At 36.1% G+C, this 144,179-nt stretch overlaps 8 protein-coding genes across 11 annotated transcripts; all 8 read left to right on the forward strand.

The window, feature by feature from the left end:
* The first annotated feature begins 2,899 nt into the window (after positions 1 to 2,899).
* LOC148066062 (protocadherin beta-16-like) lies at positions 2,900 to 13,095 on the forward strand. Of its 2 annotated transcripts, XM_087807656.1 has the most exons (3): positions 2,900 to 5,450; positions 11,938 to 11,974; positions 12,754 to 13,095. In XM_087807656.1, the coding sequence occupies exons 1-2, from the start codon at positions 3,027 to 3,029 to the stop codon at positions 11,947 to 11,949; spliced, it is 2,436 nt and encodes an 811-aa protein (XP_087663782.1). In that variant the 5' UTR covers positions 2,900 to 3,026; the 3' UTR covers positions 11,950 to 11,974; positions 12,754 to 13,095. The 2 variants fall into 2 exon arrangements, with proteins under 2 accessions (XP_087663782.1, XP_087663781.1); XM_087807655.1 differs by lacking the exon at positions 11,938 to 11,974 and having other exon boundaries at positions 2,901 to 5,450.
* Positions 13,096 to 29,300: 16,205 nt separating this feature from the next.
* Positions 29,301 to 58,521, forward strand: pcdh2a39 (protocadherin 2 alpha 39). The gene is made up of 4 exons (XM_087806808.1): positions 29,301 to 32,097; positions 35,241 to 35,299; positions 45,299 to 45,384; positions 54,572 to 58,521. The coding sequence occupies exons 1-4, from the start codon at positions 29,557 to 29,559 to the stop codon at positions 54,880 to 54,882; spliced, it is 2,997 nt and encodes a 998-aa protein (XP_087662934.1). The 5' UTR covers positions 29,301 to 29,556; the 3' UTR covers positions 54,883 to 58,521.
* Positions 58,522 to 62,420: 3,899 nt separating this feature from the next.
* Positions 62,421 to 75,049, forward strand: LOC148066064 (uncharacterized). The gene is made up of 4 exons (XM_087808053.1): positions 62,421 to 62,752; positions 65,494 to 67,859; positions 69,484 to 69,555; positions 74,830 to 75,049. The coding sequence occupies exons 2-4, from the start codon at positions 65,575 to 65,577 to the stop codon at positions 75,047 to 75,049; spliced, it is 2,577 nt and encodes an 858-aa protein (XP_087664179.1). The 5' UTR covers positions 62,421 to 62,752; positions 65,494 to 65,574.
* Positions 75,050 to 82,615: 7,566 nt separating this feature from the next.
* hrh2b (histamine receptor H2b) lies at positions 82,616 to 89,463 on the forward strand. Its single transcript, XM_087807657.1, has 3 exons — positions 82,616 to 82,684; positions 85,935 to 86,724; positions 88,602 to 89,463. Exons 2-3 carry the CDS (start codon positions 86,113 to 86,115, stop codon positions 89,055 to 89,057), a joined length of 1,068 nt encoding a protein of 355 aa, XP_087663783.1. The 5' UTR covers positions 82,616 to 82,684; positions 85,935 to 86,112; the 3' UTR covers positions 89,058 to 89,463.
* Positions 89,464 to 90,381: 918 nt separating this feature from the next.
* LOC148066066 (transcription factor 7-like) lies at positions 90,382 to 94,503 on the forward strand. Its single transcript, XM_087807397.1, has 6 exons — positions 90,382 to 90,984; positions 91,067 to 91,113; positions 92,464 to 92,608; positions 92,671 to 92,778; positions 93,763 to 93,817; positions 93,911 to 94,503. Exons 1-6 carry the CDS (start codon positions 90,739 to 90,741, stop codon positions 94,198 to 94,200), a joined length of 891 nt encoding a protein of 296 aa, XP_087663523.1. The 5' UTR covers positions 90,382 to 90,738; the 3' UTR covers positions 94,201 to 94,503.
* Positions 94,504 to 98,330: 3,827 nt separating this feature from the next.
* kcnip1b (Kv channel interacting protein 1 b) lies at positions 98,331 to 120,068 on the forward strand. 3 transcript variants are annotated; one of them, XM_087807660.1, is made up of 8 exons: positions 98,331 to 98,663; positions 114,637 to 114,761; positions 115,946 to 116,015; positions 116,079 to 116,149; positions 116,211 to 116,318; positions 116,394 to 116,498; positions 117,661 to 117,723; positions 119,177 to 120,068. In XM_087807660.1, exons 1-8 carry the CDS (start codon positions 98,576 to 98,578, stop codon positions 119,222 to 119,224), a joined length of 678 nt encoding a protein of 225 aa, XP_087663786.1. In that variant the 5' UTR covers positions 98,331 to 98,575; the 3' UTR covers positions 119,225 to 120,068. The 3 variants fall into 3 exon arrangements, with proteins under 3 accessions (XP_087663786.1, XP_087663784.1, XP_087663785.1); XM_087807659.1 differs by lacking the exon at positions 98,331 to 98,663 and adding an exon at positions 107,791 to 108,229; XM_087807658.1 differs by lacking the exon at positions 98,331 to 98,663 and adding an exon at positions 107,786 to 108,229 and having other exon boundaries at positions 115,946 to 116,149.
* A 1,914-nt stretch (positions 120,069 to 121,982) lies between these two features.
* npm1a (nucleophosmin 1a) lies at positions 121,983 to 125,568 on the forward strand. Its single transcript, XM_087807661.1, has 10 exons — positions 121,983 to 122,153; positions 122,725 to 122,801; positions 123,060 to 123,179; positions 123,262 to 123,355; positions 123,436 to 123,560; positions 123,633 to 123,670; positions 123,738 to 123,855; positions 123,932 to 124,045; positions 124,121 to 124,195; positions 124,764 to 125,568. Exons 1-10 carry the CDS (start codon positions 122,117 to 122,119, stop codon positions 124,809 to 124,811), a joined length of 846 nt encoding a protein of 281 aa, XP_087663787.1. The 5' UTR covers positions 121,983 to 122,116; the 3' UTR covers positions 124,812 to 125,568.
* A 2,145-nt stretch (positions 125,569 to 127,713) lies between these two features.
* On the forward strand, positions 127,714 to 132,288 carry cldn7b (claudin 7b). Its single transcript, XM_087807492.1, has 4 exons — positions 127,714 to 128,153; positions 129,210 to 129,374; positions 130,353 to 130,437; positions 131,432 to 132,288. Exons 1-4 carry the CDS (start codon positions 127,931 to 127,933, stop codon positions 131,583 to 131,585), a joined length of 627 nt encoding a protein of 208 aa, XP_087663618.1. The 5' UTR covers positions 127,714 to 127,930; the 3' UTR covers positions 131,586 to 132,288.
* The last annotated feature ends 11,891 nt before the right edge of the window (positions 132,289 to 144,179 follow it).

Here is a 144,179-nt window from a genome sequence, read left to right on the forward strand (position 1 = left end):
TGTGACAACACCCGCATACTAATGCCACAGTGACGGGGTTTGACTCAGACAGTAGATGGCGCTAGAGGAGAGGACTGCGGAATGCAAAGAAAACATATTTTTATACAAGAGAACAAATTTAAAAAAATGGAAGTTTCAAACATAAACTTTGGATAAAGTCATCTTCAAAGTGAAACAAAGCATTTATCTTTCTGTCATTCCTTTGTTTGCAAAAGTGAGTATTTATTTTTATTTTATTTATTCATTTCGCAATTTTCATTTGATAGGGACTCCACATACACATACTGTATATATGTTCAGTATATATTTAAATATATTTATATATTTATGTGTGTGTGTGTGTTAACGAAATTATGATGTAGTTTTTATGTAAAATAATAATGATTTAATGTTCTTAGCGATGATTAGTCAGGTTTATTTTCCTTGTTATACCCTTTCGTTGACAGGGTGTATTTTTATGTATTTTTCCACCTCATCATGAGGGTTTTTGTTTGCTTTCCCCCTTTGAATTTAAGAAAATTATGGAACAAGATAAATATTATGATTTTTTTAATTTAGTAATTTAGCTTTCAGTCTATTTTTGGAATATAAACCTTTTATTTGGATGCTTTGTTTTTATAAAAACAGTTACGCATTAGCGAAGTGCTTTTTTTGGTGCAACTTCCCTGATCCACGATCATCAATGTCAAGGTAGTTTATTTTCAATATGTGTAACGATTTAAATAACTGTACTCGAGCCATGAAGGCCAATGGTGCTACAAAAACAAGAACAAATAAAAGTGAGAGAAAACAACAGTATATTAAGTAATAGGTATGTACAAATATAGAGATATTCTAAATGTAAAGCTATGAGGAAAAACGCTATCAAATAAAATATATTAAATTAGAAACAACACAATGCAATGTAAGTAAGTAAGTAAGTAAGTAATATTTATTTATATGGAAGTATGGAGTGCAAAACACAAAGATACACCAATAGTGCTGATATATATATATACACATACAGTATATATATATATATATATATATATAAGTATATATTAAGTAGCTCATTTAGCTTTGTTAATGGAATACTTGCTTTTTTCAAAATAAGTTAATAGATAAGTTAAATAAAGTTAATTGAAGAAATGTTTTTAATGACATGTTGGCTTTTGTTGTTCCTTCTTTCAAAGTGATTTTGAAGTAAATTAAAGATAATATAAGGAAAACATGCGTATTATCATATTTTATTTTTGATGTTATTAAACATTTTTATTTAGCTTATTTATCTTTTTTCATAGCATGTTGTTGTTGTTTTTTTAATTGAAGAAATGTTTAAACATGCCTATTATCGTATTTAACTTTTTATTTATTTATTATATACAGTTTTATTTGGCTTGTTTTGTTCTTTAAAAAAAATAATAATTTGAAGTAAATTGGAAAAAATGTTTAAACATGCCTATTATCGTATTTATTTATTTTTTATATATCTTATTAACTTTTTTTATGGCTGGTTTTGTTCCTTTTTTTCAAAATATTTTGAAGTAAATTGAAGAAATGTTTAAAAATGCCTATTATCGTATTTTATTTTTCAATTGAGCTTATTAACTTGTTTATGGCTTGTTTTGTTCCTTTTTTTTAAATAATTTGAAGTAAATTGAAAAAATATTTAAACATGCCTTTTGCAGTTGTTTTTTTTATTTATCTTATTAACTTTTTATGGCTTGTTTTGTTCCTTTTTTTAAATAATTTGAAGTAAATTGAAAAAATATTTAAACATGCCTTTTGCAGTTGTTTTTTTTATTTATCTTATTAACTTTTTATGGCTTGTTTTGTTCCTTTTTTTAAATAATTTGAAGTAAATTGAAAAAATATTTAAACTTGCCTTTTGCAGTTGTTTTTTTTATTTATCTTATTAACTTTTTATGGCTTGTTTTGTTCCTTTTTTTTCAAAATAATTTGAAGTAAATTGAAAAAATATTTAAACATGCCTATTACAGTTTTTTATTTTATTTATCTTATTAACTTTTTATGGCTTGTTTTGTTCCTTTTTTTCCAAAATAATTTGAAGTAAATTAAAGAAATGTGTAAACATGCCTATTATTGTATTTTTTTTTTTTTTTAATTTAATTTATCTTATCAACTTTTTTATGGCTTGTTTTGTTCTTTTTTTTAAATAATTTGAAGTAAATAGAAGAAATGTTAAAACATGCCTATTATTGTATTTTTTTTAAATTTATCTTATCAACTTTTTTATGGCTTGTTTTGTTCCTTTTTTTTAATAATTTGAAGTTGATTGAAGAAATGTTTAAACATACCTATTATTTTTATTTTATTATTATTTTATTTATCTTATTAACTTTTTTATGGCTTGTTTTGTTCCCATTTTTAAAAATAATTTGAAGTTAATTGAAGAAATGTTTAAACATGCCTATTATCGTATTTATTTATTTATCTTATTAAGTTTTTTTATGGATTTTTTTGTTCCTTTTTCTAAATAATTTGAAGTTAATTGAAGAGATACTTATATACTACAAAAAAATACTATTTTTTGTGGTTGGTTTGATGGCCCCTTACAACAATAACAGTATATCCCTCCTGAGGGATCAATAAAGTTTTACCTTACCTTACCTTACCTTATATAATGTGGCCCCTGAGGAAATGTAGTGATCTTTAGATCTCCAGCTTCCTGACAGCCTGAATAAAACTATTCAACATTTTTTAAGCAATGGACTGCATGTTTCTTTTCCCTTTTTTCTAATTTCTGCCTTTTGTTCCATCCACGCAGCCCACCTAAGGGAGGCCGCTGCACCAGCCCACATAAGCGCTGGTTACGCCCCTGCAGCCAGCAGCGCACGGGGCTCCTCCAGCGGATGCGTGTGTAGTGCATGTACATGTACATGGCCCTCTGCAGCTGCACCGGAGTGCGAGCGAGAATGTCTCTCTCACCGCGCAAGACAACCTGAAAACCACCTCGGAATCTGCTTTTTTTTTTTTCTCCACCACCTCCTTTTTTATTGTCTCTCCTTCATCCGAACAAAAAAACCATGACGCCTGGCGCGGCACCTTCTTGGACCCTCGCTGCTTTCGCCTTCCTTTTTCTATGGGGATCCGCGATCTCCATCACCCGCTACTCCATCCCGGAGGAGATGGAGGAAGGGTCCTTTGTCGCCAACCTGGCCACGGATCTGCGGCTGGACGTGCGCAGTATGGTGGAGAGACGCGCCAAGCTGGACGCCATCCACAGCAAGAACTACCTCGACATCAACAAAGAGACCGGGGAGCTCATCATCCGCGAGAAGATCGACCGCGAGAGCATCTGCGTGACCAAGACCACCTCGTGCTTCCTGAAGATGGACGTCATCCTGGAGAACCCCATCCGCATCTTCAACGTCGAGCTGGAGATCATGGACATCAACGACAACGCGCCGGTGTTCCGGAGGAAGACCATGCACCTGGACGTGTCCGAGGCGACCCCTCCCGGCGAGAGGTTCTCCCTGACCAACGCCGTGGACGCGGACGTGGGCGCGAACACCATCAAGACCTACTCCCTGAGCGAGAGCGAGTATTTTAACATCGACATCCAGACGGGCAGCGACGGGTCCAAGTACGTGGACCTGGTTCTGAGTGGGAAACTGGACCGGGAGGAGCATTCGATCCATAATCTGATCCTGACCGCTGAAGATGGAGGGGTCCCCCCTCGATCCGGCACCGCCAGCATCATCATCAACGTCCTGGACATCAACGACAACGCCCCCCTGTTCAGTCACCCGGTGTTCGAAGTCAAGGTACCCGAGAACACGGCCGCGGGGACCGTGGTCATGACCTTAAACGCCACCGATCTGGACCAGGGCGCCAACTCGCGGCTCGTCTACTCCTACACCCTCTACACGTCCGAGAAGACCCAGGAGCTCTTCTCGCTGGACCCGGACTCGGGCGAGATCAAGGTGAAGGGGGTCATCGACTTTGAGGAGAGCCGGGGTTTCGAGATGCACGTCCAGGCCCAGGACGGCGGCGCCAACCCGCTCTCGGGGCTGTGCAAAGTCATGGTCTCCGTCACGGACCTGAACGACAACTACCCGGAGGTGACCATCAAGTCCCTCAAGGGCGCCCTGTCGGAGGACGTGGCGGTCGGGACGCTGATCGCCGTGGTCACCGTTCACGACCGGGACTCCGGGCTCAACGGCGAGGTGGTGCTCACCCTGGATCAGCAGGAGACCCTACCTTTCCGCCTCGATAAGTCCACGGAGGGTTACTTCGAGCTGCTGGTCTCCAAGCCTCTCGACAGAGAGGTGATCAGCAGATACGACATCACTCTGCTGGTGCGAGACAAAGGCTCGCCGCCGTTGTACGAAAACGAGACCATCACCCTGGACATCCTGGACATCAACGACAACGCGCCGGCGTTCTCGAAGTCCTTCTACACGATCCACGTGGAGGAGAACAACGTTCCGGGAGCCCTGCTGACTTCCTTGAACGCCTTCGACCCGGATCTCAACGAGAACCAGTACCTGGTCTACTTCATCATGGAGAAGGAGATCGTGAACACGTCCATGTCGATGTTGTTCTCCATCAACCCGGAGAACGGCGGCCTCTACGCTCTGAAGACCTTCGACTACGAGAGGGAGCGGGAGTTCCTCTTCCACATCGAGGCCAGGGACTCCGGCGTCCCGACGCTGAGCAGCAACGTGACCGTTCGGATCATCATCGTGGACCAGAACGATAACACCCCTCTCATCGTGTCGCCCTGGCGTGCCCAAGGGTCCGTGGTGGAGCAGGTGATACCCAGGTCCACCGATAAGGGGCATCTGGTCACCAAGGTGATCGCCATCGACGCCGACTCCGAGCAGAACGCGAGGGTCACCTATCAGCTCTTGCAGATCACGGACTCCAGCCTCTTCAGCCTGGACCAGTACAACGGCGAAATCCGGACCACGAGGATGTTCAGCTACCGAGATCCGCGCCACCAGCGCCTGGTCATCGTGGCCAAAGACAACGGCGACCCGGCTCTCTCCGCCACCGTCACCATCAAGATCTCCACGGTGGAGAACTCCCTGTCCTTCTCCGAGACCACGGAGCTGCCACTGGCCTACGACATGTTCACGGACCTCAACCTGTACCTGGTGATCGGTTTGGGCGCCGTGTCGTTCCTGCTGCTCATCACCATCCTGGTCATCATCGTGCTGAAGTGCCAGAAGCCCAAACCGAAGGCCCTGAAGATGCCGCCGCCCAACAGGAACAGCGTGATCAGCAGGAACAGCATGATCAGCCAGAGGAGCTCCACCATCGCAGATTCCACGCTGATCTCCAGCGACGCCTACTGGTACAGCCTCTTCCTGGCGGAGACCAGGAAGGGCAAAGTCGTGGTGAGACAGCCCATCATTCCCAAGGGGGCCGGCTATTTTGTCTCCAGTATACCCAGGAGCATAGGACCGAGCGAGACCACGGGGTCCAGAGCGTCCACTTTGGAGGTACGTAATGGATTGTGAAGTTGGGATATGAGTAGAAGACTGGCACAAAGTTGTGTTTCTGGATGACAAGGGGGTCGATATGTACTCAAAACTTGATATAATAGGGTTCATTTAAGCAGCATCTGTCTTTGTGTTGAATTATTGTCTAGATAAATTGAAAAAAAGTGTACTATGCCATCAATTAAATAGTTTACTATTTAATTTTCTATACATTTCATTTAAAAATATAATATAAAAGCACTTTATATTCCAAATATAAACATAAATTCCTTTGATAACTACTATCAATTTCATTTTGTGTTTATATTGAATTATTAATTTCAACAAAAACACTAACATTACATGTGTTACATTGGCACCGGTGTTTTTGTGTTGAATTAATGTCTAGAAAAATAAAATAAAAATGTATTATGCCATAAATTAAATAGTTTACAATTTCATTTTCCAAACATTCCATCTAAAAATATAATATAAAAGCACTTTATATTAGAAATATAAACAGAAATTCCTTTGATAACTAACAATTTCATTTTGTGTTTATGTCAAATTATTTAAAACACCAACATTACATGTGTTTATTTTTCTCTTAAAGAGTTAGTTCAGTGGCACCAATGTTTTTGTGTTGAATAAATGTTGCAGAAATAGATTCAAAGGTTTTCTCAAAATTCAATTTTTCATTAAATAAGCAAAAATGTCGACAACATTTTGACCAGACTTTGACTTGATGACTCAACATATGACATGATAATGATAGCTGGTGACATTATTTCTTTCCTTTTAGTTATTTGTGTTATTTCCTTTGATTTATGCTCTTTATATTTGCACTTTGTTACCTTAGATTCGATTAAATAGACTTTATTACTCAAAGGAAAAAACTAAATGAAAAGGAGACATTGTTAAGTAGTTCCAGCGATTGCAAAGGTAATCTCTTTGCACTTTGCTCTTTTCATTTGAACTTTGTTCTTGTTCTTGCTTTTCATGAAACTTGCTGTACCTTGTTCAAGTCTGCGGTGAATTAGAAACCTAATTTCCCAAAGGAGATCTCCAAAAGGGATTAAGAAAGTCTTATATAATCTTATTATAAGTATTATGCGTATACAGGAAGTTGTTGAGAAATACAGTATAAACGTATTTTCCAAACATACAGTATTTTCAATGCGGTCAAACCCAATGACACAAAAGGTCATAGTTTGTTTTTAAATAATGTTTTTATATTTAATTATTTAGTTCATAACTATAATTTGCTTGTTGCTTTCAAAGTAACGGTAACTGTGCAAACGTCAGTTTAAAGTTGGATACTATGAGTAAAACAAACAAAAACAAACAAGAACAATAAATGAAATAAACAAATAAAACAAACGAGGATGAAGTAGTACAGATAGCAATCGCATACTCAAAGCTATAGCACTTTAAAACAGCAGTTGGGACACAGTACTGTACAAGAACATAACATATAGCACTAGATAAAACAGTTAAACAATATAATAATAAAATTGAAAAACAATTAAAAGAAATGTGTATAATAATAGAAAAATGACATGATTTTAGAAGAGCTTATGAAATAAATACTAGGGGGGGGAGATGGGGGTTATTGAGGCATAGTGTGATTTAAAATTAAAATAAAGTCAAATGATCTATTACAAAGTGTGTGTTTAATCAAAACACTACCAACAATAATAAACTATGACAATTCCGCTCTTTACCAACTGTTGCAACTGAAGTAATGAGTATCCAACCTGTTAAAATCGCATTATGGTTTTTCGACTAAGCATTTAATTTTTAACGTGGCACTGTAGATAAAAAATAAAGTTAGTTCTCTCGTGATTATAACGTAAAAACTGTAAAGATGCAACCGCTCAAGCTGAGATGAGATAAGTGATGTTAATAATGATGTTAAAAAAAACTTCTAATAGGAATAAAATGTACGTTTAAAGAAAGGAATTTGGTGGAAGTTGGACCCGCAACTTTGACTTGTCAAATATTTTGGCCGCTTGTTTACTCAGGTTTGACAGGAAATCTTGACAAGGAAGGAGGAACATTTGGTTAAATCCTGATGTTGTTCTGATCAGAACGTTTTGTTTCCCTCTTAAACTGCAGATTAAGCTACTTTTCTTCTTTTTTTTGGCTAGTATGAGAGAACATTTTGTAAAACTACTGCCACCTGCTGTTTGATCTGACACCTAAAATACTAAAAAAAATATATATATATATATATATAAACTATTGTGTATGTGTTTGTGTAAATGTTGGATAAATAGACTCAGGTTTTCTCAAAATATACAGCATATAAGCAAAAATGCTGATAAATTAACACAACATTTTGACTTATAACTTGATGAAACACCTCTGCTTGAGTCCGAACAAGTTAAAATGTAATATTTACTACATAAAAAATATGTTTTAATGATAGCTGGTGACATTTTAGGTATTTGTGTTATTTTATCTGATTTATGCTCTTTATATTTGCACTTTTTTATCTTAGATTAGACTTCGGGAAATTGGGTTTCCAGTAGACAGCAGACAATAGTTTCATAAAAACAAGAAAATCCTTGTTACTACACTATCACAACTCCAGAGTCAAGTACTGGACAATACTACACAATTATACTTGTTACTACACTATCACAGCACCAGAGTCTGGTACCTGACAATACTAAAATATAAACTTGTTACTACACTATCACAACACCAGAGTCAAGTAATGGACAATACTACACATATATACTTGTTACTACACTATCACAACACCAGAGTCAAGTACTGGACAATACTACACATATATACTTGTTACTACACTACCACAACACCAGACTCAAGTACTGGACAATACTACACAATTATACTTGTTACTACACTATCACAACACTAGAGTCAAGTACTGGACAATACTACACATATATACTTGTTACTACACTATCACAGCACCAGAGTCAAGTACCTGACAATACTAAAATATATACTTGTTACTATACTATCACAGCACCAGAGTCAAGTACTGGACAATACTACACATATATACTTGTTACTACACTATCACAGGACCAGATTCAAGTACTGGACAATACTACACATATATACTCGTTACTACACTATCACAGCACCAGAGTCAAGTACTGGACAATACTACACATATATACTTGTTACTACACTATCACAACACTAGAGTCAAGTACTGGACAATACTACACATATATACTTGTTACTACACTATCACAGCACCAGAGTCAAGTACCTGACAATACTAAAATATATACTTGTTACTACACTATCACAACACCAGAGTCAGGTACTGGACAATACTACACATATATACTTGTTACTACACTATCACAGAACCAGAGTCAAGTACCTGACAATACTAAAATATTTACTTGTTACTACACTATCACAACACCAGAGTCAAGAACTGGACAATACTACACGTATATACTTGTTACTACACTATCACAACACCAGACTCAGGTACTGGACAATACTACACATATATACTTGTTACTACACTATCACAGGACCAGAGTCAAGTACCTGACAATACTAAAATATTTACTTGTTACTAGACTATCACAACACCAGAGTCAAGTACTGGACAATACTACACATATATACTTGTTACTACACTATCACAGCACCAGAGTCAAGTACCTGACAATACTGAAATATATACTTGTTACTACACTGTCACAACACCAGAGTCAAGTACCTGACAATACTAAAATATTTACTTGTTACTACACTATCACAGAACCAGAGTCAAGTACCTGACAATACTAAAATATATACTTGTTACTACACTATCACAACACCAGAGTCAAGTACTGGACAATACTACACATATATACTCGTTACTACACTATCACAGCACCAGAGTCAAGTACCTGACAATACTACACATATATACTTGTTACTACACTATCACAACACCAGAGTCAAGTACTGGACAATACTACACATATATACTTGTTACTACACTATCACAACACTAGAGTCAAGTACTGGACAATACTACACATATATACTTGTTACTACACTATCACAACACTAGAGTCAAGTACTGGACAATACTACACATATATACTCGTTACTACACTATCACAGCACCAGAGTCAAGTACCTGACAATACTAAAATATATACTTGTTACTACACTATCACAACACCAGAGTCAAGTACTGGACAATACTAAAATATATACTTGTTACTACACTATCACAACACTAGAGTCAAGTACTGGACAATACTACACATATATACTTGTTACTACACTATCACAGTACCAGAGTCAAGTACCTGACAATACTAAAATATATACTTGTTACTATACTATCACAGCACCAGAGTCAAGTACTGGACAATACTACACATATATACTTGTTACTACACTATCACAGCACCAGATTCAAGTACCTGACAATACTAAAATATTTACTTGTTACTACACTATCACAACACCAGAGTCAAGTACTGGACAATACTACACATATACTTGTTACTACACTATCACAACACCAGAGTCAAATACTCCACAATACAAAGTACAAATAAAAAGATTAACATAGATCAAAGGAAGTAAGAAAAAGAAAAGGATACATTGTTAAGTTGTTTCAGCTATTGCAAATGTTATCTCTTTGTTCTTTGCCCTTTGTTCTTGTTTTTGCTTTTTATGAAACTTCGACTTGCTGTAAATATGTTTTAATGAAGGCTGGTGAAAACTTTTTGGTGATTTTTTAGAAAAGATACTGGTGTTTTAAAGCAAAAAAGTCCATCTTAACTCACACAAAAAATTGGAGTCATTTATTTAAACAAACTAATCATAAGTTTGACACCCAAGTTAAAAATGTACGGCCATATGGGCTTTAAATAGTTTATTTGTTCTGCTGAGTGACACAAAAGAGGTAAAAAAAAAAAGAAAAAAGACATTCTCTAGCGTCTGTTTGTAATCACGTTGCATAATTAGGGCAAGCAAACACCCCCCCGATCCCTCCTCCCCGCATCCAGACTCGGTAACTAAAAATGTGCCACTGTTCGATGTCTAATGTAGAATGTAGGTCATTTATAGCAGATGCATAAAACACAATCTGAGCGCAGGCAGTGGGTGAGCCGAGCGGGGGAGAGCGAGGGGGAGACGACTTCAAAGAGACTCAGACATGGAGGGGATTCTCTTCAAGGACGAGATGTGCTGCTGTGCTAAATGTGATGCTTAAAGCAGGGAAGCAGGTGTTGAAAAAAACAAAAGGAAAAATATCAGGAAACTTTATTTTAAAGCAGATGTTTGTGTGCAGCTGAGAGTCTTGCACGGCTGTACCTCATTTATTTACATTTTTTGTTGTTGCATAAAAGACATTTTCACTTAATATTCCCAAACTAAATATACAAATAAAGCGTTACAGTTTTATGATTGATTGTTGAAGTTTAATTCGTTGAATTCCTTCTTTGACCAGGAAGTTAGGATGAGGAATCAACAGGAACCTTCATCTCGTTTTCCAAACAAATTGACGAAATGAGAAAAACAGCAAATGTACTAGGTTGCAGTTACACTAGTCTGACACCATGGGGCGCCAAAGACACCATTTAAAAAATGATGGATAGGGCCTTTAAAGCAGACCTTGATAAAGTGTACCACTTTTTTAAAATGACTTATTTTTTATTTGTAGTTTTTCTGTGTTATTCTTTCTAGAAATAATCCATAAAAGCATGCATATTATCATAGATCATATTTTATTAGTTTTTCCCCCCTATTTTATATTATTGTTGTACAGTTTACATTCATTTTTAGAAAAAAATAACTCCTGGATACATTTTTTGGGGGGGTTTTCTCAGCAATATATATTGATTTATTTTTTCTTTTCTTTGTAATAAATGTGTTTTCACTTTAATTTATCTTCTATTTTCAGTTTGTTGCAGTATTATTTTTTCTTTTCTCCATTTCTAGGATCGTTTCTTCCACCCGTTTTTTTTTTGGTGGTTCTTGCAGGAAGTTACAAGTAACAATGATACACCTGAAAACTCTAAGAAAGTTAAAGCATAACGAAGAAAAACAAATACCTCCAAAACTGGGAAATATACTCTGAAAACCTGACATTATACATATACATTTTATTTTACACATATCCAAAAAATGTAGCTTATTTGGCTAGGCTATAAATTGTCACGTCATAATGATTTTTTGTATTTATTTTGGTTTTTCAGGCTTTGTTCATTTTTGTTTGGTTTGTTGGCCCTTTACGACAGTCAGAGTATTTTATGTGGCCCTTGAGGAAGTGTTATTTCTGTCAATTGTCAATATTTAGCTAAATACCAAATGGCCAAACAACACAAATTACAAAAAAAGTGTCAAAACGTTCCTTAATATAGATTGTAATATACCATTTTTGCCAAAAAATGGCCATACACACCATGTATCAACAATGATCAGGCCGTTGAGCATTCACGTGTGCGAGTGAGATTCCCATGTGTGCAAAATGAACTTGTCTTTTTCTTTTGTTCTTAAGTACTCAAAATGAAAGGAAGTCCATTCTACAACTGGAGGTATGCTGGTTGCTATCCACGCCACTATATTTTCCTTTACACACACTTTCTAGCAGATTTTTTGATTTATTATTTCATTCGCTTTTGGCTCAAAATGTCATTGTCACTAATGCAGCAAAATCGCTTTGATAAAAAAAAAAAACAGATTAAGTTGAGTAAATGCGGCTCGAGCTGAATCTGAAACAATGCCATTCTGAGCTGGAAAATTTCAAAAAGTCAACAGAGCTGAGATTAGAACGCAATTGGCTGCCAATCAGAACTCTGGATTGCTCGGCACAGAATCACCGGTTCAAAATGTTCTTTTTGGATGTTTTTTTTCCCCGCTCCTATTATAGCCCTGAAAAAATGGCTAAAACAAATTTGCCTGCTCGTGCATGATCCTGAAAATCGCACCCGATTCCTTTTCGACGATTCCAAAATTAACGTCAAAAGCCCGATGAAAGTCAGTTGAGAGTAAAAAGACGAACGACGGTGGCAGTAACCAGTCACGATCCACTGTTGCATGAGTGAGGCTTTCGCTTCTGTATCACGACCAGGTGAGGTGCTGACGAAGCTTCGCGAAGCAGTGTCACGTTGTTTAAGAGGCCAGTAGGTGGCGCCACCAGTTGAGGTTTCATTGGAAAAAACGTGTTTCAAAACAAAGGAAAAAAAAAATAGTGCAGAGACCGCCATCTAGTGGATTCTGACGATAATGACACTGCTTCATGAAGCTTCGTCACACCATCATAACCAAGTTTTATTTTTAGTTGTGTCTAATTCTGTCTTTTTGTCTCCCACAGCTCCCCAGAAGAGAACTGCCATGAAAAGACTCATGAAGAAGAATCTCTCTCTTCGGCTGACATTCTTCCCTGTGACTCATAGAGGAAAAAAACGCCCACTCAGCACCTCTGCTCCAGCGGTTTGATCTCTCCTGCCTCTCAAACAAAAAAAAACTTTAAAAAAAACAACCTGAACCGGCATCATTAACCTCAGATTTCTACTTCCTTCTAAGCATGCATCTGCATGATTCAAACGACATGTAAGAAAAACATCGGGACATTGAACTGTAACCATTAGTGGCCGGATTCAAACTAAAGCCCACGAAACACTGTGCGATTTTTTTTTCGACCCTCCAAAAAATACGACCTAAAAAATATATATATATATTTATTAAAATAAAATTCCGATGCCAAACTATCCCCCCATCAGGTCAAACAACGGTGCTAGTCGGTTTATTCTTATCAAGATGTACGAACTGACTGTTAATCTCCTGGAATAACTGCTAAAATTGCACAGTGTGTCTCAGGCTTTAAAGGAGAAAAAAAAAAAAAACCTCATAGTGCTTCGATAAAAACTGCTCAACACGATTTTTTTATTTTGATACGTAACACGCCTATCGACGGACATGAATCAGGGTAACTCTTTTCCATCTTTTCCATCCATCTGCAGAATTGTAGCCGGTCATGTGAGTCGTTTGGACTTTTGCTCTGTGATTGTTATTTTTGGCTTTTTTTAAGGGGGATTTTCGACGATTTATGACAATGTCCGACATCCCTGCCGTGATACGAGTCTCGCCGTTGAGAGAGACTCACACTGGCTGCGTTTACAGGGAAATTAGGATTAAAATAAGCAAATATTTGACATGTAAAGTGGATAAATATATGAATAAATCGGTCTGAAAAATCTTAAATAGGTCACTGGGAAAACGATTGTCACGGCAAATCTGTCGAATCAATTTTTTATTGACTGGAATGTTCCCAATTACAGATTCAATCCCAAAGAGCTTTTTTGGATCAAGTTGAAGTGATTTTTTTTTTTTAAACATATTTTTCCAAAGCACTTGTCGGTGAAAACTATGGCGTTTTATTCGTGCCTATTTGTTTTTTGTGCAGTTAGGAATGTTGAGAACCTGAGAATACGTTTTTTTTATGTAATTTTTTACCTCAGCAAAAAATAAAGTGGTTTCAACAAACGAAAATCTCTTTTTTACGTTCAATAAATCTCACTTTGCGCACGCTTTGCTCAACCTTCCTGTGCAAAGTGAGATTTATTGAACATAAAAGTGATTTTTGTTTGTTGAAACCACTTTATTTTTTGCTGGAGTAAAAATTAAAGGCAAACTGTCACTTATGTGGACGCAAAAATGTTCAAAATTTCCAATAGGCACAAATAAACGCCATAGAAAACCACCTTTTTATCCACATTAATAGTGTATGTATCTAATATATGAACAAATACTATATAAAGATGATTCCTTATAATAAAAAAAAACGTAAAAAGGCTTAAAAAATACAACTATTTGCACTATTAAAATGATTTATCGTGAATATATTAGTAATATTAACCATGTGAACGCAGCCAATGTTTATCAGCGTTTTTTTCTTTTTCAACTAAACGAATGTGTGGAGACTTAAAAAAACAACAACAAGAGAATGAAAGAAATAGCTGTAAAATGTAATTTCTTTTTTTGAGATTGTAACACTAGATTTAAAAAAAAAAATGGTGTCTGTAGTTGCGGGGGTGTCGCTCCACACCCCCCCCCGAGGCAGGGGGTGAAGGGGGGAGGAGAGGAAAAAAAAAAAGAAAAAAAAAGACCACTGCAGTAAGATATTGCTGTGTCATGTCTCGCACCGGGCAAAGTTGAGATCGGGGTCAGACAGAAGGCAGGGGGGTGACGAGTGCCCCCTCGATCAAATATTTACTCCGGGCGTCGCACACTCAGAGTCGAGGAAACTTACCACGAAATTATTAAGAAAACCTGCAATAAAAAAAAATCCAATTTGGGCTTATGAACAACACAAAAATATATTTATATTAATAAGATGTTTATAGAAACGAAATAAGCAACTTCAAAATGTACTTCAAGGAAAGGTACCGTGTTGTTTTTTCCGACCTTTTTTTTTTTACAGGTATTTAGTGTATTAACTTTCATGCTGCTTTTGTGAGCTTCTTCAAGGGACTTTTGTGTTACGTAGTGTAGTTTTAGTGATGTTTCAGTCAGTAGTGTATATAATTGGAATTTTAGTCTTTTAAAATGACATCAGGAGGTAGTTTTCGGGATACACATCTTCATGTCCAGGCTCATGATACCTTACGGTGTATTAGGATAAGTATTTATAACTATAGTTATGTATTCAAATACTGCTGCTGAGCCCAAAGACGATGTGTTTTAGCAGTATTTTAAAATATGCACTGATTTTGTGTGATGCAGCGCTTTCTTCACCCCCAGACGATTGTTTCTGTCATTAATTACTACAACTTATGAAAAAATGATCTTAAATGATACAGAAGCATTTTATTCACTTGAAATTAAAAAAAAACTTCTTGGGGAATACATTTTTTGGTGTAACTATGAGTAATATTGTAAAAATCTTTTTGGTAATTATTTCTGGTTTTATAACTTGTCAATCAAATTGAAGTATGTAATGATATTATCACGTTATTTGTAATACTAATCATGTTATTTTAAGATATTATCACGTTATTTTGTAACACTAATAATGTTATTTTATGATTGTATCACTTTATTTTATGATATGATCATTTTATATTAGTACATTATCACATTAAATCATGATATTATCACGTTATTTTATGATATTATGTTATTTTATGATATTATGTTATTTTATGAAATTATCATGTTATTTTATGATATTATCATGTTATTTTATGATATTATTGCATCATTTAATGATAATATCGCAACATTTAATGATAATATTGCGCTATTTTATGATATTATCACTTTATTTTATGATATTATCATGTTATTTTATGAAACTTATCATCTTATTTTATGATATTATCATGTTATTTTATGATATTATCATGTTATTTTAGGATATTATCGCATCATTTTATGATATTATCGCATTATTTTATGATATCATGTTATTTTAGGATATTATCATGTTATTTTATGATATTATCACTTTATTTATGATATTATCGTGTTATTTTATGATATTATAACTTTATTTCACTTAAGTACACTATATCTGTACAGTTGTCAAGGAGTCCCTGAAGAATACAGTTTATTCAATATTTGTTGAATATATTGGAACGTGATATCATCATGAAATAACAAGACAACAACACAAAATAATGTGAAAATATCACTAGACAACATGAACAAACAAGTTGGAAAAATAACTATATAGAAATAGATAAAAGAAAAAACTTAAATACTTCAACCAACTAAAAATGAAAAAATAAATGAAAGTAAAAACATAATTAATTACAAAAATAAATCAAAATATTACTGAGAAAAAATAATTTCCCCAATAGTTGTTTTTTATTCTTCAAATGAATGCAAACTGTAAAACAAATTTATAATATAGGGAACAACACTAAATAACAAAAAATATCGAACTTTTAATTCATGTCTCCTTTTTTTCAGGGGGGGAGGGGTAACCAAAACAAGACGTAACATGCAAGAAGAGTCAAGAAAACCTTCTCAATTGTCTCTCACTTAACCAGTGTCGCTCATACTCCTGAAAATACAAAGCGAAAAGTGTACATTTCTCCAATGAAAATTCCTAACGTCTATGCTAAAGGGATGATTAAAATTGCACATGGGATGAGCTTCTTGCGTGCCTTCTGCATCGTAAAAAAAACCTATTGGTGGTGATGTGCTGACGAAGCTTCGCGAAACAGTGTCATGTTGTTTAGAGGTCAGTAGGTGGCGCCACTAGTTTAAAAAGGATCTGATGTTGGGATAGTTGGGAATAAATAAAGGGAAATAGTCCCATCTAGTGTGCGATGAAAGTAATGACACTGCTTCGTGAAGCTTCATCCGCGACTTCACTACTTATTTGTGACTTTTGATAGTTAAGAAATCTACCCCTACAGGGACAAACACCTTGCTCAACGGAGGAGGGGAAAAAAAAAAAAGGGGGCTTGACCTTTTTTTTTTTTTGTTCTATTCAGGATCAGTAGGTGTGTTTACTGTACATTTAAAAAAAAGAAAAAATGCTTTATACTTTGTGTTTTTATACCGTGGACTTTTTTGATAGATTCACACTGTTCCATTCACTGTGATTGGATCGCAGGAGGTGCTTCTAATCCTCTGTCATTTCTCATCTGTGTGTTCCGCTCAGTTCTTCTTCCACTAATTTGCCCGTCAAGATTGTACAGCGTGCATTGAGAGTGGCATCAATAGTAATCCAGCTTCATCCCACTTAGTGGATCAGAGACAGTTTGGGGAGAGAATGGCCTCGCTTTCTTTTTTCTTTTCTTTTTTTTTTTTTTTTAGGTCTCGTTAATTGTCTGGTTTTTTGATGTTGCTTATTTGGCTTTAATGTTCTGCCTGATCATTGCTACTTTGAATAAAGCTTTTTAAAAAGTCCGCCGCGTCTCTTAATGATTCTTATCCGAAACGACTTTTTTTTTTTTTTTTGTTATTGAAAATCACTTTCACTGAAAAAAATTCTGTTTCATTCACTGGATCTGACCCAGTTTCTCGGGGTAAAATGTTCGATGCTAATTCTTGAAAATTGAATAGTAAATGGAGGGCGATGTGAGTCGGTTTAGATTTTGCAAGGGGGAAGTAAAAGCTTTGTCAAGATGACTGGAAGAATGGGAATCTTTTTTCTTTTTTTTTTCGCTTTCTGACTGAAGCCACACACAAGCCTGCCAGTCATCAAAGGAGCTGATAAGTGAGCGTTAAACGCGTTAATGTTTCATGATAAGAGGCACTTCCTGTCATGATTAGTAGAAACTAAAGTGCTCTATTTTTCAAACAAGGGATTGTTCACTGTAGTGTTTGTTGTTTAAATACATTTGAAATAAACGTCGCTGTATTTGCTGTAACACAAATGCTGGTTTCAATTATGGTTATTACACATCAATTTCCTTTCTTAATAAGATTTTTAACATTTAAATGCATTACTTAAACATCAGTATTAGTGTCTGATGTGTAAAAAGATACAATGTGTGGCTATTTGTGTATATTTTATTCCTTCTGGTTGTGTCTGTCTTCCAATCTGTTATCTATTAAAGCTTATTGTAAGTAAGTAAGTAATATTTGTATAGTGCTTTTATAGACCAGGGTCACAATTGTGTACATTTAATGACTATTAGTGTGCAAATGGACTGAATATTGCATTTTAAACCGTGGGATATTATTGTATTAAACAGATCTTAACTTGTTTGGGTCTATGGTAAGCTAAGAGCTGCCAGCAGGGTAAAAACATTTAGTTATTTTGTGATTCGTGATTGAAGTTATTCCAAGATATTATCGCATTAATCTGTGATTTTTATCACGTTGAGTCATGATATTATCATGTTATTATCACGATTATTATTGCTATATTTTTTTATATTATCACCTTATTTCAGGTTATAATCACTTTATTATCATGTATAATGTCATTTCATGATATTATCACGTTATTTTGGGATTGATTGGGATTGAAATAACATATATCATGAAATAACGTGACAATATCATGAAATAATGTACAATTATCATGAAATAATGTGAGATTATCATGAAATAATGGACATTATCATGAAATAATAATGTCCATTATCATGGACATTATCATGAAATAATGTGACAATATTATGAAATAATGTGACAATATCATGTAATAACGTGACAATATCATGAAATAATGGAGATTATCATGAAATAAAGTGACAATATCATGGAATAATGTGACAATATTATGAAATAATGTGACAATATCATGGAATAATGTGACAATATTATGAAATAATGTGAAAATATCATGTAATAACGTGACAAAATCATGAAATAATGTGACAATATCACGAAATAATGTGACAATATTATGAAATAATATGACAATATCATGGAATAATGTGACAATATCAGGAAATAATGTGACAATATTATGAAATAATATGACAATATCATGGAATAATGTGACAATATCATGAAATAATGTGAAAATATCATGTAATAACGTGACAAAATCATGAAATAATGTGACAATATCATGAAATAATGTGACAATATTATGAAATAATATGACAATATCATGGAATAATGTGACAATATCATGAAATAACATGAAAATATCATGAAATAATGTGACAATATTATGAAATAATGTGAAAATATCATGTAATAACGTGACAAAATCATGAAATAATGTGACAATATCATGAAATAACGTGACAATATCATAGAATAATGTAACAATATAATGAAATACTACCTAACCTAACCAATGGATATTATCATGAAGTTATCTGACAATAATATAAAATATTGTGACAATATCGTGAAATAATGTGACAATATCGTGAAATAATGTGACAATGTCATGAAATAATGGACATTATTATGAAATAACATGACAATATAATTAAATAATGTGACAATATAACTAAATAATGGACATTATCATTAAATAACCTGACAACATAATATAATAAAGTCAAAATATGTAAAGTAAATAAAGTATGTAAGTCAGTATCACGTTATTGATCCAATTTTTTTTTACACTGCTGGCAACCTTTCGCTTTCGCAGATCTATGCACTTTTGAGGCTCTCCTAAGAATCCCGTCAAGACGTACAAACAATCTTCCATCATGTTAGTGGAAGCGATGCAAAGCAAAGAAGGTATTGATCGAAGGAGACTAAAAGCAAATCAAGCGTGAGCGGCGATCAGCACTGGTGCTGCCCGTGGTGCTGAAACGAGCTCAGCAGCCCAGTTGGAATAAAACAGGTCAGGGACAGTGGATCTTTAAATAGCCACTGACATCTCAGTTGTACATCACACGCAACTCTATAGGGTAGATTTCTCCTTCATCAGCACCAGGTGTTCAGATATTACCACTAAGTTTTTTTTTTTTAATAAATAAAAGGAACCACAGAAAGTACACACAGTGACTTACAGCAAGAACTCATTCCAGGGGAAATAAATGTTATGATGTGATGGTCGTCGTAGCTTATTTATACCTTCTCATAAAGTGTCTTGATCTGTATCTTTAATGAGTACCACAGTTACTAATCACTCTCGATCGAGTATATTACATTTTAATGCTTGAATAATGCATTATTTTGCCAGGTCTGTAAAAATATATAAGATGTAAGTCCTGAGGTAGAATGAGTGGCTATCATGTAATAACAAATAACATACGATTTTATTTTGGAATAAACGTTTTAAATGAGAATCAACAAATAAGGTAAGGTAAAACTTTATTGAATCAACAAATACATTGTTTTGTGTAATGACTGTCATACTATTGTACAGTGTTGACACTTAAGTCTTTAAGTTCCTCTTTAACACATGTTCCCATCACGAGATTTCAATTGAAAATTTAAACAACATTGATTTGGAAAATTCATATTATGACCTGTAGATATGCCAGCGTTTAAGATAAGATAAGAAAGTGATTGTACACATTTTCAACAGGAGTTAATAAACATTTAAAGTAGAATAAAAGTGTCTTGAAACTGAAATAAGTTTCACTAGTAATAATGACCCGTCTAGTCCAAATTAATCATCACTTAAGTAAGTGGTAGATATTTGTAAAGCGCCTTTCTAGACCAGGGTCACAAACCACTATAACAATCAAAAACAATACACTGTTAAATACTCTAAAAGGTCAAGACAACATAAGACAAACACAGGAGTCCCAGAACATTAGGAAAAGGCTGCACAAATAAAAAGGTCTTAAGTTTCTTGAATTATAAGACTTGTTATAAGTTGACGTACTAGATTATAAACTGTCTTCTGTGACTCCTAAGCAAGAAAGTTGCTGGTCCAGTTTTAAGTCTAGTCACTCACATTTCCTCCCACAATCCAACAACACATATTTGTTCCCTCCCGTGACCTTCATTATGAACCAAGTGGTAGAAAAATGAACGAATAATATCACATTTCCCTTGACTTGCAGCAAGACAATTTAGAAAAGACACACATGCGTGAAGAACTTAATGAGTTATTCCAAGCCTTGAGTACTTTAAACAGCACTTAAACTGGATTATTTTCAGGATTGACCCACATTTTTTTTTTCCAGACGCCTCCTCTGTAAAGGTGTCAATGATCCATCCATACTAGAACGTTTGTCAGTGGGGAAAAAAGTGGATGCATTCAAATGATTCTTTGGCATTTTTTGTCCATTTAAAAAAAATAATAATTTAAGAATATTTTTCTGTTCAATGCCTTCTTTCACTTCTACGTCTTGTACGATAATCAAAAATGTATAGCTCGGGCTGTTTTGAGTCGTCACAAAATGGGTCATGAAAATGTTTCTGTTTTTCTGTTTCATCTCATGAAAGCCACAAAAGTCAATTATTAATGTACTTTTCTTGGGTCAGAGGATACATTGAACTGTAACAGCTACTATATGAGGTTATATTAAGTCTAATTAAATCATAAATATTAGTTGTAGATTATCGAATTTCTACGTCAAATATATATATCAGTCCAACCAAACAACAAGATGAGGAAAAGAGCATTTGTGGTGAAGATAAAGCATGTGGTGGATAAGGAAGCTTCTGGGAAGCAGCTTCCTCCTGCTGAGGGATTACACATCCTCACAGCGCCTCCGTGAGACTTTAACATCACACGCAAGAACTCACACCAAAGTGCGTTCATGGCTCTTTCCAGATCAGCTGACCATCGGTGGTTGTTCAACATTTCTAATTAAGCATCAGATAAGATGCTCCAGTTCGTCTTGTCGGACACACCTTCACCACGACGATCCTCCGAGGATTAGTTGAGAGATTTTTCAGAGTCAATTGGAAGCAGCTTAATCATATTTTTTGGCCAGATTATGTGGATTTTGCTGAGTCGTGTTTCAACAAACTTTCATATCTTCTTTATGACTACAAGAAGGATATTTTATGATTTTTATAACTGAGACTTAGTACAGTTCTCATCTCTTAGGGAAGGTTTTAGGTGGAGGGCGACTCCATCAGGGTCAAAGAAAAGAGGTACAGCGGGCCAGAACCCCACATGAACATTAAAATACGTCTAATTTTGATTAAATCTAAACCATATGTTTTACATAATGTATTGTTCCAGAATTTCATCTCATTTCAGGAAGGCAGATGACTCATTTGACCTTTGACATTTAGGCAAGTAGGTAAGTAAGTAAGTAATAGTTATTTGTAAAGCGCCTTTCAAGACCAGGGCCATTAAGCACTATAGCAATCAAAAACAATACACAGTGAAAATATATACTTTAAAAGGCCCAGACATATAGAGACAAACACAGGAGTCCCATAAAATCAAAGAAAAGCCTGCACAAAACTAGAATGTCTTAAGATGTTTCTTGAAGGAGTCAGTAGACTCCATCAAACGCAGAGGGAGAGGAAGATAGTCAAGTTTTCAGGAAGCGTCAGTAGATTCTGATCCACAGACCTCAGAGCCCGAGGCTGGGGTGTAAGTCTGGAACAGATCACTGATGTAAGTAAGAAAGTAAGTAATTTATATCTATATAGAGCTTTTCTAGACCAGAGTCACAAAGCGCTTAAACAATAAAGAAAAAATACTAAAAAGATCAAGATAACACAGAGAAAAACACAGGTGTCCCAGAAAATCCTACACGAATAAGAAGGTCTTAAGATGTTTCAGTAGACTCCATCAAGCGCAAAGAGAGAGGAAGATCATTCCAAAGTCTGACAATGAATAGCTCTGAAGTAAGAACGAGAATTTTTAAATTGAACCTGAAAGAAACTGGCAGCCAATGCAATGAGTTTTAAGGATCGGGGAAATGTGAGTTCTTCTACTAGAGCGGCTCAGAATTCTCGCTGCAGAGTTTTGTATAAATTTTAGGCGAGACAGATCCTTCTTGTTTAGACATGAAAATAAACTGTTAAAATAGTCTAAACGAGAAAACACAAACACATAAGCTCTAAATATTGTGAAGATGTAGAAACTTTTGCACACCAACAAATAGGTCAGATTTTAATACAATATATACTATATTTAATACATTATAAGTAAGGATGATTTAAAAAATGTAAGTTCCTTCTCGCAATTTTAAGAATAATCTACTTTCCCCCTTCAGAGATTTTTGGGGTTCTTTGGTTTTCAATTATTACTATTTTTGTCATACTTTGTCATTTCTTTACACGTTATTAATATGAATAATAATACTAACCTAAATATCGGACATAATCTTTTCAGGCTGTTGCTCCTAAGCTTTGGAACGATCTTCCTCTCTCTTTGCGCTTGATGGATCTACTGACTCCTTTAAGAAACATCTTAAGACGTTTCTATTTGTTCAGTCTTTTCCTTGATTTTCTGGAACTCCTGTGTTGTTCTCAGTATTATCTTGATCTTTAAAGTATATACTTTTTTGAGTATTGTTTTGATTGTTAAAGCGCTTTGTGACCCTGGTCTGGAAAAGCGCTATATAAATAAATATTACTTACTTACTTACATACTGGGTATTGTGCTAGTTAAAAAAAACAACAGGAAACAGATTTAGTATCAATCCAAGTCACTGTTCTCTAATATGAATGTTGGCAGTTGTAGAGTCAGCATGAGGTGAAGCAGATGGCTAGTCAGGTAGGAAGAATTCAAGATGACATAGAGAAACAAACATGTTTAACAAGACAAATATAATTTTTAACTTCAGTCGAGTATTTGGAGTGACATCACTAATAATACTGTATTGACATTCAACACTTTTGTTGTATTAAATGTCGATTATATGAGGAGAATTCACTTCACATTCAGTCGTGAGTTCCTCGATGTTACATTCATGCTCTATTTGCATCGTCACAAATCCAAACACTGAAAATCTCCCGTTTTTCCTGAAGGTGCATTTACAGACGATGACACAACCGGAGTTGTAAGTAAGTCACTCAAAGTGTGAATCAGTCCGAGCGTGTTTGACCCACTTCTCAGAAGGAAGTCGGCTCGGCGATGGAAGATGGCCACGGCTGGAGAACATGCACAAATCGGGTCACGAGTCTTATCACCTAGAGCCTCGGTTTTCCAACCGCAGCTCCGAGGAGAGACGACGAAGCAAAAGGGTTTTCATTTCACCCATGAGTTGTTTGGCGAGAAGTCAACGCAAATGATTGTTTCGTTTCGAACGCCGACGCCCGCGTCGAGACCCGTGTCAAAAGAGAAGTCCGATAATGCGTGGCGGTAGAAAACAGATAAGAACAGGTTGTCACTCCGATTTGGAGAACACACACAAAAAAAAACGACAAGACAGGAGAACAAATCTATTCCTACATCCACAAAGTGCATCGTGTCAAATGTTCGATCGCAGAAGACGACGTTGCTGCTGCTTAACGTTACATCAGTGACATTTTTTTTTTAGTGGAGTTTTGAGGAATTCTTATGAATATGTTGGACGCAGGGTGAACACAGAAGAGAAGAATTTGCCCCCCAGATGAACAAAGAAGTGACTGTTAGACGGTGAAATGGAGGGCTGTTACGAGGGGAATGAGTGGGTTTTTGAGTGCAGGGACGTCTTGAGTGAAGCCTGTGGTGGAACGGTCCAGTTCACTGACGTCCTTGCCAAAGGGCTGCACGATCCCATGAAGCCGGTTTGTTTCATGAAAACTGCAGACATGTCGGAATAAAACGGTCACCAGAAAAACAAAATTGTATTTTTCACCACAAACTCCTTATTTATGTTGATTATTCTCTGAGAAAAATGTAGATCAGGTCCGGCTTTGTTTGGCTGTTGCTATGGAGACGTACATATGAATGATATGCACCGACCGAGACAACATGAAGTCAGAACCAAAAGCAGAATAATTGGTATAGTTTTGATTTCAAATGATTCACTGCGATGGTATTGCTTTCTGAAAACATAAAAATACTGAAGATTATCAACAAATGATGAACTTTAAACAAGCAATACAGATACCAGGTTTATTTGAATAAATAGATCAGGGCAAAATATTATGAAAGCATCTTTCAAGACACTGTGTCATGATACCTCATCAACTGTTTCATGAGTTTCCTCAATAACCCATCACTACTTAAGTACCATAATGCAACAGTTTCTGACTTTAAAGATAGCAACAGAATTTTTTTTCAAAATATTTTTCAAAATACAAACATTTTACCATATATGTATTATATATACAGTGTCTTATTTACACTGTATCATGGTACAGTGTCATATTTACATTGTATCATGATACAGTGTCTTAATTAGACTGTATCACATCACAGTATTTTATTTATATACTGTATCATGACACAGTGTACATAAGACACTGTGTCATGACACAGTATACATAAGACACTGTATCATGATACAATGTACACAAGACACTGTATCATGATACAATGTAAACATTACACTGTATCAAGATACAGTGTAAATGAAACACTGTATCATGATACAATGTAAATATGACACTGTACCATGATACAGTGTCTTATGTACACAGTATCATGATACAGTGTACATAAGACAACACTGTAGCATGGTACAGTGTCTTATTTAAACTACAGTGTCTTATGTACACTGTGTCTTACACACAGTGCCTTATTTACACTACAGTGTCTTGATACAGTATATACAGTGTACATATCTTGATACAATGTCTAATTTTGAAAGGCCACTAGATGGCATTCTAAGTTTGAATATTATGCTACGTATTAGAAATAGTAGAGTACTATTTAATAAGAAAGAGTGCCATCTAGTGGCTTTTCAAAATGAGACCATATTATGATAGTGTCATCACTACAACATTTTTTCATGATTCCGCATCAACCCATCGCTAGAACAAACTTTGATTCTTTCATGATTGACAACAATGTTCACACAAAACAGTGACGACAGATGATGCCTGAGACCAAGTGTATCGCTATGGAAACATGTTGGAACGTTTATGCATTAACACCGATTCAAAAGTACCAGTTTTCACACTAGTATCAGACCAACCTTCACGATAACCTCAACACGATTTTTACAATTCATTAGTGTAGCCATTAAAGGAGAATAAAAAGTAACGACCTTTTACAACACTCGTTTTATAGCATTTTGTGGGCCTCTGCCAAAAGTCAACAAATGACATCTGTTAAGGAATCTGTAGGTCGGCAATCTTGTCAACTTTGAGGGATTAGAGTAGAACACATGGTCAATCCTCTGAAAACTCAACAGGATCAGATTGATTCCTTGACCCAGGAGCTCCAGTATTTCGGATTTTTGTGTATTTTTAAAGTTATTTTCCAACAATTAAAGGACCCGTTTATCATGATGATGACGATCTTCAGTCGTCTTCAGTGGTTCTGGCTCTCGTCCAGCAGGCGCATTCATCCAGTGATCTGTTCTGCTCCAGGCAATCGGGACAGTTTTGCGCCGCCAGCTGTTGTGACCGACTTCCACTGTCAGATTTGGACGGACTTTCAGCCCCGATGCTTGTCCGGATGAGCTCATCACTCACTGCGGCCGAGTTACTGACGACTAGTTGTTAATTAGACTCGGCGACAGGATCCAATATCGACGCCTCTTGTTTTGTGTAAATACGTGTTGCAAGACTCTTTCTAAGGTGGATAATAACAGTTCGGCGAGAGAGGAGGCTGCCATTTCCTGCTCGCTCTGAAATTATCTGCTTCAGAATCATGTTCACTGGCTTCGAAAATTGCAATTAAAAATGTGGTTTTTTTTGGGGGGGGGATAATTCTAATGAACTGTTCTTGATATTATAACGTTCAGAAATATGACTCTTTCTTTGAATAATTGAAGTTATATTAAAGAATTGTTATTGTCAACTTATATTACAACAATTCTACAAGTCTACAAGACCAAAAGAGCATACATATATTGCTGTCTATTACACTTTCGATCTAAGCTAAAGTATGGCCTAACTTTCCTCAGGGGCCACATTTTACACAGTGTCTGTAGTGAAGGGCCATCAAGCAAAAATAAAAGGGAGAAACGTAAAAAATAATAAAATCAAGCTACACATGCTTAAACATTTATTTAAAAACAATCTAACTATTCTGAAATATCCTTTACATTAAATATTGTTTAGGGACCATAAATAAATATAAAAATTTAAAAAAATTACTCACAAAAATGACTAAAGAAGAGGGTAAAGTTAAAAAATACCCTGAAGTCACATTTAGAGATAGAAATTAACAATAGAAATGACGAGACGATAAAATCGACATGATCTCTTACCTCATGAGGGGCCACATAATTACAATCAAAAGGCAGAGTGTGTCCCCCCTAAATGTTTAAGCATGTATAGCTTAGTTTTATTACTTGATTATTTTTTTTATCCCTTTTATTTTTGATGATGGCACTTCACAACAGACACTGTATAAGATGTGGCTCCTGAGGAAAGTTACATCTACCTTACCTTAGACAGTTTCTACAGTTTTAGTCAAAATCAGTCCGCCTTAACACAAGACAACAAAACTAAATGACTACAGATATGCTTGTATCCCTTAAGAACACATGTTTAGTGGTTAGATGTTATGCTTGATTGAATCCAGAGCAAAGTTGACCTTCCAAAAAAAAAAAACGAATAAAAAAAAATCTAAACTCATCATGTCACGTTGGTCTGCTTGAGCCAAGAGAATCTATTTTCTGGTTTGGAAATCGTTATTTCCTGCTTGTCATCCTGGGATGCTTGTGTTTTTTGGCAAGCAGGACGTGAAGCTTTATAAACAGCAAATCACTTGGCATTTGTGTAAAATAAAAATGAACTCAATCCCCTGTTGCTCCCTTAAAGCATGATGATGACTAAATAGCCATTATATATATATTTTTTGTTGGTGTAACAACTAGTTTATCCATGTTTGTATTAATTGATGATGTGTTATTTAATATATATTTCAGTTTATTTACAAACAAGGTAAATGCATTAATGTTTCTCATTCAGGGACTGTTTACTCTTATTTTAATTTGTGTGATTTCATCATTATTTTACGGTGATTTATGCGGCAGCCCCTGTGATATCAGAATGATCTGCTCCTCGAAGAACATGTCGATTTAATTTAATTTATTTTATTGTTTTTTTTATTGTATAAACTAACTAACTTACTTAAGCTATTTGTTTCGGAAGTTTATTTGTTCCTTTTTCCTTATTTTGGTGATTATTTCTTGCCCTTTAAAATAATTGGAGTCAATAAAGAGTTCTTATTTTGAAATGATTATTATTTTACACTCGTTTTTTTTCTTCTATGAAGGGTTTACAAATATATTATTGGCATAGTTAGGTTTAATTTGAGAAATTTTATTACCACCCAATCCCTGCTCCTGAACTTAATCTTACGGTTTGTAACCTGAGCTAATGGCCACATTAAAATGGATTTGTAATAATAATAAAATTACAGTTTAATTTATTGATTTAAAAAATGAAAAAAGAGAGATAGATGATCCACATGGTAATCATATCGTATCGTGAGTCGTATCATGTTAACCAGCCCTGCAGGATGAAGACGATATATGGAGGCGCTTGTGTACTTGTATATGGGGGTGGGGGGGTCATGTTAAATGTGATCATGTGGCCTGACAGTCCGGGGTCTTCCACGGAGAGTGATCCACGCGGGGGGAAGATTGAGCTTGTCAGTAGTGATGTTGTGTCCCTGCCCCGGCGCGTGTTCGCCATGCGGTAGAATCGCCACCGGCACATTAAACCATCCTTGATCCAGACAATGGAGGACAAACACAAGAAAGCCTCAGCCTGCGAGCATGTGTTTTTTTTTTTTTTTTTTGCCGCTGTTTACTCCTCGATGAACAAAGCCCACCCCCCCCAAAAACATAAAAAAAATAAAACAATAAAAGATGCATAAATACACATTAATAAATGTAGGTGTGTCAATGAAAGTGCGTTTTTTTCTACCGCGTCCTGACGATAAATCTTTTAAAAATGATGGGATTGAGTCATGAAATATTTGATCAACACATTCAGACTAAACGTGCAATGGAGGCACGGAAAAAGGAGAGGAAAAAGGGTGGGGAAAGGAGGAGGGGAGATGCGCCACCGCGGTGGAGAGGAGTCTGGGTGCGCGCAAGGGTGGATGCTGTGAAGACGGCGGTGGTTACAGAAGCGCATCCGGTTTTTTAGACGCAGAAAAACGCTCGACCAGGAAACTAAAAACGACTCACTTAATAAGAATTCAAGATTTGATTTATTTTATATTCACATTACTATTAAATTGCGTTTTATTTTTAAGGAAATCATGTAGAAATAACTACAAAATTTAAAGAACTACAAAAAAACTACAAGAAAATGAGCTAAAAAAGGAAGAAAAGGTGTATGTTTATAATCTGGATCGATCTTGATAAAGCATGTGTTATAAAAACCGCGTTTGTTTTCGCACTAAATTCGCTTTATTTTGACGGGTCCCCAGGAAGTGTGTCGCTGTTATGGCTGCACTGTGGCGCGCTTGTTGGATTTGGTCACAGCTCCAGCAGCACAGAAACACACCCGTCAGCTGCGCGCATTGGAGACACACAGGGAAAAAAAAAAGAGAAAAAAAAAAGAGAAAAAAGGCGCATCACGGACAAAGGAAAATGGGAGCGTTGGAGAGGATTCATCTCCACCGGGTCACAACATGGTGCTGTTTCAGACACCCGGAGACCAACTAGCCCACCTTCATGAGGTGCTGGAATGCAAGATACTACAAGCTAAAGGGGCGGAAGGCTGCGTTTAATCCGTCTGCGGATCCTGTGAGCTTGCCATGGCTGTGGTGGGGATATGCAACCGGACAGGGAGCAACGTGCCTTTTTGTTTTGTGATATTCTGCTTATTTTGTGGCCTTTCGTATGGACAGCTGCGTTACACCATAAATGAGGAACTGGAAAATGGGGCACTGGTCGGCGATCTGGCGCATGACTTGGGGCTGGACATTCGAAAGCTGGCCACGCGCAAAATCAAGATAACCTCCACCAGCGGCAAACGCTACGTGATTGTCAATCCCAAGAATGGGAAGCTGCTGGTCAACGAGAGGATCGACCGGGAGGCGATGTGCGACCTGTCCAGCAGCTGCCTCATCAATCTGGAGGTGATGGTGGAGAACCCGAAGGAGGTGCACCACGTCGAGGTGGAGATCGAGGACGCCAACGACAACACGCCGCAGTTCCCCAAAGATGAGTACCAGGTGGAGATCACAGAGTCCGCGTTGCCGGGGTCCCGCTACCCGATAGACTACGCGGAGGACCAGGATATCGGGACCAATGCGGTTCGTATCTATCAGCTGAGCACAAATGACCACTTCGCGCTGGTTTCCAACAAGCCCTCCAGCAACAGTAAGCACATCGAGCTTGTGCTCAAGAAACCCCTGGATCGTGAACAGACGCCTTACCATCAATTAATTCTAAGTGCTCTGGATGGCGGGATGCCAGAGAGAACCGGTACTGCTACGATTAACGTGCGAGTTCTGGACTCAAACGACAACATTCCCAAGTTTCGAGACTCTGTGTTCAAGGTGAAGCTGTTGGAGAATTCTCCCAAAGACACCCTGGTGATCAAACTGAACGCCACTGACCTTGATGAGGGAACAAATGCCGAGGTGTATTACTCCTTCAGCAGTTACACCCCGGAGAGGGTGAGGCAGATGTTCAGCATGGACACGAACACCGGGGAGATCAGGGTGAGGAGCAATGTTGACTACGAGGAGACCAACTCTTACGAGATGTACATCCAAGCCATGGACAAGGGCCCCGGGGCCGTGGCGGCACACTGTAAGGTTGTGGTGGAGGTGGTGGATGTGAACGACAACGTGCCTCAGATAGTGCTGTCGTCCCTGTCGAGCCCGGTGAGGGAAGACGCCCGTGCCGACACAGTCGTGGCCCTCATTAGTGTGACCGATCGGGACTCCGGCGCGAACAAGCAGGTGAGCTTAGAGATCCCAGCAGGCCTTCCTTTTAAGATCAAGTCCTTCAGAAACTACTACACTTTGGTTACCTCAGCCTTCCTGGACCGCGAGACCACTGATGCCTACAATGTCACTCTCAGTGCCACCGATGGAGGGAACCCACCTCTTTCCTCTCAGAAGACCATCCAGGTAGACGTGGCCGACGTAAACGACAACCCACCACGGTTCGAGCAGACTTCGTACACCGTCTACGTGACGGAGAACAACGCCCCCGGGGCCTCTTTGTGTACCGTGAAAGCTCAAGATGCAGATATTAAGGAGAACGCCCGCATCACCTACACAGTGCTCAATGACAACAACCATGGCATCCCCGTCACCTCCTATGTGTCTGTTAAGGCTGATACTGGAGAGGCGTATGCCCTCCGAGCCTTCGATTATGAGTCACTTAGAGAGTTTCACTTCCAGGTCAAAGCCCAAGATGGTGGAATCCCCCCACTCAGCCGCGTCGCTACAGTCTACATCTATATTATGGACCAGAATGACCACGCACCACTCATCGTTAACCCCGCGGGGAATGGCACTCGCTCCCTGGAGACGGTTCAGAAAAACGCTGATCCCGGTGCCTTGGTGACCAAAGTTGTTGCGTACGATGCAGACGCAGGTCCTAACGCCTGGTTAGTGTACATGCTGGAGTCGGCCACTGACATGGACTTGTTTAAGGTGCACGAGCACACGGGCGAGATCAGAACCACCCGCAGGATCCTGGAGGACAATTCCACCTCCTTCGCTCTGACCATCCTGGTGAAAGACCACGGCTTGCCTACCCTGTCCTCCACAGCCACCATCAACGTGGCCGTAATGGAGATACCCCCCAAAGTCGTCCCCGACCCCAAGAGAATCATCAAACCTCACAGCACACTCCTCTTCTCCAACGTCACCCTGTATTTAATCGTGGCTCTGAGCGCTACCACTTTTGTGTTCCTGGTCACCGTGGTGGTGCTGGCCATCGTCCGCTGTCACGCCTACTGCACTCAACCCGGGTCCTGCTCCCCTTGCTGTGGGTCACAGAAGCCACCACCAGACGGTGGCAACAACAGCGTAAGCGCCGGTGGAATGGGTCCCGGCGGTGCCGCCGGTCAACCCAACAACAACGTGGTCCTCAGAAGAGACCTCAAGGTGGAGCCCCACTACATCGAGGTCCGTGGGAATGGCTCCCTCACAAAGACATACTGCTACAAGACCTGCTTGACTGCCACCTCCGGCAGCGACACCTTCATGTTCTACAACACGGGACGACCCATCAGCGGCACGTGGGGCAGCGGCGCCGACCGCTTCTTCACAAGCGGCAGTGGATTTGTACGCAGACTCAGCATGCCTGATGCCTCGCTTCAAATCTGCCCGGAAGTAAGTCGTTAAATATTTCATCCACCATTGTTATTGCTTTCTAATGAAAGTTTGGATTTACCGAGGTCACCGCCTCTTCATCGTCGCCTGTAGTTTTTAGTGACCGCCCTCACTTTATATCTCCCTCCTGAAGTAAGAAATTCAATCCCTCCATGCTTCAATCGCTTTATTCAGTTCCAGCTCAGCACTCGCACTGCATTAGTGTCAGTTCTGACGCTTTACCACAGCCCCGTGTTATTTCTGATGATTCAGAGATTTGTGTTTCAGTTTGAGGCTGTCATCGCGGCTCCTCCAATACGGGGAGGAAAGGGGGGAGTGGAGGGTGGTGATGGTGGTGGTGGAGGGGGGGGGTAGAGTCCTCACTACTTCACATCACTCTCACAGCAAGAGGGTTTGAACTTGGTTGGCTCGCGTGAGTAAGAGGGAGAGTCGCGATGAAGTCGTCTGGGTTAATTGTCCTGTTAGAGGCTGGTCACAAGTGCACTTGCTTGGATTAATATTGGTCGGAAAATGATACTTTTCTGAAGAGCAATTATATGCATTGTACATCATAAGAAATACAATTTTGGTGTAAATAGAGTAATCACACACTCCTGAGACCGTTAGCTAAAATAACTATTTAATATAATTATCGTCAAAATGGGTGGAAGAACAATGATTCTAAAATACTATTAAATATATTTAGAATGAATAAATAATGATAACATTATCATTAATATTGTACTAGGTTTAAAGTGACACCTTTCTAAATAAAATATGACACAAAAAAGTATTCAAGTGGAATTGATTGATGTAATAAAATCCACTTGACAATGATCATCTTGACCCAAAAGATAAAATTCTTCTTGTGTAATCGCATGCTTTGAAACAAATCATATACCTCTGTGACCTTGACATGTTGATGAACTTCTACTTTAAGTTAAAAAAAACAACAGCAACTGTTAAATCGGTTATCAAAGCCAGACGTGGAGTGTCTAAAGGTGCCCGTCACTGGAACATCAGTCAGTCTAAAGGAAGAGGGGAAAACAAGTGTAGCAGCGGAGATTAGATTAACCTCCAGCTTCTGTTCCTCAGCGCCACAAATTAGATTTCGAGTCAAAGAGGCTGGGTCCACCAGCAGGAAATACTCCCCAATGTATTCAACCATAGAATGCAATGTGCCATCTTTTGTGTCTGCGACCGAACCGTCTGAGGACGCATTGTTGTTTTTTTAATGCTCAGGATGAATCGTTTCAACAGAAACCATGATGTTCATCCTCGGATAAAGCATGTGGGACGCGGGAGCTCATGAGGAAAACAAGTTGGGGTCATGCATGATTAATGTTCTGGTTAAAAAAAAAGAAGCAGAGATCCAAATAAGAGCTTGGATTCAAATAAAAGAAGGGAATTGCTGTGCAATACTGGCATATTTAACCTGGCTTGTGTCCTGTATCACAAAATGGCTGTGATTTAATAGTCATATGTAGAAAGAGAAGAAGACATGTTTTAACATATGGTCAATAAAATACACCGTTTTAGAAAGTTTTAAAGCAAAAATCTTGATTCAATGTAGGAAAATAACAAAAGTTGATATATTTCAACCCTTTAAATGGGTTTAAGATAGATGGATTGATGATGGACGTATGTATTGACGGACAGAAAGACAAACGGACAGAGTCGAAAGGATAGATTGATGGACAGATGGAGAACATGTTGGACAGACATAGTTAAAGACCAACGGATAGATGGATTCATTGATGGACGTAAAGCCAGATAGAGAGACTGATAGACAGACTTGCAGGCAGACAGAGAGAGAGACAGTTGGACAGATGGATGGATGGACAGATTTATTGATGATAAACAGAGACAAAGTGAAAGAAAACAGCAGATAATTGATGATGGATGCATTGATAGACGTAGCGCCAGACAGAGAGACAGTTGGACGGTTGGAAAGATTGAACCACAAGCAATGGACAAACAGAAAGATGGATGGACAAATGGACAGATTGAATGATAATGGATGGACAGAGAGAATTAAAAAAATGGATGGATGTATAGATAGAAGGATGGTCGAATTGAAATAGAGACAGCCGGACTGATTGACAGATTGAACGATGATGGACAGAGACAGTCGGACAGATGGATTTTTGATTACGGACAGACAGATTTATTTATTAATGAAGAAAGGAAGGAAGGAAGTAGGGAAGGAAGCAAGAAAGGAAGGTCAGACAGACACATTTAATGAAGATGAATGGACGGACATAGACAGAGAGGTTCGACAGACGGATGGAACTATTGATTGATTATGGATGGACAGACAAACGGAGAGAGAGACAGTTAGACAGAGTCAACGACGGACGGACGGACGGACGGACGGACGGACGGATGGATGGACGAGGCATTCAGACAGACAGACCTACAGAGAGATTGATCGATGATGAACCGTCAGCCAGAATAAAATACAGGATTGAAGGACAGAAATGAGTCTCTAAGAAAAAGACGCTTCAGATAATCTATTTGTTTCAAAGCAAAGATGGCAGGAGTTAAAAGACAAATTATGATAAACGAATCTCATCCTAACCAGATAAAACTGCTCTTAAAACCAGGAGAAAAGAAAATCCTATTGTTATAAGTTCCTTTTCTTATGACAACATCAACATCCTGCAAGTGTTGAGCGTCTGGGCTGCATCACGTATGGTGTACCTCGGGGAGCTCACCCTGCACATGAGCCCAGATGCTCCGGTGGTGATGACTCCGGCTTTATTGCTTTTTGGAGGCAATAATTTACCACAGAGCTGCTGGGAATTTAAAGCACTTAGACTCACGACACTTGCTGACCACAGATGCTGCACAGAATAGATTAGTCATAGGGTAGGATAATGCCTCCAAATTGAGCGACCCTTGACCCCATAAATATGGGTTTCAGTTTCAGTCAACATTTTTTTATTTGGTGGACGTCAGTGTGGGTGTTTAATAGCAACGGGCAACTGCGGTGAAAGGCTTCAAACGCAGTCATAACTGGGCTGAGGGTCATGATTATTTGATGAAGATATGGCATCACTCTGGACTGAGGAGATCAAACTAAACTTTCTTTCCTCTCTCTCTCTCCGTCCATCATCTGTTTTTTTTTGTTTTTTTCCCCCACTCACCTCCTGCTCGCTCAGCCAAAAGCCCCTAATGCTGACTGGAGATATTCGGCTTCGTTGAGGGCGGGGATGCAAAGGTAAGCACTTTCTGTTCATCCTGATCTCTTTCGTAATGTTATGATTATTATTTTAGTATGCACTCGTCACATCTGTATCCAGTTATGTGGTACCTTTGTATGTAGTGCTGAGAACAGATACCACCAGCTCATTTTGTTCATGAGGGGTTATCGCAGGTTTTTCCTATTTCCTTTTTCTGATGTTTTTTTTTTCAAAGGTGTTATCAAAGGTTTTCACAAAGGGGTTTACGAAGGGTTTTACAAAGGTTTTTTATGAATTGTTCTTTCTGCTTTCTAAAAAAAGTTTATTTTTAAACGTTTTGTTAGTAGTTTTTTTAAAGGTTTAATCGAAGGTTGTTTCGAATGTTTCTTTTCATTATTTTCATAATTTTATTTTTTCAATTTTTCGCAATGAATTTAATCGCAAGTTTTTTTTTCAAAGGTTCTATCAAAGGTTTCACAAAGGGGTTTACGAATGTTTCTTTCTAAGTTTTTTTTCTTCGTAAGGTTTTTTAAAAGCTTTTTATCGTAAGTTTTTTTTCAAAGGTTTTCACAAAGGGGTTTACGAACGTGTTTAGGAAGGGGTTTACGAAGAGGTTTTCACAATGAGGTTTACGAAGGTGTTTACAAAGGTGTTTACGAAGGGGTTCACAAAGGTTTTTACGAAGGTGTTTACGAAGGTGTTTACGAAGGGGTTCACAAAGGTTTTCACAAAGAGGTTTACGAAGAGGTTTACGAAGGGGTTTACGAAGGGGTTCACAAAGGTTTTTACGAAGGGGTTTACGAAGGTGTTTACGAAGGGGTTTACGAAGGGGTTCACAAAGGTTTTCACGAAGAGGTTTACGAAGGGGTTTACGAAGGGGTTTACGAAGGGGTTCACAAAGGTTTTCACGAAGAGGTTTACGAAGGGGTTTACGAAGGGGTTTATGAAGGTGTTTACAAAGAGGTTTACGAAGGTTTTTTATGAATGTTTCCTTCTACGTTTTTTTCTTCGCAAGGTTTTTTTAAAAGGTTTTTATTGCAAGTTTTCTTCAAAGGTTTTCACAAAGGGGTTTAAGAAGAGGTTTACGAAGGGGTTTATGAAGGGGTTTACAAAGGGGTTTGCAAAAGGGTTTAAGAAGGTCTTTACTTAACTTTTTTTTTGAAAGGTTTTGTCAAGTCAAAAAATATTTTGAACATAAGTTGGCTTTATTATCGTTGGCTCTTATCTACTAATTCAATGAAACCGGGCATTTCTATTTCAAACTTGTAGTGCCATCTAGTGGCCTTTCAAAATGTCTCATGATACAGGGTCGTCACTACAAAGCAGTTTCGCGAGGCCTCATCAACGCATCACTAGCAAACTGGTTTGTTGTTAGTATGGAACCATTTTTTGTAACCTAAAAGATTGCAACTCCTGATACATCTTCACCAAAATTGACCAATTATTTCCTTTTTTTAAATGTAGCATCTAAATCCATCTTAACTGAGGTTCAACACATCAAAACTCAAGATGGACAAACAAAAACAGGCTTAAATGCGTACATTGCACGTCATTTAGCCGCGATCTAAAGTGGATTAGCATGTAGCGCCAGCAACTCGCCTGAGGCTAAACACTGGTTACCTTCCTGAGATTCAAAGTCTTTCTGCTGCATAGTCGTTGTAGATTCCCAGCTAGCTTGCGTGTCTTTCTCCCTGATCCGTCCAAATGTTAGACACACCCATTACCCACGGGGAAAAAGTGTGTGTGTGTGTATGTCTGTGTGTGTGTGTGTGTGTGTCTGTGTGTGTGTGAGTGAGTTAGACAGCATGCATGACGATCTATACCAGGCGAGTTCTGATGTCAATTTTGAGATATATTATAAAATACTGTATGTATTTTCTAGACAAAAATCTTCAGGGGAAAATGAAAAACAAAACTCAAAAAAGACACAAAAACCTGCATTACTTCTCATTATCTAGTTACCAACATCTATTTAGACCTGGACCCCTTTGACTGTATTCATTTACATTTTCACATTACACTTATTTACTTTATTCCTCTTTTTGTGTGTAATATTTGAATATATATGAATCCCTCAAAATATTTTTTAAAGTTAGTTGAAGAAATGTTTAGAAAAAAAGTCATATATACAAGAATAAAATTTATGCATCTTATTTAGCTCAATAAAAGTCATGGCCTAATGAACGAATGTACTTTTTTTTTTAGGGATTTTCTCCTCTTTCTTTTTGCTTGACGGCCCCTCAAAACATTCACAGAATTGAATATGGCCCTTGAGGAATTATAATTGCCCACCACTGATCTATACTGTATGTCAAAACCAGTGCTATTTTAAGATAAGATAAGATAAATGTCCTTTTTTGCCCCACAGTGGATACATTTGGTAGTTTAGTCAGTGGCAAGTTCACAGAAGAAAAAAAAGTATTGGACATAAATACATATTAGAATAAACAAAAAATTGTAATACAACATTAGTATAGTAACAAAATGACACCATTTACATTTAATTTAAATATTTGGTAATAATAAATGGTAACAAATATCTATTGTCTATTTTCTATCCCTAGTAAGTTATATGTGTTTCCCATTGTTGTGACATCATGAATTAATAAAATCTGAAATTTAACCAACATTTCAAATGTATAAAAAAAAAGTAATAAAAATAAAGAAAAAATGTCTAAAAATACTCTAATTGACCAACTTGTGGTCTCTGATCCTTGTTTTTTTTTTTTTTTAAAGCTTCCTGGTTGAAACAAACTAATTCCAATTGTCTTATATATTTGTTTTGTGTTGTGTTTTAGAATAGGTTCATTTTTTTAAGGAACAAAATAACTTGTAACTGAATATATTTTTATCCACTAGTGTTGTACTTAAAACAGGCATTAATAGTGGTGAGAGACACAATAAATAACGAGTGATCCACAGACCTCAGAGCCCGAGCTGGGGTGTAAGCCTGGATATGATCACTGATGTAAGGAGGAGCCTGACCATGAATAGATCTGAAAGTAAGAACCAGAATTTAAAAATTAATCCTGAAAGAAACTGGTAGCCAATGCAGAGTTTTAAGGATCGGGGAATGTGAGTTCTCCTACTAGAGCGGGTCAAAATCTTCACTGCAGAGTTTTGTTTTAACTACAGCTCTTTCTTGTTTAGACATTAAAAAAAAACTTCAAGACACAAATGCATGGATTATAAGATGCAGATCATGTTGTGACACCATTTTCCTAAATTTAGATTTTACTGAAAAAAACTCTTTTAGGCTTTCCATGTATTCATAGCTAGTCACACGATACACACCGTAGTTATTACTCGACTCTCCAGCCATTGTTGTTGCCGAACAAGTGTGATCTAATTATTTTTTTCCACGACTAATCCCTCAAATCCACCGCACAAGACCCACAGAACCCTCAGCATCTGTTTGAACCCCATGCCCCCCCAAACCGGCTTCCATTGTGTGAGCTTCACACATTTCTAATCAGCGAATGCGCGGCGCACCTCCTCTGCAGTGTAATCCTATATAGGCCATCTACATTCGAGCGCCGCGTCCCCCGTTCAAAGTCTTTAAGCAGGAAGCATGAAGGACAAATGAGCAGACTGTGACCTTTGACAGATCATCGGTGCACACATGCATCAGCGTGCGCTTGTATCGCCGCCCAGCATGAACGTATGTGTTTGTAAGTGTGTGTTTATAGATTTATCTTTCAGGTTATAGAAGATTTCATATGAATTATTGCACCAAAGGAGACATTTTACTAAATATATTTACTATATATACCAGATCGCGTGAATTATTGAAGCAGAATAAAAGCTTGAATAACATTCAAAAGAAGCTTTTAAACAAAATGTTACTAATTTATGCTTCAAAAAAAATGATATAGTTGATTATGATGAGTAAATAATTGATCTCATTCATCTATAATTTATCTATTTTTCATCTAAATTAATTTATGTGGCAGATCCAAAGATTGATGTAAAAGAAAAACAACTTTTTTTTTTAAACAAACTCCTTAAAAATGGTTTATTAGGTCTAAATAATATATAAAACAAATAAAACAGAGATAAAAGTAAAACACAATACCCCGGACCTACAGTAAGAATATTGAAAAAAAATAAATTAAACTTGCTTAAAATACTTAAAATAAAACTTGTTAAGAGAAAGTTTAACGTTAAAAATAAAAAGTAATATGGCTGCAATTCCCCTTGTGCGTTTGGAAATATCTTGTAAGTACTATTAAGGGTGTGTATTGGCAAGAATCTGGGATACAGGGGGAACAATACGATATATTGCAATATATTTGTGATATTGTAGTAACAAGGCTATACAGTACATGTAGTATTGTCAAGTACTTGACTCTGATGTTGCAGAATTTAAAGACCACATGACTCTTGACAAAGTCGTAACTGGTTTCATTTGTTTTGAAACAAAATATCCGCTGGAGTCGACTGTATCCTCTCGTCCTCAGTCATCGACAAGATCTCATTGTTAACTTGTGAAGTGAATGTAGTCAAAAAGTGAAATCACCAGGAAAATAATTCCTCACATTGTGATTATAAAATCAGTTTTAATTTATTATATATTATTTTATCTTATATACGTTTTACCAAATGTTAAAAATGTTATTATATCTTAAAAATGTATTTTCAATTTTCTTTTGATTTACTTAGCAAGACAAAAATGTATAAATTGTATGAGAAATAGTAAATCAAAAAAATAAAATACATAAAACAAAACTGCCTTTTGTATGAAATGTATTTTTTTTACACTTTATTAAAATAAAGACCATAAAACAACTAGTATTAAAAAAAACAACAATATATGATTTGAAGGAAAAAAAAATAATTAAAAAACATTTTCTTTTAAACAATACAGTGAGGTTGAATATCAAGAAAGTATCCTGAATAAATAAATATTGCGATATATATGTGGACGATATATTCTTACACCGCTGAAATCCAAATGAAGGCAAACAAACACGACTAAATCCTCTTTAATGTGTTGAAAATAATCATTAATCAACAATATATACCATTTAAATCCTTAAAGACAAGTTGATGAGTTAGATTTGCTCAGTCCAAAGTCAATCATTTAATATTTTTTCACTTAAAAATACCTTGTATGGGCAAAAACAGTATTTTTAGAGATATATATACACATGTATTTTTGGTGCGTAAACTACACAAGTTTGTGAAGAGTCTCACGGCAGACACACTTGTTTGTTTGTGCGTCCGTCTGGTCAATCAAAGTTTAATTGGACATTCATTCCCATTGATATGCTCCGGAAGCTTTATAATGTCATCAAGCCACAGTAACATCCGACATGACATGGATTAGGATAAATCATTTGCACTCATTCACGGCTGTCATCTCCAAAAACGCCGGTGCCTGTAAGGCTTTAAAAGAGCGAGACGTTCATGTTAACTCCTTTGCAGTGTCTCACTCTTTACATGTCATCCCTGACCTACATTTAAAGGGTGTAACGCACTCCCCCGTCTAATACGCGCTACAATTAACGTCGTCCCTTCAGTGTTCTGCAAGGAAGAAGCCCAATGGCCATTTTGTATTCAGGAAAAAAAAAAAAAACTCAAACACCACCAGCGTGTTTTTGAGATATGAGAAGCCGAGTGTTGCTGCATTGCAGAGGGTCCAGCAAGGGAGGGTCCCTCATGTACAACCCACACTGTATTTGGAGTTCGGTATCAGTAAGAAAACATCGATATAAGAGTGGAAAGGTTATTCATTTATAGATTGTTTTTCACATATTTTGAGACAAATTGTATCATTGTTATTAACTATTAAGAATAAACATTTGCATCGTTTTAGTCATAGTACAATAAGGGCTGTGTATTGACAAGAATCTGACGATACGTATCACGATACATGTGTTACAATACGATATATTTCGATACTGTAGGACGGCGATGACACTTCTGGCTTTTACAAAGAAATGAGCAAATACTTTGTCTAATCAAACGTGAAGGTTCCTCTCAAAATTTTACCAAAGAACGGTAAACTTATATTAACAATGAAATACATAAACAGTGTCAAACAACATGGAGCATCATGCAATATCCAGTATCTGTAATTGTTGTTATTTAACTTAGAACTTTGTTTTAAAGCCAAAATGAGTTCAAACTTTAGCTTTTAAAAGCAACTTGAGGCTAATATACCATTTACTTTTCACATTTTTTCTTGTTACTTTGGCACAGAGGAAACGACGAATGTTGCCAACTAGTGGCCGGAGGTGTAATTGCACCATACAAATGGAGCGTTAATTGTAAAATAAAACATTGAATGATTGTATTTTATACACACACTATTGAAATGTAAACCACAACATAACTTTCAATTAAAATAAATGTTATTTCAGACGTTAAAATATATATATAGTAAGTAAGTAAGTCATTTTTATTTATAAAGCGCTTTTCCAGACCAGGGTCACAAAGCGCTTAAACAATCAAAACAATATTCCATAAAGTATATACTTTAAAGATCAAGATAAAACTGAGAACACAACAGGAGTTCCAGAAAATCAAGGAAAAGCCTGAACAAATAAAAACGTCTTCAGATGTTTCGATAGAGAGCTTTTGAATATCGATATCCGGAATAAAAATATTATACTATTCCCTGTACTTTCTCAATATTTATCACTGTAGGAGCTGCAGGGGATTCGGCTGGCTCAGGGGTCCCTAGAAGAGTGTTACACAGGGGTCAGACGACGGATCTGATGAGTCAGCAAAAAACATCCCGTTGTTCCAGGAATGCTCCAGAACATGTGTTGACATTTACAGAGAACAGTTACACAACGGTCGAGGAGGACGAAGAGAAACAGAACTTCCTTTTTGGCATATGTTCTGGGACATTTTTCGAAAGCATCTGGACACGATCGGACTGTCGATCGTCAAGAGTTGTGTAACTTCAGGGAAGTAAAGTCTACGAGGGATTTTAAATAAAGGAAACATGATGATGTTTTCGTGATGATGATACCTTATATATTTTAATGGGTCATTTTATTCATTGTATTTCGTTTTATTACACTGATGGGAGTTTGCTGGCAAAAAAAAGTGGATTTTTTTTGTCGTTCAAATGTTGTATATTCTCCTTAAGTGAGTCAATTAATCATGAATAACGCATCCACGAGCGAGTCGCGACTCAGTGTAGTCACTTTAATCACTTTAGAAAATGTGTTTTTAATGGTCATTTTTGAGTCGTTAGATTTAGAATACAAACGGTTTGGTTGACATACAAAACATACTAATGGCAATATTATTCAGAACATTTCTTTAAAGTTTCCTGATTAACAAGGATTGCGGCTATACTTAAAATGCTTTGGAGATAAAACCTTTTTTAGAATCAGTGATTTCAGTTTTAAGTAACACAATCCAATAGTTATCCTCACTACAACATGTGTCACTTGGACAAACTACAAATTGTGCTTGTGAAGCAATACAATCGGAAAAGGACGGACTGTCATATATTCAAAGAAAATTAGAAATAATAAATCTCCTCAGGCGCCACGTCATATTATATAATGTAATATAAATATATAATATATGTATATAATATATAATAATATATAATATATATAATAATATATATATAATATAAATGTTATTCTATTTTATTTTGTTAATAGTGTTAAATTTTCTGATATTGTACATCATTTGTATATTTTTTAGATCGTTTTATTTTATTTTATTATCTCTTTTATTATTTATTTTTTTCCTTGCACTTTCTTTTCAATTGTGCTGCTGTTGTAAAAGTGTTTCCCCTCTGGGGATGAATAAACATTTTCTATTCTATTCTAATGTTATAAAAAAAACATACATTAATTTTTTTTTTAACTGTATAAACCTGGACAAAATGGAAACATCTTAAATAATAATAATGTACTAATAATGTGAATCGTTTCTAATAAATTCTATTGACATTTTATTGCGTTAAAAAATATCTTTATTCAATCTTTAACATGATTAAAAAAAGCACTGTTTAAAAATAACTGTATTCGATTGACAACAATTGCTTAAATGACAACGAAAAAAAGAGAAACTGAACTTGAACAAGTTATATTTAGATAAATAGATGCCTTCACAAGGGCCACAATAATACATACAAAGGGCCTCATATTGCTCAGTCTGCTAAAAAAAACAAACTAATACGAATCATAATTATTATTTTACTTGCGTAGTGAGGGCTTATCATTAACTGTAGGTGATTTAAAGGTCATTGCTACTGCATTGTGCAAGAATCAATTCTCTGAAGCTCAGGTTTGAAATGTATTCCGTGGACGTCCTCCTGCCACCGAAAACTCCCTAGCAACAAGGACAGGATGGGAAGTGCAGCATTGAGTCGATTGTGCTGCATACGTTCACTCCTTTAACTTCACCCAGTCACCATACCTTATGCTGGAAAGGCAGATGTCCGACTACACATCAGTTGAACTGTCACGATACACATGCATGTTGTCTAACATTTATACACTTGTTGTTTTTTATAACTATAATGCTCTTATATATGAATAAATCAAGCAACAGGTTTCAAAAGATCTGTTTTTGCAAAAGGTTTAAGTTCGGTTTAAAGCAGATTATTAGAATCAGTTTTGACTTTTAAATTATTTAAATTCGATTTTTAGGTATTATTGAAATGTATAAATCTTAAACTCAAGTGCCAAAAAACCGTTTTTCTGAAGCTCTTAGATGTCCATTGCATTTATATATTTTTGTTTTGTTTTGTGAATTTTTCCACGTGACAAATGTACCTTCATTTTTTTAACACTGTTCTAATCAAAGTTACATAAATGAATACAATTTCATGAGCTTATCTTTATTCCCTTTAACATCTGACTCTGTAAATACATGTAGACACTTCCTTGGACTGTACTTGTAACAACATGACATTGTCACATATTGGGCCACAAGATTTCATCTATTTGGCCCAAAATGGCCCGTAGGCCACAAGTTCGACAACAACCTTATGTTGTCAAAGCTGTGTTACGGAACAATCTTGAGACAGAAATAAAGTACAAATGTAAATCTGTATACAAGTATATGGAAGAGAAAGTGTGATATCAGAGAAGGAGAAGGAATACATCTAGGAAAAGAATAGTGTTGATGATTATGTTGCAATGAAGTTAGTTTATAAGAACCAAAATGTTTTTGTTTTTTAAAGAATCCCTGCTCTGTTTTAACAGAATTTCTGTTTTGTTTTCACAAATTTCCTGTTATGTATTTACAAATGTCCTGCTTGGTTTTTAACAAATTTTCGGATTTGTTTTAACAAAATTCCAGTTTTATTTTTTGAAAAGTGTGTGCTTCGATTTTACACATTTCCTGCTTGTTTTCTTTTACATATTTCCTGCTTGGTTTTTTACAATATTCCTGTTATTTTCTTACATGACTGACAATAAATCTTTATCTGATTCTGATTGACATATGTACAGGGATAATAAAAGTATTAATGACAATGTAGTAAATGTAAGTAAGTAAGTAAGTAAGTAGTATTTATTTATATAGCGCTTTTCGAGACCAGGGTCACAAAGCGCTTAGACAATCAAAACAATACTCAAAAAAGTACATACTTTAAAGATCAAGATAAATGTGTGTATGTATTTATATTGATATCTGCTTCGTGTATGCATACATGTTATATCAAGTAATATTGTGTAACATGGATATTAGACGAGACAAATACAGTGGGAAAAATAGTGGGACATTTATAAAATCATTATTTCTTTCTACTATTTTTTTAAAAAACAGTGTTTTGTTACTTTTATTTTTTTAGGCTTTATTTTTCTTTTTATAAATGTAAAAATAATATTCATATTCATATATTTTGCCAAGACTTTAAACGAGATTTTGTGTAACGTTGCTAACGGCAACCAGCTTAAGGGTGATGGAGTTCCAACTTTGCAGGCACAACCGTCGAGACGCTGGAAAGCAAAGCGACAACAGCTCTGTCGCTTCGTCAGAAACACTGAAGCCGACGAAAGCGATCGATAGATTTTCCCGGCGTCACTCATTTGCATCTTTCTTCTGCCTCACAGCTCGGTCCACATGGAGGAGGCGTCGGTGATGCAGGGAGCCCAGGGCATGCTGGTCCAGAATTGGCCCACCGTGTCCAGCGCCGCGGGTGAGTCCATGTCGAGTAGCGAGCGTGTCGCGTGACAAAGACCGCAAGGAGCTCCCGGGGGCGCGTTAGCAGGAGGTTAATGGAAATAGAACATCTGCCCTTTGGAGTTTCTCGTGCAGGTCAACAGGTCCGTGTTGATTCTGGTGCAACAATACTATGAAGCAGGTTCATCTGATCCACTAGAACTATATGATCTCAGGGTCAAGGTGACCCGATGGCCCCAAAAAACAAATGTGTTTTTGCGGCATCCCTTGTGTTGTCTCCGGGTCGAAGTGAACGACCTCCGTGGCCGCTACAAATACTTGTATGTAGCGGTGGAGGTCGTTCGCGCTTTCGGGTCATATTGACCCTGATCATAATACAAGGGATAAACATAAAGTACAATCCCTAATGAAAAAAAAGTGTTTCGTGAAACAGATGTCAGTCAACATCACGTCCACGCTTAAGAAAGAATCTGTACTTTGTACTTTCAAAAACTTAAATTTTCAATTTTATAGAAGCGTATTTTAAATGATTAAATAATGTGGTTCGAAGCGAGACCGCGGGCCACTGCTCAAGGGACCCCGGGGCCCGGCTTGTTTATTACATTATATCTAACTTTATTGATATCCTCTCCAACATGGTTTGTAATATAGAAATGGTGGGAAACTTAAAGCAAATGATATAGAAATATATAAGTAAATACAGATAACAATAGTTTTAAATATATAAATATACAATTTCTTCTTGTTTTTGCTCCTTTAAATGCCTGAGATATCAGAATTTTAGTCCATGAAATCCAAATTTGAAAGGGTTTTCCAGTTCAAATTTCATTAGGTTAGGTTAGATAGAACTTTATTGATCCCTCAGGAATTATTAATTGTATTACTTTCGCTGACAAAGAACTTCAAGTTTTGATTTAGAGCTTGAGATGGATGTGGTTGAGCCACTCCTGGGAAGTTACTTAAGAACCAGTGCATGCTGGGAGTGACTGTTGAAATGTTTATCTAATGAGACTCTCGAGTCGACCTCTAATCCTCACATATATCTTCAGAGAATACCTGGGCTCCTCTGGGCGTCCCTGGAGATCAAGTAGCATCTCACCTGAAGGAAGTAATTAATTCTGAATTCATTCATTCATTTTTTTTTCTATCATGTTCTTGTGAGTTTTTACTCCTTTTTTTGTGTCCCCTCTGACTGTATATATGTGGCTCTTGGGAGGCCAGAGTAATTGTTTTAAAAATGCAACCATTTTGTTTGTCAACATTCCTGTGGATACAAGTTCTAGGGATAAAAAATGTTTATCCATCCATCCATCTATGCATCCATCTATCTATCTTTGCATCCATCTATCTATCTATCTATGCATCCATCCATCTATGCATCCATCTATGCATCCATCTATCTATCTTTGCATCCATCTATCTATCTATCTTTGCATCCATCTTTGCATCCATCTATGCATCCATCTATGCATCCATCCATCTATCTATCTATATGCATCCATCCATCTATCCATCTATGCATCCATCCATCTATGCATCCATCCATCTATCTATCTATATGCATCCATCTATCTATCCATCCATCTATGCATCCATCCATCTATGCATCCATCTATGCATCCATCCATCTATCTATCTATATGCATCCATCCATCTATGCATCTATCTATCTATGCATCTATTTGCACCATCTATCTATCTATCTATCTATCTATCTATCTATCTATCTATCTATCTATCTATCTATCTATCTATCTATCTATCTATCTATCTATCTATCTATCTATCTATCTATCTATCTATCTATCTTTATATGCATCCATCTATCTATGCATCCATCTTTCTATCTATGCATCCATTTATCCATCTATGCATCCATTAATCCATCCATCATTCCATCCATCTATGCATCCATCCATCTATGCATCCATCTATCTATGCATCCATCTATGCATCCATCTATCATCATCTATCTATCTATCTATGCATGCATGCATCCATCCATCTATGCATCCATCTATGCATCCATCAATGCATCCATCTATCTATCTATGTATGCATCCATCCATCTATGCATCCATCTATGCATCCATCTATGCATCCATCCATCTATGCATCCATCCATCTATGCATCCATCTATCTATCCATCTATGCATCCACCCATTTATGCATCTATCTATCTATGCATCTTTTTGCATCCATCTATCTATCTTTATATGCATCCATCTAGCTATGCATCCATCTTTCTATCTATGCATCCATTTAACCATCTATGCATCCATTTATCCATCTATGCATCCATGTATATGCATGCATCCATTAATCCATCCTTTCATCATTCCATCCATCCATCCATCTATGCATCCATCTATCATCATCTATTTATCTATGCATGCATGCATCCATCTATGCATGTATCCATCCATCCATGCATGCATCCATCCATCCATGCATGCATCCATCCATCCATGCATCCATCCATCCATGCATGCATCCATCCATCCATGCATCCATCCATCCATGCATGCATCCATCTATCTATCCATCTATCATAGACATAAATATGAATAACTATAAACTTAAATCTTCATTTTTATTTAAAAATAAATGTATTTCATTCAGCATGCCCTTCTCAACGATTACAGATTAAAATGACTTAGAACTATTAACTATAACTTGGAACGTTTCCAACCCCGTTCCATTCCATTTAACTCCTCTCACTAATGAACATTATTCAGATCAATACGTTTCACAGAAATGTGGATTTCTGACGTCATCCTCATCTATATTACAGTAGAAATGATTGAGGACGTTTATATTCTAGAAACTACTGTTTTAAGTGGAAGAAAGTGGAAAAAAAGTTGTTCTTTCTATATTTCATGGATCAGATGTCAATATTTCTTATGTCATACTATGTTAATTACACAAGAAATGTCCTTAAATCGCCATAATTAAGATACAAGTCTTAATGACACACGACTGAGTTCACAAGCCTTTATAAAAAGAAGATTCTCTCAACGCAAACAAAGCATTAATCACTGTTTTCATAGTCGTTCACCCCCGAGTGGGCGACGGAAATAAACACGTCTCGGCGACAGCTGCCGCCGCTGACATCGAGGCAACGTTCTCACGATAGTCGCGACGATGCGAAGAAACATTTATGCGTTTCTCAGACTTTCGACACCAACTCTTGGCTCGGCTTCGAGATGCTCCCTCACTCTCTCTCTCTCTGCTCTCCGACATCGATCTTCCGTCAGGCGGCAAGAGTTAGGTGTGGACTCCGCAACAGGAGGTCGTCGAGTCCGAAAAAACCATCGAGTATTCAACGTTGTCTGTGGAAAGTGCTGATGGGAAACACGCCGTGCATTATGGGATCATTTGATCCGAGTGGTTCGACTCCTGGGGGGGGGGAAGCAGAGAGATGCGTTCTCCGGCTTTGCAGGTTGATCCTCTTAACGTGCATTAAAATATGGCGCATTTACGGTTTTTTTTTTAGCTCCATTTATCAGTTGTTTACGTGACTGACCTGTGTCGCAGAGGAGGAGACATTTGTGTAACACCACCCGGGTGGGGGGGTGGAGGCGGTGATATCCCAAAATTAATAAATAAATAAAACGACCCCAGACGAATGTTAGGAGTCTTTTTTGGGATATTGGGGGGGGTTCTAAGGTGTCGAGGGGCTGGGTGGGGGGTCGGGGGGGTGCAGAACGAGAAAGGTTAAGAGGATTGGCAAGTTCCTGCAGTATGGGGTTGTTGCTAGGGAACGGAACTGCGACCGGTCGCCTAGCAACACTTGTCTCACGGAGAGAGAGAGATTGCTGCAGCAGCCGCACCCTCATGTATCAGCGGGGAGTGGGCCGAAAAAGCAGTTGCCGTGGCAACCAATCACATCCCCCCCCCCCCGAATGGAAGCCTTGGAGACAGCGAATAAGGGGTGCAAGAACAACAGAGAGGGGGGACGCGACGAAGACAGGTCAGAGCAGACAAACAGAAGGGGAAAAAAAAAAAAAAAAAGAGATGAAGAACGTACGTCGCCGCCGACGACGACGACACATCCCTCAGCAGGGATCCGTTTTTTGTTTTTTTTTCTCTTTTTTAAACGAACAAAGCAGAAAATAACAGTGTCTATTTTGAATGTAGGACATCCGGTTACAATTTGAGGCTTCAAACACCCACATACGCCAGGTGCCATGGCAACCTCTTCACAAGGAGCGTTTCTGACCTGCTTATAGCTGCAGCAACATAATCCCTTTCCTTGCTGCAAAGTATGGGCTAATATTCTCGGCGACGGTGAAGTGACAGAAGTCTGACTGGCCGAAACAATCCTTTCTCTTTGCTCATCTTCATGGGGTCGAATCATCTTCGATCCTCATGACTTTCATGTTAGAAAGCTCGTAATAGTTGGTTTCACGGTATCATTTGATCATTATTTCAGGTTAATACTGACCCATGCAATAAGTCTGTGCTATAACATTGGACTTTTGCTGCCATTTGTTATTAATTTATCTTCTGAATCATTGTATATTTCTTGGTGAGTTCCTATTTTGCTGCTTGTTTTTTGTAATTGTCTTTCCTAATGGTGCAAAAAAGATAAATACTGTTTTTATAAAAAGTTCTCCCCTGATAACATCCTAGTAACACTAGAGATACTGACAAAATATTGACTTGATTTGTAGCTTATAATCCATGCGTTTGTGTCTTCTCGTTTAGGCTAGTTTTTATCTATTGTAACAGTTTATTTTCGTGTCCAAACAAGAAGGATCTGTCTCGCCTACAGTTAATACAAAACTCTGCATCCAGAATTCTGGGCTGCTCTAGTAGAAGAACTCACATTTCCCCGATCCTTAAAACTCTTCACTGGCTGCCAGTTTCTTTCAGGATCAATTTTTAAATTCTGGTTCTTACTTTCATATCTATTCATGGTCAGACTCCTCCTTACATCAGTGATCTGATCAACTCCTGTGTTTCTCTTATGTGTCTTGGCCTTTAAAAGTATATATTTTAACTGTGTATTGTTTTTGTTTGTTAAAGCGCTTTTTGGCCCTGGTCTAGAAAGGCACTTTACAAATAACCTTTACTTACTTACTTGATTTATTGATTTGTTTTGCATCTCTTTTACTCACTTAAGTGTAATAAACCTTAATATTTAAAGCTCTTTGGTCTAAAGTTTGGTCAGAAAAGTACATACAAAGATTTTTAATGGATCTTTTTTAAAAGGTCATGTTACTTGAATATATAAAGTTTAAGTCAAGGTTTAACGAGTGAAAATGATGAAATTTTGTTTTATTTTTTGTTTTACAGAAGAGAAACATTCGCTTTTATCAGTTATGTTCCATCCAATCAAAGTCTTAGAAAAACTATTTATTGATTGGCCTTTGTTTTTTTCATCATTCCGACCCAATTCCTTACATTTTAACTCAATATATAATAATAATAATAATAATAATAATAATAATAATAATAATAATAATAATAATAATAATCTCTATTTATATAGCGCCTTTCTTGAAAAATACATTTGAAAGTGCCTTATATATTGTTTTTTAACATATTTGCTTCCATATTTCTAAAAAAAAGAATCTAAGGAATATATACTGATGTGCTGGTCAAGCTTCATGAAACAGTGTCATGTTGTTTAGAGGTCAGCAGGTGGCGACATCAGTTTAAAAAATAATGTGATTTTCTTTATGACAGTTGTTCAAAACAAAGGAAAGTAGTACAGAGACCGCCATCTAGTGGACTCTGAAAATAATGACACTGCTTCATGAAGCTTCATCAGATCATCACTAGTAATATATATATATAGATATACATCTATATATAAACAATAATAATATAATACAGTTGATAGAATTTGACTGGAAAACGCTTCCAATGCCGGATTTCGTTCCTCATTTTAAAACCAGGATTAATTCTATACCCGCATATGACATAATCCTTTGGAACTGGCTTGTATTATGGTATTAAAGGAATAAAACTGCTAATTTGAAGAGAGAACAAGATGTTTTATGAAACAGTGTTTTTGGAGTGAAATTGGATCAAAAACCAAGTTTAACAAAATCTTTTTCTTTTTTTTTTTAAATATTATAAACATATGAAGACTATTATTATTGTTTTAAAGAAAATGTGTTATTAGTAAAGTAGCATGATAGTATTATTTAAAACCCTCCATATTATAGTAAAAAAAAAAAGGTTTTTAATAAAAGTATTATTTAGATTTGATTATGTAATAGTCAAAAACCCATTTTATGTCCATGTGTTTTTCTTTCGATTCTTCTTCCTGTCAGGGCGGTCGTTCAAATTATCTCCGGCAAAAAATAGCCCACAAAGTATATAACAAAAATAAATAATAATAAATCAAAGAGAATTTTTATGCTAGGACTCGTTTTTCATCTAAATAAAATCTCGGCGGAAAGTAGGTCACAGCGGAGGGAACTGGTGTGGGCTTCAGAGCATCGTGTCTGCAGTGCAAGCCCACCCCCCCTGTCTTCCGATCTCCCTTACTGCCGCTCTGCTCCCTCTTGTCTGACATCCTTTTTTCCCCCTCTTTTTCGTTTCGCAACCTTTTCACCCCTGTACCTGCTTCTGGTTTCCCCAGTTTACGTAATAATCCGTCTATTTTTAGACCCCCATCTGGGTCCTGAGGAGGGTTGATTTCAGGGGCAATGAGGGCTAAAGAGCTAAAGTACAGTGATGGGCTGACGAAGCTTCGTGAAACAGTATCGTAGGGAAGCCAGTAGGTGGCGCTGTCATCTTTTTTTAAAAATGATCCGAGCTTTCTATATAATAGTCGTCAAGGTCATTTAATAGGTTATAAAGGACGGTGCCATCTAGTGGACTTTAGAAACAAGGGCAATGCTTCATGAAGCTTCGCGCGAAAACAAAGCTAGTCAAACAAGTAAGTAATATTTATTTATATAGCGCTTTTCGAGACCAGGGTCACAAAGCGCTTAAACAATCAAAACAATACTCAAAAAAGTACATACTTTAAAGATCAAGATAATACTGAGAACAACACAGGAGTTCGAGAAATTCAAGTAGTAGTAGTAGTAGTAGTAGGTATTGTCTTGTATATTCTGTGTAAACAAAACAACTAAATCATCTTTTATCGATGGATAAACTTCAACATGCAGTCCAAGTGTCCCAGATTTCTTTTCAGATTTACTTTCCTTTGGTTTCGCACTTTCGCATGACAACCTCCCGTGTCCCTATAGAGCCATGAGATGCCAGAAAACCTTTTATTCAAATATGCATTATTTATTTAAACGTATGAAATATAAAGTCAAAGACGAAAAAAAAAAAATGGGTCATGAGCTATATTTACAACTTCTCTTACTCTATTGTCACAGAGCTAAATTCAATGGTTTCAAAAACGATCTCCCCCTGCTGGCGGATGGTAGAACACTACGAAATAATGCCGTGGACATTTTGTTACCTTTTATTTAAAGTAGAGAACAATTGATTTTAAAAATGTTTACTGTGTTTAACAGTCATTGTTGAAGTTTTAAATGAGACCAAACCTCTTGTTTCGTGAACTCCATTGTTATTTGCAGTTTATATAGTAGAGAAAGATTATTTACTCACCATGTGGTCCACTGGCAAAATAGTTTATTGAAGATCACTTCCTGCTTTTACCACCTGTGTGATGTCATCGGGGAGGTCATTGGGCGCTACCATCTCTGGGGGGGGGGGGGGGGTTTGATTTGTGTGAGCTTAGTTCATAAGAATCTTATGATGTAATTAATGAAGTATATATAATAATATCATGAATATTATATTATATTATGAGTGATTACTGTTAGGAGTCTTAACTTGGTTCAGTCCACGTGAATTCAGGTGTTGAAAAAAGGGAAGTTGATTGGTATTTTAATATATATATACTTTTTTGAAATACATGTATCTCTGCTAAATTCCATTTTTTTTTATTTTGGTGCAAAAAACTGGCTGTTGTATAAAAGTAAAAAGTATAAAATAAGACTAAATATTGTTATATATTATTAAATCTTTACTTTTTTTTTTAACTTATTTGAAAAATGACAAAAGTACAAAATCGAAAACCCTACAATCATCGATTAGGGACTAGCAATGAATAATATAAAGATAATGTAAGATATTTATTTATTATTTCCACAAATTTAAGTTGTCACAGCAGTTCACAAAAAGAATTAAAAAAATACATTATATTATATTAACATTATATTAACACGTACAGTACACATATTAAATATAATTGCTAAAACAATAATCATTATATATTAACCATAGTAATATAAAAAATACATTGATTAAAAAAAAAAATTGAAATAAACACAACAGCAGTAAAAAGGATAATCATAAATACATCGACAACATTAAACATTAGTACAAGACAGTAACATTAGTACAAGAAAGTACAAATGGGGAATGATCTACTTTGATTGTGAGCCAAACCCTCCAGCGGGCCACAAAGTTAATAAACAAATAAACTTGGCAGGACGGGTTTGGCCCCTGGGTATGAAGTATATCAGTGCCATCACAATAGAGAATGATTAAATTTAGCATTTTTTATTGATTGTTGTTGTTTTTTGTAAGCCTTTCTCTTTTTTATAATAACTGAAATGAATAATTTATATATTTAGAGTTGAGTTTGTTTTTATTAAATTATATATTTCATCAATTTGTATATTGAAGGTTTTTTTATATATATATTTAAATAAAAAACTGAATCGAATATTTCTCAAAAAATGAATTGTCTTTTTTTTTCTTACTTATAGAGTTTAATATTCTAATTCTGATCATTAGAAAATTCATGTTTTTAATTATAATTTTTTGTATTATTCTTCATTTCTAGCCTTTTAAATACAATATAAAAATGTCGTGCCACCAGTCAATACATTTTATATTGAATTTAAAACATGTTATTTTCTTAATATATGTTGGTTAATATTAAAATGTTAAACTATCTTAAAAAAAGAAAAATCATTTTCATCTAAAAAACAAAAAACTCAAGCTATTAATATACAAATTACTGCATTCAATTATTAAAAAAAACAATACAGTTATTATGAATTCAACGTTTTAATATTTTAATAAAATATTTTAAATAAAAAATATAACCACATTTTCAAGTTTTAATGTCCTTAAGTTTGACATAGAGGTCGATAATGAAGCAAAATAGATGTTTATATTCAACGATGTCTCAAATCTCTCTCCACCCCTATAGACGGTGACGGCGGAGAACTTTCCCCTCCGGTCGGCGCCGGCGTCAACAGCAACAGCTGGCACTTCAGATACGGAGCAGCACAAGGTTACGGACCCCCTCAGCAGCTCAAGCCCGGGGAAATCCCCCCGGAAGCCTTCATCATCCCCGGGTCCCCCGCCATCATCTCCATCCGCCACGACCCGGGACCGGTCGACGACAAGGGCGACTTCATAAGCTTCGGCAAGAAGGAGGAGGCCAAGAAGAAGAAGAAGAAGAAGAAGGACAAGAAGGACAAAAAGGATAAAGGGAAGGATGATAGCGGCGATGATTAGCGAGTCTGGGGGCCGTCAGACGAAAAGAAAAGCCAAAACGAAGTGAGGGAGCTTCCTTGAACCAGAGAGACATTTTGCACCGTGGCCAAGCCCTCATTAGATCCGACCCGGCTCTCCACGCCGCGTAGACGTGCTAAACAAATCATTCAGTCTCTTTCCTTGGCTGATCGCATTTGGCCGATAAAAGTTTTAACGACGAACAAATCCATTTAAAAGGATGGACCAAATTCAAACGTATTTTATTGGTAAAGACCAGCACCTCTGTGATTTACTGCCCCGCCAACAGTTTGTACAAAACGACACAGTATTTCTACCCGACAAATGTCGAGCTGACGAGTTGGAATCTCGGTCTTTATGCAGCCCCCCCCCCCCTTCGCCCCTTCCTTTTTATGGCTCCTCTAGAGATCCAGATAAACCTAAAACACTGACGCTTTTGTCACCAATATTAAGGAGGCCTTGTAGAAATTCAGTAATGTGGTCTTTTTTTATACAAAAAGGAACTTTTTGGAAGAAAAAAAAAGGAAATAAATAAATGAACATAGCACCTTTTGTGAGTGAAGGAGGCGGCTGAGACGCTCGTATTTAAAGTTTCAGTGTAACAGCACATTGCCGAGAAAAAAAAAAGAAGCCCTGAACTGGGTTGTACCAACTATGCGCAAGTTTGTTCCCCCCCCCCCCTGGGTTCGGTTCAAAAAGTAGAGGCTTCATACCTTGCAAGTTTATTTAACGAAAACTACTAGATTTGATTGTATTAGAATGAGAGGGTTTCTTAAGGCTATTACTAGTTATAAGATTTGTACAGAAAAGGGAAACGATTGGATTCGGAGGCGATTGGGAGTTTTTTTTGGATGTTTTTAGAAACACTTTTTTAACGTAGCGATCTATTTTGGCTAGCTCGGTGGGCATGCTAGGATGCTAAAACAAAAAAAAAGCAAAAAAAACGAAAAAAAAAAATGTGTTAAAAGTATCACGCAAAATTCCAACCTGAGAAATAAACGCATACAAATAATCTCACATTTTAATCCGATTTGAATCGACTTAAAAACATCCAAAACGAAAAAAAAAACTGGCATGGATTTTGCAAACTATTCAATGTGCATAAAAAGGAAAAAATTATATATATATATATACATATACTGTTAGTGAGTGCAATTGTGTGACGTTGTATCATTTGCACCGGCTTTACTGCTTGCTTAAACATTTAGTTGTTATTTGAGAAATTTTTTGTGGTGCTATGGCTTGTATTTAAAGCAACGCTCCGGAGTTGACGTGGATGTAACTATGGGAACTGACATGCGGCTGATGCAACCTTGGAATATGGCGCCGGGTCAACGGGGGTCACGATCCCGCCCGTGCGTCGGGGCGCAACCCCCAGTCTGACACTTGCACACATCATCTCTACACACTAGACACACACATACATAACGCACACTGACAGAAATACGCACACCCTCTGCTTCTGAAAAAGGCTTATTCGTGGAAGTGTATTATACGGCTTCGAAAGCAGGAAAACAAAAAAAAACGTTGCTTGTTGCTTCATTTCTGTTGCGGTTCGGATCCCTCTACTTCTGTCTCTGAATGTTAAGTAGTTGTTCTCCGCCACCTCGACGCTTCAGTGCTTCTTGTAGACTTTCGCTCGTCCCTTTCCATCAACTCCAGCATCTCTCTGGTCGTTTTCGATGGCGGGTTAAGTGACGTAGATCCAAACGATCGACCCTGCTTTCGTTGACGTCGTCCTGGCTAAGATGGGATTCCAGCGGGGCTCATTATAAACATCTAAAGGTTCTGCAAAAAGATCGGGGTTTCTTAAGATATACAGTAAAGACGCGGGATATATGGCGTTGCCTAGAACTATTCCACCGGGAAAGCCTTTATTTTTCAGACAAAAGAGTTTCTCTCTTTGAGACAAACAAATAACTACATGCAGTATGACCTCCGTGTTCTACCAGGAAGCGAGACGAGACTTAAATAAAGATAAGAGTCAATACAGTGGTCCCTCGTCATATCGTTGTTTAAAGGATTTTCTACGGCAATAAAGAACAGGAACAGCCAGTCACTGGTTGCTACAATAAGTATACGTCTATGTTGCAACCCCTTTGATTGGTTGGCTGGGCGGCAAAGCATCACGGGAGCTGTTCATGTCAGCGTTGTTGGGTTGTTAAGAGGGATGGCATCTTGTGTGCAACATTGAGTTGGCAAGTTCAACTCAATGTTGGTCATTTAATCAAGAAAATTGCATCGTCGCGGATTTCTATTGATTTGGGTCACGACGTAACCCCTGCGATAAACGAGGGACCACTAAATTGTGAAAGTAGAGAGAGAGATAAAAGAACGTTACACACAAGTAAAATGACTTCTGGATTATCTGGTTGGTTTAAGGGCATGTTACCACAAGGCAAAATGTATCGTAAAAATGTTCGCTACATAATTGGTGCCCCGCAAGTTTGACAAGACAAGACAAGACATCGGTGGCGCTACTATGAAAGAAGTAAAGCAGACGAGGAATACAAGAGATCTTTTAACTAGACTTTTGTAGAACACTGTGTGCACTGGCTGTAGGTTTTGATCGTTTTTGTTTTCACGCCATAGAATACCACAAAAGGCGGCCATTTTAATAGCTAAAGAGCTATGATAATGAACCAGATGTTCTGATATCCATCTTGGACAGAGTGCAACTTTTCAGTGGCCTAGTCGTATTAGCAAGATTGCTTATCATACGTTTAAGATACATGCTTACAAAAACACTCCTGAAATAGAACAAACTTGTACGTAATCCAACTCACTTCCGGCTCGACCTTGAAGTGACCGTCCATGTCCGTGTGTTAAGCCTCAACATCGACCCATTTGTAAACTAACAGAACAACCTATAGCGAGATCATCGTCAAAACCCCCGATGGAGGACGGACGAGGGTCGCGAGCAGTGGTTTTTAAGGAAAGACCTCAGAGCTCCTTGTACAGATCATCATCGTTGTATGCAGCTGCTGCGATCACGTTCCCTCCATGTTTCCTCCCCTGGTGTCCGTCTGTGCCGTCAGATCACCAAGTGGCTGTTTGCATGTAATAAGCAAAGGAAACAGATACTATACAGATAATATATATAAATATATACATATGTTTTGGGGTTTTTTCTTTCCACCGGTAAAATGCATATTGACGTACCTGTGATCCACGACAAAAAAAACCTTCATTTCATCCACACACTGATTCAGATATACAAATGTCTGTCCTGTTTAATGTACATAACGCTGTCGTGTTATGGTTTTTAAGTTTTTACATCGACCGATAAACTTCCAAGCGATGATCGAAACACACCCTCCATATATTTTCCTTGCTTAGTAGACAAAAAAATGACAAAAAAAAATATAAAATGTGTAAAAAAAACTTTTGACAAAAAAAAGAAGTAGATGTATTCTCTGCTTGTGTATAGTGAATGTTTGTCAGTCGCCGGGTGTGGTGGGTGGGTTGGGTGGTTTGGGTGGGTGGTCACCCCCCTGACTGTGACCAGTGCCGATCTGTTGAGAACTTCTTTTGTACACCTGCTTATCATTGTTAAGGTGATGATAGTGATTCTTATGATTTTAATCAATCTGGTAACGTGTTTTGTTAATAAGTCACAAATAAAGCTTTTTTCTTAAAATATCTAGACTTGGCTCTTGATTCCATCGGATGCTCGTCACGACGTCGGTTATAGATAAAGAAATATAAAAACAGGGTTCCTAAACTTAACCCGAGTCACATGGTTCGTGAGTAACAATTATCTCTATATTAAAAAAAAATCTAAAAAATAGAACCTTAAGTATTATTATTATTATTATAACAACAATTAAAAAATATTGTTTGTTTCTTCCTGCAGCAACACCAGTTATTACCTACATATGTGTGTTAAAATGTCATTATATATTTAAAGACCAACTTAAATGTCACCATTAATTCAATGAAACAGAAAAAAAAGGTAGTAAAAATTAAAAATTGAGCCTCTGGGATGATATTATGTGGTTCTTTTTATCTAATGCCTTCCACCTTTTTTCTTTCTTATCCTTTATTTTCAAGTATATTGTTAGTGCGCCCTGAGCTTTGAACAATAGCAGGTGGTAAAGGAATAATAATACAAATTATTATCATAATAATAACATTTTTTTTTGGTTTTCATAGCTCTGGAAAATAATTAAAAAATGTGACCAATACGCTAACCTTTACACTACAACATGTAATTTTCGTACAAATGACAAAAAAAATGAACGAAAAATCCAGTTATAAGTTAGGTGGTCCAGTCTCAACAAGAATTTACTGTGGGGGGTTCAGCCTTTAGTCGCAATAAAAAGCAGCTCTTGCTGACATCAGCGCCTTGAAGGAAGATTGATGGCTGGAGTCGTGGATGAATGAGGCTTGAAGGGTTGACATATTTGGTGTACCGAGATTCTATCTACAGTAATACATCATTTTATTTCATGTATTTTATTTTTGTTTTATAGTCACACATTGTAATAAATAAGGGAGGTAAACATTGTCATAAAGGAACAGTTATTGCAATATTGACTATAAAAAGGCTCGTAAATGATTCCATATTGTTGATAAATAACATGAATACTTTGATAAACATGTACACGTTTGAAGGGATGGGTGTAACATTTTCTCACAGCTCATGTCTGACGGTTTTATGAGTCACTGAGGTCATTGGGTTATCTCTGTGCGCGGCGCGCCCTCTGTCGGTAGACAAGAGAAAGGGAAAAATGTGACAACCTCAACCCTGAGCTATAGCACCACCTGCTGACGCATTGCGGAAAACGCTTTGTTTAAAAGATAATAATTGCAAAGGGAAGTAAAGCTTGTTTCATCTTCATAGAGTTCATAATTTCTGTGACTTTGTTTATCATTACGCACTGGTATGTGATAATGAGAGCGGCTGTATCTCCCTCTGCTCTTATGTTATCATGTTATTGTCCAATTTTCAAAGCAAGTCCCCAAATCCATTTTCCATGCTTCATGTGTGATAAAAAGTTTTATTTGCATGAGTCAGAACATTCAAAAATGAAAAAAAAAAACTCATTTATATGGCAGGACACAAGAGCGTCGGACAAAACAGAAAAAAGTCATCGTTGATAAGTTAAAAATTCATGAACGTACAATATATTATTTTAAAAAAACTTAATATTCAGAGATACACACTGTTATGTGTGTTTATTTACAATCAAAAGATCATCTCCGTTCTATTGACTAACTTTACTTTTCATTCGATCTTCACCTGAAAAACAATATATATGAATATATATAAATTCTATAATTTGAAGCAGAAATACTTGCACAATTATATATAAAGTACTTGATTTAGTTAAAGAATTTGCCCAAGCACTCAAGCCTCATTTATATATATATATATATATACAGTATATACATATATATGTATATATACAGTATATATATGTATATTTCTTTTTCATTTTGTAAGGAACAATAAATATATTTATTTAACATTATCTATAGTGTTTTTTTCGCTACATTTAATCATCTATATAGTTAGATCCTGAGTTAAATTGGACAGTTCACGAGTGAGAAATTCTCCCACATATTAGTAAATCCAAATGGTCCTCAAAGCAGCGCTCTCAAATCACAAGTCTTTTTGCATGTCCCGTGATAACTAATAGTTATTTTGTTGATTATTATCTATATCACATGTGTCTAAATACAGTCGGTCAAGTCATCGTATCGGGCCAGTTGTGGCTGAAAATAAATGAATGTTCCTGATCATATGGTGACCTACAAAGATGCCGGTATTTAGGTTAGGTAGAACTTTATTGATCCCTCAGGAGGTCTCCTTCGGGAAATTGTTTTTTTTTTCAATAGCCAGAGCAATACAGCAATTATTCATAAAAAATAAGAACAACAACAAAGAGAAATAAAGAGAAAGAACAAGATGATGCAATCTAAGTCTAAAGATAAAGAACAAGAACATAGATAATAAAAAAAATAACAAAGACAAAGGATACAAAGACTAACATAGAACAGAACATCCAGATACTCTTACTCCACTCCTGCCCCCGAACTCAGAAATGTACCATTTAATAGCATGAGGAATGAATGAGTCCTTGAGTCTATTAGTGTTGCATCTGGGGAGGAGCATTCGTTCTCCATCTGCTTCTCTGCTCACTGATGACGGTGCTGAGAGGATGACTGTCATCATCCATGATGGACAATAGTTTAAGATAAGATGAGTACATAATTGGTTTAAAAATATATAAGATTACCTCCCATAAGAGTTAAAAAGATGTCCAAGGAAAGACATTCGAAAAAGAATGTTGAAGGGTGAAAACCCGAAGATGATTGAGACATATCCACCCTTAATAATGAAAAGACAAAATCACAATTACGCTTCCTATTAAATATTGTTGGTTAAATATACAGTTTCGATAAGATTTTGTGTTCCAGTAACAAATACATTATTTTTGCTTAGTTTTAAATACATTCAAGGAAAGACTCTCACAAAAAAGGATATAAATAATATTATATAAAAATTAAATTACAACCTTGCAGACTAATAATAACAGAGAGTCATCTTATTCATTTGTAAAAAAAACAAACATTATCAACTTTTCAAAAGGCCACAAAATTCAGATTTTCCACCCTGACTGAGACACTGATTGGCTGCTTCCCCACTTTCACCCTTTCCTAAGGACGATTAAGGATTATTATTTTAATTGAAAACATGTGGTGAATGTTTCTAATAAATTCTAATTAAATACTTAAAAGGAATCTCCAAATGTATTGAAGGATTTTTTTAACTCTTTAAAATGACTTGAAAAGAGTCAAAATGTCCCGCTGAAGGAATTCAACAGTCCTTTAAGGTAGAGATGGTCTGATGAAGCTTCATGAAGCAGTGTCATTATTTTCAGAGCCCACTAGATGGCGGTCTCTGCACTACTTTCCTCTGTTTTGAACAATTGTCATAATGAAACATCACTTCATCATTTTTAAACTAATGGCGCCACCTACTGACATCTAAACAATATGACACTGTTTCATCACTACTTTAAGGCGCTAAATTAGAATCAAAAAGTTTAGTTCTTAAATACAAACTAAACAAATTGGACTTTATCTGAAAAAAAAGACATAAAAAAATTAAAAATATAACTTGGAAAAAAGTGTATTCTGCAATGTAATCCACTGTTGCCCTGATCATTTATATATACTCTGGCCTAATGTAGTTTTAAATCATTTCTTTTAGCTTTTTAACTAAAATCAAGCAACATTTACTCGCGTCAATAGATATAAATAAAGATAAAAAGTCACACTTTCAACTCTCAACTGTGTTTTAGGCCATTCATAAAATAAAAATATGATTTCTTTTCACTTAAATTATCATTTTATAATGAAAAATCATTGACTCAATTTAACTTTTTGGTTTGGCTGGTAATTTACCGACACTCCCTACCTTCCTGATGCATCACTCCTCCCTCGCTTCAGACCTCCACCCGACTGTAAATCTGGTTGCATGGATGCTGAGGAGGAGGAGGAGGAGGAGGAGGAGGAGGAGGAAGAGGATAGTAGCAGGAATAGGAGAGAGAGAGAGAGAGAGAAAGAGAGGGAAGAGAAAGGCGTAGCAGGACACAAGTATCTTGGAGGACAGTCTGCTGTCTTTGTGTGTTATATCCGAGCGGCAGCGCCAAGAACAAGAGCGAGAAGATTTACCGACATTAGACGGATTAAATCAGCAGCTTTTTTTTAAATGAACTTGACCAGGGACATTTTTTTTTTTTTTTCCCAAATTCATCATCAGCAAACCAGAAAGAGTTTCCAGCATGTAAACAGCAAAAAAAAAAGTGCAAACTCCAGATCATGGATTCAACAAAGAGGGATTCGCAGCATCGTGGACCTGGTAAGTTTTAAGCTAAAAAAAATGTGGATGAATGTTCAAACTACATTTAAGAAAAAAAAATGATGTTTGTTGAGCGGAATACTTGTCACGGGAAATATAGGTCACTTCAGGGAGCTCAAGTAAATCACCAGATGACTCAATTTTTGACATGGTTGACAGGTGGCGGTTAGGGTGATGAAGAGGAAAGAAGGCTTGTCAGGACGTGTGTGTGAAGGAGCGATGGTGGGAGTGTGTACACCAATCCCTCTCATATTTGCATATTTTAGTAGTTAATCTCTTGCCCACACACATACACAGAGTCTATAATGTTGTTGACTACAAAGCACTCAAAGCTACAGGGGTCCCCATAACGCTGGGTAAATGTGTTTGTGGCCACATGAGCCAAATGATTGGTGTTCAAACAAATATGAAACTCGATAGTTGTTACGTAAAACCTCTATTCACATGACATCTCTTGGCTTTTAAGATTATAACTTTGTAGAAAACATAAAAATGCCCAAAACCAAAAGTAATGAAAGGATGAAAAATGTATTTTATCTAAGATGATGGGTGTCAGTTTGAGTTAGAAAAAGAGTGACCTTGAGAAAAACACGCTTTTTTTTTCAGTCCAGACTTCTTCTGAAACCCTCAGAGGTTCCGACGTCAAGCGGGAAACATCGTCTCTCTGACGTGTCCCGGGTTCTGCCCCAAGGTCTCCTCCTAGTTTAACATGTTTAAAACACCAAACTGAGCCTGAGAAACCTGGGTGTTTTATTTGACAAAGACATGTCTCTAGTTCAACACTGCAGAAAACTGACCAGAAACTGTTTCCTTCAACTGAAAAATATCTTAACTTGGGAAAATTATGTCACAACACGATCAGGAGCTTATAATCCATTTGTTTGTATCTTCTCGTTTAGACTATTGTAAAAGTTTATTTTCGTGTCTAAACAAGAAGGATCTGTCTCGCCTGCAGTTAATACAAAACTCTGCAGCGGGAATTCTGACCCGCTCTAGTAGAAGAACTCACATTTCCCCAATCCTTGAAAATCCTTCCAGGCTGTTGCTCCTAAGCTTTGGAACGATCTTCCTCTCCTTCTAAAGTATATATTTTAACTGTGTATTGTTTTTGATTGTTAAACTACTTTGTGACCCTGGTCTAGAAAGGCACTTTACCAATAAACTTAACTTACTTATTTACTTACTTACCTCCTATTGACAAAGATGTCCAGAAAAAAGCATCTTAAAAAGTTGCCCACGTAACCTCAACTTGTTTCTTTCCATGTGGAGGAGAGTTATATTTGAGTCTCTCACGAATGACTGAGCACTTTAACCTCCTCTGACAAGGAAAAGTAATTTGGGCTGCTCGTATCCGCCATCTTGTTCTTCGGGTCATGACTAGTAATAGTCTGATGAAGCTTCATGAAACAGTGTCATATTGTTTAGAGGTCAGTAGGTGGTGCCATCAGTTTAAAAATAATGTGTCAAAATAAAGGAAAATAGTACAGAGACCGCTATCTAGTGGACCCTTAAAATAATGACACTGCTTCATGAAGCTTCAATGCTTGAAAAAATCTTTAGAAATTAGAAAATATGATATATTATGAATATTTATGTTACATTTTATACATATACATTATACATTTTAATATAAAAGGTTTACGTGATTAAAACGTAGCTGTTAAAAAAAAAAGCAGATAAATCCCAAGATCAAAATATTGTTTTGCTTTCACATTGTTTATCTTTCCAATTTCACTTTGACCTTGTGGCGGCCAGAAGTGTCCCGTCACCGACCACTACAGATAAAGACACATACGGGAAGAGAAAGTGTTCGTCCCGTGAAGGCTGAGTATTCTTTCTCTGTTGGTAATTAATAATTCTTCTTGGGCTCCTGTTTGAAATGCTAATATTATATAGATCATATAGGAGGCTGACACCATTAGCACGAACAGATTAAAAATTCATGTGGTTGAAACCAGTAAAAAAAAGTTTTTAAACCTGCTTATTTTTAGGTAGAATTTCTAATGGAATCTGTTGCACTTTTTGAACACTGTTGAAAGTGCTTTATGTCAAAATGAATAGTCAAACATTATAGTTTGAAAGCAAATGAAAAATTACAATATTTATGACAAATACAAACCGTCAAAAATAAGTGAAATTAGCTTATTCAATGTATTTTCAGTTGCAAAGCTTTATTTATATTCGTTGATAAAATTTAATTTTTATTTTAATGTAACATTATACTTTATTTGTGTCATTTGTATTGTTAAAAACATGATTGCTGTAAAGGGGAAACTGTCCACCTGATTTAAATTAGATAAAAAAAACAATGTAAAATGACTTATTCGGCAACAACATGACAAATAACCTTAAAAAAGTACTGATTTTTTTTCAATAAAGCCTCAAAAAATGCATTACCTTGTCATAGAGGCAGAACATAATATAAAAAAGGAAATAATACGAATGAAATAAAAAGAGATTCATTATATAAAACACATATTAAAATAAAACAAGAGTCCAATCCATGCATTTTCTTTAAACCCAAATCCTGAATTGCTTCTTATTTTGTAGAATTTGCTGGTACCGACAAAATTGCTAAAGCATGCAACGAAAAGGTCTGAAAGTTCCAAACAATCATATATATTTTTTGTTGCTGCTCCAAAGTGGTTTGGATAGTGTATCGTGAGGTCAACATCATTTGTGCAGTGTTCCATGTCTTGAGTTCACGCTGCTTACTTTTTCTCTTTTTTTTCCCCTGTTAGCTCCTTTTATATGGATTAAATGACGTGGAAACGCTGCTGCCCTCTTGATTTCTGAAACTTTAAAGTCAAGCCGACAAGGGGATGGGGAGACGAGCCGCTGACCTGACGACTCCAGTTCCAGTTTTGGGTGTTCCGGCCTTTGTCGGAGGCTGGAAGGCGGCGTCGGCGGACAGGAAAAAAGAAGCCCTGCTGCAAACTTTGGGTCTGAACTGCAGCATTGGCGTTCAGACGTCCCCGGCGATCAACAAACCCACAACCCTTCTACCTGAAACTCTCTTCTCGTCCGCCGATGATCAGGCATCCAAAAGCTACGTCGCCAAGGAAACAGAGTACAAGGAGATCCTCGCGACAAAGGAGAAAAGGACGGCGTTGAAAGTGAAAAGTGGCGAGCTGAAAACCAAGAAAGAAGTGACTTTTAAAACAGTTGGAGGTGAAAACTGCCACAGGAACATTAAGGAGACTTTTCCCAACGTCTTCACAGGGAATATTAGCAACTTTAGGACTAAACCTACCGGTCGTTTCTCCAACGGCAGCGTCGTGGATTCAGACATGATGGGAGGGATCAGCGTCTTAAGCGAGGAACCCTCGGGTGGAAATAGAAAAGGTGGTAGTAGTAGAGAACAAAGTGGGAAGGCCTTGGTTTACACAGCTTTAAGCGTGCAGGAAAATATATGCGGCAATTGCGGCGGGTCACAATCGCTGAGTAGTAAGTGTTCCACCCAGATAAGGAATCAATCGAATCAGCATCAACTCAGAGACGGACTCAAGTTGGACAACATTCACCTGCAATGTAGGAAAATGCCTTTCCAGGCGTATCCGCTTCATCCAATAGACGGACCATCTCCGGCAGGTAACACCGGTGCAAAAACCGTCACTATAGCAACCATTGAAACGAGGAACGATCGAAAACCTCCGTATCGACCGCCGGGTTTTAGACTGGTGACTCCGCTCATGGCCACGGCCACCAAATCCAACATCCCCTCATTGTCTCGTCCGAAGATCAAAGTCCACCAAACGACAATAGATACAGCCAACAGTTATGAAGCGCAGGAATCCAAACCTTTGATGCAAGAACCAGGAAGAGTCGTTGAAAACGGCTCAATGTTCTCGCACTCACTTCCAGCTTTGGACAGAACAAATGAACCTTCCCGAGCCCCTCAATCCCAAACCATCGGTAAAACATCGACGTGCAATTCAGGTGCCAACAGCCAATCAAACCACCGGCCGAACTCAGGAATTAAACATTGCTTCAAATCTGCTTCTCTCGACATGCCGGTTAGCGAGAATCATCAGACGAACTCACAAGTGGGGATGAGTACAAGCGAAGAGCTAGTTTCCGCAGCGGCGTTCGGTAACACTCTGTGCAAGAAGAAAGCCCTCAGGAACTCTTCCAACCAAGTGAAATCTTCTTCGGCTTCATCCTCTTTGTCTACACTGAGGGAACACCACAACAACAGTGGCTGGCGCGCCTCTCTTCAAACGGACGCGACGCCCAAACACGACAAATTGGCCGGTCATTACGAGACGCTCCACACAGCAGAAGAAGTCGCGGCTAATGACGCTAATGAGCCCGGTTTCCGTCGCCCCGATCAGGGAAGCATCGCCGTGGGAAAACGGGATCCCGAGAGCGGGAATTCACTTCAGAGCGGCAACAACCAGACGGCGGACGCTTCGGCTAGCGAAGCGAGAAGTGTTCCCGATGAGGACCGCATGTTAAATCAACGAACGCCATCGGTTTTGCGGCGGGAAAATCCGAACCCGTCGCATGTCGCCGACTATCCCAAAAGCAACTCCGCGATAAAGTCGGGGAGCGCTCGTCCGCAGTGTCGGATGAACACGCGGGAAAGTAGCAGCACTGGCCATAAAGAATACGAGGAACACCCTGTACAATCTTTCGCAGGGTCTAGATCAGAGGTCACGGGCGTATCGACCACGCGTGGAAATGTTCAATCAAATCTAGATAAACGTTCATATGAATCGATCGACGCGGGCGAGACACAAACAAGCTACAAGCCCATTATCTCCGATGTCGTCCATCAAAGCGTGGCGTCGCTACGAGCGGCGACTCGCTACAGGGAATTGTGCGCGATTTGTTTCGAAGACGTCGGCGACGAGACGCCCGCCGACCGCAGGGCAGTAATAACCCCGAAATTAAGCGCCCCGAAGCCAGGGGACAGCTGTACGGCGCACTCGCACCCGGCCGGTGCCGCTTTTTTACTGCCGCCGTCCCCGCAGTGTCGCCAGTCGGCGAACCTCCGGGAGAGGCTGGAGAGTGTGGAGGCCAGTCTGGTGGCCAACAAGGACAGGATCCGGACTCTTCTCAACATCATCTACGACCTGGAGGCGTGTCACTCTCCCAGCGCTGGGTAAGAGGATCCGTTCGCTTTAGATCATGAGATATAAAAGATGAGACGCAGCCTCGGAGCAAGATGGTCTTGGGTTCAACCCCAGCTGTAGCAGGGAAGGGGCAATTTAATTTTCTCAGGGGTCACATTAAAGACTGTGAATGTTGGAGGGGACATCAAACCAAAAGCAAAAATAAGTTTAAAAAAAAAAAAAGATCAACTAAAGAACATAACAAAAAAAAAAAAATGCAGATAAGATATTCATAAATAGTATTTTTAATATGGCGCCTTTAATGAATGACTATAAAACCTATTTGTGAAGTAAGAAATCAAAGTTTTATTTAGTTGATCCAAAAGAAAATCAGAATATTTGTGAAGATAACAATAGTAAAGTGGATGATAGAATCAATAAATACAATAAAAACAACAACACAATAGTTATAATGATAGTAATAACACAGCAAAATACTTACAATCAAGGGCAAAAATAATAAGAACACCACACAAGGTCAGGTAAGGCTTGAAAGAGTAAATGTTCAAAATTCAAAATTGTGTATTATGTTTATTGTAAATTACGTGAAATATAAGTAAATTATATTATAAGTAAATGTAAAGATGAAATTCAACACCAACGACCTATATATATATATTGAGAGAGAGATTTTAATTAGAAAGATTGATCAAATGTATCTAAATACTAAAACCTATAATATAAATTTGATCAGATATATATTCAAAAAGAAAAATAAGAAAAAAATTGGGCCACAGTCAGATATGATGGAACACTAAATAGCAATAACTAAATACTAGCAATAGCAATAAATAATAATAATTATATACGTAATACATTTGATTTAATGCGCTTTTCGGGACACTCAAGGTCACCGTTTGAATTAGAATTATCAAAATGCATTAAAGCATAAAAAGCAGCAGCAGTGAAAAGTGAATAAATTGTGTTTGCTTTTACAGATTTCTCTTTTTTTTAGGTATGTTAAGTAAGTAAGTAAGTAAGTAATTTTTATTTGTATAGCGCTTTTCCAAACCAGGGTCACAAAGCGCTTTAACAATCAAAACAATATTCAATAAATATATACTTTAAAGGTCAAGATAAAACTGAGTTAATGCAACATTTATCTCTGTGTTTGTTGTAATTTCAAATAATTATGAATTATTTGATTATGTAATGACTCCAATTGTATCCATATACAGTTGTAAACTAAATGCATGATATACAATAATTTATACAGACTCAAATCTATCTATATAAACATGATTTTTGTCTTAATAGTATGCCGTTCAAAACATTATAACATAAGAGAAATTCAACTAATTTTCTAACCCCATTTTTTTTGGGCCTCTGTGACAGAAACCTACTTGATTCAATGGGGGCAAGACTCTCAAAGAGATTTTTTTTTTAGCAGCAAGTCTGCCCAGCAGCGATGTGTCTCCGTCAATCAGTCTCATCCCGTTTGGTCTGCTAATGAGTTGTGACCGTCGCCTAGGTCATGATTTAGAATAACCAGCCGCTGATAGGGGAATAACGTCTGACGTCATTGCGCTCAAGCTGGTCATTATTGCCTACGGTCTTTCATTGATCATGTGGAAAATCAGATTCCGGAGTGAAATTACGTTTGTCTTTTATTAGTGGGAGGAGGAAAACTGCAAGCGACCTCAAGAATTGCTCCACTTGCCAGAAGACTGCTTGCGCCATTTACAGGTGAAGTGAAGGTCAAATTTTTCTTTTTGTGTGTGTGTGTCACCCTGACAAAGTTTCTGTCTCAAAATGCCTTTAACATTCTTGAACCTTACTGGTTCTACACACAGCAAGTCTTTCCATTTGTAACACAACGACTCTTCTTCCCGGAACTTCTGTCCCTAGAGGTGAGGCGCATAGATGCGGCGCCTCACCGGCTTTTATTCGCTTAATTCAACGATCAGCGGGAACTATTTTATTCCCACAAACATATTAAATACATAGCGCTGACTGTAGAGAGTCATACTGTATAACAAATATTTTGGTTAAGTTAATATTCGAGAGGCTCAGCTTACCTTCAATAAAATATTGAATACATTTGCGTTATTTTCCCAATACCAAATTGATATCAACGGCATCAATAGTATATATATATATTTTGGATGCCGAACCATATATTATATTTAGTATAAGTTTGTATAAAATAATTGTATTTTTAATAAAAAATCAACATGAGAGTATCTGTTTTTGTGTTGCCACTAGATGGCAGCAGTCATTACATCCTCCGCGGCTAGAGGAACAATGAAACCCTGCAAGATGACTGAGGACGAGAGGATACAGTCGACTCTAGCAAGCTTTTAAAAGCTGACGTTTGAACTTATTTTTCTGTTTGGTTTGGATTGTAAAATCTGCAAAACCAGAGTATACAGATAATAGTACAAATATATTCTTTGTTCCTACAGTATCAGAATGTATTGCAATATATTGTATCGTAGCCATTGTATCGTGATACGTTGTATCTATTCTCACCCATAATCATTACCGTTTAAATCTCCCCCTCTAATCACTCTGTGGAGATTAGGCTCCTAATTTTTCCAGTTTGCTGCGATTTAATCCTTACAAATTTCTATAATACATCCTGTGTTTTTGTACTGATCAATTGATCGAAGTACTATAAACGTAGAGCTCTTGTTAAGCATTCAGTAGTAGTCACGCACTTCGTGACAAAGTGGCTCTTTCATGAACAAGATTGCGCGACCGTCAACGCAGTCGACACTTTTTAAAATGGCGGATGCTTTCACCAACAGTGACGGCCCGTTGCACTTCAGATGAAATTAATCATTCACTGCTCTGGCAGCTCCCCAAACAAAAACTCCGCACCGCTTTGTTTTCGTAGCTGGAGGAACACAGGAAACTCTCGCTTTCCTCCCAGAGGACTCCATAAATCTTTCAGCGTAAGTGCCAGTTCCATTGCTCAGCAGATATGACTCAATTTATCCAAACATTCAATTTACGGAGTTTGTGATAGAATGTTGTAGTTTTAATAAAGAAATGGCTCCTGATGCTCACGTCACTTTTTTTGAAAAGTAATTACTTGAACTGCTGTTGAAGGAGGACATTTCTCTTTGGCAGACAAATCGCTATTATCCAAAATATGAAGTCCACGGGGTTCAAGGACAGTGATGGGTGACTTTGTAAGAGCCTTTGGAAAATGACTTATTTTTTCCCATATAGGAAGAAGATATAAATAAAAACCTATAGCAAAGAATATAGCAATGTGAAAACAAAAAAAATGTGATTCAGTCCAGAAAACTATGGAATACTAGAAGTCACAATTAGAAAATAATAACATGTTTGTAAATAGAGATTAAATAAAAATATATATTGAAATACGCTACCTTTAAAACAGTTTTAGCACCTAGCTACAACAACCTCATAATGTAAAAAAAAATTCACTTTACCAAATTGATATCAACAGCACTATATGTATTTTTATTTTGCTTTCAAGTCCTATTTTATATTTATCATAGTTCTTATTTCAAGTGTGTAAAAAAATAATAATAATTATATATTTTACTTACAGTACGTGTCAATTTTTGTGCTGCAATCAAACTTCCATCAGCAACTTCAACTTCAATACATTCTACACAGCTTGAGAATCAATGGAATCCTGTGAGATCCCAGAGATGACTGAGGACGAGAGGATACAGTCAACTCCATCTGATTTTAAAGCTGTTGTTTGGACATATTTGGGTTTCAAAACAAATGAAAGCATCGACGACTTCGTCAAGAGTCATGTGGTCTGTAAACTCTGCAACACCAGATTCAAGTACTCGTCAATACTACAAACATATCCTTGCACATGCACATGATTCTTGACAAAACACACCCGTAATCATTACCGTTTAAATCTTCCCCTCTAATCACTGTGTGGAGCTTAGCTCCGCCCTTAGGTCGGTTGGTACTTTTGTAATATTTATTGATTCATAAATGTAAAGGATTGTCTTTAAAAATGCTTAAAAGTATTTTTGTTGTTGCATCTCTCTATTTCCAAACACTTAATTATTACCTAAATGTGGCTCTCATGGTATTCCATACCATCACTGTTTATAAAAACACTAACAAAACAGAGAAACAAGTGGAAAAAAAAAGGATAAATGATGTAAGACATAAACAACATATGGTATATCATTGCGAGACCATCTCTTGTTGCTATTTTCGGGGACATCACGCCTCGTTTGAGATGATTTTATTTTCCTCGTGGCAACTATCATGATAGGATTTAGCAGAACATAACAGCAGCCGTCCTGTCGCTGAGATTCAAAGGACAGTAACGTAAATATGTGGAACTATGTATTTGAATCATGGTTGTTTTTATTCAACAAATCATGGGGGAGTTGTCTCATGTTGTGAGTTGTTTTCTGTTGCCCAAAGCATCTAAATTAGACCTGACGGTATGTATGAGGCCCTCGTGAATTCAGAGGAAAACTACAAAACTGATGAAGTAGAAATAAGAACCAACAAACTGCTTATTTTGTACTTGTTTTCATATTCTTCTTTCCTGGTTTTGGTTACTTAATCATCAAGGTTGGTTTTAAGGAAATTCTTTTTTAAGTCCCCTCCATTTATTCTTTTGTTTTTGTCAGTTTTTTTCCCCCCATCTTCCAAAATAATTTAAAACAATAAAACTTTATTGATCCCTTGGGAAATTTCCTCTGAGAAATTATGATTCCAGTCACCACACAGCGGCCGATAGAAGAACAAAGTGTACAAAGATCAATAGGAGCATAAATAATAAATAACTAGAAAATAAGAATTTAAATTAAAAGTAAAAAATAAGTGCAGTTCACTACACTGTCTAGATTGTTAGCAGGATACAAAGTATAAACCTAGACTTTTTTTGTAATTTGAGTATTGAAAAACATAGCTAAAAGAAAAGTGTAATGTTATTTATTACATATTCTAGTTAGTTTTTTTTACTTTCCATCTTTTTTTCTTAATTTACAATTCTAATTTTTCAGCTTTTTTATATATTAAGACTCCCTTGTCGGCCCCTTACAGTAGTCAGAGAATGAAATGTGGGCCCCTAAGGAAATTAAATTCACCACCCGTTGACTGAAATATAATTCATAAAGAACCTTGTGATACTATTTATTACGACCATTTGTTTTGTCAGTAGAGTTTCACAACAAGACATTAAAAATTTGAAATTAAAAATAACCATTTTAAAAAGTATGTCTTTGTATCATATACTTAACTTTCTGAGCCAGTTGGACAAATCTAACACATGGATCAAAAGTTTTTTTTAGTTGTTCTTTTCAAATCATGTTAAAGTTATTGCTTTCAATGTTTTCAATGGCACCAAAAACCATCTTAACCAGACCTAAGGAAACTGAATCTGGTCCCTGATTCTATTTATACGGCCCTAATGAGGTGAAAGGGAAACTATAAAACTGGTGAAATATCATATAAATAACATGATATTGTTCATCATGGTTTCTTTCTTTCCGTTGAATTGTTTTGTTTTTATCAGTTATTTTTTCAACCCTCATTTAATTTGACAGAGAATGGATTAAAAAATTGAATTAAAAAATATGTATAACAGTTTAAGCTTATTGTTTTGAAATAAATTGCATAAATACACTGGAAAAAACACCCTTTTCTTCATAATTTATGTTTTTGTTTTCTCTATTAGGGCTACCTTATTTACACAGTCATAGAATGCAATGTGGCCCCTGAGGAATTGTCACATATTTAGGGAAAAACACCACTGTTTATTAGAATACTATAATACTTTTGGCACTTCTTAAGTCAGTAATATTGCACTACAAAGCGTAAGGTTAAGGTAAGGAATTGTAAAAGGGTTTAATCTTTAAGAAGGTGTTTGAATGATCTACTAAACTTTTTGAGCCAATATGAAAAATTTAACATATAAAGTATAATAATTTTGTGTTTAAAGTTATTTCAGAGTTAGAAACTGCACTACCTGTGCCTTAACTTTGTTAATTTTGTTGATATTCTGTTTATTAGTTAATTATTGAAGTACTGTTGATTATTTATTTCATTTTGTTGATTATTTATTTGTATTTATTTCTTATTTTAATGTCTTGCATACGTGTATATTTGACAAAAAGGATCTTGAACTTGAACTTGAAGTCAAAATAGTAAATATCAGAGGTTGAATTCTCCTTTTATCTAAGGTTGAAGTGTGGAAAAAGGGGGTGGGTGGGCGTCAGTATCACATCCTTCACACGTGTCGACGCGAGGGTCCAGTGAGAACGCTCAACAGGCAGCGACGACCTGACAGCGTGACTGATCTGGCAGTGGATCAGTTGCCTGCATAACTGTGGACAGACATCCACGGCGCTTGCCAAAATGTACCGCGACTGCCATCAGTTTAGAAGGGATGAGATCCTCGGGGCCAATAGTCAGAACATATGCCGGTGCGGCGGGCCCTCGGCTCCAGAGACATCCCAATCCGCCTGTTTTCACCAGAAGGAAGTCTAGACCTTTTTATTTATGAAGACGGAACATATTTTAGCATTAAAAATACACCCCCTGAAACATCAACCCGTTGCCGATAAATAAATAGTTTATCGAGATACATTTTTTAAAACGAGTGAAACTTTCGACGCGATTCGTCTTTTTGTTACCGACTTTCATCTTTCTTATCGCCCTTTTGTCAAATCTTGCATCAGGTGTGAAGCGCGAACACGCTCGGCGCTCGTGAAAAAAAAACAGGCAGGAAGGGCCGAGGGATGTCTTTTCCCCCGCCTTGTCAAAAATATAGCCTCGTTCGCTACAAAGGGAAATCCATGTTCTGTCTTGAAATAAAGATGTCGGACAAGTTTTGAGTCTCGTGTAACGTGAGGACGAGTCTCCGATGCGTGAGGATTTTTTACAGAAACTGTCAGAGACGTTTTACGAGTCAGGTTTTTCGTGATAATCCGTCAGGTTGAATCAACACGATCCTCATGTTTTTACCTTTTTTTTTTTTTTTCGTTTTTCTTTCGGCAGTGTGGAGTACGACTTCAGGCAGCAGGAGAAATACTTCACCGAGGTTCTCAATCACCCTGGGAATGACGCATCGTCGCACCACCACCGACGTCTGTCCCAGTCGCAGCACTTGAGGTGGATCAAGAGCGTCGCCAGGAACCTGAAAAGGTCGAAGGCCAAGAGTAAAAAACTGTGCAAGACTCTGTGCAAAAGGTTGGCCAGAAGGATCGATCAGGTGTAGGACTGCAAAAAAAAACGATGTGTGTGTGACCACAAATAACAACATCCCATTGAGGAAATATATTTTGTAGGTACTGAGAAGGTACTGGACTTAGTTTTGGATCTGAGAAACATTTCACTTTTTGATCCAGAATTTTACTCCGATAAGCTCTTTGAACTGAAGTTAAGCCAAAAATTGCTACTGAATGCTTTACATATTGTACAACAGCGCAACAGAATATGTGACGAAAAATGTTCTATAGTGTATTTTGTCATATTATAAGAGACACGTTTATTTATTGGTGTGATGAATTCAGAAGAAACGCACTTTATTATATTGTTTGAAAAAAAATGTAAATATTCCTAATATCTTTTGAGGAGTTACAAAAATATGTATCTTAAATTGACATTGGGATAAATATATTAGCTAAAAAAACAAAAAAGAGTATCAATATATTTTTATATCAGGCTAGAAAATTCTACTGAAATAGAAAAAAATAAATTACAATAAAAAAATGTTTTAACCCCAGCGTTTTCTCAGGGTCAAGGTGACCCAAAGGCCTGAAAACAAATGTGTTGGGGTATCCCTTGTGTTGCCTCTGGGTCAAGGTGAACGACTTCCACCACTACACCACTGAATTTTAAAATTTATCCTGGAAGAAACTGGCAGCCAGTGAAGAATTTTAAGGATGGTATAAATGTGAGTTCTTCTACTAGAGCAGGTCAGAAGTCTTGCTGCAGAGTTTTGTATTAACTGCAGGCAAGACAGCTTCTTCTCATTTAGACACGAAAAGAAACTATTACAATAATCTAAACGAGAAGATACATGCATGGACAATAAGCTCCAGATCGTGTTCTGACGTCATTTTCCTAAGTTTAGAGATTTTTCTCAGTTGAAGGAAACTGTTTCTGGTCAGGTATAGGTTATATCTGGTCAACAAAGGTGTTTTCAGTAGAGATGTGCTGATGAAGCTTCATGAAACAGTTTCATGTTGTTTAGAGGTCAATAGGTGGCGCTATCAGTTTAAAAATGATGCTATATTTCATGAGACTTCGTGAAGCTTCATCAGATCATCACTAGTTTTCAGGCATTTGGGTCACCTTGACCCTGAGGTAACACAAGGTTTAAAAAAAACAAAAAAAATATGCTATGAATAAAATTGCACAGACATAATATGTAGCAATATCCAAATATATTTTCTATAAATTTGACCAAAAAAAGGAAGGATTTCAGTTTAATTGATAATTAATGCAATTTTTCACCTTTGGTACCGTTAGCGTCTTTGTGAGTTTTCCGACAACCCTGTGAACCCGTCTGGTGAAAATTTGTTGACGTTTTCTCACCTCATGTATTTTCCAGATGAACACGTTTGTAGGTATGAAATGAAGAATAAAGCTCTTGTTGTTTCTCGAGGGCGTGAGAAACCGCATGAACGCGTGGAGGCCCGTCTTTGGGCTTTTCGGGCCAATTTGGTTGATGGTCTCGGACTCCCCGAACAATCTCACCGTAATAAAAGGTTTCTGAGAAAAACAAAGACGTGATGGAGTGCCGCGGTAATCACAGTGTTCTCCAGCGCAGTGTGGCAAAGATTGACCTCCAGCCACAGCAGGGTAAAGATATTTTTCTAGGAGTTCAAGTGTAAAAGGAGGAAAACAGAGATAATATTGTATCATGAGTATGAGTGTGTTTGTACAAAACTCTCTTTTCTTTGAAACATTTACATTAGAAAATGTGCTTAAGCACATTTCTGGAGCTAAAATCGTGTTTACCATAACCACACCCACTTTGCTGTGATTGGTCAAGCATCAAGACCTGTCACCGCGTGTCGGCAATCCAGGAAGTCTCCACCACCAAGGGACTCGTTGTATAAACAAAGCGGGGTGTGATTACAGCTGGCTGGAGGAGGAGTGAAGCCATTATTACGTCTAGAAAGGCGCTATATAAATAGAGATTATTATTATTATTATTATTATTATTATAATGGACTCTACTCTCGTAGCCTCTTGTCCGCTGAGATTTCAGATGTGGGAGAACTTTATAAATTAAAAACTTCAAAACGTGGTCATGATGAGGGGCATCTTGAAGAGGAAGACCATTTTAAATCACATCTCAAAACATATTTATTTATATCTGTTTATTGCACCTGATCACTGTGTTTTAATTGTGTTTTTACGGGTTTTAATGTTTTAATTCTGTTTTTATGCTTGGCTGTTTGAATCTCATGTGAGTGCCGAGAAAGGTGCTTCTAAAGAAAATTAATTATTATTATTATTAAATTAGTTGCCGTTTAAAGAAAATTCAGTTGTTGTTATTTAAACATTAATATATTTCATGGAATGAAAATGTTTAATATTAAAATAAACTTTCATTCCAATGCATTAACTTAAAATACAATCCTAAAAAAAATGTCTCTCAAAAGTTACTATTTATTTATTTGCTTTTCAATTAGTATTTAGTCTTTTTTTGGATCAAAATAGTTGATTTAACATATTAGCCATATTAGCAAAGCACAGTTTATTTTAGCCATTCCTTAAGTGAGAAAATATGATTATTATTGTTGATTTTGACACATTATATATTCTATTTTGAACAGCATTCCTGGCCATTCCTCCTCTTCAAGACTATTGGTTCATGAACAAAATGATCTGGCCTAAAAACACAGAGGAGAAAAAAGATTATTAGAAAAAATTATAAAGAACAATTCACAAAATCCCCCCTAAAATGAAATGTCTACCCTTACGCAGGCAACCCTGTTCAAAGTGAAACGTATATCGTGCTCTCATAGAGCAACTCATTATTTTGGTTCAATGGTCCATTCAGTGTTGAGCTGCTGAGAAGCGCTGATATAGTGGAGAGCATCGTCGACGAATGCAGTTTGATTTTTGCAGTTACGTGATCTTCATCCAAGGCTAGAAAGGGATGAAAAATATTCCCAAACATTTTTAAGAAAATGTGAACAATGGGACGAGGAACAGTCGAGGTTTAAAATAACCATCTGGATCCACAAATTATTTGAGGATTCGTCCCTCATTTTTTTTTAAGCTAATAAACAAGAAGCTATAGAAATAAATAACTTATTTTCTTGTTATCTGTGCAGATCACACAAGAAGGTCTACAGTGATGTTTTTTATGTGTTGCATTAAAAGAAGAAAAAGCCTACGGTTATTTTCAGCAAGTTGTCACAAATTAGTAACTTATATTTGACATGGATATAAGTGCATCATAATTATCTTGTTGTGGTGTATGATTAAATTATTTTAAATTTATTTAGATGTTCGTAACTGAGCATAATCCTGATTTAGCCCTGACTTAATTTATTTATTTATAATGAAAGTCAAAATTCAAGAGATCCAGTGGGGGGTAATAACTTTAACCCTTAAGAAAGTAGTCAGAAATTCTTATTTTTGATCATTTTTGGTTAACTAACCTATCCCTAACCTTGACCTAACCAATCCTAACTCAAATATTATCGAACATAACTCTAACAAACATATTTTTTTTGTGTTGTTAGAACTGTATTAAGGTTTTTTGGGGTTTATTTTCTCATCTTATACAATTTTGCAATAATAGATGAGTTCGATTTTAGAGTTATTGGCAAAAATGTTTGTTCATTTTAATGTAGCGACTGGAGCTCAGTTGTCTTCGTCTTCATCCGAAAAGACATGCTTGATGGAGTCTACTGACTCCTTTAAGAAACATCTTAAAACGTTTTTATTTGTTCAGGCTTTTCCTTGATTTTCTGGAACTCCTGTTGTGTTATCAGTTTTTATCTTGATCTTTAAAGTATATACTTTATTGAATATTGTTTTGATTGTTTAAGCGCTTTGTGACCCTGGTCTGGAAAAGCGCTATACAAATAAAAATTACTTACTTACTTACTTACATACTGCTCGACTGTAACGTCCATCTTGTATTAAAACTATATTATATATATTGTTTGATGGGCAATAAATACTCACATTTTACACAATGATTATTGTAAGGGGCCATCAAGCAAAAACGAAGGATTGAATGATTAAATATATAGAATAAATATGCTTAAATTATGATTTATTATTATTTTATTGTATTTTATAAAAACATTTTTTAATCCGTCTTTTCATTTCAGAAAATTATTTTTATATGTACTTATTTACTCTATATATATCATATTATTTAAAAATCATAATGCTTATTATCATAGTTGTATATATAATGAGGGATTACGGAGGATTAAATGTTTGAAAATAAGTTAAAAAAAAGGTTTAAATTATGATTTATTATTATTTTATTGTATTTTATTAAAAAAATGATTTTCTAATCTGACATAATGTCATTTTCAAATATTCACTTATATCTTTTTCAAGGGCAATAAATACCCACTACAAAGTCAAAAAGACTAGTAAATAAATACAAAATTAAATAGTTTTCTACAGGATCTTTGACCTCATGAGGGCCACATAAAAAAAAAAAAGCCAAAGGGCCAAAGGCTGCACTTTGAGCGGGCAATAAAGCTCATCATCCTCATCCTCATCATCGCTTTAACAACATACTGCACCCAATTACAATAAAAAACCTGAAGCAATCCTCACATTTGATGACTGGACAGTTGATACCCAGAATGCACCTGGGGCGTGCCTGTAAAATAGAACATAATAAAGTCAACTAGTGAGAGGGAACAAGGCGAGTCACGTAGGAATACTTTTTTTTTATGTACAAATGTGTCCTTGGAATCTACCGGAGGCTTCAAAACCACAGTCAGGTTGGAGGATCCACCGGTGGCTCCGTCAGCTCAAGGTAAATCCATTTCGTCCACGACAGTTATCGTTTTTGGGTAAACAGAGCTTTTATTCTGAAGGTGGTGCCGAAGCAGGTCAGACCGGCAGCCACACGACAGTGAGAAGGAGCTTGTTAGTCAGAAACATCACTCCGGGCTTCGCTCACGTCTCATCAGCGCAGCAGCAGGAGTGAAGAGGCCTGACAGTCTGCACGGCTGCAAGGCCTTTTTTCAAACTTCTCAAATTGGCTGACAACAATCAAATTTCAAGGCCAAAAATCCACGCCGTCTCTTTTCAACCACCAACGCACTGCAAACAAAAACCGGGGCGACATTATTTACAAATGGAACGCTTGTTTGAAAAGAATATATCTATATAGATATATATATGTTTTTATTAGTCTACTTTCAAAAACACCAGGGTTCACTACACACTTTTGTCCACCAGGTGGAAGAAACAACCATATCCATCATGTGCTTTTATTCGCTTTTGTTTTAACAAGATGTTGTGATACTTAATGTTGTCAGTAAATCACAGAGAAGACAGTAACTTCCAGTTCACCATGTTTACAATCCTACTCCCCTTCTCGTTCCATAAATACACATTATGAGTCCCTGCTGGATACAAGCTCCTCGGCTAAGGAAATTATCTTCCCAAATATCAATTTCTCAACCATTCCTAATGGAGGGTAAGTGAGTTCATCGTTTATATCGATTTAAAAATAGCAGGTTTATTTTTGTGTAACTATTTCCTGTCATGTAATTGGATTTTATCAGGTATATTTGTTACATTTATTGGAATTTAACGTCTTTCAGTTACCTAGCAACCAGTCTGTTGAGCTAATGACTACACTTTTTTATTTACAACATACAACAATTATTTTATCATATTCAAGAGGGGCGAAAAAAATCACACAAGGGTTCAAAAATACTTAAAGTTGTGAACCAAACAAAATGTAAATTAGCCAGGAAGTAGTATGGGTCTGATTTCTACATTATATTTGTATTCTTGGAGGCTTAATTTATCTGAATTATGTCTTAATTAAACCTCCTTCATCAAACATTTACCGAGATAATTACTTCAGACAAATACTTGTACTGTAAGTCTCTCTATGATTGTTGACATCAATAATGTCAGTTACTTATCTTATATTAATCACTGGCATCTTCATAGGTCAACATATCAACATTTATCTACTTTAATTTGAAGAAAACCATCCGAAGGGACGCATAAAATGACTTGACGGGCCAAATCTGGCCCCCGGGCCTTGATGATTTTCAACAAAAATCACATTTAGAAAAATAATTAAAAATCTATACGGTAGATGCGTTAAAAAGTTTGCTCAGATTAATTATAATTATAGATAAATATATCCAATAATGCACCAGCTTCCTCTCCACGCTTAAGATCAGGGGTGTCAGACTAAAATGTTGTGTAATCTCAGGGTCAAAACAAATGTGTTTGTGGTATCCCTTGTGTTGTCTCTGGGACAAGGTGACCGACCTCCCTGGCTTCCTTAAATTCATATGCAGTGATCGAGGTCATTCATCTTGACCCAGTTTTTTTGACCCAATTTGTTTTCGGGCCTTCGGGTCACCTTGACCCTGATATATCACAATGGTTCAACAGTCGCACAAACAAAATATATATTTACCTAAATGTCTTTTAACGGCTAGTATGAGTCTCACTGTGATTTTCAGGTTCAATTTATCTGCGGAATCTCTGAGTTCTACCCCTTTAACAAACACAAGTAAATACTTTATTGAATATTGTTTTGATTGTTTAAGTGCTTTGTGACCCTGGTCTAGAAAAGTGCTATACAAATAAAAATTACTTACTTACTTACTTACATACATTAAACTCTCTCCTTCAAAATAATTAAAAAATAATTCTGAGTTTGGGTAAAGAGTGGAGTTAAATGTTGATGAATTCTATTTTAATCTTTGCATACTTTGTATATACTTAACTTTTTTAAAAATCTATCTTCTTTATCTTTCAAAAAGTGTCATCTTGCAATTTTATTTTTATTGCACTTTGTTCTTACTCTTGTTTTATGAATTTATCGTCTGAATTGCTGTGTGCCGGAATCTATCTATACTTTTATTTTTCTTCAACCACTGACTCAACTCATGAAAGTAACGTCAAAAATATCTACTTTTAAAATGTCTTTTGGAAATTCAAGTATATATTGACAATATACACATATATTTTTCAATTCTTAGTGAATCCTAAGGGAACTAGCATTTTGTTCACGCAGAATATAGGAGGAAAATTGGATTAAAAATATAAATAAAATAGAATAATGGTGAAAGAATAACTCGGGTAACATTCATGGATGATATGGCTGGGATTTTAGTGTAAAGTAGAGCATATGTGCGTAACTATGGTGACGATTGGTCATAAGCTAAATGCCTAGAGAGGCTATTAAAGGGGAGGTTCACTCCCACACCAGCACAAACATTAACGCTGCAGCTTCGGGTCAAACAAACATTCATTATATGAACATTTGAAAATGCTGTGTTTGATACACATCGACATTATCTTTCAGTGTCTTCATGTCAAATAAAAAAGGAAAGAAAATATTGCTAAATAATAAGAGAACTAAAAAAATTCTAAAAGTATTTTTCAGAGATTTCCACAAAAAAAACAGTAGTTGAAGTGGAGCAAAGTTATTTCAAAGCTACTGAGTAACATCACCAGCAATGATTGGTAGTGGAGCATAAATGAATGCTGTGGGAGGAGCGACTTGCATTCTCCTCGTGAGACGACCAGGCTGCGAACAGACGGAAGAAGAAAAGAAGGAGAGAACGACATACCAAACTTACTAGACGACAAAATGAACTTGTATGAGCTGGAATATGTTTGGGAATAGCTGCCTATTAGGGACATGCTGTATCGGGTAAGAGGACCTTTTAAAGTCATGTATAGCGTGAAATATAAATCATTTCGTAAAAGGAATTTGGCTTTAAAAAATTAAATTAAATTAAATTAAATAAATGAGAAACCCTAACCTTTACCCTTTAGGTAAGTAGGTAAGTAATAATTGTTTAAATTAAATGTTTTTATTATTTGGTGTCATTATACTTTGCCAAATTAACTACACTTCCGCTAAATATTATCGCATTAAAAGGTAATTATAGTTACTCAAACTAGGTAAACATTCTGGTTTCCAAAAAAAATAAAAAATGCTGCTTGTTTTTATTCATTTGTTTTTGGGATTTGTTGTTTTTTACCTACATGCGGTTTATGATGTTAGCGTTGAGGCGACTTGCGTCAGGAGCTGATTGGATCATAGAGATGGTCACCCTAAATCCAATTATCGTCCAGGTAATCTAATATTTCTCATTTACTTTTCCACCCGCGACTTGTTCCTTTTATCAAGCCCTGAAGCATCTTCGAACCATTCAGAGGTACAACATTTCTTCAAAAGAAAAAACCTTAAAATAGTATCAATTAATACAGTAAATATCACAAAAATAACTATTTCTATGCACAAAATATTGATTATTTAACGCCTCACGTTTCTTATAATGGACGTAACTTTGTGACATCCTTCTGGTTTCCACTTCTTATAGCTCCAAAGCTCGCCAATGTGTGACCAGGTTGACATTTTTTATTGAAACTGTGTCGGTGTTGAGCAAACAAAGTTGCCATGGAAACCACCTCAGACCGGTCGACCGCTTCACTCGGACACTTCACCTGATGATGAGCCGACATTAAGTCATTTAAATGGAATTTTTTTTAAGATAGTGAACATTGTGTAGGAGAAGGGATTAAATGAGGATGTTCTTATGATAATTAAAGATTTATTACAGATTTATTGACAGGTAACTCAAGCATTGGTTTAAAATGTTTATTCTTTTTAAAACAATTCTGATCTTTCTCACTATCTAAATATGTTTTAATGCCCAATTTCCTCAACATGCTATAGCTCCAATTATCTTTATCTCTTTTAATGTGGACACTCACTTTATTACACTAGAAGAAAAAAAATGCAGTAGAAGCAAATCCATAAGAATAAAAATAGATTTTAGTGAAGGTACTTTTAATAAAATATCACTTGAATTATCTGTTTGAGATGTGGAAGCTGATCTTTCTCGTATATATTTTTATTTATTTATCTTATCGTGTTTGCTTTCAAAAATGATGTATTGCTCTTTTAATTTAAACTCTAAAGCCGCTCATTTATTAAAGGAAATGATTCAACACCACATTATTAGTAGTAGTAAGATAACAACATTGTGTTTGATCCCTCTCATAAAACTCTTCAACCTCATTATTAATATATGCTTTGTTTAACCTTTTGTGGTTTCTATGTGTATTTGGTTGGTTAGAGAAGTTGATGGATCGTCTTGAATGGAAAGGTCAACCATGTTTACATAATCCCCGTCAGGGATGTTTGATGGAGATCTCGGGATATTTTAGGTTCGGCAGAAATACACGTCACTTGAGCAGGAATTCTAAATCTCTGGAAAATGTTCCCATCGCGGTTCTGTGTGTAACTATACTTTGACCTGAGATGCACTTGATCATTTCTTCTAAGATACATCCTGCTCATGTTATTTCGACGGCTCCTCACGTCAAATCGTTCTCAATTAAAATGAAGAATGTGTTCCAACTAGAGCCTTGATTGAATTACCGTCATTTCCGGACGCTATAGCGCACCTGGATATAAGCAGCAGGTGTTCACGTTGTATCATATTAACGCAGGAAAATTCTATAATATATAAATCAAATAAAGTCAGGTATTCGTCATCTTTCCAGTCCATTTTTTTTCTTTTCTAATGTCTTGGATGAGGGTTTAGTTGTGACAAGAAAGATGTTTTAAACAAAATCAAACTATGAACTTCTTGCTGTGTAAGGATTGGATCGGAGAAATGTGAGTTCTTCTACTAGAGCAGGTTAGTATTCTCCCTGCAGAGTTTGGAATTAACTGCAGGCGAGACAGCTGCTTCTTTTTTTGACACGGAAATAAACTGTTACAATAGTTTAAAAGAGATGACAGAAAAACGTGTGATATACTTTTGCTGCCAGTTCCTGTTCCAGAGTCTTTTGTAGTAAAAACCTATAGATCACAGGAGTCTCAGGAAATATTTTATTAAATGTACTGTATTCAACAGCATTCTATTAGGTTGTTTTAAAAAAAACATATATATATATATATATATATATATTAAACATTTTTATTTATTTATTCATATATATGCTTATGAATAATGTTTAAATTTCATCTTACAGTTACTTCATAGATTATATTTCAAAAGTGTTTGTAAAATAAAATAATTCGATTTTTATTTATAATTAACATGAAAAAAAAAACAATGTTTGTTCATTTTTGTGTTGCAATTAAACGCCCTGGCTGCTAGATGGAGGCTCTCGTTACATCCTCCTCAGCTGAGGAACCATAAAAATTCCAACTGAGAATGAGAGGATACAGTCGACTCCAGCCGCTTTCAAAGCTGACAAATTAAATTAGTCTATAGGAAACCGTTCTTATAGAGTCGGCAACATCAGAGTCAAGTACTTGGACAATACTACAAATATATCCTTGTTCCTACAGTATCAAAATGTATTGTAATATATATATCCGTTCACCTGTATCCTGATACGCCTGATCTTATCGCCCGATTCTTTCCAATACAAAACCAAATGAGACCATATTTTGAATCACTTCTTCTTGGAGTGTCGCAAAATATTTACGATATATAGTAAGTAAGTAAGTAAGTAATATTTATTTATATAGCGCTTTTCCAGACCAGGGTCACAAAGCGCTTTAACAATCAAAACAATACTCAAAAAAGTATATACTTTAAAGATCGAGATATCAATACTGAGAACAACACAGGAGTTCCAGAAAATCAAGGAAAAGCCTGAACAAATAGAAACGTCTTAAGATGTTTCTTAAAGGAGTCAGTAGATCATCAAGCGCAAAGAGAGAGGAAGATTGTTCCAAAGCTTAGGAGCAAGTAGCCTGAAAAGATTTCTCTCCTCTGGTCCTGAGCCGTGTGCGATCTACGATCTTCTAACTTAGTTTAACACATATTCTGAATTGCCAAAAACATAGTTAACCAGGCCTCTTGTTATTTCCATTCTGGCTTTCTTAATCCGTCGCTGCCTTACGGTAACTAAATTCCTTTGACTTTTTTCAGGGATGATTCTGGACAGAGATGGCGACACGTGTGAAAACATGGAGATGGATGAGTTTCTTTCCTGACCCGAGGACCAGCTAAACCACAGTCACTGGAGTTGCTGTGTCGCTGTGTTGATGTTCAAAACAGTCTCCGTTTCAAGAGCGAACCCATTTCTCTGGCTCTGGAGAAGGGTATCATGATCTCCAAGGCTATGGTGCTGGTGATTTTCATCATCCTGACCGTCATCGGGAACGTGCTGGTGTGTCTGGCGGTGGGTTTGAGCCGGAGACTGTGGCGCATCGCCAACTGCTTCGTGGTGTCGTTGGCGGTGACGGACCTGATGCTGGGGCTCATGGTGTTGCCCTTCTCCGCCACCGTGGAGATCAGCGACGGGAAGTGGGCGTACGGCGGCGCCTTCTGTAACATATACATGTCCATGGACGTCTTGCTTTGCTCGGTCTCCATCCTGACCCTCATGGCCATCAGCGTGGATCGATATCTGGTGATATCTTCGCCTCTCACCTACTCCAGGCGAGTCACGCCCCCGAGGGTGGCGCTGGCCATTATCGCCATCTGGACGGTCTCTCTCAGCCAGTCCTTCATCCCCATCCACATGGGCTGGAACACGGCCGACTACAGAGTTCAACACGCCGACTGGAAGATGGGCGAAGAGGACGAAAAGGGACGATACTGCATCTTTGAATGGAATAACCATTATGTTCTTTTTTACACCATCACAACCTTCTACCTGCCTCTCACGATGATGACCGGGATGTATCTCTGTATCTTTAGGGTCGCACGAAAACAGGTACTTTCATTAATCCTACAACAAAAGTGACCGTTGGGTATATGGAATAGTATTTTAAAGGCACAAACGTAGATTAAATCATCGGTAACCTTGTAGCTCCTTTATGATAATCTCTGTTGAGCTTCTTGTCTTTGGGCCAGAGGTTCTGCTTTAGAACCAAAGATCAAATCCTTTGTAGTCGATATGAATACTGAGAATTCTAAGGGAAAGATAAGACAATACTTATTTCACGAAATAATATTGAATATTATATATGATAATAATGTATAATAAAGTTAATTAATATAATAAAAAATATATACACATAAATATACATATATGTTTTGTAAATTTTGTAATAAAACATGTATTTTCAAATAATATAATATTTACTTTTCTCTTTAAGTTTATAATCAAATTTAATTTATTTTCTATAATGTATTTATTTTATTGAACGATTGATGCCAAAAAAAAGAAAGACCAATCTGAATGCCAAGCCTTGCCCATGTTATATAAATATTAAACACTCACTCACGGTAATATTCTTAACCTTGACCCAGAGGCAACACAAGGGATACCACAAACACATTTTTTTTCAGGCAACCGGGTCACTTTGACCCTGAGATCATTCAAGGGTTAAAAGGGAAATAATGCCAAAATAAAATGACAGGGGGAAGTAGAGAAGCGAGTAAATTGAGGTAGATTCTAGGTCTTAAGCGAAGTTTTTTCGACCTCCACCACTGCATATGTATTCCTGGAAGCCTGGGAGGTCCTTCACTTTGACTCAGAGACAACACAAGGGATACCATAAACATATTGGTTTGTATGCCTTTGGGTAACACAAGGGTTTAAATTTGACCATTTGAATTGTAATAATGCTCAATCCTTCTTCTGAGGGCCTACAATTCTACCAGGCCTTGCAGATGGTTGCTGCTCATTTTTATGTTTATATTGTGACCTGTAAAGATACAAATGTTTAATACAAGATAAGGAAAATAAATTACTAATATCAGCAGATATTTACTATAAGAGTAAAACGGATGTTGAAGGGGGACAAAAATGTAGATAATTTAGTGCTGTGTGTTAGCAACAATCTGGCAATATGATACGATATATTGCGATACTATAGGGACAAAGTATAAATTTGTAGTATTGTCTAGTACTTGACTTTGATAATTCACAGACAACATGACTCTTGACGAAGTCGTAACTGATGTTGAAAACCAAATATATCCAAACATCAGCTTTAAAAGCTGCTGGAGTCGACTGCATCCTCTCGTCCTCAGTCATCCCCGGGAATTAGCGACGGGGGACGTAATGACTGCTGTCATCTAGCGACCAGAACTTTAATTGCAACACAAAAATTAACACTGAACACCTGATAAGTAGAAATGGAAAAATCTAATTATTTTATTTGACTGACCTTTTATTGAAATATTACTCAAAAATAACTATTAAATTAATGAAAATATGATTTGAAAAAATCAGAATTAATGGAGTTTTTTATGTTTCTTTTAATATCGATACAGTGCTATTATCGCTACATTATTGTCTTAAAGAAATATCTGATATATTACTGTAGCAATATTTTTCAGGTGTTAATATACAAACAAACTATGTATAATACTTGAAAAATCAGAAACTCGGGAGTGTTATATGTTTCTTTTAATATCGATACAGTGCTATTATCGCTACATTATTGTTAACAAAATATCTGATAGATTACTGTAGCAATATTTTTCATAAACAATGTAAGAAAATTGTGAATTTAATTGTTTGTTTAATTGACCTTAATAGTTTTTTGTCACTTTGTTGTTCCTGCTTTTATATTTACTAAAGTTTTTGTTAACTAGCAGAACAGACATGTATGTTTTACGTCATATAATCTTTTTCTTCAGGTGCAGCGCATCCGCGCCAACAGGCCATCGTTTGCACGAGCTTCGACCGCCGCCATCTTCCAGGAGCACAAAGCCACGGTGACTTTGGCCGCCGTCCTCGGCGTCTTCATCATCTGCTGGTTCCCTTACTTCACCTTCTTCACCTGCGTGGGCTTCAACGCCAGGATGACCCCGCCCCCCAACGTCCTTCACTCCGTGGTGCTGTGGCTCGGGTACTTCAACTCGGCGCTGAACCCCGTCCTGTACCCCCTGCTCAACAGAGACTTCCGTCGCGCTTACGTGGACCTGCTTTTCTGCAAGCGCCTCTCCTGCCGAAAACTGCGAGACGCTCAAAACTTCGGACGAAGACTTTCCAAAGAGTCCGAGGAACAGAGGAGCAAAGCCAGGAAGGAAAGTGAAATGATAACGCTTAATCATCCGCATGACATGAATGGATTTTCCGAAGAGCCGAGATAAAAAAGGTCAAACTTGCGTCTTGAATAAATGATTTTTTAAGTGTTGGTATTTCATGTTTAAATCTGAAGATTTGACGTATTTCCATCGAGTCTGACGTCCATCAAGACCAATGGATGACTCAGTGTGTTTCCTGAAATGCGTTTCCGAGACTCTGGTGGTTAATCATTCGAGAGATTCTCTCAATGTGTGACGAAAGTTGATTTGAAATAAATCACCGAGCTAACTTTTCTGTTTTTCTCATACGTCAAATGTCAGTCGAACCTTTTTTTTTTTTCACTTAAAATTTAAAATAAATATTTTTAATTTTTTTTTGAATAAGTTTTATTTATTATCTATTTTTTCTGTGGGTTTATAAAAGTAAACAAAAGTGCCGACATTTGTGTTGCAAATAAATAAATGTTCTGTTTGTGTGTTCATCCATCAAACTATAATTAATTTATTACATTTTATTTTTATTTTTGTTATATACACAATTTAAATTTAGAGTGGCCTTTGACGTCCAACGATAATAAGAGAAACTAAATGTTATAATGATCAGTTTGTAAAGATTGTCAAAATATATTTTCCATTAAACACCATTAAGCTCTTTGTGCGATTATATCCAAAAAAAAGTTCATTGTTATTATTAAGAAAACAATTGAAAATGTATAAATATCCAAAAATATATCTGCCCTCCGATGTGGATATTTTTAATTTATTTTATTGAATATGTAGCTTTTTTAATGTAATGTGTATTATTGTACTGTCTTTTATTTCTCTCATTTTATTTCATATATATATATAGATATCTATATATATATAGATATATATATAAATGTGTAGCGATCCTTGTGACAGTTCTTCTGTCAAAAATGTTGCATTTTTCTTGAGAAGAAAACCTTGAAATGTTCAACACTGCTGAGAAATGTCTTCCTTTAAATGCTGTCTGGGATTAACCCAAGTGGATTATTTGTTTGTTAGGATCCAGTCCCGACTCAACACCAGGTAATCGTTTAAGACGTTTAAGCGTTGGAATTTTAATTCCAAACAACGCAAACTTCAACGCGACCGCTACCACCTGCTGGTCAAAGCTGGTACTGCGCATTGAACTTCAAGCCTTCTATGATTTAAAGCTTATTTGTTAGTACGTCGTTTTAACCACGACATTTTTAATTTAGAATCAGGGTTACATTAAGGATAACAAATAATAATCTATCGAATCTAAAATAATTAATTTATGTGTATGTTTTATTAAGCAGGATTACATTTAAATTTAAATTTTAAACCCCTAAACAATGCAAAAATAATAAATAATAATTAAAACCATTAAGTTATTCTAAATTAAATAAAAACAACAAAAAGCAGACAAGTAGGATTAAGAAGAAAAAAAATAGTTTGGGCCGAGAAGTACCGTGGCGTTTAATTTAGCTCTAGGGCGACATCATGTGGACAAATAACGTAAAACAGTTTTCAATCAACAATATTGTTTTTGGTAAATCGGATGTTTAAATTGTTTTCGACTAAGTCACGTGATACGGTTCAAACGGTTCAAACGGTAAAAAAAAAAAAACGTCACTACACATGTCATAAAGAACAAAGGCAGAGTAAAGACAATTAAAAAAAGGGGTTAATATAGACATTAAAGGGATCAAGGCCATGGATAAAATGCCTTTTTCTGGTCTCAGTGGTCAGTCTGTCAGACATGGAGCACCCGGGACTCCAACAGAGGCCTCACGGCCTCTTGTCATCTGCTGACCCAGGTTGCCCGACTCTAACCACTGGCAGCTGCAACAGCCTGATTGTCTGCAACTACAATCCTCCGGGAGGCCACTCGGACAACCCTGGACCCAACCCGGTCGACCAGGGTTCGAGCCCCACGGGAATACCATCGTATTACTACATCCCGAGGAACCGGATCATCTGCGTCCCGACGCTGAAGAAGGACCAGGTATGAACCACACAAGAATTTAAAAAAAATAAATTCAACTATTTCCCTTTAAAAAGAACTGATTGGTGTCAATGTGTTACAGGTGCTGGTGAGTCCAAACAAGACGGTTCTGGACACCCCTGAGAAACCGTAAGTGAATTTAAAATGTTGGTTTATTATAATAATAACGTGTGCATTTACCCAATTTATATTCGTTTATTTGCGTCTCAAATTGTCAACACACTCAAGTAACCAGTGAGAAAACGTTCCTTTGTTTTTTACTTGTGTCTCCGGACTGTTGTACAAAGTACAAATATGTTTTTTTTAAAAAGGTTTAAGATAATATTTCTTTATAAGTATATAGAAGAGGAATCATGATAAGTGAGGATGAACCTAGTGAAAGAATATTGTTAATTGCTTTATAGCAATTAATTTATGACATGATATATATGTACAGGGATAATAATAATAATGTACTTTATATGTGTATATATAGGATATATTTATTTGGATATTTGCTTAGTATTTGGGAATATATCATACTATATAAGGATAGCTCCAGAGGGATTAATAAAGTCTATCTTATCTTTCTAACCATGCTATATAGATAATTAAAAAGTGGTTATTATTAAGAAAACCATTAAAAATGAATTAATATAAAAAATAGATATAAGCTCTTAAATATAAAATATATAAAATCTAATATTAATATAAATACAAAATAACAATTGAACAATTAACATGACATTAAAGTGGCATATTTAATTATATAATTAAATTAAATTGATCTGATATGGGCATCATATTTCAAGAACTATACTATTCTTTTTACATGGCACTTTAATATAATGTATATTATTTTATTGCATTTTATTCCTGTCTTCATTTTTAATAATATATCATGTTATATTGTGTAATAAAGATCATATAAATGTAATTTATTGCTACGAGTGTTTATATATTGTGCATTTTCCATGGATATATGTATATAAATATGTAGCAATTTGCTACAAACTTAAGAATAATGGAAAAGGGTTTTATATTTTTTAAAGTATTTTTACTTCTTCGTATTAATGATGGGTTTCATTAAAACAGCGTTATGTTGTTTATCAGTTTAAAAATAATGTGAATTGAATTAGCTAGAATACAGTGCCATCTAGAGGAATGTGAAGTGAAGTACAGTGTTTCATGAAGCTTCATCAACCCGTCACTACCACAGAGTACAGTGAGGTGGAGAAAGTTGTGTTATCCTGAATAATTCAGTCATTTGTAAATAGTTTTTGAGGGAGAAATTGAGGTTTAGGAAGCTAGAATACAGTGGGATTTGAAAGGAAGTACAGTGCTTCATGAATAATGTTTCATTAGAACAGTTGTTCAAAACAAAGGGAAATCATGAATGAATCCAAATATCTTAAGATATCAGTGACGTTCCTTAAAAAAAAAACAATCTGGCTATTTACCGAATTGTTGCATGCAAGAACTCTCTCCATGTCAAACCAGGAGCCAGAAGAAGACGCCCGCCTTGAACGCCGTCAAAAAGCCACCGAACTCCTTCATGCTGTTCATGAGGGAGAACCGGTCCAAGGTGGCGGCCGACCTGAAGATCAACAACAGTTCGGTCGTGTGTAAAGTTCTGGGACAGATGGTGAGTTAAAGGAAAATAATGATAGTGATATCGTTTTTTAAAAACATGCCTGTCACTTGCAGTGGTGGTCTCTGACCAACATCCAGAAGGAGGAGTATTACCAACGAGCCCTGATGGAGCGACGGATGCATGAGGAGAAATATCCAGACTGGGGCAAGAGAGAGTTAGTCGTACGTACATATTGATGTATAAACACCACAGTAACACCTGCTTTTATGTCAAATCTTACGATCCTTTTTTTTTTTATGGTCACAACTATTGATCGGAAAAGTAAAAGGGGATATTGGGAAAAGTTTTAAAATGAATAAATATCAAGCTCTTTAATAGAATACAGTAAAACGATTGCATGAAAGTGGCATATTAATATAGTAATTAATTAATTAATCCCAACAGCAGATACCCAACGTCATAGTTCAAGAACTCTAAATACTAAATGTATTCTTATTTTACGATCGATGCATCTATAGATTTTAGGAATTCCATATTTTCCTTTTTATTACTACTTTTATTCTGCAAATAATACAAAAAAAAGGTTAACCATTGACTTAAAATAGGTTATTATTAAAAAAACACTTAAATATACCTCAATAAAACAATTTGCATTGCATTAAAGTGGTATCTTGAATAAAATACAATTAATTAAATAATAAAAACAATATTCATGATCTGAACAATTCATTGTTCAAGAACTTGGTACTTGTCAGATCCTGAATATAATCCAATTTAATTGATTAATTATTATTTCTTTTTTCAAAAGCCATTTTAATATAATGTATATTGTTCTACTGTATTTCATTAATCTCATTGCATAACAATCATATATTGAATTTAAATGGTATACAATGAGATTAATTAAATACAGCAAAACAATATAAATTAAAGTCATTTTCTTTTTATTCTTTACCGTTATCCCCCCCCCCCCAAAAGAAAAGAACAAACTGTTCTGATTCTTGTTCTGAAATCCAACTGTTATGAGCTCTTTCTTCATATCATTCTATTTAGAATGTACTAGAAAATGTACATAGTAGCACGAGTCCAAGGGTGGCGGCCTTTTGACATCATCGCGTTGAGACGCTGAGGAAGAAAGTCAAGAAAGGAAGCTTGGAAAAGACAGAAAGAAGGCCTTTTAATCCTTTGTTGTTGTTTTTTGACAGATGAAAGGGAAGAAGAAGGTTAAAAGAAAACGCCAGGATTCCTACAGTGACTATGGTGAGACATGATGAGAAACAAGTTGATTTAAAAAAACAAATAAAGAAAAATATTTTCCATGTTGCTGAACAATGTGACGATATGTTCCTGCAGAGAGATTCATGACGAGTGTGTCCTACCCCGAGGATCTCCCCGGTACGACGCCGCTGCCCAGCTTCACCAGTGCCTTCCGCCCAGTCCACCCCGACACGACGACGACGCACAAGTCTGTCCTGCTGAACCCCGACAGTCCTGCTCCCCCAAAACCAAAACCACCGGAGCCCTTCGATCTGTCCTGTCTGTCTTCCTTCGATCTTGACATTGACATTGACCCACGATCACTCCCCGCCGAGTTGCCAGATTTGAACCAATTGTTCCCCGAATATTTGGAGGAAATTCTCTGATGAAGTAGAGTGGAATGAAGTTAAGTTAACATGTCATAAAAGCAGTATTTTTAACAACTACTTTTTTTGTAAAATGACATTTTAAAGCCCAATTTCCTTTTAAAAACTATGACCTGCTTGTCTTATGTATTGCCAGTAGATGGCGCTTTTATGTCTGCAAACATCTGCTTTAAAAAATAATATTTAAAAAATATAACCTCTTATATCCTATACTCGTAACAAACTACACTTAGCCGTCATTTACCTCATCTTTACATCTATATTTATACATTCATCAAATGTCATTCTTGTTCTTATTATCGTATTTTTAAAAAAAACTAATAAATATAAAGTGTCAACTTTTTTTGTCACTTTATCATTTATTTTTATTTTTTGGATTGATATTATACAAGATTCATTGTTTTTGTGTTTTTATGTTTATTATTTTTGAATCGAAAAAATGGGTTACAAAACAATGTAAACTTCATTAAAAATAAATGAACTTAACTCAGAGTCTCTGGTGTGTTTCTCCTCAACAAGATGGTCCCATATACCTTTTATTTTTCTCTTTTTGTTAGTTTAAAGGCTTTTTTTGGAGTAAATTTTTGACTAAAACAAGCAACTTGACATGTCAAAAGTGACAACTAAGGCTTTTTTTTCGAATGAAATAAATTTCAAACAGTAATATTAAACATAAATTAAATATAACTATAGATGTTTTACTTTTTAATCACATTTTTTATTTTTCATTGAAAGTGGTGAGCATTTTTGGTTCCTTAAAATGTACAAAGAATTTGCCAAAAGTGTTTTATTTCAGACCCAACTTTATTTAGTTTAGTTTAAGAAAATGAATCACAAAAGTATGGACATAATTCTACATGCATACTCTTTTTATGTCTATAAAAAACATGATGTTGATCTCAATAAAGAACAAACATTTATTCAGGAAGTGATCAATCGCTGTTCAATGCAATAGATTACACAGAAGAGTGCCATCTAGTGGGCTCTGAAAGTAAGGACACCGTTTCATGAAGCCTTATCAACCCGTCAATACCACTGAGTACAGTGAAGTGGAGACATTTTTGTGAGATATTCGTGAGTTATTGAGCCATTGGGGGATGGTTTTTCAGTAAGAAATTGAAGTTCTGGAAGCTAGAATATAGCTCCATCTAGTGGGATTTGAAAGGAAGTACAGTGTTTCATGAAGCTTCATCAACCCGTCACTACCACTGAGTACAGTGAGGTGGAGAAAGTTGTGTTATCCTGAATAATTCAGTCATTTGTAAATAGTTTTTGAGGGATAAATTGAGGTTTAGGAAGCTATAATACAGCGCCATCTAGAGGGATTTGAAGGGAAGTACAGTGCTTCATGAAGCTTCATCAACCCGTCACTACCATCGAGTACAGTGTAGTGGAGAAAGTTGCGAATGATATTCGTGAATATTTCAGTGTATTTGTGGATAGATTTTGAGTAAGAAATTAGAGTTCAGAAAGCTAGAATACAGCGCCATCTAGAGGGATTTGAAGGGAAGTAGAGTGTTTCATGAAGCTTCATCAACCCGTCACTACCGCCGAGTACAGTGAGTGGAGAAAGTTGCGAATGATATTCGTGAATATTTCAGTGTATTTGTGGATAGATTTTGAGTAAGAAATTAGAGTTCAGAAAGCTAGAATACAGCGCCATCTAGAGGGATTTGAAGGGAAGTAGAGTGTTTCATGAAGCTTCATCAACCCGTCACTACCGCCGAGTACAGTGAGTGGAGAAAGTTGCGAATGATATTTGTGAATATTTCAGTGTATTTGTGGATAGATTTTGAGTAAGAAATTAGAGTTCAGAAAGCTAGAATACAGCGCCATCTAGAGGGATTTGAAGGGAAGTACAGTGTTTCATGAAGCTTCATCAACCCCTCACTACCGCCGAGTACAGTGAGTGGAGAAAGTTGCGAATGATATTTGTGAATATTTCAGTGTATTTGTGGATAGATTTTGAGTAAGAAATTAGAGTTCAGAAAGCTAGAATACAGCGCCATCTAGAGGGATTTGAAGGGAAGTACAGTGTTTCATGAAGCTTCATCAACCCGTCACTACCGCCGAGTACAGTGTAGTAGAGAAAGTTGTGAGAGATATTCGTGAATATTTCAGTGTATTTGTGGATAGATTTTGAGTAAGAAATTGAAGTTCAATTGAAGCAGAATACAGCGCCATCTAGTGGGATTTGAAGAATAGTTGCATCAACCCATCACTAATAAAGACTTTGACGTAGATTGTCCTGGCCTATACTAAACATTTGTTTCTATCGTCTACTGATATTGATGTGCTGCCTCAGTGGTGTTTGGCAACATGTTTTGTTTTCAACCATTTTCTAAAGTGGGCTGAGAGACTCCAGAGAGAGTGTGGGTAGAGAAATGAGCAAAATAATTTGGACTGAAAGTTGCATAATCCACCAGGCAGAGAGATACTAATTAAATTGTTGTTCTGATCCGTGTACACGATGTTTCTCTTTTTCCCGTTATCACGCACTCCCGTCACTCTGGGGTAACAAGTATAATTTTACATTATGCACATGTTGACACTCCTAGTTGTCCACCGTGATGCTATTTTTATATTGCTTACCCAAGCTAAGTGCTCATCTATACAGAGGGATCTGTGAAGCATCACAAGTCATGAGAGTCGTGCTCCGTCTCTTTGTTCTTGCCTTGGTCTCAATGAGAAAGGAGTGTGAGAAAGAGTCTTAGGACAACTCTTATCAAAATGTTATATCAATAGGGATGACAAAAAAAAAATCACTGGGTATCATAATTTCCCTAATAAAACGCTCTCACTGACTGGTGGGTTTTTGCTACGATTTTTTTTAAGGGTATATAAAATAAACTCCATGATGAATATTCTTTAAAAGGCCTAATTCATTTTGTGCAATCCTTTGTAAATACTGTATTGTATGAAACCACCTAGGTTAAAAATATTGTTTGAATTACTTTGAGGAAAACTTTACACATAAAAAACAACAAATGACTAGAAAGAAACACATAGCAATTATAGTATTATTTGTGTGTTGAAAAAAAGTAAAATAAAACTCTTGGTTTGCTTTCAAAATAAAGTGTATAAGTGCCATCAGGGTAGTACTAGAATCTAACATTTGAAATGTTGAAAGTTTTTTTTGAAGAATTTAATTGAATTGTTTGTTCACCAAAAGGTTGATTAAGGTTAAATACAAAAATGGGAATTTATTGTTTTTATTAATTGAAGTTTTTACGAACGTGATATTCAAATTCCAAGGTCTATTTTTTTCAAAATTCATTATTTTTAATTTGTAGCCTTGTAAATTCCATTTAAAAACATTGGTATCATAGTGCCAACATTTTTATCTTACATTTCAATTCAAAATAAATTAAAAAATAAATAAATAATGTAATTAAACTATTATTAAATATCCTGATATACTTCTGTAGAAACATGTCTAGTAAATCAGTCTTACACTTTAAGTATATTATGTCACGATACACGATAGGACATATTGTGCTATATTGTGATACTGGGATACATTTGTAGTATTGTTAAATACTTGACTCTGGCATTTACAGAATTTACAGACCACATGACTCTTGACATAGTTGAAAATCCTTTCATTTGTTTTGAAACCAAAATATGTCCAAACATCAGCTTTAAAAGCTGTTGGATTCAACTGTATCCTCTCGTCCCCAGTCATTGCCGAGATTCAGCGAGATACTGCCAACTGGAGGACAGAGGTTTAATGGCAAATGAACATAAGGTGTGAATGTTTACATTTTTATGGTAGATAATAATGTAAACATACTTTGTTTTATAAACTATTAATGAATAAATACCAGATGCCTGCATAAACACACGTTCATGTGTTACCGTCTGTCTTTTTTTCAAAGGGGCAACACAAACAAAAACAGCTCCTGATCAGCACAAATGACAGAAGGAAGTGGTCGGAGGGTGTGTGTAGTTCCCTGCAGTACATATTAGCGGACCAGAGCAGAGAGCTCAACCGCACATCATTGCAGCAGGGCTGCAGTTCAAGCTCAGACCGGAATACGCTCGAGGATTTAAAGTGAAATCGCAAGCAAAGGGATCCAGGGCAGAATGAGGTGAGCAGCGAGGAGGTGGGAGGACTGAGTCAGCTACTCGAGGAAGCAGAACTTTACGAATTTCTAGATTGGCTTTTGAATTTTTTATTACATTCGGATTTTCCTCGACTGAAATGCGGGACAGAAAAAAAGTTTTCTCTCACATTCTAAAAGAGAATTAGTCTGCTGAGCTATTTTCTTCTTTTGTATTCCTGAAGATTGTCGTTCGTCTCTGCCACGACCTACTCTTAATGTAATAGTACTTTTGGAATCTTTGTTTATTTACTCATCTTTCGGAGCCAAAGATGCCTGGATGTACAAGTCGCTGCAGACAAGGGATGCTCAAATTAATCCAGTCACTGCGGAGACTTGTCTTCGGAACCCTGACTAAAGGTATTGTAACTTTTTTTTACACTCTCTGGTATTCAGTAGAGTCGTGATCCAGATTTGCATCTACTTAATTGCAATTTTACATTTTTGAGTGGACTCTCAATAACGATTTTTTTTTTTTTTTTTGTAAAAATACTTTGTGTTTTCTATGTTTCCTGTCGGAGTTTGGATTTGTGATTTTAAGTTTTTTTGCAGGGGTTTAAGGAGGCAAAAACTGATTTTTTTTTTAAAGCAGTCTTCTTGTCAGATTGAACGACGACAATCATCCTATGGCGCAAAAACTGATGAAAATGTAAAGCTAGCCTCCAAGTCATGAAAAACATTGAAATTATTGAATTATATCTGTGTTTTATAACAGGTTTAGTACATTTAAAGCATAAAAAGAGAGTCACAAAACAGAATTTTAACTCTTAAAACAATCCTAGTTAAAAAGCGAATCACCTTTCCTCACTACAACATTCATCACTGTGTCAAAACATACAACAGGAAAAACCTACTGTTTTTCTATTAATTTTACCGTCTGTAAGGTGTTTGTTTTTTTGTTTTAAATACCATTTATCTCCTGTTGATAAGTCAAGATAATTGTTTGGGTAAAGTTCTTTTTTTTAAAGAGCAAAACACAAAATGTATATATGGAACCATCTTGAAACCAGCCGAGAGCTATCGCTGATTCAGCGTTTTAGTAAGATGCATTTGCTGCAGGTTTTTTTTTTTTACTTGCCAAAATCATGAAGGTTTCTTTATACATCTAACCTGTGTGTAAAAAAGAAAAAGGTCAGTTATCACCATGTTTTAAATACATATTTAAACATTTTTGTTTTGTATGGGCCCTTACATTTGTGTCGGCTATACTTTAAGTGATCTAGGTGTATGGTACCATTAGTAGAAGGGCCTGCTTTCTAGGTAGAGGATGGGAATTGGTTTTATATGCCACTAATTCCATCACATCGCATCCTTTCCAAACTCTCCAAGCTGAAAACCCACAAAACTGTCTCTGACTTGAATCAGAAACACAATCAAAATTGGAAAATGTCAGGATTATTACAAGTAAATTGTGACTTTTTAAGGGGATTTTGGTTAATATATCACCCGAAAAAAAAACTTGTTAGATTGTTAAAACAACAAAATAAAATACATTTAAATGTAAATTATATTCAGGGTTGCATGGTATATTCTGTTATGTTCTTATAGATAGGAAGAGGCTGGAAAGCGGGAAGCAATAGAAAGAGTGCGTAAGTGTCAAAATGAAAAATGAGGGGGGTATAATATTTGCAACATATGCTGGGCCTTGTCTCCCTCCTATCCTTGTGTTCCTGGAGAAAAAAAAGAGACTCACAGCATCTACTGCGGAAGATGAGCAAAGACGACGCCTGGGGTACCGACTGGTCTCCCGGCATTTTCTATAAAGATTTATAGACCTCAGGAACAAAAATCAAAATCAAAATACATTAATGGAAGCCACAACGTGTTCCTGGAATCTTTTAAATGGGTTAAAAGGTGCTCCATCTCTTTCACCCCCTGACGTTTGTTACCTTTCCTCTCTCATCCCCCTGAATCAATGTCACTTTTCACCTCGGTAGCAAAAAAAACAAAGTGCTGAGTCACCAAGTCAGAATGCAGCTGTGAGCCGAAGCTAGACTCAGCAGAGAGCTGCTGCCGGAACCCGGTTATGTTAAGAATCGGTAGAGATGGCGTCACACTTACTGAATATTAGCAAGAGAAGAGAATATATTTAAGTATGTGATGCCAGTATTTAAAAAAAAAAGTAAATGACCTGGAGTAAAAACCATGCATGATAGTCCACATGTTCCCTCATGCTGTATGCAAACCAGGTTTCATGAAACATTGTCCTCATTTGTAATGGCCACTAGATGGCGCCCTCTGTTCTACAATTTTTTGGCAGCACTGATTAAATGAAACCTTACTTTATTAATTGAAAGATGCCAACTACTGAGCTTGGAAAATTTGTTCCATAAAGCTAAAGTGAAACCTCATGAACTACAACTAGCCTCGTAAGTTTTTCCTTCTTCCAATTTTGTTGGTTTTTATTTGGGTGAGTAGGAAAATAAAATAAATAAATCAACATAAACGAAAACCTCCTTAATTTTTGAATCAATCATGTCTCTATAGCAGTGAACAGCTTTGTACTTCAGACAATGTATCATGATACAGTGTCTTTATTTTGAAAGACCACTAGATGGCAGGTTTGAAGGAAATCAGCAGATATGACAAATATTATAAAGCAGAAGGTAAGTAAGTAAGTAAGTAATTTTTATTTGTATAGCGCTTTTCCAGACCAGGGTCACAAAGCGCTTAAACAATCAAAACAATATTCAATCAAGTATAAACTTTAAAGATCAAGATAAAACTGATAACACAACAGGAGTTCCAGAAAATCAAGGAAAAGCCTTAGTGGCTTTTAAATTCAATTCAATTTTATTTAAAGTGTCTTATCATAACAAAGTTATCTCAAGACACTTTACAGTTGAAGTAAGACTATAGTGGAGAAAGAAAAAAACAGATCCCAGCAATTCATGCTTTCAAAATGAAGACACTGTATCATGATTCTGTATCATGATACATTCATTTTGGAAGGCAACTTACTAGATGGCACTCTACCTTTGAAAATAATACCAGGTTTCATTGAATTAGTAGATTAGAGCAAAAGATTAAAAAGCAGATGAATTAATAAGAAATGACAGTGTATCATGATACAGAGATACTTCATGAAGCCTCACCAACTCTTCACTATACATGATCATGATTTTTTTTTTAAATAAACCATTTACTGTACATATAGATCACATAAGCTATTTTGTCCTGCATTCATTTAAGTTTCACACTATATTGATACAGAATATTATATTTATTAAATTATGATTTTTTTTGTGGCTTTTATTTTCACCAAATAAACCTCTTTCTTAACAGAGTCAAGCTGTGACCCTGACCCGGAGTGACTAATGGAGATGTATTCTGGGTTGTGCAAACTAATTATGCCAATGAATCGTGGGAGTCACATTTTTAGAAGTGATAAAATAATTGCAGAATGATTTTCATCTCAAGCTGACCTCTATGTAGGACAGTCTTGCTACTTTGTGTCAATCAAAAATATTTTTTTCAGATCACTAAATAGATGAAATGATTGCATCGCATTCAAATGTATAGTTATTTTAACCTCTTGTTCTGTGTAGTTCAGTGCATGTGCATCGCTTTCTCGGACAGGAGTGTGTTTCAAGGTGAAACTAACAGAAACTAACAGAGTAATTCAGTCATGATCATGTTAACAAATCGCTCTGCAGATGGTGGCTGCATGCATGGACGGAGGCACGGTGCAGTAGCGAGCTCTCGCGCACGCAAGCATGTGCAACAAAGTGGAAAATTAAATGTCACATTTGTAGCAGAGATACATCTCCTGTTGTGAGAAGATGCATCAGCTGTTACGCTTGCAAGAAAAGGTAGAAAAGGTGATGATGCTAATCGCTGGAAGACCTTTTTTTGCATCCGTCAGTGAAGTAGTTGTCGAACTGGTTAGAAATAGACACTTTTATTGTGAACTTCTTGACGAGAGGAAGTAAGTAAGTAAGTAAGTAATTTTTATTTATATAGCGCTTTTCTAGACCAGGGTCACAAAGCGCTTAAACAATCAAAACAATATTCAATAAAGTATATTCTTTAAAGGGCAAGATAAAACTGATAACACCAAAAAATAAAGGAAAAGCCTGAACAAATAAAAACGTCTTAAGATGTTTCTTGAAGGAGTCAGTAGATCCATCAAGCGCAAAGAGAGAGGAAGATCATTCCAAAGCTTAGGAGCAACAGCTTGGAAGGATTTCTCTCCTCTGGTCCTGAACCGTGTGCGAGGAACCATCAGTAGATTCTGATCCAAAGACCTGAGCCCGAGCTGGGGTATAAGACTGGATCAGATCACTGATGTAAGGAGGAGCCTGACTATGAATAGATCTGAAAGTAAGAACCAGAATTTTAAAGTTAAAAAAAAAAAAAAAAGCTCCAGCTTGTTGTCCAACCCTGAAGTAGATCAAGTCAAGTCAAGGGAATACAATTTGATGTATAGAAATGTGTGTATGCAGAGGTACGTTCAGCATAGGGGCCCCCTACGCTGTTATTTTGATCACCTACGGTGTAAATTGGGCCCCGACACTGTGTCTGAAGCAGCGTAGGCTGTTTTCCCCTTTTATGAATCGTGTTTTAATCGAGCCCTTCACAAAATCATTAAAAAAAATTAGGCTTGTTTTGTGAAAACGTCAGCTTTATAAGTTGCCAGAGTCAACTCTATCTTCTCGTCTTCAGTTATTGAAGGGATCTTGCAGGATTTCATCATTACGAATACCTTTATTTTTATACACTTCAATGAAATATATCCTGCAAAAAAATATGAAAAAAGTAAAATATTATTTAAAAGCCACTGTATCTATTTTATATATATATATATATATATATATAGTTCTGTTTAATGTCATTGCTGTATAGTAAAGAAAAAAAAAGTGCAATATACAGTACAAGTGTATCTTTTTTTTAATATAAACACTAATCCAGAGGTAAGTTTCTTTAGTTCTTCAGTGCCAATGGATTTTCAGGCTTCATTTGTTGTGTACCTGTGTCCTTCAAGTCTATAACCTTGTTCTTTCTGCTTCAACACACACAGACCGACACGCACAAAAGCACACAATGTAGCTCTGCCTTCTGTCTGTCCTGTGATCTGTTCCCCGTCAACACAGGTGTTTTCCCTCCTAGTTTGTGGATGTTAGATGTGAGGAATGAATCATAGTGTGTGTCAGCGTTTTAATTTTTAACCTCACCTCTACTGCCACACTTTTTATGTAACATATTCTAGTAGATGTATTTTTATCTCTTGCCTCCTCGCTTATCCAACCACAGCAGTTCCTTTCAAAACCAACAAATATATATTTTAGGATGACTTTTCTTACCGTCTTAATGCAGTGTTTAAGTTATAATATTATGCACACGTTTTTTTTTTCATCCAAACGTTTTGATTGATGATTAATTCATGTTAACGCTGACTTTCTAACGTTATAAATTTACTGAAATGGGATTTGGGTCTCTGCTGCCATCTAGTGCTCGTGTATCAATACTACAATTTTTAAAGGAAAGCACATCATTTTTTGTATTACGTCTTCAGAAATGAAGGTTTATTTAGTTATGGATTATAAAGTTATAAAGCAAGCTACAAGAGAGTAATTTAAATGCTTAATATATATATATAAATGTATTGTAAAAATGAAACGACAAGGGCAATAGACTGATTTTCATTTAGCTTTTATACCATTTTCACAACCAAAAAAAAAAATCTAAATCTCATCCAGTTTTAAAACTGAAACATCACTTTTTATCCAATTACATTGTGCCAACTTCTACTATACTTAAGATCCTTTTTTTTCCCCTTCATAATGTTATGTTTTCACTTGTTTATTCCATCTGTAAAGATATCACATGTACTTGGTCAGCTGTACTTGAGTTCGAGCTATTTACACATTAACCTCCAGGACAACAAGTTTTACTTGCAATTATTACATTTGTCACGAGTAAAACATCCTGAGACTTGAATAATGCTATAGATTTTTTTTGTATCAGTGGTCATGTATAATCTTGAGATTATTCTTTTGTGATTAATACATAGATATGTATCTACTGTATCAATTAATATAAACCTTTGTTTTTTATCCTCATTAAGATTAATTTGTCACAACCTCATGAACCAGGAATGTAATGCTAAGGTGAATATACATCTTCCAAGAGCATACAACACAAAACCACTTAACTGATCTCTGAGTAACCAAGTCAGTGTTTTTGACGGCGATTTTGAAGCCCTTATTTCGATGAGTAGAAATGTGGGCACTTTTCTAAGTTGGTGAGCAAAGCAGCCTACACACTTGGCGCCGTTACAAATTCTGTCAGGAGGAAAAGGACAAAAGCTCCTGAAAATATCTTGGTTTAGTAAACCAAATATGATCAGTTTACCTTTTCAGTCAGTCAAATATTAAGAAGTATTTTGGTCACGACATGTCCAGAGTCAAAGGCCAAGTAAATTATTCAATCTGAAGACTTGATTAATCATATTGATTAATGCAAATCCACTCTCACTTTTTTGATAATGTGATAATAAACTATAGAGTTTAATTGTTTCAATCTAAAACATGATTTAGTCTGATGAGTCACTAGACTTGCAAGAGGAAATTCCGTTTCATCTGAATGGTTTCCAACATTGCGAGTACATCACATTATTTGGTTGTAGATACTAATGCAACAATAAAATTGAACATTGAAGAGCATGTTATTCAGGGAAAAGAGGGTTTTTTTCAAATACAATTCTTGATGTACATTTGTAATTAAAACTGTAAGGCAATCGCATGTTTGCTTAAAGGAAGCTCTCTCGTCAACTTGAGGCAAAGATCAATCAATGTAATTAATAAATTATTGCTTAAGCTTTATTTCCATGCCTCCAACCCTTTTTCCTTTACGTGGGTGTGTATTTCTGCAGCATGAAACAATTTCACAGTCATTTTAATAGACTTTAATAAACATAAAAGGTGAATGAATCAAATAGTGTTCATAATGCAGAAAGAAATGCTTTGTTCAGGTTCACGACCTAAAAGATCTTTCACCACGCCTGCAAAAACAATTATATATCGGCAGTGCAGAAGAGGTTAAGAAAGGTTAGAGGTTTTCCAGTATGTCTTGAACACGCAAAGGTCATCTGGAACCAGCGACAAATGGCCAAGAAGGAAAAGAAACATCTGCGCTTGGTCTTCGGATCAGTGCCTCCCAAGTCCCAGGGGGGGAGGAAACAGAAAACCCTAATTTCTGGACCTCCAGTATAAAAGAATATCCTAAATTACACAACGAAACGTGCACGTGAAGGCAGCTGAACGACTCGAAAAAGTTGGGTGACCATGCTGCCACTTCATTTCAGCTCATTTCAATAAGTATGCATGAATTTAAAAAAAAAAGGGCCAAGTCGTGCAGTGAGAGGCAAAACTCTGTTGTCACTGAGGCGAACCACTGTACCATCATCGTGTCCCACTTAGAGAGCCTGTAATGAAGGGATTACGGGAGTTAGTGTCCTCGGGTACTCGCCCAACTGCCAACATCTGCCACGTGGGATTCAGAAATAGTTTAATTCCCCATCTGGAAGGGACCGTGCAAATACATCAGGATGAGAATTAAGGTCTGCGCTTTTTTTAAACATTTATTCCCATCTGGTTAAAAAAGGATATAGCCCAAACTGCTGCTGGCGTGAGAGAACTATATGTTTCCCTAGATTTATTCATGACTTTATATGTTTAATTAATCAGTTGTCAGCTCAGCCCTACCTGCGAAATCACAGGCCGGCAAACCCACGCTCACTCGCCACAACTTACCGTTGACCCACATAAGTTTACGCTCTGCAGTCGGCTTATATAACCGGCGGAGAGTGAAATATTCTACTCAAGAAACTACCCTTTTGCTCAAGTGTGGCGAAAGCTACTTTTAAAAATACCAAGCTAGAACAAAAAAAAGTTTCCTTATTAATATTTTAAACCGCATGAGAGTTCAGAATAAGGGGCGTGTTTTGGCAAGAATCGGGCGACACGAAACGTATCACAATACCGGGGCAACGATACCATATATTGTGAAATGTTCAGGATATATTTGTAGTATTGTTGAGTACTTCACTCCGGTTTTGCAGAATTCACAGACTCTTGACAAACTTGTAACTGCTTTCATTTGTTTTGAAAACAAAATCAGATTTAAAAGCTGCTGGAGTGGACTGTATCCTCTTGTCCTCAGTCATCGCAGGATTAAATTATTCCTTTACCTGCAGAGGACGTAATGCTGCCATCTAGCAAGTTTAATTGCAACACAAAAATCAATACGAAAGCGACACGAAACGTATCACAATACAGGGGCAACAATACCATATATTGTGAAATGTTGTGATACTTTAGGATATATTTGTAGTATTGTCCGAGTACTTGACTCTGGTGTCACAGAATTTACAATCCACATGACTTGATAAACTCGTAACCGCTTTCATTCATTTTGAAAACAAAATATTTCAAAACATCAGCTTTAAAAGCTGCTGGAGTCGACGGTATCCTCTCGTCCTCAGTCATCGCCAGGATTTTAAATTATTCCTGCAGAGGACGTATTGCTGCCATCTAGCAGCCGGAAATTGAATTGAAACACAAAAATGAATAAACACGGAGAATATTTGCGTGATAGTTGTAAGTAGATGTGGAATAATTCTATTCTACAAACTTTATTGAAAAATAAATCATTAATGAACTATTATAAATTATAAATAAAATATTATTTGAAAGCACCCACCTCCCAAAATAGAATAAATAAAGATTTGGGAAAAATAAAAATGTATACAGTGCTATTTAATATCGATACAGTATCGAAGAACGACACTTTTTATTACAATTTCAAAGCATGAATTAATACAATTTTGCATTATTATTATAATCATTCCCTCACCTTGGTGGTGAAACTTTAATGCTGCTTTTTGTGATTCCAAGATGACGTCAGTGCCATCCTGAAATACAGAAAGATCGGATCACGTTATGGAAAACATGATATTTGATCATTAAAATATGTTAGGAGCAGAACATGCAACAGAAAAATTTGAAGCATGGAGGCTGGAATGAAAGACTTTCCCTGGAGAGCATCAAGAGTTTATTTGACACGTGTTATCATATTGTTTAGAGAAAAAGCCAAGTAGCTTTTCATCTTTCTTCTCCTCCACTAAATCCTTCTTAACCACATCCACAGATTATACACTCAGGTCTAAACAGTCTCAATAAAAAAAACAAAAAAACATCTTCAAGTTTAGGAGCTTCATGTCTTAAACTAAACGGTTTCTTCGGATTCTTGAAAGGATCAATTGTTGTTCACAAAAGATATTTTTGTTCGGAAGAAAAAAAAAAAGTGTCTTGTTACTGTGGTTACTCGAACAGCTTTAGAAGCTGATTATAGCTCGAGCGAGAGAGAGAGATTAGAGTCATTAGTCATCATTAGCCGTCTGCAAAGTCTTGCTGCAGTTTTCCGGAATATAAACACAAAGTCTAATCAATGAAAATGTCTTTGCTGGCAGGACTCTTGTCGCCTCGCTCCACCTGCTCCCGGGCCCCTTGAGCAGTGTTCATTACCGAGCGCAGCATCTGTTGCCAGCTCTCAACAATAACACCGGGACACGAGAAGGCAGCAGCCAGAAAGAAAGAAGGGAAAAAAAAAAAAAAGAGGGGAGAGGCTGACAGATGAGGAGGCACAGAGAGAGGAGGGAGTGGCGCAGGGAGGCAGGAGCAGCTCGTGTTTGGAGATCAGAAAATCCCAGAGTCTCGGTCTGAAAGAGTGGTTACTCCAGATAGAACAAGGAAGGGGGCAGGAGCCCCTGTAAGATCCAGAGCTGAGGAAGTCTATTTTCTCCAACAAGTAGTTGTTCTTCGGCTGTTTTTTTTAAAAGGAGGGGGGTGTTTTTAACAGTGACAACATGGGAGCCGTGGTGGGCACTTTGACCATGCAGACCAAACAGAGGAGACCGTCCAGAGGTAGGTCAGCATGAGTCAGAAACGCTTGCGAAAAAGGTCAAAGAGTAGTTGTTTTCAGTGAGTATTTGTACTTCTCTAACTGTTTACTTGGCGGCTATTTTTCAAGATAACAACACTTTTGTGGAGAAGTTGATGCATAGAAGATCTGAGAGTACATAAAAAAAATCTCATCAACATTCAACAGTCAACTCCACTGTCGCAGATATAAACTAGTATTTCCAAAATCACTGCACTTAAGGGGAATATACAGGATTCTTTTTTTCAACGCAGTTTTTCGCGTCGATCCCAGTGGGTTTTGTGCGTTCTTCGAGTGAAATGGAGAGCATGTGAATCAACACTCAGCTCACATATCATACCTCTCGCTGCCCTTATGCTTGAGAAGCCTGTTGTCATGGAGACTGGGTTGAAGGGGCATAAAAAAAAAGAGTCATTCAACAACATGAAGGTTGAATCAGTATAGACGAGCAAGTGCACACGCTCGTGCTCAAAAGCTGATACAAATTGCTCCCGGCGACGAAGAGAACAACAAGAGCTCTCGTAGAAATTCAATATTTTTATCCGCAGCTAAATGTAAGCGTGGTTTGGATGCTCAGTGATATAAAGACGGGGCTGATAAGAGACGGAGGTCAGAAATATGTTCTTGGGGAAAAGAGACCTTGCATAAATTATGCTAAAATGATTTGCTTTAGGTGCTGGATGTGTTTGTCTACTATCGGCCATGTAAAGCTCTGCCTCTCTTGCCGTCCCCATCTTACCCTTGTTAGGTCAATGCAACTTTTTTTTTTAATCTAAAGTTTCTTTGTAATTGCTTGTATATGTTTTCGCCACGTTTTGGTTAAGCATTTGTCACTAAATGCAATAGGGGAGTAAGAAAAAAAAATGTATACAGCAATATATTGTAAAGATCTTATCCATCATACTCAATTGATATTCAACAGAACTTGGTCGATTTATTTATTTTTGGCTATCAAATCAAGCTATATTATCGTCATAGTTCTTATTCAATAAGGTGTGTAAAATAAGTTATTTTTAGATATTTATTATCAGCTAAATGAACAATGAAATCGCACAAGATTCCGGCGTTGACTGAGGACTAGTGGATACAGTCAAAATGATGACACTAAAATCATGAAAATTATGCGAGTTCGAGCGAAATATATTGTCTCGATTTGTGTATCAGTACAGCTCTAATGATTTGTGTATCGGTACAGCTCTAATATGAATACACCTCTGTACTATTCGAGCATGTGTGTACACACACTCTAAACTAGTGGTAATATGAGGAAATATTAATATGATATATTGTCAATAAATATTAAATAGAACTGTAAACAATTTCCCTCCTGAGGGATCAATAAAGTTTTACCTTACCTTACCTTATTGTTTGGGGTTTTTTATTTTTTATTTCAAATCCTTCATTTTTATCATAATTATTTTATGGTTTATATTATATAAAGTGCGTGTGTAAATTAAACATATTATATATATATATTTTTTTTATTTACAATTGACATTCAAATATTCACTGAGTTTACCTTTGGGCAGCTAGATGGCAGCAGTCAGTACACCCTCCGCGGCTATAGTGACAATTAAAAACTAATAGACTCAAGGACTCATTCATTCCTTGGGCTATTAAATTGTACAAGTCTGAGTTCGGGGGCAGGAGTGGAGTAAAGGTATCATGATGTTCTGTTCTATGTTAATCTTTGTATCCTTTGTCTTTGTTATTTGTCTTTGATCTATGTTCTTTATCTTTATCTTTAGACTTAGATTGTATCATCTTGTTGTTTCTCTTTATTTCTCTTTGTTCTTGTTCTTATTTTATTTTGATTATCTTTTATGAAAAATTGCTGTATTTGCTGTGGATAATTTGGGGAAAAAAACAATTTCAATAAAGTTCTACCTAACCTAAGTTTATCCGTGTTTCTACAGTATCGCTATATGCATCATAAGACATCATATTGTTGCCCTAGTATTGTGATACGTATCATATCGCCAGTTTCTTGACAGTGCATACCCCTAATAAACTACAACACTTTCCTTAACAAACTAATTTGTTTGACTAAAAAAAGTTATGCTAATGTAAAAAAAAAGGTTTAGTGACAACTGAAAGTGGAGATGTTGTTTGGATCAGGACGTCAGGTTGTAGTTACAAAAGGTTCCGGGGATTGGCTTATTTAAAAGACAAATGTAACCAGATCGTCTGGCAGACAGATTTGGTTACCTTTAAAAAAAAAAAACAAGAGACGCTCCTGTCACAACATAGACATAAACACCACAAGTTAAACAGTCATTGGGACCAAATAGAGAACAAAAAAAGGGTCAAAATTAATTCAGTGTGGAATTCAATATTAGACAATAGTTCAATGGTTTCTACTTTGTTTAATACAGAAGGAGAAAATGGTTTTAAAATATTGTTACAGTTGAGACTTAATAGTTTGTGGTTTAAGAGACCTTTTTACAATCACATAGATCATTTCCTGTTAGCGTACACAAAAAGGTGTTCACAGTTTCACTGCAGCAGTGATCAACAGTCCATCATTGAAGTCTCCTTTCATCTCAAATGATCATCACAAGAACCTTCTACCTCGTCGATCTCAGTTTCTTCGCCAGAGGAAACAATTGATCGCGTCAAATTCGCCGGGTTTGCAACCACAACTCATTTTAGAGTGCTGGCTTTTTGAGTGAGCTCATCTTCCTAGACCAACTGCACTCAACTGAAAAAAAAACAAACAATCGTTGCAGTTTTTGAATCGTAGACAATTCCAAAAAAAAAAAAAAGCAAGGTAGTGTTACGCTTTATTGACTTCACGCCAGAGGATAAGTTGGCAACATTACACACATTTACACATCGCGAGCCAGATTCTTCATTGTTACAGAAAAGAGATGAGGAAACCTGCTCATTTACAAGGCTGTTTTTCTATGTTTATTTTATTTCAATAAAAATATAGCCTTGAAAGAATGAGTGAAATGGGGCAGAAGAAGCAAAGGAGATAGTTTTTTAGAATCCCTTATTTGTCCCGCGAGGGGAAATTCGGTAGTGCTTTTGACAGCCATTCACACATTTTCACCGCACCATAGAGTTTAATGAATGTCAGGGAAATATTAAAAAACTAAACTGGTGTGAATTTTCGCATTAATATCATCAGCTCCTGAAATTCTCATTCACCTCTGTTTGTTATTTTTGCAAAATATTAATACAAAAAAAGAGAATAAAAAGCATGAATGGACATGCTGCTCTTTTACTGTATTTATAAATCCATCTTTTTTTAAGGTATTCCTTTCTAGATACATTTAAAAAATAGGTATTTAAATGCATAGTTTGAGGGGTTTCCAATCATTTTTATTTGAGTATACGGATATATACGTTTTTTTATACAATTAATATTGGGTATAGGTGGATAAAGTGTATTTATTAAAATAATATGCAATTAAATCACAGCTTTTAACAGTTTAAAAAACGCTAAAACACATTATATTAATGCTCTTTTTCTTTGTATATTTATTAGACTAGCTTGACGGCCCCTAAAAGCACCACAGCATATAATATGGCCCCAGAGAAGAATAAGAAAAACTATTTAGTATAATTTATTTGGGTCAATGCATCGCCATCAGTTTATTTTTTTAAATAATCTTCTCCCTTTTTTCCAATCAACACCTTCATGTCTCATCTTCACTTACGTCATCCACAGAAAGACACAGGGGTCTGTTTTCATGTGATAAAAAAAAAAGGTGACAGAAAATCTGACAATTGCACGTCATGCTTTTTATAACATGGCAGCCGAACGTTCACATCCGTCATACTTGTCCATCTCCATGACAACAAGACGGAAGACGGAGCCTAGGGGAAGATGGAACAATGATAGCGTGCAAGCAGCATGTTTAGATCATATACTGGAGTATTTTGCAGCCATTTAGACTAATATTGTGTGGAGCCACATTAAATAAAAAATGGTTGTTACTCACATTGTATAGTAATTGAAGTCATCATTCAATTGAGACATCATTTCATGATCTTGACGCAGACGATTGCTATTTTTAGTTGTCCTTTGAGGGTCAAACGTTGGTGCCATTTTGTGTCACATTTGTTTACAGTCATTTTTATATTAGTACAGTATAATAAACCGTTTACTTTTCTGTTCTATTCAAGAACTACCAATATATACAGTATATACCTGTACTGTGTTTCACATTTTGGCATCTATGCATGATTTTTTTTTAAAAATTAAATAAGGGTGCGAATGGATCAATTTAAAAGGTGTTTTGCAGACTAAAAGACAAATGTATAACATTTCACTCTCCTTCATAGTTTTGCGAGGGAGTTTTGTAGCGTGAAAACTTGGAACAATTTTGTCAGAGATGTGTGGTGCATGTACTTCATCAATCGGAAAGTTTCAATATTCTTCACGAACTACGACACGTGTTCTACCTAGTTAGTATTTTTGTATAATCTTTACAAAAAAATCCTGAATGCAGTTGAACCGGGAATACAGCAGGCCGACCAGACATGTTTACAATATTTTCCGTCACTTCTTACGCTGATATCATGAACTTAATCAAATAAAAATACAGTGTAACTGTGCTTTGTGTTTCCTTTACTGTACAGTTAAACCACTAAGTGTTTTTGTTCAATCTGTGCTATTGAATAGCTTTTCTATGCATATTTTCATAGGCAATTTTTCTAATTTAACTTTAATTAATTGATTTTAAAAGATTAACATCATTATTACATAATGTTTCTTTGTTTAGCAAGCTTTCCAATGATAAACATTTTTAAAATAGGGTGGATATTAAGCAAGTTATGACAATTTGAAAGTTGCATTAAACAAAAAAGGTCAAAACTAAAACTTTAAACTCTATTTTAGTATTAAGGTTGACCAGTATTTATAAATAATAACCTTCCTAATATTTATCACAGGAATATTATACATATCAATGTATTCTTTACAATACTTGTCAAATAATACTTCATATTAATCTATTTTAATTCTACACATACACGCTAATGCAGTTAGCATAATAGTAGCTGACTAGGTTTGGCAAATTGCAGCATAAGACGACTTTCACGTAAAAAAAACGTAAACATATTTACACAAAACTAATAAAAAACTTTAAGAATAGTCGTTTAACTCACCCTCTGATATCCAAACACACAACAAACCAGTAAAAAGTAAAAACGACTGAAGGAAGGAGAGAAAATGTAAACATGTCATATTAACACACCTGCGGCTCCTTGTGGTGCGTTCAAGAGCGTAGGATAAATTAAATTCGGATGGAAAAATAACTTTTTAATGAATAAACGTTATTGGGGTTGTATTAAAATACTAATAAAACGTTTATACTTTTTATTAATTCATCAATTCAACTGTGGTAAGCAAGGTCAGCAGGCCAATGATGGATTTTGTGATTTGCTAAAGTACTCAGAGGCTTCTAAAGCATGTGTAAAAGCAATAATAATAAATAAATGTGTATCATCTTTGACAATATATGAAACTTCAGTAACTAGGGGTGTCTATTGGCAAGAATCTGGCGAATCCATATGTATCACGAATCACGATACAAAGGCAACAATACGATCTACTGTATATTGCAATATCATGTATGAACAATGATTTATTTGTAGTATTGTCGAGTACTTGACTCTGGTGTGGCTGAATTTACAGACCACATGACTCTTTCACAAAGTATTAACTGCTTTAATTTTAAATTTAAACCAAAATATGTCCAAACATCTGCTTTAAAAGCCACTGCAGTCGACTGTATACTCTCATCCTCAGTCATCGCTAGGATTTGAATGTTTATTTGGCTTTGGAGGATAAAATGACCGCTGCCATCTAGCGGCCGGAAGTTTAATTGCTACAGAAAAATGAACAAACGGTGAATATTTTTTATGTTAATTGTAAAAAACTGATTTTATTTTACACAAACATTAACCACGGCAAACTATGCTAACACTAAAATGATGATTTGCAAGGCAAACATGAATACAAATCTAAAATATAAATAAATAAAATCGATTTTAAATATCAAATATCGACTATAATGACACCCCCGTCAAAACAATATTGCAATATATCATCCTAACTGTAACGGAGGATGGAGAGAGAAACATTTAACCATCATCCTTCACTTCCCTCCAGAACCCCAGATACTAATCCCCGTGTCACCAATGATGGAACACTGCACCCCCGGAGGGAACGACACGCCTCGTATCCATCTTTTCCTTCCGCGTCCCTCGACCGGCCGGTGCTTGTCCTTGTCATCTAAGTGCACTTGTTACATGGCGGCCTGCATAATTCTGACTAATGCACTTTTGTATATCGTATCGTAGAGAATGTCAGGGAGAGGTTTTGTCGTCCGGTTTTCCGAGTCTGGCGAGTGGAATAATCCACTTTGTGTCTTCGCAGATAAGTCGGACGACGAGCTGGAGATGACGATGGTCTGTCACCGGCCGGAGGGTCTGGACCAACTGGAGGCCCAGACCAACTTCAGCAAACAAGAACTGCAGATTCTCTATCGAGGATTTAAAAATGTAATCCCACGTCAAACGACCTTGAATTATTACATTTTGACTGGTGATGCTTTTTAGTTTAGATCAGAAGTCCCTAACCCCTGGTCCTGGGTTTGGTACCGGTCCATGAGACATTTGTTACCAGACCGAAAGAAAAAAAAATACTTATAAGTTATATATATCTAAGTTATTTTGATTATTACTGTCTGACTTTTGTGTTTTTGAGGATCGTGTTTTCCTCTGAACTATCTGTAGCCTCTGACTCTTTGACACGTAAAATTTACTCAAAAATTAAACCTGTAAACTAGCGAAAATGAGTGAAACACATTCCTTTTTTGTTTTTATTTTAAGATCAATCTTTGGATAAAATGCGTTAGAAACCAGTGCAAAAAAAGGTTATGGACCTCCATTTTAGATGAAAAACAACATAATTAAAAGCTTTTTTAAATAAACAATTAGGACTCACGGTTTAATTTCTATTAAATTAAAACCTCAATTAAAGATATTGTTTGTTCTAATTTTAAAAAGCAGTTTAATACGTTTTTTTTGGTTGTTTAGTTTTAAACACAATGCCCCGAAAATGTTGTATTTGTGTTTTTTAAATAAGTACAATTTGTTTTTTGGATTTGTATGTTTTATTTTCACTAGTTTTGGCCATGTATCTTTAAATTTAGAAACTCTGAAACAAAATTACAAAATCCGAAGCAAAATTGGATTTTCCTGAAACAGACTTACAAACTTTAAATTGTTTTACAAACTATTCAATGAAATTGTGAATTCCTGAAAAAAATGTACAAACACTGAAACAAAATTACAAAATCTGAAACAAAAAACAGTAATAAAAACAACTAAATGGACAACAGAATAACACAAAAACCATCAGCAAAGACATAAAAAAATCTCTTACAGTAACATTAACAAACAGTTAACAATAGAATGGAAGTTTTGTTGGATTATAAAGAAAAGTGAGAATTTGGGATTATCTTTGATTTATCTTTACAGTAGATAATTCCGTAACATTGAATGTAAACACAGCCATTTGTTAACCAAGTTTAACGATCAAGATAAACTATTATTTTTACCAATAGAAAAAGCAGAAATATTAGCAGGTAATTGTGGTTCATAAAGTATGTTTCTACCCCATTATTTATTTTAAAAAAATACAAATATCCATTGCGTTAATGATCCTTCTTCTGTGTTCTCAGGAATGTCCGAGTGGCGTCGTGAACGAGGAGACGTTCAAACACATCTACGCTCAGTTCTTTCCTCACGGAGGTAAAACAAACTATGAAGAGCCGTCACTGTGTGTCGTTACTACATGTTTATTACTCCTCGCAGACGCCAGCATGTACGCCCATTACCTCTTCAACGCCTTCGACACGACCAACAACGGCTCCATTAAGTTCAAGGTAATAAACCGACATGATTTGTTTCTACTTAATAATGCATCTTGTTTTTTTTATTGTGCAGGACTTTGTGGTGGGTCTGTCGACGCTGCTGCGAGGGACTTTGAGGGAGAAGCTGGAGTGGACCTTCCACCTCTACGACATCAACCAGGATGGATACATCAACAGAGAGGTCGGAGTTTGACGTCAGCGAAAGGCTTTGAAAGTGTCTTTGATCTTTGTTTTGTTTTTTTCTTCTTGATCTCAGGAGATGACGGATATTGTGAGAGCCATTTACGACATGATGGGAAAATACACGTATCCTGCGCTGAAGGGCGACGTCCCACGGCAGCACGTGGACGCGTTTTTCCAGGTCAATACTTTATGGTTACACTCAGTACTAGAACATAAATGTAGTGTTGGATCAGCTAAATATAGATTAAAGTTCCAATCGTTAAACACAAACAATTTATATTTCCATTTTATTTCTGCCACTTACCAATGCATCATGTTGCTCAAAGTCTTGGATTAGATTAGATTCTGCTGTCCACCATTTTATATTCCAGTTTAGTTTCGGTTAAACCCATTCAAAATACTTCTGCTTTGAGCAATTTTCACATGTTTGACAATTTATTTATAAAACATGTATTATTATTTTATACTTTTTTATCATTTTTTGCATTTGTAACTATAAACAATACAAATGCAATGATACGATCTATATTGCGGTATCGTGTGATACTGTAGTAACGAGGATATATTTGTAGTATTGTCGAGTACTTGACTCTGGTGTTGCAGAATTGAAAAACTATCAACCAAGTCATAACTGCTTAAAAACATTTTTTAACCCAAATATGTCCGAACATCTGCTTTAAAAGCCGCTGCAGTCGACTGTATCCTCTCGTCCTCAGCCATTGTCACGATTTCAATGTTCATTTAGCTGCGAAGGATATAATGACTGCTGCAATCTAGAGGACGGAAGATGGAAAATACGTAAATGAAAGAAAAAACAGTTACACTTTCTAATGGATCTTCTTATTTCGACCACTAGTAGTAAAAAAAAAAGCGTGAAGATGATTCTGAACTCTTGGGTAATGGTAATAAACAAAGATCATTGGTAAACATCTATTTAGAGATAGATTTTTGATTTTGCCAAATATTTGAGAAGAAAAAGTATGTTAAACGGTTTACATTTACATTCAGGTTGGGTCGGGTCAGGTCTGGTTAGGTTAGGTTGGGTTGGTTTAGGTTAGGTTAGGTTAAATTCTTTTCGATTAGGTAGATTTTCTTTGGAAATTAGGGATTTATTCTTTACATTTATTTCATAATAAAAAATATATATATGTACATTTTGAATATAAAACAAACTCTAAAATCTATCTCCTACATACAAACAATGACAATGGACATAAGACTCGAACTAAAGTCTGATTACATACTGAATTTTGTTAAGAATTTGAATTTCAATAACTAATAGAAGTATTCATGAAGAATGTCACGATTGTGTATTTGATTATAAATCATTTCTTCTCCAGAAAATGGACAAAAACAACGACGGAGTGGTGACTCTAGAAGAGTTCATCATCGCCTGCCAGGAGGTGTGTTTGGTCGTGACTCTTACGCAACTGCAAAGTCATCAATAATTTAAATACGTTGCTAATGTGTGCGCTTACTTACTTTTGTTACTTGGGATTTGGATCTTGTTGAAATCGTTCCTTAAATATTCTACAAGAACAATGGTCGCCGTACTTGCTTGTCAATCAAATCTGAAGCTAATTCCCGTAGGGAGCTCAGTTACACCAGACTTGACATCAGCGGCAGCTTGAATTTACACCTTATGTAACACAAACATGTTTAACTTTAAGAAGTATTACGGTGAGTTTCAATAAAAATGTAAGTCAGATTAAATCAATTGTTGCACAAGCAAGATAGACGCCTGCATGTCATGAAGTCTTTTTAACGACTTAACATTATGAAGACTCAAGAAGCTGTTATTAAAAGTATTTAGAGCATCATTTCCCACAGTTGTCAGACTAATGACCTGCTTTGAAGACACACTGTTTATTACTAGTATTGTTAACTCATTTATTTCCTCTTTCAAGGAGGTTTATTATGGTGGCCTAGAAGGACAAAACAATGTAGAAAAAAACAAAAGTATAATTTCCTGATAGAAGTTTTAAAAATCTGAAACAAAGATTTCAATTTTCAACCAACAAATTTACAAACTGTGAAGCTAATTTACAAATTCTCAAACGTTCCTGATTATATTTTAGAACTCAAATACAAAGTTACAAACTTGTTAAACAAATTAATGAATTCTGGAGAAAAAAAATGGCCATTTCCTGAAACAAATTTAGAGAATATAGAACGTCTGAAACAAAATTACAAAATCCAAAACAAAATTTGAATATCCTGATACAGATGTACAAACTCATAAATTAATTAAAAAATTCCTGAAACAAATTTACAGACTGTGAAACATAATTTGAATTTCCTGAAACAAGTTTCAAAACTCTGATACAAATTTACAAACTTGTTTTACAAACTATCCAATGAATTCCTGAAACAAATGTATAAAATCTGAAACAAAATTACAAAATCTGAGACTAATTTACAATTTCCTGAAACATATTGACAAACTCAGAAACAAATTGAAAATTTCCTGAAACACATTTACAAACTGTGAAACACAGTTTAAATTTAGTGAAACAAATATACAAACTGTCTTTTTTTTTTATAAACTATCCAATGAAATTGCGAATTCCTGAAACAAATGTACAAACTTTGAAACAAATTAAAAAACTCTAAAACAAAATAAACATTACCTGAAATTCATACAAACTCTGAAACAAATTTATTAACTGAAATACCAGTATTCTTTAATGAATCAAAATGACAATTTTAAGAATATTTTATGTCATTTTGAATCAGAGTTTGTATACATTTTTCACACATCTGGGCCACCGTAGTTAATATATAAAAGAGCAAATAAACATGGTCAGATCTCATCAGCTGCTAAATTAATCCTCGCATCTGTGTTTTTGTTTCCAGGATGAAAACATGATGAGGTCGATGCAGCTGTTTGAAAATGTAATGTAGGACAAGATGTCGGGGAAGAAGGAGTCGAGGAGGGGGAGATACAGAGGACCCTGTGTTTGTGTGTGTGTGTCTGTGTGTGTCTCAAACCAGCTGTTGTTTCTGGATCTACAACAAAGTCCAAGACAGGCGAGGGACTATCAAGAGGACAGGACGGACTGTTCTGTGGATCCTCAAGACAACCAGATCCTCGAGTAGCAAGTTTGGACTGTCTAATAAAAATAAAAAAAATCTGCACAGAAGGACGTTGCTGCTCCACACTGGACGGGAAAAAAAGCTATACTTTAATGACCTTCACGTTGTTTTCTGGCATGTGTTCAGCAGAAGAGATGATCGTTCACCGTTAAATGAAATAGAACTTTTTTTTCTTTGTTTACCTCTCGCGTCCACGGCGGCTTGAAGACGACGTCTGGTGACTGTAAATATGTTGTTTCGTTTCACTGACTTCTGTGTCGTCTCAGCTGTAATGTGTGAGTCTGTTGAGCTGTTTCCAATGAGGAGCTAGAAGTAGAAGGTCAGAGGTGACGTGAATGTGGTCTTCAAGAAGTGTTTTCACTGTTCAAGAACTCAATGTCTACACAATGAAGTCATTAGTAAAAGTCATTTAAAAATAATAGCCATAGAAATCATTTTTATTCAGGAAAATTCCAAACCCTTTATGTGCGTTTAAAGAAAAGCTATATCTTAAAAACACACAAGCTATAATAGTAACACATCTAAAATATTAATCCATGCTTCTTTTTTTTTTTCTTTGTCGTCCGGTAGAGTTTTTGTGACATAACAGCCTCAAATAATAGTGTTGAGTCTTAAACTTGGAAGCCATATGATTAAAGATGTGAATTCTTAAGCTGTGATGTTGTGTTTTATTTCCAAGACATGTTTTTGTGTTTTTTATGTTTCAAATCACTTTGTTTGGGACTTTTAACTGTAACTTTTTAAACAGTCAAGTCACCAAATTGTATCATAAATACAGACAAAATGACTAAAATAGGATGACCGTAACTAAAGAAAGATATAATTTAACCTTTAAGAAGATAATCTGATGGTGATGTAATGCGTGTCTACTTATTCTTAAGCATAAATTAATTTTCTTTGCATCATCATTTTTCATTATCATTTTGTACAATTTTATCTCCTCAAAACATTTATTCTTGTTTTAGTATTTTATTTAAACGCAATTATCTTGCTGTACTTATCAGGATTCATTTACAAAATAGAGAAAATACTAAAAATAAGAATAATGTACATGAAGAAAGAGAGAATATAACTATTAGCAGCTAAACTGCTGCTGATCTAATGATTATTTTCTTCTTTTTCTTGCATTTTCTATCCATTATTATTATCATTTTAATTTATTATACGAATATGTATTTGCAGTTTTATATCATCCAAACATTGTATTTGTTTTTAATTATTTGTATTGTTTAAAATGTCAATATAATCCTGTATTTATCGGGATTCCATTACAAAATAAAAAGACAAAATTCCTAAAAATAGTATTAATATGTGTGTGAAGACAGAGAGAATATAAACTTAAGGAATCTAATCTGCTGCTAATCAAATACTTATTGTATTTTCTACTTATTCAGACCCATTAATGCATTTTCCATGCACCATTATTATGATTATAATTTAATAAAAAATATAAACATTAACAGTTTCATCAACTAAAAACATAATAATGAAAATAATATGAATGTACATAAAGAAAGATATAATATAAAAGTTAAGAAGCTAATCTGCTGCTGTTCTAATGCTTTTCTTCTAATTATTCAGATCCAATAATGCATTTTCCAAGCATCATTATAATCATTATAATTTATTATTAAATATATTTACTGTTTTATCAACTAAAAACCTTTTTTTTATTTAGCATTTTTTAACATATCAATATCGGGACAAGTTTAAGTACCAAAATAAAAAGAGAAAATGATTAAAAAGAAGATAAATAAACATAAAGAAAGAGAAACAATGAACTTTTAGCAGCTATTCTGCTGCTGATATAATGATAATTTCCCACTTAATTGTACGCATTAATGGATTTTCTATATCCATCATGATTATGATTATCTATTTATTTATGGTTTTATCTACTATCTCTATCCAGAAAGAGCTTCTTTTTTCTTTTTTTTTAATATGGATTTAGTATTGTTTAAAGTGGCATTATCTATGGGCTTAGTACATTGCCATATTAAATTGTAAATACAAAAAAACAGCTGAAAAACACTATCAGAATTTCCATTATTGGTTGACAAATAAGTATTTGATTAGGAAATAAAAGTTGACAAGGAAATGTAGCAGTCAAAAGACAAAATACTTGGAGTTTGGTTTTATTTCCACAATGGTGTGTTTTTTTTTTGTTGTTGTTTGTTTTTTTGTGGGCTTAGAACATTTCCAGTATAAATGGGCATGGAATATTGGCATTGAATGATAAATAAATATTGGATGTAAAAACAACATAAGGATGTCACTTAACATATATATATATTTTTTTTATACTTAAGTGTTTTGTCTTTTGACTTCTATTTTTTCCATGTTGACTTTTGTTTTCTCTGCTAAATTGTTATCTAATACCAATTTAAGATGGAACTATTACGCCCATAATCATATTACTGTATTCGCTGGGATTCCGCAAAGAAACAAAATAGACGCGAATTAAAAAAACCCATTATAAACAGATCATTTCAAACTCCTGCCACTGGATGGCGATATAGCCCGAGTGTAACGGCCAGGCTCATTGCCGTAAAGAGAAGAAGAAGAAGGCGGCGCAGAACGAACACCACGTTTTTGTCAAACGTTCAGTGACTCGTCTCGCAGCGTCTCGTGTAGTTGTCTTCACTAGTTAACTTAATTTAAAGTCCGTCCTCATCTTAACTTATCCCACTAAAGAACGACATGGAAGACTCAATGGCGCCACAAACCTTCCTTTACGGTGAGAAAATCGATTAGATTCTCGAAACGTATGCGTGAATATTCAACACTAACATTACTAGATAGAAAAAACCCGCTTTATTTTGTATGTATTTCTCTTCTAAATATGTGCGTATATCGTTTTTCTGTCAAGTTTAATTCAATGGTTCATACAGAGCCACCCACGTGTCTTATTACCAACATGGCGGCGCCCTTAAAACCTAAAGAATGGTCGATAAAAAGTCTGAAATTGAATTGAAACTGTTTTAATTTCTCTTTAGATTGATAGTAAAAGTGTTTAGTCGACGTGTCGTACTGTCTCGTGTAACCCGCAGGGGAAGTCCAGCCAACGTGGGTTCACACATGTGCACCATGCTGTCAACTTCTTTCATAAAGCCTTCAAATAATTCAACCTTTAACGATTATACTCCCATAAAACGGCTTATAAATATGTTAAACGCGTTTCTTTAAATGATATACATGTGTTTATATTTTAAAACAAGAACAATAACGTTATTTAAACGTGTTTTATTCCTTAAATTTAACCAATTCTGTTTACATTTTTTTTTGAATTATTTCCTTCTGTTTATTAGGTTGCACACTAGAAGCTGGGAAGGACGTGACGTTCAATCCAGAAGATGAGTTCGAGCACCAGCTTGATCTCCGAATGGTAAGAAATGTGCTTGGAATGTATGCAGAAAATGGAGTGTATTGTTTGGTAACTGGCCAAATGTGTCGCAGGACGGCTTCATAGTTACTAGGCCTTTTTTATTTTATCCAATTTGACTTTTTGTATGAGTTAAACTAAAGACTATTTTGAGTTCTGATCATGTAGTTGCTTAGTTTGGTAGTTATAATTTAAATGTGTAACGGTTCTCCTTAAAAATGTATTCGATATTTTATAAAAATGGCTGTACATGTTCTCCAGGTGTGTGTGGACCAGACCACCAAAGATGAAATCAACACAGTCGAGGTGGAGGGTCAAGATGCCGAGGGACAGAAGGTCAAAGCCGTGCTCGCTTCCCTGAAGCCCTCGACTTTGCCAAGTGTGAGTTATCGGTGCCAAAATACAGTTTTTGACGCTGGGAAAAGAGACGGATGTGCTCACCCGTTCTGGATTATTGTTGTAGGTTTGTCTCGGCGGGTTCTCCATCACTCCTCCGGCCGTCTTCCGTCTCAAGGCGGGATCCGGTCCAGTTCACATCAGCGGTCAATGTCTCGTCAGTAAGTGCTCATCACCGACCTAAAAAAAACCCCCAAAAAAACCCTGTTATGTTTAAATTATGTTTTTATCTGCCTTGTAGTGATGGAGTCCGAGCTTTCTTCTGATGAAGAATTTGACGAGGAGGAAGAAGAGGAAGAGGAGGAGGTCGAGGATGTGAAGGCATCAAAGAAAAGACCTGCTGCTTCCCCAGCTTTAAAATCCAAGGTTTGCTTTTGCACAACAGTTATTTTTTTTAACCTTATTTTCTTGTGTGATTTAATCTCAAATCTTTTGCAGAAGAAAATGAAAATGGAGATCGACGAAGATGATGATGAGTAAGTATTTTTCTTTCTTTTTTTTTTAAGTTAACTTGAGGAAAATGTAACATTTGTCGTCGTGCAGGGACGACGAGGACGACACCATGGAAGACGAGTCACCGGTTAAGGCGAAACCCAAAGGAACGCCCGCTAAAGCCAAGGCTCAAAACGGCCAGAGCCCAAAACCAAAACCTGCAAATAAAGTACTAAGCATCACCCTTAATATCCACGTCAATTACATCTGAGCTTATTTGTTTACATGTTGTTGTTTTTTTTAAGGAGAAACAAGGGAAGGGAAAGGGTGAAAAATCACCTAAAACTTCTCCTTCAACTCCCAGAACACCGTTGACCGTCCCAGAGGTCAAAGCCAAGATAACGGAGGCGATTAAAAAGGTCTGCATTCCTTTTTTCGATCTGAAGCGGGAAGTTTGATCATGAAAACTGACATTTATTTGTATCTTATTTCAGGGAGTCTCTCTTCCAAAAATCCAGGTCAAGTTTCAGAACTTTGTCAGGAACAGCTATAAAGTGGAAGACACAAAGGTAAGGATTAATCTCCCGGGCGAATCGGCTTAATGTATTTTTTATTAAAGGTGTGTTTTGGTTATTGGATATGTTGTGATACTGTAGTACCAAGGATATATTTGTAGTATTGCTTGAATACTTGATTCTGGTGTTGCAGACTTTACAGGTCATAATTGCTTTGTTTATAAATGAAAATTTGCCAAACATCAGCTTTAAAAGCCATTTCGATCTACTGTATCCTCTCGTCCTCAGTCATCGCATTAATCTCGATGGGCTTCATAGACTGCTGCAATTTGGCGGCAGAAGTTTCACTGCAACATAAATACTGACGACTATCTGATTGCAATTAAACTGTATTAATTGTGAATTAAAAAACCCTTTTTGTATACAACTTTATTGAAATGTCAAACAATTTATGATTTAAGCAAAGTATGTTTTGAAGAGCATAGAATATTTTCTTCTAGTCATTACTAAAAGAAACAAAAAGTAGAACGACTAAAAGTAGGAAACTATGTCCTTAAGTGACCACTGGAGTGCAGCAAAAAATGGCTAATCTGACTAAACATTTATTCCGTTTTTGTTTCAGGTCCTTGCAGATCTGTGGCAGTGGAAAAAGACGTTGGAGACAAAATAATTTTCTTTCCCCCCCCCCCCTGACTCGTTTGTACCCATAGCAACCAGTAAGCCAATCTTTGTGCCTCTCACCAAAATCCAACTGCTTTTTCTGTACAACAATGTTCCCTCACGCTGTCATAAAATGGTTTAAGTTCTCTTTTCTTTTTTTTTTAAATGCGGTGTGATTTTATACAGAAGGCTAAGTTCCCACAATCGACAAAGCCATACACCTGAAGACGCTGTTACGACTCTTAAGTGGTCGTTAACGCGCTCGACTGTCTCTCATTGGATTCCTTCAAAACAGTTATGCACTTTTTATACCGTAGCTCAGATGATGCTGTTGAGATTGAAAAAGTTAATTTGACTTCCTGTGTGTTACCATGTGCTTTGCCGTCCCTAAATAATCAGGAAGCTTATGGCAACACGTTGCATCGACCTACCGGACAGTGATGAGTTTGGACGGCATGTGAAAGATGCAGGGCCGAGACTAGACTAGGTATTATAACGTGTGAACTGAAGGTTGTTAATGTTTGAGTCTAGAACTTGAAGATGGAATGTAAACATTATAGCATGTCAGTCGTCCGCTTCACCGTGATTGTCATCGAAGCAGTGACTCATGGGTTTCCAACGACGGCGCTTCAAGCGGGAAGAATTTAAAAGAGGTTTAAAAAAATGTCGAGGCTCGTCATTCCATTTTCTTAACGTCTGCATTCTTGACTGAAACGGTGCTGTGGGTTTTGAATGACTGTCAAACGTTAATAAAGTGTAAATCTGTGTGATTTCTTCAGTTTCTTTTTTTCTATTCAACTCAATCAATTTGTTTTCCATTATATTTTTCTTCAGGGTCTTCAAAAATGTTTTAAAATAAATATTCCCTCATTAATGTTTAGTTTTTAATATTTATATTAACATTTTTTATACTACGACCTTCCAGTAAATTGTACGTAGTTGCTTTTTGTTGCCACTAGATGGCGCAAACATTTTACTCGGTAACCCATATTCTGCGGCAGTCCTGAGTTCTGAGTCATCAAATGGTGTCAAATAGCGACGCCTTGTAGTTAAAAACACGACAGTTTGGCAGCTTTTTTGTTTTCTTGTTCAACGTCATTGATCAGATTTGCATGTTAGCGTATGCATTGTATCAGTTAGACTGTTTATAGAAAATACTTATATCATGTATTATCTGTCACGTTACCTTTTGTCAATGGCATACAGAAATAAAAGTTTGGTATATTTGGCTTAAAGTTACATTTTAGTGTTGTTTGGTCGTACATTATGCAGTATTTTTCCCCTGGAATTCTAATTTATAGTTTTGGTTTAAAAAAAACAACCCTATTGACATTTACTTAAGGTTTTAATTCATCAACTCTGTGTGTGTGTGTGTGTGTGTGTTTCATTGTGGATTTGAATTCAGAATCCATTCAACCTAAGTCAGAGAATAGTGAATATGTGGGTAATATTTAGTGAAAATATAAAAACATAGTTAAAAAAAATGTAATACTTGGTAGATGTCTGGCTCACAGTGTGCCTTTATTTATGTAAACAATCAAGTGAGTTCTGGGGCTATTTTAAAAATTACAGAATGGATCTTTTGCTTTCTTTTTAGTTGTTGTTTTGGTCTGAATTTTAAACTCAATTTGAGAAACGGTCACATGACCAGATGTGACTCACCGGTTGGTGTATGGCAGGTATCATCCTGGTTAGTCACCGTTGTGCAAGTATCAATGTAGTTATTTTTGTTTCCTTCTATTTTTGGAACTTTTCTGTTTTGATCTTGAACTAATTATCTGTACAAGGTTTTAGTTGAAGTGTGAGCTTGAATTGCTCTTTCAAAAACGTTACCTGACACCTGGAGTTTTTTTTTAGACCAATGTCACAAAGTATTCATTGATACCAAACATAAAACTATTACAAATTTAGAGAATTAAAAAAGATAGATCGAGATATTTACATACTTGATTAATCCCTTAAATAATATAACAATATGTATATAATCTTAAGGAAACAATTGCTTTCAAAACAATGATTTTCATTGAGAATTTCAAAAGGTAAGATACACATTTGAAAACATTTCATAAATATAATGTAAACGAATCATCAATTAGGAATACAAAGTAATACACCTAATTTACCTTTATTACTTTTTAATGAAAGTGTTATTCATTTAGCTCCGACAACAACCAATAACAAAATATTGTTGTTTAATACAACTTAATTTGTTTGATAAAAAACATTTCATAAAAGTTCGATTTTACTAATATCTTGGATTTTGTTTTACATTGATCTACATCTATATTTTAAATATATCGATATTTTTATTACAGTTGATAAATAGTTGATTAACCGTGTTTGTCAATTTCCACGTCTTTATATGATGTTATGAACTCGTTGTATTTGAAATAAATCATTAAAATTCTCTTATTATTTCACTTCCAACTCCAATGAATTTGCTTTTTTTTGCTGCTTGAACTACTTCCTTATTTAAAAAAAAACGGAACAATGAAAAAAAAGAAGAGGTGTAAAAAAAAACAAATGTTGCGTCTATACATTCTATATTTTTCTCATCATCTCTTGTCATTTGTCTTGAAATAACGGTGCGATGTCAAATTAAAAGTCGTTTAAAATGGGTTGTTTTTGTTTGTAATTCAATGTAATTGAAGATAAACATTTGCTTAAAAGTACATTAAAAACAGGTTTTGTTAGAAAAAAACGAAACTATTTATAAAAACCCATGTAGATGTCGTGGTTCATAAACAAAAACAACGTTTTTTTTAATATGAACATAGTTTTGTTTCCGGAAGCGCTGACGTCACGAAACTATGGCTACGTACCCCGCCGCGGCGCTTGAGTCGAAACTACGTGCGCGTCCCCGCCCACCTCGGGGGCTGAAACCGCCTAAAAATGCTCGCTCCCGCTTGCTGCCTCTCCACTCAAGGTGCGGCCAAGTAACAGGTGCGTCCTCGCTCTCCCTCAGGATCCGAACCATCCACCGAACGCATTTTAAACTTATTTAAACTATCAATTTTTGTTATTTCTAAAGAACAAAAAGTTAAGTTTGAACGAGCGAATTAAGTAGGAAATTTCGGATTTTATTTTATTTTTTTTACAAAGTAGGATCCTCCATTGGCTTAAAAAAAAATGGCCAACAAGGGTTTGCAACTTCTGGGCTTCGCCCTGTCGCTCGTGGGAATGATCGGACTTATCATCGGAACCATCATGCCCCAGTGGAAGATGTCGGCGTACGTGGGCGACAACATCATCACGGCGGTGGCGATGTACGAGGGTCTGTGGATGTCCTGCGCCTTCCAGAGCACCGGACAGATCCAGTGCAAGGTCTACGACTCCATCCTGCAGCTCAACAGTACGTTCCAAATATTTAACTTTTCTTTCCTAAACTTTACTTCAAAACTTTTTTTTAATGTTTAAAAACATTGTTCTGTTTCTATTGGGTGGTTTCTGGAATCACCAGGTCCAGACAAACCGGTTCCGTCACTCATTAACTTCCATTCCTTGTTGCCCTTTTGTCTGGGAAGTTTATTTAATTCTATTTGTCTGCAGGGCAGGGTCTCAAAACCGTCAGTTGATGGACTTATAAAACTGTTTTAATAGGGTTACATCCGGGTGTTTATTTTTTAATTATTTTTTTTAAGCGTTACCCTATGACCCCCCTACCCCTCCTCCCTTCGTAACGCATGATTGGCTCAGCACTTGTAGTTAAAGGTTAAACACCTGTGTGGGCCGTTGTTGACTCAACATTCACCTGAAGCCGGCCAACAAAAAAAACAAACGCCTCTATTTTTAAAATCTACCGTTTGATCTTTGAGTAAATATTGATTTTCGGTTCACTTAAGACACCAACTTTGTTACGGTTATTAATTTATTTCCGTTTATAAAGCTATATAATGGTATAAAAAACGGTTTTATAATTCTATCTAACTTATTTGACTAGTTCATGATTTAAAAAAATGTACTATTTTTAATAATTAATCGTATTTAAAGGCTCTAATTCCAAAAGTAATTCGAATTTTCGTGACTATATTTAATCGGGCTCCTGTTCCCCCCCCTAAAGAAACGTTCCTCTGTCCCATATATTTCATCCTGGTGACAGAGACTCCTGAAACCGGGAGTGGCCTTCTCCAGAATGAAACTTGAAACCTAGTTTGGCCTGTTTTTTTTTTTTTTTTTTCTGACTGCACACATTCTCCCACAGTGCCTTGTTCCTCCTCCCCCTCCTCCCCCCCGAGGGCTCTGTTCGTAGAGCCAGTTTCCGTGGTGCGTTGCTATAGCTCGGAGAACTGAACCCACCTGAGATGGAACAATAATCTGATGTGCAGAAATAAAAAAACACGGATGTGTTGTGGTGCTTTTTTCAAAATGGCGGCGCAATAATGAATTATTGTTTTTGCTTTGATTCCAGGTGCTCTCCAGGCGACCCGCGCCCTCATGATCGTGGCCATCATCGTAACGGCGGCGGGTCTAGGTGTGGCTATCATGGGAATGAAATGCACGAACTGTGGCGGTGACGATAAAGCCAAGAAGTCCAAAATCGCCATGACCGGCGGCATCGTCCTGCTTGTCGGATGTAAGTGTTCACAGATCGTACTTTTAATATTGGTGATACGATACAGGGGCAACGATACGATTTATTGCGACTATATACAAGTACTTGACTCTGGTTTTGTAGAATGTATAGACCACACGACCTGCTTTAAATTTGTTTTTGAACCAAATGAGTTTTAAAAGATGCCGGAGTGCACTGCATCCTCTCGTCCTCAGTCGTGTCTAGGATTTGCGGGACTTTCCGTTGTTTTTTAGCTGTGGAGGATGTATTTACTGCTGCCATCTAGTGGCTGTGAATATTTGTATGTTAATTGTGATTTTTTTTATTTTTATTTTTTTAATCAAATTATTTAATTGTAAACACACTTTACTGAACTTTAAACCAAAAATAACCAAATATGCTAAAAAATACAATTATTTGACAGCCAAATAAAAATTAAAACAATATATCTTTTTTCTTTTTATTTCAAAAAGATCATTGATGTGGGGTATCGCAATTTTAATTTTTTTTTAACCGTATTCTCCTACTGACATTTTCTAATACCCCTAGTATTGTCGAGTACTTGAGTCTGGTGTGATTTACAAACCGCATGACTCCTGACGATGTCATAACTGCTTTCATTTGTTTTGAAACCAAATTATGTACAAACATCAGCTTTAAAACTTGCTCGAGTCGACTGTATCCTCTTGTCCTTAGTCATCCCTGGGATTCCCTGCGCAGGATTCTACGGCTGCTGCCATCTAGTGGCCAGAAGTTTAACTCTAACAGAAAAATAAACAAACAAGATTTGTATTTGACCGTTATTTAAGGAATATATATATAATTTGCAAATGATTTATTGGAATATACACCATAAACAAACTACTATATATGCAATACATTGATACAGTATATATATTTTTGGCAATATTTTGTGTTATTGTTTTTATAAAAACATTTCTCACACCTCTTCCCAATCTTTACTGTTCATCTCTAAAAATAAATATGTTTCTTCTGCAGCTCTGTGCGCCATCGTGGCCTGCGCCTGGTACACTCACGACATCGTCCAAGCCTTCTACAATCCCTTCACACCCGTCAATACCAAGTGAGTAAACATGGGGTTGCTCAAGATTTGTTTCAAGGCTTCTGCTGTTGCACCACTTTTTTTTTTTTTTTTTTCTTTTAACCACAATTTGACTTCCTGGTCCTGTAAAGAAGTTTGCTGCACCTTCAATCAATGAGACATTCCATTCATGTAATCTGTTTTATTTCCCACATCAGATGCTTTTAATGTTTGTGTTTGTGTATCACTGCTATTAAGATGTTGGTGTTTAAAAAAACACAAGGAAAAGGAAGTTGATGGATAGTGTTTTGACGAGGACAAAAGTATGGAGGAGGGTAATTGAGCCTCAATAAAAGACAGTAATTAGTATTTGTAGTTAGTGTGGAAATGGTAAAACAAACATCTTAATTAAACTTTCTGTAACAGACTGGGATAGATCTTAAAGTGAATTTCACCTTAAAAATGTAGCGGGATGGCTACATCGTTGTGGCAGCAGCTTTAGCTAGGTGGCCCAGGATTTAATAAATTAATTAATAAAATTGAAAACACTATTAAACAATTATTTAAACACTAATAGACCCAGGGACGCATTCGTTCCTCGTGCTATTAGACTTTATAATTCTAATTTTGGGGGCAGGAGTGGAGTGAAAAGATGATTCTATTCTCATGTTAATATTTTCTTTTGTTCTTTCTACTTGGATGCCTGTCATTTGTATTTTTGTTCGTTTTTTTGCACTTTGTTCTTCTTGTGTTATGGATCTACCGTCCGTGCTGGAAAATAATTTGCCGAAGGCGATCCACAGAGGGATCAATATACAGTAGTTTATCTAGAAATAAGGCAAATAAAAAAAGTTAACAAAACTTGAGTTGGAAGTAAATGTACTTTAAATACAATAAATAAAATTGTAAATTTAAGCAAAAAAATAATATTTTTTCTTAATGTATTTTTGTAATTCGCTTATCACTCCTATCAATCCTCACTATTTATCCAGTGACCACATTTCTAACGACAAGTTTTTTTTTTTTTTGTCCACAGGTACGAGTTTGGCTCGGCCATCTTCATCGCCTGGGCCGGCGCCTTCCTGGACGTGATCGGGGGCGCCATGCTGGCGGCTTCCTGCCCGCGGGACAAGTCCACGCCCAAGTACCCCATCTCCAGACCCCCAAGCAGCAGCAAGGAATACGTTTGAGGAGGACCCCCCCCCCCAACCCAACCCACCCACTGTTGACGCAACACTTTTCCATCTGTGCTAGTCCAGCCAGGAAATGAAACGGCCAGAAGATGATCAATCATCAGTTTCATTTTCTTTTAATTCTCATGTTGTGTTTTTAGATCATCCAGGCCTGTGACGTGGCCGTTTTTTCATATTTGACGCGTTTGTTTTTTTTTGACTGGTTGTTTACCTCAGTGGAAAAATTGCAGCTTATTTAAGTCTGAACCTGCAGCAGTTACTTTTTATTCCAGATTTTAAACCACATGTTGTGTATTTTAATCATGTTCCATAAGGGTCAATTGTGTGTCGAAGAAGTTACTGAACATTTAAGTTGCACTGACTTTTAACAAAGTTTGCGCAGTTATCTGGCACTAGGGGGCGATATTCGATAGTGTGTTTGTGCCTTTTTAAAAAAAAAAAATATTTTCCCATGCTTCAGTTTAACAATTCGCCTAAAGTGCCAGAAGTAATTCATCAACTGTCGTTTTCTACAAACGTGGACCCGCCAATAATATTCCTGCAGCACGAGCTCGTCCTGTTGTCGTTCCCTGGGCTTGTTCGTTCTTGCCATTTTTTTTTTTTCAGGCGACTGCTCAGTTTTGTTAGAACTTTTTAAAGTTGTAACTGTGAAATTGCAACTTTGTTGTACATACAAAAATAAATATCATAAAATTTCAAATCCTGTCTTGAGTTGGGTTTCATATGGAAATGTAGTCAGAGCCTCGTTTTTATGAAGGATGATACATGAGAATAAACAAATTTATAAATGCATAAGAAAGTATTAATGTCTAAATGACTTCTGATTAAATTTTTATCCAACGGTGCCATGTATCTATACTTATATTTATTTACGTATTTAAACATTTTAAGTATTGATGTTTTCATACTTTCATTGATCGTCCTTCATACGTTTTATGAAACAGGATTTGATTCCAGTTGATCAGGCTCTAACTATAAGGGAAGTGACTCCCCCTAGTGGTCATAAAGAAGTACAGGTTTTTCATTTTATGACTAGGTTTTTCACCAGATTATTCAGTTTCAAGTTTTGGGCTTGTCATTTTCAAAACTTATAAAATGCCTATTGTCGTGCTTTTGTTTTATTGTGTTTTTTAATGGTGATTACCGAAAAAAACTAGTTGGGAAAGAATTGTACACTTGTGTTACATGAACCAATTGCATAATTCTATGGACAGTGTATGTACGTACATATTTGGTTAAGATGGGACGGATTTCTAAAATGGAAAAAAAATAATAACGCAAAATTGACAAAGGAATTCCCATTGAAACGTCTCAAATATCAACAAAATATCACATTTTAATCAGACGTGCAGTTCCATGTCCGAACTGCGTCCCTCAGACAGAAGACTGGTATCAAGCTGGACCAGAACATGACATCTCATTTTACCAGTCTGCTATCCAGATCCCTTAATATGATTTAATTTAATGCATTTTATTGTATACATTTTTATTAGTGTCTTATTTTATTCATCTGTTTTTTAACACATTTATATATATATATATTTTCAAATATCTGCTACAAAAGTAGTAAAATATAAAAACTTTGTAAAATTGATTTTATAGTTTTTATTCTGGACTTAATTCTGGATTTTATTCATCAGGCCACAGTTTTCCCAGATCTGATTTAGAATGTAACAAATAAAAATGTCATTTTGTTAATTTGAACCACCCACAAATGTCGGCCAAATCCGGCACACCAACATGTTTTACTCAAATTAGACAAATGTTAACTCTGTGACTTATAAAGATGTTTTACTGTTTAAGATAAGATAAGGAACAGAGATTATGGATGTCTGTAGTTATGGTGCACAAGATTTTAGCTTGCGAAAAACAAGTGTTTTCAGTGGGCGGGGCTTAAGCTCATTTTGTAATGTCAATATATGTATTAAAAGAGAGTTTTGTACAAACAGACACATACTGATGATACAATAGAGGTCCAAGATCTATTTAAGAGACACTCAAATCAACACATTAGTTGCACTTTAAAATAGTTAAGATAAATCTGGCTCTAAAAATGACACAGACAGAAAGTTTGGTAAATAAACTTAAAATAGTTTGTGCCAACGACGACTAACACTGTTAAACATTTTAGGCATGATTGAGTTTTGACACGCCTGCTCTAAACTCTTAGCATTATTGCCATTTCCTACCTGCTCCATCCATCTAGAAAAAACCTTCTGTTCATTTAGTCGACAATTAGCTCCGGCAAATGTAATGAGATGGAAGACAAATGCACAACACTTTCACCATCTAGTCACACACACACACACACATACACTTTCCTCAAATGAAGCCAATAACAGACACAGGAAAAAGGAAATTGGTTTCTTGAGCTCACGCCAGAACTATATTTGGTTTAATGCTCTAATCCTTATTTGCTGTATTAAGAACATAAAGAGCCATTGAGTCCGGGCGCCAACCGCGGCTCTCTGTGTGTGGGTGAGAATAATCCTGTCAAAATCCCCATGAGATTTCAGATGTCCCAGTAAAGCACGGCGTCGGATCAGAGTCAGGAGAAAGAGAGGGAGGGTTGAGGGGAGGGTTGACCCCGGAAATGGGGTCGTGTCTAGAGTGGAAGCCTGGTTCCCGATGATGAGCGGAGACGTAATCTCCCGGATCAAGATGCTGCTGCTCCACTTCAGCCCTAATGAGGAAAATGACTGGTCGGCTTAATTAGCCTCGTCTGCGGGACACGACCCGTCATCCGTTTACCACGGTTATCAACGGAGGAAAATGAATGTCTAATCCGACTGCAGGGGTGTGAGCGAGACGGTAATTGCGGCAATTCATCCATCTGATACATTTCCTTTAGATAATCTGGCTTCTGTAAAGGAGATTAATGACTTGTCAGTACATCAGACGGTTTTTTTTTTAGTTTCACTCGTTTTTCCCGAGCAGATGATTATCTTGACGCTGTTGAGATATTTATTCGCGTTGCGTTTAGTCGGATCGTCAACAGGTTGCGTTGATTCGTCGCCACCGGGTTTTTGTTATCGTGATTTATGGAGGATTATTGTTGCTAACATTAAAGAAAAAATACCATTTAAAGCAACAATAAGTAGCTTGTTTTAGCTGATGAAGCTTCATGAAGCAGTGCCATTATTTTCAGAGTCCACTAGATGGCGGTATCTGTTCTATTTACTTTTGTTTTGAACAACTGTTCTAATGAAACGTCACATCATTTTTAAACTGATGGCGCCACCTACTGACCTCTAATCAACATGACACTGTTTCCCGACGCTTCGTCAACCCATTACTATATTTTTTTGTCATTTTTTGGCGTTTTTTCTCATGCTAGTTTTAATTTTGATCGATTTCTCTAGCTCAAACCTAGGCAAAGTGTGGCCCGAGGGCCACTTAAGGACTTTTCCATGCATTTATAAGGCCCTAATGAGGACAGTGTAAAAATATATAATTTAACAAATAACACATTTTATTTGTATGCTTTTTCGTTATTAATTTTGGGCTCAACTCTATTTTGTTGATGTTTTTGTTCATTTTATTATCTCCCTAAAATAACATTTTTGTAATATTCACATTTGTTTCAATAATAAGTAGATTTTTTAGACAAATGTATACAAAATATTGTATACAGTATAAGTATAAATATTATACGATTGAATAACAATCTTATAATGATGATCTCTTGTCTTATGTTAGTATTAATAGCATTTAATAACGTATTATTTCGCATTGTTACTTCTGTGTGGATTTTTTCCTCCAAAGGTTTGATATTAGTTTTTATTTTTATTTTTCCCTACTTTCTTTGTCAAGACAGTCGCTCTAAAAATAGTGCCAGTACAAAGTGTGGTCCCTGAAGGCATAGAATTGGCCACTAAAAACACTAACTTTGAGGACGCAAGTATGCGATTTGAGACACAGCTCTGCTCTAGCTAATGTTTAAACGACGCCCTTCGTATCGTTACTTTTATTTTGCTTTTATTTTGAAACAACTTCCTGTGTTCTCCCCTTTTCATCCCTGTCAACTTCCCTAATTGGACACACCTGGATCTTATCAAGCAATCAGGTCAATGATTGACATCTACCTCAGAAGTCCGAGTTAATAGAGAACAATTTATAGATAAATAACTTAAAGATAAATATGCGATACTTTTGAAACTCATTATCGCGGCACAATGACGAGGAAGAGGAGGAAGAGGAAGATAAGGACAAGAGGTAATTGTTTCAATCTTTATTTATTTTTTTTAGACTTAGAAATACATTTTTAAAAATGGATTTACTTATTAATCCAGACTATTATTCACAAGTAGGGATGTGCAAATAAAGACTCGTGAAGCTTTTGAGGATTTTTCCTGATTGTACCGAACAATGATCTGAAGCTTCAAATCAAGACCGTAACAGTGACATCTAGTGGTCATCTGCAGGTATAGCCGCGATGAAACATACAAATGTTATAAGTAGTGGTAATGGGAGTAGAATAAGTAGTATAGTAAGAAGTAGTAAGAAGTACTAGAATTAGTTGTAGAAGTAGTAGTTGAAGTAGTAGAAGTAGAATAAGTAGTACACATAGTAGAAGAATGAGTAGTATAAGCAGCAGCAGTAGTTGTAAAATAAGTAGTATAAATAGAAGTAGTAGTAGTAGTATAAGCAGTAGTGGGAGTAGAAGAAGTAGTAGAATTGGTAGTAGACGTAGTAGAGTTATTAGTAGAAGTAGTAGTAGTTGAAGTAGTAGAAGTAGAATAAGTAGTACAAGTAGTAGAATAATGAGTAGTATAAGCAGCAGTAGTTGTAAAATGAGTAGTAGACGTAGAAGTAGTAGTAGTAGAAGCAGTAGTGGGAGTAGAAGAAGTAATAGAATTACTAGTAAACGTAGTAGAGTTATTAGTAGAAGTAATAGTAGTAGTTGAAGTAGTATAAGCAGCAGTAGTCATATAATTACTAGTAGAAATAGAAGTAGTAGAAGTAGTAGAAGTAGTAGTAGAAGTATAATTAGTAAAAGCAGCAGTAGTAGAATTAATAGTAAAAGTATAAGTGGTATTAATACTATAAATAGAAGTAGTAGTAGAATCAGTTGTAGAAGTATTAGTAGAAGTACGTAGACGAAGGTGTTTTTAAAGTTGAATGAAGTTTCTAAGTGTGAGTAGATGAATGTACCTGAAGGTTAAAATGGAAGGAGTTGAAACACATTGATCAAAGTTTGAATGGTGAACAATCGGATAAAAATGTGTAGGAGATGTGGTACAAAGTTTAGGTCAGAAGAGCAAAAGTGGATCTTCATTATAACATCTGTTGCAACACTGTTCTCTACACCCCCCCTCCCCTCCACAGCCGTGCCCCCCCACTCTCGACAGGTGATCACATGACCTCACCAGCACAAAGGGAGTCACTTTTCCCCCCCGGCATACCTTCTGCCTCAAAGTACAAGGGCCCTATTCACCTGATGATATAGTACTTTGAGTGTCTGTAGGTGTTTAGAAATACCTCTTGTTTGGAGCATACGTGTTGTTATGGGTTTTATTGCTTCATATATTACTATATAATATATACTAAATTACTATAATTCTCTATATTTTGATGTGTTGGTGATTTCTTAGCTCTTATCTCAATGGGATCCACATCTTTTTTTTCTCATGAATTAGCTCATACCGTTCAACTATATCTATAGTTTCACCAGCCAGCCTCAATATTTACTTTCTTAATCTCATCGATCTCTGAAGGATCTGCTGATCTCATGTGTTTTAGCAAAGGGTGTCAACGAAGGACACCCTTTTTTTTTTTTTTAACCATCCATGGATTTATAAAGTCCAATCCATGGACTCTTTAGACCAAACTGTCTCTTTATCCGTCGTAGATAACGGCTCTTTGTGTGGCCTCCATTGTTCTTAGTCCAGCGGCGTCTCCCCTCAGGACGTCGGCCCCCAGAAACAAAAAAGAATGAGTCCTCTTGTTGTCCACGTGAATGCAAGTCTTCGGGACAAAAGACTGGTTCGTAAAACAAGAGGTCCATGTGTTTCAAAATACCTGAAAGAAACCATGTTTTTTCCCTGACAAGATGCAAACCTCTCACCGCTTTATTTGAAGCCAAGAACACTTAAATACAATCTGTAGGAATTCATCAAGTAGGGACGCCTGTGACATTGGGGGGACTTTCAGGCGAGACTAGAAAGTTAATGAAAGAACCAGGAGACTGGACCAGAAAAAAAAAGCTTGTTCTAGTGGGTTTTATTTCTTAATCTTTTCTATTTGCATTTTTATAGTCTCAAAATTCAAGTAAAACATGGATTAAACTAAATTATAGGGAGACAATAAGATGGTAGTCTTTACCCCTAGCTTTAAAAGACACGGCACTTCTGCATTTTCCGAAGGTGGACAAATTGTTGCCGTGGTGTCGAAGATATCTAATGGATTGTCAGAAAATGGATCTTAAATCTTAATCTCGACTTGAAACCTTTTATTTTCGGTTTGTGTCTTGTCAGTATTTGTGTCGTCCTTACACTTAGCATGACACCTAGCATGTGTTTGCCACTTTTTTTTATTTATTTTTTTATTACTAGCTATAGCTTTTATTAAACAATTAAAAACCTCATTCATTAGGTCAAAATACTTCTTATATTTATAGATATTAATCTATTAATCCAATCAGCCTAAATTTCATGGCCCACTAGATGGCACTCTTTCCAATAGATGCACTTTTTAAGGCGATGGATTATAAAATAAGGCTAATTTTATGATGTAGGCACCACCTACTGGACTCTTCCAGTCATGTGTCAGTTTAGCAGGTGGGGGGGCAGGGGCCACGTTATTTTCTGTAACTGTTGTAAGGGACCGTCAAGCCAAAACAGAGGAGCCAACAGCGAAAATATGATGTAAAAACTTATGTTTTTAGGTACAAAAAACATATTACAATAACCCCAAATAAATCTAAAAAAGTATGCCCATAAAATATTGTAAAACCCTTTGTGAAAATACAAATGGTAGAAATGGTAAAAATGGTCAATATGATAAATATTCACTCAAATTATTTTGAGTGGCAAAAAATATTTAGAGTTAAGCAATAACGTTTACGAAAATTAAATTATTTGTCATTGTCAGAAACATGTTCCAAGAGAATCAGTTCTATTCTGATATCATGAGGACCGCATAGTTGCAGTCAAAGGGCCGCATCTGGCCTCCGGACCTTACTTTTCTTTTGTTCTGCATTACTGGTTTAATAAATCTAAGTGAAAATTCTCGGATAATGTCCTTAAACAACGGGTCAAAGTGCGTCTGAAAATTCCAAGTATAGGATACAGTCAATAATAGGTTTAACTCTTTAATATTATTATCATGTATATGTCTTATTTTGTGAGGCAAATGTACAGTAAATACATTTTCCATAATCCAAGAAATGAACTGTAATTTCCCCCATGAGGTCTTAAATCAGCCTCACACTTGAGAAACTAGCAGCTCCGCTGGTGGACGTGAGCGAAACAATGGAGTAGAAACTCGAAAACACTTTCCGGAAGAAGGCTGAATTGGATTAGGGAGCGTATGGGGCGAATCGTCTAATGACTTCTTATGGTTGTGTTTGATCACTTGTCAGAAAGTCTCGGACCATATGGAAGCGTAATTTCTCTCAGATTTGCTCGACTCATCTTCATTAATTCTTATGCAAGTCTCTCAACGCCGCTCTTCTATTCCTCATCTTGACAAGACAATATCGTTCCGGGCCCACTATGGCTCCAGCGCAATAGCATAAATCTGGGCCTGGAGGAGACTCCATGTTTGGCTTGTGAGTGATGGGACGGATTAAATGGAACATGGCAGATACAGTTTGAGATACATTTGAGTGGGGGAAAAAAATGGTTATAAAATGAATAAAAGTATTTGTACAACATCTTTGACTTTAATATGAACAGTTTGAATGTTCACATTTTGTTTGTTTAACTTGGCAATCATGAGAAGAAATTGCATTAAAAATAAACATCTTATAATTGTCTTTTCTTCCTCCAGTTTAACAGTAAATTTAATTTGTATTTAATGGTTTAAATGATTACTCGTTTTCTTGTTCTCACTCCTAATATGTGCTTTTTTGGATTTATTATAAAGTATAAGTTAAAATGGTTTCTTTTAAACGTGTTATGATATTGAAGGTCTTTATTTCGGTTCATGTTTAATTATTGAAGTCTAAGTCTAAGCCTAAATACCATCAAATATAGTTTCAAGAATCACAAAATGACATAAACCTAAGATATGTAATATTAATCGTTTTTATCTTTCATTATTTATTTACAAATTGTGCCAATTGCTCATCCCCAAAAAAGAACGTACACCGAATCTGGAATCGGATCTTGTCGCCGATAGTCTTTCGGGACGATCCGTCTCCATGCCAACGTGAAAACACTCAAACATTTAACCTAGTGGGTAAATTAAACAACTACAGTTGTAAATGTGTAACTCGAAAGGTTCATTTTGTCAAGTCACTTCTTCATCACTACTCATCAGGTTAAGCTTGATTGTGGTGAATTGTCGAGTTGCAATAATACAAGATAAAAATATCATGAGATACGAATATCTCGATATGAATAATATAAGAAACTGAAATTGTGAGACATGACTATCATTGGATAAAACTATCTAAACATATGAATACCATGAGATATGGATATCTCTAGATATACAGTAACTAGAGATACGATTTTATGAGATATAAATATCTCAACATGTAAATATAAAAATATATAATATACATAAATGACCAAATCTGTTTTATCAACTAAGGAATATTTCTAAACTCTATCTGTCTTCTAGTTTAGACTATTGTAACAGTTTATTTTCGTGTCTAAACAAGAAGGATCTGTCTCGCCTGCAGTTAATACAAAACTCCCCAGCGAGAATTCTGACCTGCTCAAGTAGAAGAACTCACATTTCTCTGATCCTTAAATCTCTTCACTGGCTGCCAGTTTCTTTCAGGATCAACTTTAACATTCTGGTTCTTACTTTCAGATCTATTCATGGTCAGGCTCCTCCTTACATCACTGATCTGATCCAGCCTTACACCCCAGCTCGGGCTCTGAGGTCTGTGGATCAGAATCTACTGATGGTTTCTCTCGCACGGTTCAGGACCAGAGGAGAGAAAAGCTTTCCTTCAAGAAACATCTTAAGACCTTCTAATTTATGCAGGCTTTTTCTTAATCTTCTTGGAGCTTCTCTGTGTTGTCTTGACCTTTTTTAAAGCATGTATTTTTAACCGTGTATTGTTGGTTGTTTAAGCGCCTTGTGACCCTGGTCTGTGAAAGCCGCTTTACAAATAAGTACTAACTTATTTTCTTGCTATCATGAGATACACATTTTCGATATGAATATCACAATATAAGGATATTTTGAGATATGGATACCTCAACAAATGATTATCACAATAGAAGCTCCCAATAAGATGCTTATTCTCTTAATCTCAATCAATTTATATATATATATATATATATATAGGATATTTTGCGTTTAATTTTTTGTCTTGCGGCCTGCCTTGGTCTGGAAGCGGTCTTGACTAAAAGTCTACCAAAAAAACACCAAGGCAAACAATGAAAGGACAAATGCTTACAATCATACAAATATATGTTATTTATTGTATAATATTCCATAATAAGACAGCTCCTTTTTTCCTTTCACATAGGAGATATATAGAAATGTACACAGTTCGGATGCAAATCTGGGTGAATCGGGGAATGAATTAAGGGCTTGTGTGTGTGTGGATATACTGAGAGGGATTCATCACTGGAGCCCAACAACAGTGATGTGCGCATGCTTTGCAGGACAAACAAACAAACGAACGAACAAAAAAAAAAATCTTCATTCCAGACATTTAACAGTTTATGTGGCAGACTACCGATTGCTGTTGTAGCCTGCTGATCCTGATTGTTGTCATCACCTGCTGGATTCATTCTCCCTCCATGTGCAGGATGTGGTATTGTCACTCGTTGCATATTGCTGGTTTTTTTTTTTTTATTCCTGCATTGCTTTTCAGTTGTTTAAAAAAAAAAAGAAAAAAAAGAGCAGGGAATAAAAGCCAGTTCCTTATTGCCAGGAGTCCAACGTGTTTCTTTTGTCCCTGTGCCTTGGGAGTCAAGCCTCCTTGTCAGTGCAAAGGCCTGTTTATGGCTTTTTCTTATTTCAATATTTATTAACCAGTCAGTCATTGGGAAGACATTGGAGATCGGCATGACGAACGACGAAGAGTATTATTAGAGAGCAGCTTTCTGGAAGACTTGTTTTTGACCGCGTCTCTGAGCCCACCAAGGTCTTTGTTTGGCATAGCAGGACACGTGTTGGCTTTAAAAAAGAAAAAAAAAAAAAGATCTCAATCGATGAATACATTTCCTCTCTCACAAGCGCACAACAGCGCCACCAAGGGTCAAGTTCGTCTCAAGGACATGCACGCTTGGATAGAAATCGCAAGAGGCTGCATCTTTAGACGGAACCAAAATGGACATTGAATAACAATGAATGCTCTTGAGTTCAGCTCACCGAGATCCTTTCAACATACACAGGCATGACACAATATTGACAAATTAATACATTAATAAATTCTTCTCATTGTTGGCCACGTGTGTCTCCAGATTACTTTTGTTTTCACCTTTAAAATGTATGAAAATAAAACAAAAATATAGAAACACTATCATTCTTTTAAGTGCATTTGTTTAACTGGCTCACTATTTATTTATTAATTTTATATATATATAGATTTATATGTACTATATAGAACAAACATACATGAGCACGATGTCAACATTCAGAAGCCATTTAAGTCGGGGACATAAAATAACAATACAATTAATTTGTGCATTTTCCCACATTCTTCCGTTAGAGGGAGCCAGTTATACATGTTTTCATTTGCACCAAACACTGTCAAAACTCATAGTCATCCCGCGTTATCTTAGAAAAAAAAAGAAACAACTCCTCATAGCCCTTTGAAATAAAATATGAAGGTTGAGTTTCTGAACAATTATTGATGTTTCACCTCTTTGTGATGTCTTCATAAGAGTTTCTCTTTCATCCCACCATCATATCTCTGCCAAGTTTCAATGAAACAAGATGAATGTGGGATTACAGGAGATTTCTGTTACTTTTCATGGTGGATGAAAAAGTCAGAGATACATTTTTTTTTTTTAAGAATTACATCACATTGACATTTTCCACACCATGGGACATTTTTTTTTTTTTCTTCTATGAAGATTGGCGACTGTTATTAACACAGATTCTGTTGCATTGATTATTTCTGCCTGAAATTCGTTTTATTTAGAAATAAAAAAAGATATTGTTCTGAATTAACATCATCTTGTGACTCTTGACACACCAATGCGTATTTTTCCGTTCAAACTTACTCAAAAACAGCCTGTAAACAAGCAGAAAATGGTAAAATTAAACATTTTTTTTTATGGGACCATCTTGCTGAAACCAGCCTCGTGTTTTGACAAGATGTATTTGTTCATGCACTTTGTGCCGGTCGTGCCATTTTAGTTTTGCTGTTTTCATCGGAAAAATAATATATATTGTTGACATTAAACTGTTCAGTGGTGCAGAAAATAGTTGGGGGGGGGGGGGGGGGGGGGCTCTGCATTAATGGAAAATAAATTAATATCTTAGAAAAGCTCATTACAACACAGAGAAAAGAAAAAACCTACGAGAGCATATAGCTTAATAAAATGCATATTGATTAACATCTGTATCTAACGTGTTTTTCATTGGTGATGCATAGACAGTTTTTCCCGTTAATCCAGAAATACAATTCTTTTATATTTTGTCATAGATTAGATCATGTTATTAGATGTTAAAAAATTGTGTCGATGAAACAAATAAAGACTAGACATGGGCTGACATCCGTCTTTAAAGGTTATAAATTAAAAAACTTTAAATCAGGGGTCTCTCATTCTTGTCCAATGACGTCTTTTTGTAGTTTTGCCGTTTAAATATTTTGTTTGGAATGTTGTGACTTAGATTTGGGGCCAATTAAAAAACCATAACTTTCCTGATCGCCTTCCTATGAAGTACAAGTCTTACGTCTTCAATCCGTGCCCCTCTTGTCGTTAGACTTGATTCCTCGTTGAGTCTACAGCAACATCCCTCTGAGTTCATTATAAACAAATAGATTTTTCTGTCTCTGGCAGACCTTGGGGAAATTTCTGCACCCATCGCTGGATGGTTGCTCACTTGTTTGTGTTTTATTGAGTCTATCGATCATTGTTTCAGTGCAATGCCCTTTCGTTTTCTCCTTCGCTCTCCGTCTTGTCCTTCTTTACTCTTAATCATAGACACAGTAACAGGGTAACACACTCAAAAACCGACACACCTTTGCGGGCAACACGCCTTTCAGCGGAGTCTAACTGGGCAGTAAATGCTGGAGGAGATGGGGATTAAATTAGAAATGGAAATTTTCTACAGTCAATCTATGCGTGGGCACAAAAAAGAAAAGAAAATATGGTTGAAATTTCCATTTTACTCCCTTGATGTTTGTTCATGACACCAATTATTCTTTCAGAAAAAAAAGGAGGTTCCTTTATCCCCAACTTGAACTTAATTTGCTCTTTTTCTGTTTCTGCTCCTGATTTTCAACTT

The sequence above is a fragment of the Callionymus lyra genome, chromosome 14, assembly GCF_982586985.1.
Source record: "Callionymus lyra chromosome 14, fCalLyr1.hap1.1, whole genome shotgun sequence".
In the NCBI taxonomy this organism is placed as follows: domain Eukaryota; kingdom Metazoa; phylum Chordata; class Actinopteri; order Syngnathiformes; family Callionymidae; genus Callionymus; species Callionymus lyra.

Bases quoted from the DNA above. Each gene is read 5' to 3' on its own strand.
- LOC148066062 (XM_087807655.1), top strand. From the start codon at position 3,027: ATGACGCCTGGCGCGGCACCTTCTTGGACCCTCGCTGCTTTCGCCTTC. The intron at 5,451-12,753 runs GTACGTAATGGA...TGTCTCCCACAG, and splicing joins CCAGAGCGTCCACTTTGGAG to CTCCCCAGAAGAGAACTGCC.
- pcdh2a39 (XM_087806808.1), top strand. From the start codon at position 29,557: ATGGCTGTGGTGGGGATATGCAACCGGACAGGGAGCAACGTGCCTTTT. The intron at 32,098-35,240 runs GTAAGTCGTTAA...CTGCTCGCTCAG, and splicing joins CGCTTCAAATCTGCCCGGAA to CCAAAAGCCCCTAATGCTGA. The intron at 45,385-54,571 runs GTGAGTCCATGT...CCACCCCTATAG, and splicing joins CACCGTGTCCAGCGCCGCGG to ACGGTGACGGCGGAGAACTT.
- LOC148066064 (XM_087808053.1), top strand. From the start codon at position 65,575: ATGGGGAGACGAGCCGCTGACCTGACGACTCCAGTTCCAGTTTTGGGT. The intron at 67,860-69,483 runs GTAAGAGGATCC...GTCTTTTATTAG, and splicing joins TGTCACTCTCCCAGCGCTGG to TGGGAGGAGGAAAACTGCAA. The intron at 69,556-74,829 runs GTGAAGTGAAGG...TTCTTTCGGCAG, and splicing joins ACTGCTTGCGCCATTTACAG to TGTGGAGTACGACTTCAGGC.
- hrh2b (XM_087807657.1), top strand. From the start codon at position 86,113: ATGATCTCCAAGGCTATGGTGCTGGTGATTTTCATCATCCTGACCGTC. The intron at 86,725-88,601 runs GTACTTTCATTA...CTTTTTCTTCAG, and splicing joins TTAGGGTCGCACGAAAACAG to GTGCAGCGCATCCGCGCCAA.
- LOC148066066 (XM_087807397.1), top strand. From the start codon at position 90,739: ATGGAGCACCCGGGACTCCAACAGAGGCCTCACGGCCTCTTGTCATCT. The intron at 91,114-92,463 runs GTAAGTGAATTT...ATGTCAAACCAG, and splicing joins CTGGACACCCCTGAGAAACC to GAGCCAGAAGAAGACGCCCG. The intron at 92,609-92,670 runs GTGAGTTAAAGG...TGTCACTTGCAG, and splicing joins GTAAAGTTCTGGGACAGATG to TGGTGGTCTCTGACCAACAT.
- kcnip1b (XM_087807658.1), top strand. From the start codon at position 108,172: ATGGGAGCCGTGGTGGGCACTTTGACCATGCAGACCAAACAGAGGAGA. The intron at 114,762-115,945 runs GTAATCCCACGT...CTGTGTTCTCAG, and splicing joins TCTATCGAGGATTTAAAAAT to GAATGTCCGAGTGGCGTCGT. The intron at 117,724-119,176 runs GTGTGTTTGGTC...TTTTGTTTCCAG, and splicing joins TCATCATCGCCTGCCAGGAG to GATGAAAACATGATGAGGTC.
- npm1a (XM_087807661.1), top strand. From the start codon at position 122,117: ATGGAAGACTCAATGGCGCCACAAACCTTCCTTTACG. The intron at 123,356-123,435 runs GTAAGTGCTCAT...TCTGCCTTGTAG, and splicing joins CAGCGGTCAATGTCTCGTCA to TGATGGAGTCCGAGCTTTCT. The intron at 123,856-123,931 runs GTACTAAGCATC...GTTTTTTTTAAG, and splicing joins AACCAAAACCTGCAAATAAA to GAGAAACAAGGGAAGGGAAA.
- cldn7b (XM_087807492.1), top strand. From the start codon at position 127,931: ATGGCCAACAAGGGTTTGCAACTTCTGGGCTTCGCCCTGTCGCTCGTG. The intron at 128,154-129,209 runs GTACGTTCCAAA...CTTTGATTCCAG, and splicing joins CTCCATCCTGCAGCTCAACA to GTGCTCTCCAGGCGACCCGC. The intron at 130,438-131,431 runs GTGAGTAAACAT...TTTTGTCCACAG, and splicing joins TTCACACCCGTCAATACCAA to GTACGAGTTTGGCTCGGCCA.